This window comes from Sus scrofa, chromosome 7, assembly GCF_000003025.6.
Source record: "Sus scrofa isolate TJ Tabasco breed Duroc chromosome 7, Sscrofa11.1, whole genome shotgun sequence".
In the NCBI taxonomy this organism is placed as follows: Eukaryota; Metazoa; Chordata; class Mammalia; order Artiodactyla; family Suidae; genus Sus; species Sus scrofa.
This window is the reverse complement of record NC_010449.5, coordinates 41,344,722-41,466,461: the sequence shown is the minus strand read 5'-3', so window position 1 is coordinate 41,466,461 and position 121,740 is coordinate 41,344,722. Positions and strand designations below refer to the sequence as shown.

The following is a 121,740-nucleotide window of genomic DNA, read 5'->3' as shown; positions in this document are numbered from 1 at the left end:
AGCTGATGGGCTGATCAGAGCCTTTTCCTCACATGCTCCCAGATAGTTCCAGGGTCCTGCCTCTGCTGTGTCCATGGTAGGTAGCTTTACTTTTCTCTGTCTTGCTCTGCTACTGGACAGGGGTCTTAGAAGATGAGACCACTGCCCTGTGAAGATTAAACTCCTGCTCTATATTTACTATACTTTATTAAGCAGGATATTGAGCTGCATTAAAAATTTAAAAATTTTCCCTTCTCTTAGGCTTAGAGGGTCTTGGTTTCAGAAAACGTAAGAGGGGGAGTAATTTGATCCTTTTGCAAATATTTAAGGAGTTAAAAGAGAAAAGGATAAGGTGATGGATAGAATGTTTCTGAGAGAGATTCGAAGACTATATGGTGGGTTATTTCAATATTTTCTATGGAAGAACGATGCAGGGAAATTGGGCAAAACAGATAAATCATATTTATTCTGTGCTATCTTAAATCTCCATATATAGCGAACTCTAAGCATAAGCACAGCACACTTCAGAGTCTATAGTTTCTATACGACTAATAGCCCTGTTTAAAGTGCTTACTTAGAAAATTACTGTTTAATAGATATTAAAAAAAAAAAGATCCAAGTGAGAAATACCCTGTTAAGAGAATGAATAAGACATGCTAAAAGGAAAGACAGGGAGAAAATACTTGCAAACCACATGCCTGACAAAAGAATTGTATCTGCAATATGTAAAGTATTCTCAAAACTTGGAGTTCCCGTCGTGGCGCAGTGGTTAACGAATCCGACTAGGAACCATGAGGTTGTGGGTTCGGTCCCTGCCCTTGCTCAGTGGGTTAACGATCCGGCGTTGCCGTGAGCTGTGGTGTAGGTTGCAGACTCAGCTCGGATCCCGCGTTGCTGTGGCTCTGGCGTAGGCCGGTGGCTACAGCTCCGATTCAACCCCTAGCCTGGGAACCTCCATATGCCGCGGGAGCGGCCCAAGAAATAGCAACAACAACAACAACAACAAAAAGACAAAAAAAAAAAAACAAAAAACAAAAAACAAAAAAAAAAAACTTAACAGTATCTGTCAGTTTTATTAGTATGTGTCTCGCTGAACATGATGGAAGATAGTATGAAAAAAAGAATATGTGTGTGTGTAACTGGGTCACTTAACTGTATAGCAGAAATTGATACAATGCTATAAATCAACTATACTCTAAAAAAACAGTACAAATAGATAACTTGAAAATGAACAAAAGATATGAAGAGACATTTCACTGAAGAGGATATACAGATGGCAAGAGGATCGTGAAAAGATATTCAACATTCTTAGCCATTAAGGAAAAACAAACCTTCAGCATATGTCATGAAAAACCTAGGATAATGACTAAACTAAAAAATCGGGTAGGGAGTTCCTATTGTGGCTCAGTGGTAATGAACCCAACTAGTATCTATGAAGACTCGGGTTCGATCCCTGGCCTCATTCAGTGGGTTAAGGATCTGGCAGTGCCGTGAGCTGTGATGTAGGTCCCAGACATGGCTCAGATCCCACGTTGCTGTGGCTGTGGTGTAGGCTGGTGGCTACAGCTCTGATTTGACCCCTAGCCAGGGAAATTTCATATGCTGAAGGTGTGGTCCTAAAAAGACCACAAACACGAAAAAAATAATGGTAAACCTCAGAATATGGAGAAAATGGATCATTCACGGTGCTGGTGGGGATGTACAATGGTACATAACAGCCACTTAAAAAAAAAAAAACCTAAATACATACTTGCCATATGACCTGGCTGTTGCACTCTTGGGCATTTATCCCAGAGAAATGGAAACTTAAGTCCATGCAAAAACCTGTAGGCAAATATTTATAGCAGCTATATTCCTAACAGTCCCAAACTGGAAACAACCCTTCAATGGGTAAATAGTTAAACAAACAGCAGTAATCCATGCCATGGGCTATGACTCAATAACAAAGAAAAGTAATGGACTGTTAGTACATCCAACAGCTTGGAAGGCTCTCAAAGGAATCATGCTGAATGAGAAAAAAATCCCAAAAGTCATATACTGTATGATTCCATTTATATGCTCTTCTTGAATTAACAAAAGTATGGAAATAGAGGACAAATTTGTGGTTGCCAGGAGTTAGGGATGAGGGGATGAGTGGCTATAACAGAGATAGCATGAAGGCACTGTTCTGTATATTGAATGTGGCGGTGATTATATGAAGCTTAAAAGGTGATAAAATTGCATAGGACCCCCCCCACACACACACACCCCTTCTAAAACTGTTGAAATCCGAATCTGTGGGTTATACCAATGTCACCTGGTTGGTTTTGATCGTGTACTATGTTATTCAAGATTTCAGGATGTTATCATTGGGGAGGACTGGGTGGAAGGCACATGAGACTTTCCTGTACATTTTTTGCAACTTTATGTGAATCTCAAATTATTTCAAAATAACAGTTTTTTTTAAAAAAAAAATTCTATGAAATTCAGGAGTTCCCGTCGTGGCGCAGTGGTTAACGAATCCGACTAGGAACCATGAGGTTGCGGGTTCGGTCCCTGCCCTTGCTCAGTGGGTTAATGATCCGGCGTTGCCGTGAGCTGTGGTGTAGGTTGCAGACGTGGCTCGGATCCCGCGTTGCTGTGGCTCTGGCGTAGGCCGGTGGCTACAGCTCCGATTCAACCCCTAGCCTGGGAACCTCCATATGCCGCAGGGGCGGCCCAAGAAATAGCAAAAAGACAAAAAAAAAAAAATTCTATGAAATTCATATTTCAGTATCCATAACTAAAGGTTTAATAGAGTACATTCACACACACAAAAATAATTCATGACTATGCCATTATAGGAGGGTGGTTAGCGAGAGCAAGCCAAGGCAAATTTATTTCTCTCTCCTCTTATTTCTGCATCTAGAAATGGGTTTAAGGACACAGACCTTACAGATTACCTTTGAAGCATGAAATTTAAGTACAGTTAACATGTTTGCATTAAATAAGTGTTTGAGATACCCCCCAAAAAAATTGTAAATAAAGACTTTAGATTTTGAAAGTCTCTGGTTTTCATCTCAGGATGACATGAACAGTGACCTTTTCTAAGTGAGTTTCCTCATCTATAAAAATAGAATTATACTTAACCTTATTATGAAGATTAAATAACCCAATATTGGTAAAGGTCCCAACATAGCAGACACAATAAATCAGTTATTAGTAATGAAATAAAATTTTAAAATACTCTTAGCTCTTTTAAAGATTAAAAAATCTTAGTTTTTAAATTAGGTCTGTTGACACATAATTTATATACAGTAAAGCTTATTTTTACAATTGTGTAGTTTGATGCTGTGACAGTTGTATATGGTTATACATTTGTATACATTAAGCAGTATGCATTTTTATATAATGTAAATGCCCATCTCCACAAACAAATATACGCAGTTGTAACAGTATGCCACCACAGTTAAAATATAAAACATTTGTGTTAATTCATTTCCTCCTGCTTCTTTACAGACTCTCCTCTCCTTCCATCATGGACTCAGTCGCTGGCAACCACAGTCCCTGGTAGCCTCTGTCTCTGGCAATCTCTGTCAGTATAGTCTTGCCTTTTCCAAAATGCATATAAATGGACCCATACAGTTTGTAACCTCTTTGGTCTCACTTCCATCACTTAGCATAATGCCTTCAAATTCATTCATGCTATCTGTATCAATAGTTTATTTTTATTTATTTATTTTTTTGTCTTTATAGGGCCACACCTGCAGCATATGGAGATTCCCAGGCTAGGGGTCTAATCGGAGCTGTAGCCGCCGGCCTACACCAGAGCCACAGCAACTTGGGATCCTTAACCCACTGAGCGAGGCCAGGGATCGAACCCGCAACCCCATGGTTCCTAGTTGGATTTGTCTCTGCTGCGCCACAACGGGAACTCTTCAATAGTTTATTTTTATGACTGAATAGTTTTCCCACTGCCCAGACATACATTTACTCACTAGATAATGGACTTTCAGGTTATTTCCAGTTTGGAGTGATTATCCATTTAGCTGTGTCAACATTCATGTACATGTTTTTTTTGGGTTGATGTAAGTTTCCATTTCTCTTGGGTAAACACTAGGGGTGGGATTGCTGGATTATACAGTAAATATGTTAGCTTTATAAGAAACTGTCAAATTATTTCCCCAAATACCGTCGTTTTGCATTCCCACCAACATATGTGCTGTTCTGCCCCTCGCCCTTGACATTGCAGTCTTTTTCATTTCAGCCATTCTTGTCTATAGTGGTATCTTATTGTGGTTTTAATTTGTATTTTTTAATGATGTTGAGCATTATGTGCTGATCTGCCATCACATATCTTCTTTGGTAAAGTATCTGATCAACTCCTTTGCCCATTTTTAAAGGGATTGTCACCTTATTTTTTGACTTATCAGAGTTCTTATATATTCCAGATACACATTTTGTTATGTATGTTCTGCATATATTTTTTTCTCAGTGTGTATGGTTTTTCATTTCCTTAATAGTGTCTTTTGAAGAAAAAAGGATTGTGGTTTGATGAAATCAAATTATTCACATACTCTTCTTTTCTAAGTGGTAGTTTTTGAGTCCCAAGAAACCTTTTGTCCAAACCAAAGTTAAAAAAAAAAACCCCAAAATTCAAGTTCCCATTGTGGCTCAGTGGTAATGAACCCAACTAGTATCCATGAGGATGTGGGTTCAATCCCTGGCCTCTCTCAGTGGGTTAAGGATCTGGAGTTGCTGTGAGCTGTGGTGTAGGTTGCAGATGCAACTCAGATCCTGTGTGGCTATGACTGTGGCATAGGCCAGTGGCTACAGCTCCAATTTGACCCCTAGCCTGGGAAATTCCATATGCTGAGCATTTGGCCCTAAAAAGACAACCCCCCCCCAAAAAAAAACCAACAAAGAAACCCCTCAAAATTTTGTTCTGGCAGTTTTATAATTTTAGCTGTTGTTTTCAGGTCTATGATCCACTTTGATTTAATTGTTGCATCTGTTGTGAAAGAAGGATCAGGGCTTTATTTTTTGCATATGACTATCTAATTGTTACAGTGCCATCTGTACAAAGAGTATAATCTCCTGATTAAATTATCTTGGCATTTCTGTCAAAAATTAGTTGACCATACATGAGTGGGTCTATTCCTTGACTCTATTCTGTTTTTTGTTTGTTTTTGTCTTTCTTTTCTAGGGCCACATCCTCAGCATGTGGAGGTTCCCAGGCTAGCGGTCTAATCAGCTGTAGCCACCGGCTTACACCACAGGTGCAGCAATGCCAGATCCGAGCCACGTCTGCCACCTACACCACAGCTCACGGCAACGCTGGATCCTTAACCCACTGAGCGAGGCCAGGGATCGAACCCACAATCTCATGGTTCCTAGTCGGATTCATTGATCACTGCACCATGACAGGAACTCCTCTATTCTGTTCCATTGAAATATTGGTCTGTCTTTATGCTAATACCACACTGTCTTGATTTTTATCCATTGCTTGAAAGTCAAATTTGAAATTAAGTAATGTTAATAATCCTTTAACTTTGTTGCCTTCCCTCAAAACTGTTTTGGCCATTCAGGTCTGTATTTTTCCATATGTATTTTATTTTTCACCCTTATGTATTTTAGAATATACTCATCAATTTCTCAGGGGGAAAAAAAAACCTGTTTGGGATTTTCATTAGGACTGTGTTATAGATAGGGATCAATTTGAGAACTGACTTTTGAGCAATATTGAGTTTTCCAATCCATGGACATGGTTTATCTTTCCATTAATTGAAGTTTTTTTACTTGTTTCTCAGCACCATCTTATAATTTTCAGTGAAAAAAGTCTTGCATCCATTCTGTTAGATCTCTTCCTAAGTTTTGCATGCATTTTGATGTTATTGTAAATGATATTGATTTTTTAAGAATTTAAGTTTCCCATTTTCACTGCTAGTATATAGTAGTGTATTTCTATTTTTTATGTTGATCTTATATCTTGTGATTTTCTAAGACTCGTTCATTCTAGTAGTTTTTTTGTAGCTTCCTTGGGAATCTGCAAAGTTTCTACACAATTATATCAGCTATGAATAAAGGCAGTTTTATATCTTCCTTTCTTATATGCCCTTTCTCTGTCTTGCCTCATTGTCATGGCTAAGACCTCCAGTACAGTTTTGACTGGAAGTGGTGAAAATGGATGTTGTTGTCTCGTTCGTGATTTAGGGAGAGAGCTTTCAGTTTTTCACCTGAGTGATGTTAGCTGTAGGTTTGACTTAGACCCCTTTCATCAGGTTGAGGAAGGTCCCTTCTGTTCCTAGTTTTTTGAGAAATTTTATCATGCAAAGATACTGTATTTTATCATATACCATTTCACATCCTATGAAACAATTTCCTTTTTTTGTTTTGGCTATTCCAGGTCTTTACATGGATAAATCTTGAAAACATTATGCCGAGCGAAATAAGCCAAACACAAACAGGCATACATTTATAAAAATTATACTGACTGATTTTTGAGAACCAACTTTGTATTCCTGGGATAAACTTCATTTAGGTGTGATGTACTGTCATTTTTATAATGCTGAATTCAATTTGCTAATGTCTTTTATATCTATAGTCATGGATTTTAACATTTTTTCACACTTTATACTATGGTAAAACATACATAGCATAAAGCTTACCATTTTAACCATTTTTAAGTGCACAGTTCAGTGGCATTAATTACATCCAACCATCACCACTATTCATCTCCTGAACTTTTCATCATCCCAGACTGAAACACCAATTAAAACATCAATTAAATACTAACTTTTCATTTTCTCCCACTCCAGCCCTGGTAACCACTATTCTACTTTCTGTGAATTTGATTATTCTAGGTATTTCATCTAAGCAGAATTTTTATAAATATATGCCTGTTTGTGTCTGGCTTCTTTCACTCAGCATAATGCTTTCAAGATTGATTCATGTTGTAGCATCTCAGAATTTCCTTCTTTCTAAAGGCTGAAAAGTATTCCATTGTATGTATATGCCGTATTTTGTTTATCCATTCATCTCTTCATTTGTCAGTGGACGTTTTGATTGTTTCTATCTTTGGGTTATAGGAAAATCCTGCTGTGAACACTGGTGTACAAATATCTGTTCAAGTCTCTGCTCTCAATTTTTTGGATTATACCTAAAAGTGGAATTGTTGGCTCATATGATAATTTTATATTTAATCTTTTGAAGAAACCCCATACTGTTTTGTGTAACAGTTGCATCATTTTATATTTTCACCAGCAACACACAAGGTTTCCAGTTTCTTCACATCTTCATCAACACTTGTTTTTTTGTGTATGTGTGTTTTTTTTTTTTTTTTTGTTGTTGTTGTTGTTGTTGTTGCTATTTCTTGGGCCGCTCCCGCGGCATATGGAGGTTCCCAGGCTAGGGGTTGAATCGGAGCTGTAGCCACCGGCCTACGCCAGAGCCACAGCAACGCGGGATCCGAGCCGCGTCTGCAACCTGCACCACAGCTCACGGCAACGCCGGATCGTTAACCCACTGAGCAAGGGCAGGGACCGAACCCGCAACCTCATGGTTCCTAGTCGGATTCGTTAACCACTGCGCCACGATGGGAACTCCTGTTTTTTTTTTAATAGCAGCCATTCTAATGGATATAAAGTAGTGCTTATGTTTTGTTTTTTTTAATCTTGGTAAGAGACATTGATCTGTAGTTTTTCCTTTTATAAATGGATTTACATATTTTGGACAGTCAATAAGTAAGTGAGAAGTCAAAGATGCCCTGAGGTTTCCTGGCTGCAGTCAGAGCTGTGTAGTGCAACAAAGATTCCTGGAGGAAGAAAAGATTGTAAAGGGCAGGAGAAAGGACTGGAACACAAAATGTGGATTTAACAGAGTGAATGCTGAGCTCTCAAGGACTGTGGGCCATCCTGGTAGAGATATATAATTGGCCACCGAGAAAACCTGAGTAAAGCTAGAGAAATGAGTTAGGACCAGAAACACAGACCATGGTAACAGCTACCATTTACTGAGTGCCTAGGATGTGTTTGGGAAGGACCAGCCCAAGGGTAGTAGCTGAAGTCACAGAAATGCCTGGCTCCTTCCTGAGGGAGAGAACACTGAGCACAGGACCAAGGGCAGAATCTTCAGGAGCCAGAATTTAGGGACCTGGGAGCAAAGAAACAGTCAATGGAGACTGAAAAATAATAATAAAAATATGGGATAAATGACTGGGGAGAAGAGTATCATGGTAATCCAAGTAGAATATGGTATCAAAAAAGAAAGGATTACTTTTCCAAAGTTAAACTAATTCCAATGTATTTTCCTCTTTTCCCCGTAGCCAGTGAGCATGTCCATCACTGTAATTATTAGTTATTCATCCTTTTCAGTCAGAGCAGAACCGGATTAATAAGGAGAGCTGGATTCATAGGGAGTACCCATAAGATAAAATTTATAGCGACAAGGTATAAGTGGTGTTTTTGCTACTCTAAATATTTCAAATCTGACCTTCTCAATTAAGCTACTTTCTATTACACGTCTGAAAAGTAAAGACTAAGATTTCAAAATCATCTCTTGATTTGTTATTATCATTTAAACTCAGAAACACACCAGGACAAAACCACTCTAGGTCAAAACAAAACCCTTGACAACCCATTAGGCGTTTTAAAACATTTATTTTAAAAACCAGAATAATGCACTCTATTTACTCACATATATTCCTGTTTGTTACCAGATATTTTCAGCAAACAGACATCTTTAAGCATCTTCATCTGCTTTTATCAAACCTTCAAAGTGGAGCCTGCTGCTGTTGACAATCACAGCAGCCTGTTGGGGGGTAAAGTGTGGGGAGAGAAAAATGACCACGTATTCCTCAGAATTAAGAAATAATAAGACACTCAAGTGGGTAAAATGTACATTTGTATGGTACCATATAAACAGTGGCATAATTTTACTACATACCCTAAAATGAGGAATACTATAAACTTGCCACGTACTTAATTATTCAACTCATCAAATATTTTATATTATTTAAAACTATCCATTTCTACATTGTTGCAGAAATGACAGGGAGAAACTGACAGGGAGACCTTTAAAATTATAATTACACAGGTTTAGACACACATGATTTTGTGGAAATGCAGTTAAACGCTGCATATGGTAAGGAATCCCATGAAATCAAGTGTTACTGACCAGACCTAGTTATTCTGAAGGTAGGAGGAGAACAGCATATGACTTAATTATGTGTGCATAAGACACTTTTGTCTCACCACCCCAAAAAACTCTCTGAATTCAACAAATACCTTCTAACTGACTCCTATTTGAAGTTTCAGAGAGAAACACATGCATGACGTGGTCCTTGCTTGCGAGAGTTCATTCGTTTAGGGGAGGTAGGGCCACGTCCAGGCAGACAGACAGACAGATGGACATCCACAGTAGGGGAAGCAATGGGAGCATGGAGGTGTCAAAGATGCTGGCGTCTTCAGAGGTCATTCTAGGTGTTAAAGTGGGGCTTTCCTAGTGAAGGCGAAGCTGAAACTAACAGGAGGGATGATGGGTGAAAAGCACAGAATGAACCTGCCCGGTGAGCAGCCAAGTGAAGAGCATCTCCAGGGAAATGAGTGAGGCCAGCGGGGATATCCCGGTGGGGATATTTGCAAGGAGATCGAGAGTGGATCCGCCATGAAGAGCAAAGCTTAGAAAAATGTGTTGGGGTCATATTGAGAGAATCTTGAATATAGGGTTAGGGATTTTAAGTGTGTGTGTGTGTGTGTGTGTGTGTGTGTAGGAGTCATTAAAGGCATGTGGGGTAACCTGGATACTACTAGGTGAAGGAAGGATTTGCAGCCACAGTCTGTATCCTACTGTAAGGCCTGAATAAACCTTTCCTCGTCTTAAACCATGAGAAGTTAATTAAATCCAGGGGAAAAAAATCCCAATATTTTTAAATCCAATTTTTTTTTCACATGGCATTAATATATTGCCCGCCCCCTTCAAGTATATACAAGCTCAGATTCCAGAGTTCAATCACTTCATCTTATGAAGAAATGGAAATTAAGAGAAGTGAAGGGTCTGGACCATAGTTATATTACTTTATAGAACCCAAAACAGAATAAAGGTCTTTAGAATCCATCCATGCTCAGCCTTGCTTCTTATGCGGCATTCAATAATGATATTGGTTTGGTAATCATTTTTAAAGAGTTCTGGCTTAATTGGGGAGAAGAGAATCAAATACTTTTGCCCCCAATTTTTAAACCACCAAATATTAAAATTAAACAGACTCTATTTTCAGTAACATTAAGTATGTAACTAATTCAACTATAGATAAGTGCTTATGCTTAAAAATTTGAAGATGACAGAAAAGCAATTTTTTTTAACATATAAAATCTCCTTGAATTTGTTTCCTCCCTTTTTTCTTGTCAAAGTGAAAGAAATTTCAGACTGGTCTTATGATTGTCACAGATCTTAAAATAATGAAGACAAAATTAATTGGTTCACACTATATGTGACTTTTGCTGAGTACTTCATAGCAAAGAAATGCTACTAATGAGAGTAGAGGTTTATATAAAAATGAGAAATAGTCCTACCACTATAATCAAATAGGATTTGGAGCACTTGATAAAGACACATTATTCCTCACTAAAAGCAAATTTAAGAAATGGTATCTCTTTGTTTGGATACATATGCTAATTCACTTACACCTATAAGGAACAATTAAACCTAAGAACATGTATATTTTTCAGTGAGGAAAAAAAACATTGGGGAAGAGAAAAACGTGGAAGCTAAGAAAAGGAAACTTAGATGGGAAATATTAGCAAAACTGAACTGAAGATAATTACCACATACAGGTGTGTTATAATAAGACAGTGGGATTGAAGTGGTTAGGTCTTTCAGTATGGACACAGAATTACAGAAACTTTATTTCTTTTTATTTACTGAGGGTTATTTTGGAGAGGAACAAGATGATTTCAACATGATAAAATTAAGTGAAGCATTATTAGGATACATTAATGAATATTATTTCACTGGAAAAGCATGAATGTGATGGGATATATGTTGGATATACAGGACTTGCTTGGATTCTGGGAGGTCTTAATGCTTGAGCTAAAGCATGGTGACTCCATTCTAAAATGTATACTAAAGGCACTTCAAAGTCATTGGAAATGTACAAGACCAAAAGTGCCATAAAGAAACATCTGTTATTGGAAGATTCAAGAACACTGGCCTGAGGTGTTGTGAAGATAACATAAGTAGCATAACTCAGAACCTAACCAGTGTACAGTAACTGCCAGTTGTAATAATTCTTAGGAGATTTGTATTTGTATCCTGGCTCTGCTAGGAAGTAACTTATGAGCAGGAACAACTCTCTTCCTCTACACCTCAATTTCCTAACCTAGAAAACGAAAGAGAAAAACCAGATGATCCTAACAGTCATTTCAGGGTAAAAGATTCCAGTCATTCACGTTGAATCCAGATACCAAAGAACAGTCTCAGTACATAAGCAATACTTTCACCTCAAGCTCCTCAAAGAACAAAGCGAAGTAATTTGTTTTCCATGGGCCGGTGTGCATATAATTATTCTGATCCAATGTTTACTTGATTAAAAAAATTATAAAATACACACAGAAAGACAAATTTCCTAAAGTGGTTCTAATACAGAACACTTGAGCACTTAAGTACATAATATTATTTTTAATATATTTAACAACTCAATTCGTACAGATGGACGAATGCAATGGAAAAGAAGACCACCTGAAGATTTTAAGAGATTAAACTCCACAGTCTGCAAATTCTGCTAAAAAAAAAAAAAAAAAACAAGCCACTGCATATTAGTACGCCACATTAAAATATATGTTAATGTATACTTTCCCTCTTAAATGGCAGTGATTATACATTAGTGCCACTGCAGAGCCCTTGTAAACGTTTTCCACGGCCACGGTCCATTCTGTTCGGTCAGCTCCCAGTTCTTTCTTGGATCTGAGTGTCTGGGGTTTTCCTACGTTGACAGTGGCAGCCTCTAGCCATTCACGGTGACCATCCATCCAGCAATGCCCACTCTCTGAGGCTGGGGGAACAGGTGGTGAACCTAAAGGACTCCATCACATTTCTAAGCAGAGGGATTCGATTCGGTGACTGGAGACATAACTGGATATACCATGGGCAGTTTATGCTGATCACTTTTTAGGCAGGAAGCTTTGTCAAATTGAGTTAAGATTCAGGCTAGAGACAGCTAGGGGTGATTTCTGGGTTCTGTCTGTCTGGGGCTCTTGGGGTTAGGGCAGGGGACATTAAGAAAAGATGTTCATTAGAAGTGGTGGGCTTCATCCCAGCCTTGCTTTTAAAATGCCACGGAGAGGCTGATGATAACAGATGTTTCTTGATAATAAAAGGACTTATTCACCTGAACTTTAATCAGATACACGGCATCTTGCACATACTGAGATTTTTGAGCGCGAGCGACAAATTCGAGCTGGAACGGGATGTGTGGCAAAGCAAACACTCTTCTTGGTTTTCATCTGTGGCTGGTGGGCAGTCCTGAGCATGTGCAGTGGCGTGCTAGCCAGTTCCCACAGATCCACTGATGATGGGGCACGGAAAGAAAACAAAAGAGAATGGCTTTTCCCCTTGAGATCCAAACATCATCTCAACTTGAGCCTTATTCTCCTGGCAAGAAAAGTATATCGGCTTCCTTCACAACTAGGGAAACTCAAAATATTTATTCATTCACCTCCCTTTAATTTACAGTATGTGCACTTTCATGACAACAGGAAAGTGAATTAATCAAATTTCAACCCTCAGTATGGACACGACAGATTGAATATGGTCACTACATATGGGTGTATGTATTTTCCACATTCCTGTGGTCTACTTCAGGTCTGGGATGCTGTTTCCCTTCTGGCACTTTCTCTTTTAAGCAGGCTCTTCGGCACAGAATAGCATCTTGAAGGTCAAATCTTCTCACTCAAGCTAAGTGGGCAGGATTTGATTCTTCTTTAGAGAACACGGTGCTGGGTTGCGTTGGGTGGCCTTGTGTGATCCAATCAGATTGCTTTTGAACAAAAAGAGGAGTCAAAGAGAACTTGGGTTTCCAGATTAAAAATAGAGTGCTGCCCCCTAGAAATCATAGTCTCTGTGGAGTAAGGTGTCTTCCTAAAGAGGTAGAAATAATGGGGGGGTGTTGCAGACGCCCGTATTTCAATGATACTCAACACTGTATCTTTAAGGGCTTAAAATGGACTGACTCCACTCATCTCTCTGATTTTTTCATAAGTAAGCCAGAACACCAGTGACCAAGGGGTCTGAAAGATTAATCAAAGAAGTTAGTGCACATTTCAAAGCAATAATAAATATTCCACACATATGCATATACATCTCTGAGTGATGATGTCATTTTGAATCCACTTAGGCTGAAAACAAATATTGTGGTCTTTCACCTCTGTAGAGCCCTTTATATATAGTTTACAACACATTTTCTTTCTTTCTTTCTTTTCTTTTTCGTCTTTTTGTCTTTTAGGACCGCACCCGCTGCATATGGAGGTTCCCAGGCTAGAGGTCCAATTGGAGCTACAGCTGCCAGCATATGCCAGAGCCACAGCAACGCCAGATCTGAGCCAAGTCTGCGACCTACACCACAGCTCACAGCAACGCTGGATCCTTAACCCACTGAGTGAGGCCGGGGATCAAACCCAAAACCTCATGGTTCCTAGTTGGATTTGTTTCCACTGTGCCATGATGGGAACTCCTACAACGCATTTTCATGTCTTATTTCTCACAAATCTCTCTGGACAATTTACTGTGGAAAGGAAAGATATTGATATCTCTGTTTTATAGGTGAGAACACTGAGGCTTAGCAATCCAGAGCCTACACCAGCAGCTTTTGGCTTCCATCCCAGGGTTCTTTTTTACTGAACCCTTACTGGATAAAGGGTCAGGACACCGTATGCCCAAATGCTCGGCTAGGCTCTTTCCTCAATGTGTGTTTGTGTATAAATATGGAGCAGGACAAGGAGCCACCTAAGAACTTGAAAGTGAAGATGAAAGAGTCTCCTTTGAAAGTTAGGTCATTAAACCAACACCTGGTATATCACAACATGAATATAAAAAGTCACTTTAAATGGGGAAAGGAGCTTTCAGCTCAGAAAGAACTGATGATGAAGGTGTAACTGTGCCAAAAGGAATTATGAAAGGGTGAAGGTAACGCAATAATAGAAGATGAGGGAGTTCTCTTCATGGCTCAGAGGTTAATGAACCGACTAGGATCCATGAGGATGCAGGTTCAATCCCTGGCCTCGCTGAGTGAGTTAAGGATCTGGCGTTGCTGTGGCTGTGGTGTAGGCCAGCTGCTGTAGCTCCAATTCAACCCCAAGCTTGGGAATTTCCATATGCCGTGGGTGCAGCCCTAAAAAAAAGGCAAAAAAAAAAAAAAAAAAGAGGCAGTAATAGCAAATGAAAACACGAAAAGACACACAGGGAAATCAGAGCAAACACTGAAAGAAACTATCAGAGAAAGTGTGTTTTGAATCCAGTTCCTACCTGATTTGGTTCATAGGTTACAGGTAATATTGATCAGAGAGAAACTCAAACTGGAGTACAGAAATAAGCAATTAGGATGTAAAATGTATTTGGTTAGAGAGTTTATAAAGCAATATTTTTGCCATATGTGTTTGGAAATATTGAGCGAGTTATATTGGTAGACTGAGAATTTATTAGTGGATTTAAGAGACCACATCTTGGTCAGTCAGATGTAGAAAGAAGTAGACAAAATAAAGAAGCTGTGACAGTACTGTAGTTGTGTGACAACAACAATGAAGTGAGCCAAGGATATTACTTCAACAGGATCTAGAAGCAGAGGCCTTAGTTACGAATGTGATGGAACATGATGGAGGATAGTGTGAGAAAAAGAATGTATGTGTGTGTATGTGACTGGGTCACCTTGCTGTACAGTAGAAAACTGACAGAATACTGTAAACCAACTATAATCGAACAAATAAGAATCATTTAAAAAAAAAAAAAAGAATGGACGAGGCAGCCATTCCTAATTGCTCCGGTAATGGACTTCAACCAAACCCCATGCAAATGAAATAAATACTGATCAGGGATTGAGCAAAGCAAGGTCATATTACCACTACCTAGTGGAGGGACTGAGAGTGAGCTTAGCTGGGTTTTGAAGAGATGTGAAAGGGAGCGATCATAGAGCCAAACAGCATGTAAACAGAACAGACGGAGCCTCTCTGCAGAAGCGTATGTGGGCAGGATATGCCTGCCTGTTTTTCCCTCCCTGGCACAGCTACACCACTGAAAATAATTCCAGTGTCTACTGCCCATGTTGTCATAACTGCTGGGGGGAGAAGCAGTGTTTATCTGTCCCCGTTTCCTGTGGGGCTGAACACATAAGGGCTCCTAGGTTGATCTTTTTCAACATTAAGTCTATAATAAGCTCTTCCTGCTATTATTCTGTATTTAGCAAGCCACGTTCTGATTAGACCGTGGCTCCTCCTAAGCTTAAATTTAAATGTCCAGAGGACTTCAGCACCAGGACCACTGGCCAAGTGTGTTTCTCAGTATGGATTAGCCGGTGCTGTGGTCCAGCCATCATTTCAGTGAGTTCGGCTGAGGGGCTGAACCTGTATGTGTGAGCCCAGTTTACTCGGAAGTGCTCATGAGTCAGGCTTCTAAGCCCAGGGTCCTGCACCATGATAGGCAAGGAGGCAGTACCACCCCCAACACCCCCAAGTGATCTTTGGTCATTAGCCAGCCTGTTTCTGGTGACATCACCCCATCACCACACCATGTCTCTTTTCCTGTAAAACTTCTATAATGAGCTGCAGGGTCTTGAGAAATCTGGTATACTGTCTTAGTTTGTAGTATGGATCTAGAATTGAACAGACCTGTGGATGGTTCCCAGCTCTGCCACATACTAGCTACATGAACTTGAGTGACTTTCTTAGGCTGTGAGCCATGTTTTCCTCATCTGATAAATGATACCACCACCTGTTCTACTCGGTTCTTGTAAGACCTAAAAAATAATTAATAGGACTTCCCATCGTGGCCCAGAAGAAATGAATCCAACTAGGAACCATGAGGTTGCAGGTTCGATCCCTGGCCTTGCTCAGTGGGTTAAGGATCCGGTTTTGCCAGGGCTGTGGTGTAGGTCACAGACTTGGCTCAGATCTGGCATGGCTGTGGCTGTGGTGTAGGCTGACAGCTACAGCTCCTATTGGACCCCTAACCTGGGAACCTCCATACGCCATGGGTGCAGCCCTAAAAAGACAAAAAATAATAATAATAATTAATGTATGTAAAGAGCTTAGCACAGACCTTGTCCTATATGAAATACTTTTTCCTTTCTTTCTTTTTTCTTTTTCTTTTCTTTTCTTTTTTCTTTTCTTTTTTTTTTTTTTTTTGGTCATTTATGCTTCCTGAGTCTCCTGTATAGAGAATGGGTCAAATGAAGTGGTCTGTTGTCCTTTGTACCGAGATGTTCCCTCACCTGTCCTGACTCTGATTTTGTTTTTTATCAGTGGTCTTGCCCAGCCCCGTTGTCTCCCACACTAGAAGCATCAGGTGTTTGATGGGAAACATCCATTTCCTTCTTCCCCTTCCTCCCTTTCCCCATCTGATGAGTTACTATATCCTGTGGCGTCAACCTTAAGTGTTCCTGGATTCTATCTGCTCTCCAGGTCTACAGCCATCTCCTGGCTAGACCAAAGCTGAAACGTCCTTTCTTAGACTCTAGCTTTCAGCGTGGCTTCTGCACTGCTGCCACACTAGTCTTGTCCCAGACAAATCTGAGAGCCTGGCCTGGCACTTACTACCTATTGGGTTCCATCTGAGCGTTCCACCCAGCCCTTCTCAGACGGCTCCCCGTTTCTCTAGCATTCGCTCCCACCACCTGCCCTCCGAGGACCTCGCCTCCAGCCACACACACTCTTCTGCAGTTCTCCAGACATGTTGGGTCCACACGTGACGTGGTGCCTCTGCTCACGCTGCTGCTCCCTCACACTTTCCTTGACAAATACCGACGGATCCTTCAAAGCTCAGATCAGACATTGCCCCTGGGAAGCCTTTTGGGATCCTCCCAAAGGTAATGCCATTTTATTCCACTCTCCTCTTTTCATGAGTCATTCCCAGCACGGGCCAAACTCTAATGCCATGTCTTTAGTAAGAATATGTCCTCTGGGGGCAGACTGCCCCGGTTTGATTCTCTGAACTCCAACAGGTACTAACCACCTGGCCTGGCCTGGCCATGTTATTTAGACACCTTAAGCTTCCGTTTCCTCCTCCATAAAAAAGAGATGATAGCAACCTACTAAATAGATTGCTGAGAGAATTCAACGAGTTAAGCCAAGAAAATGGTTAGCTCAGCGCTGGCCTTATACCAAGTGATTTTAGTAATATTAGCTTTATAGTTTCTGTAATTTTAACTACTTACGTGTCTGTCTTCTCCCATGACAGTGTAAGCTCCTCTAGTGCAAAAAATAAACAGCCTTGGTGTTACTGGCATTTATAATAGTGCCTGGCTCATGGAGCCTAAGTCACAATCTTCCTTTCCATTCAATATCCAAAGATTTGAGATCACATCACAGTATAATCAAGACAGTCAAAACCCTGTTGTATAATTCAGGCATGATTTGTTGTTGTTGTTACTGCTGCTGTTGTTGTTTGGCCGCACTGCAGCACGCAGAAGTTCCTGAGCCAGGGGTTGAACCCATGCCACAGCAGTGACTCGGGCCACTGCAGTGACGATACTGGATCCTTAACCCACTGGACCACAGGAGAACGCCTCAGGCACGCTTTTGTATCAGATATTGCCAAGGGCTTTGGCTATCAAATTCACATGAACAGACAGATACCTACTGCTCTTGGTGATGTCATTTATCCCCAAGCCTCAGTTGCCATCTGCGTGTAGACAGGGCTCAAATCTAAATCTCCATCCTCAGGCCAATGTATTAAGCCAGTCCTGTGGACGTCTCTTCTTAGATGTCCTATGAGTCTCTCAAACGCAACATATCTAGACTCAACTTGTTATTCTACGCCCAAATCTACTCGCCAAGGAACCCTGTTGCAGGAAATTACATCATTTGTTGCTCAGGGCAGGGATCTGGGAATAAAGCCTGAATTTTCCTTGTCTTCTCCAAACCATGTCCCCATCCCCATCTGGTCATGTTTTTGTTTTTGTTTTTAAATCCCCTTTCTATATACTAAATATTTTCTAAGTCTAGCTTCATCTGTCCCCACTGTTAGACTCTCATCTCAGTTACCACTCTCTGTCATCTATCAGAACTTCTGCTCTTTCTTCAACCCACGGGGCAGCCAGGATAGCCTTCCTCAAAGCACCACATGTCCTCAAGCCAAAGGCCCTCGCTTTCTGGGTGCCGTCGCCCTTCCTGATCCGGCCCCTGCTGTCTCTGGCCACACCCCGTGCTGCTCTCCTCCACATCTCTGTGCCATGGCTGCTGGCTTCCTTCAGCTCTTTGAACTCATCATGTTCTCTGTCTGCTTCAACTAGTCCCTCCACCAAGAATGTTCTTTTCTGCCCTTTTGACCTGGCTAAGTCCGATGCTCTCTTTAGATCACAGTTCAAAAGTCCATTCTCCAAGGAGGTTTTCATCTCCTAGTCTAGGCTGTACTTACTGGCCATATATTCTGATAGCACCATGTGCTCCCCACCACCCCGCGCCCACTCATCACTTCTGGTTTTTTACTTTGTGTTTGTCCTGACCTGGACTAGAAGCTCCAGCACTGGCTGAGGGAGCAGGGGCCGAGACTCTCATATTCACCCCAAGCCAGGCCCTGAGTACAGAGCTTGGCATGCAGTAGGTACTCAGATAATATTATTAATATGATACCGTGTAAAGTCGTGATCATTTGAATTTCTAAACCCACAATTCATTCTTTCAAATATGTTCTAACTTACAAAATACTTGAGTACCTTGTTTTTATTCATTACATTTATGTTACTTACATAAGTCTGTCTAATTCTACATCTTAGTTCGCTTCAGTAAAAAAGAGTATCCATCCCAAATAGAAATGATATAATGCTTTCTTACCAAGCAGAGCTTCGTGATAATAAGCATTAATGGGTAATGCAACATTTATCATCAAAGTAACAGATTTTGTTTGAAACAGTAACATTTCACAGGTATGGTCTTTAGTACGAAATCTGTATACCTGTCTCAAACTATAATATTTGGGCTAAATAGCAAAATGCTTTACATTTTAGAACCATCTATCTGGTGGCTTTATAACAACAGAATGTCAACCTATTCATTTCTGATGTAACTGATTTATTTTACCTTAACTTACTCAGGAAGGGAACAGGACTCTGAGGATAGGTAAAAGAAAACAAAAAGAGATATAGAAAAGAAAGAATGAACCATGGTTTGGGAGCAGAACCATGCCAAAAACCAGAAGAGAAAAGGGAGAATATTTTTGGATTAAAAGTAATTGAAGTTGACAAAGGGAACAAAAACAAAGGGAAAGAAAAAAACTAACTTTACCATTCGCAGCCAAGATGGTAGAAAGCCTTTATAGAGACTCATGAATCCTTCTCCTTGGACAGCCTGAACCAAGCAGTCAGTCGATGATTTATACAGAAGGCCCCTAAAAAGGAAAGAAGACAATTTTGTTAAATTTCTTGTGTGTAAATAGAGGTATAAATTAAATCTTAAAAACAGTCTAAGGAAACTTATTTAAATATTTTCTGCTAGCTTAGAACAAATAATACTTGCATTTCTATATATTGAGAGCACCTCTTCTGAGCTTAAAGATATTTTCTTTCTTTTTTTTCTTTCTTTTTTTGTCTTTTTAGGGCTGCACTCATGGCACATGGAGGTTCCCAGGCTAGGGGTCCAACTGGAGCTGCAGCTGCTGGCCTAGGCCACAGCCACAGCAACACAGGATCTGAGCCACATCTGCGACCTATACCACAGCTCACGGCAACACCAGATCTTTAACCTGAGCAAGGCCAGGGATCGAACCCGTAACCTCATAGTTCCTAGTCAGATTTGTTTCTGCTGCACCACAATGGGAACTCCTAAAGATTATTTTCAAGGTTGACTCTTCTGAGTCACCCCACCCTTGGTCCAATAACTTAGAATTCACTCCATCTGATCTCTTCCAGAGAGAACATACTGTTTTTATATCAAAGTCAAATTACCCATGTTACCTCTAAGTCTTAATCTTTGGAAGAAAGTGCTCCGTAACTTCTCAACAGAGTGTATTTTCAAAAACTCTTTGAAAACAATGAAGTCACAAGAAGCACTGTGTGTCTAAATAATATGAATGGTTAAATTAGCTCATTTCCCCAAATACACAGTACATTTCCATCAGACAAGAAGCAGGTAATTGCATAAAAACAATTTCCTGGCTGAACACATGTAAACACAAAAATACATTTTTATCAAGCAGAGGGAAGAGTCTTTAAAGAACAATAGCATTAAAGACAATTCAGATACATGGATACTGAAGACTTTCTATCTACCTTCCTTGTTTATCTCGCGGTTGATTCATTATTCGGCTTTTGATGACATCAGCAGGTGTTCCCAGAATAGAAGCTACCAGTCCAGAACATAAACTATAGATACAAATAAATGAAATTGAAAGATAATATGTAGCAGTTTCTAAAATTTTAAGAAAAGGGGATTAGATATTTAGAAAGACTGGAATACTACATCTGTTACAATAATGTTCTTCCTAATAACACTCTTGGCTTAACGTCAGTGCTAAATTAATTCATTAGAGGCAGAAAAAAAAATGAATGTCTGGACAACAAATATACATTGCATATCTGCTGGTGGCAGGCACTCTTTGAGGCAGTGAACCAGACAGATAAGATCTTGTCCTCGAGGCACTTACTTGGGGAGAGGCAGAGGAGAAGTGATTAATTTCAGGTGCAGTCACCAATATGAGAAAAACAGAATGAGATCATGTAACTGGATGATAGGCACGAGCATGAGAAGGTTCCTGGGTGACAGAAGGTCTCCTCACTAGCCAGATGAGAGACGAAGGAAGCAGGCAAAGAAGGCTAATTTAAGGAGTTCCACTTTATCCTCTTTGTGAAGGGAGTCACTGAAAAGATCTTAAGCAGTGGGAATCCCAGTCCCATAAGTGAGTCTGTTTCTGTTTTGTAGAGAGGTTCATTTCTGCCATACCTTAGATTCCACATATAAAAGACATCATAATCCCACTCTTAGGCATATATCCAGACAAAACTTTCATACAGAAAGTACATGCACCCCTATGTTCATTGCCCATGCCACTGCAGAGTAAATCAAGGTTCTGTAAAAGAGCGGCTGAAACAACTAGCAGTCCACTGTGTATGTGGGCATGAGAGAGGCAATGTAGAGACACGATCAGAATCCCATAACCTGACAACCCATTCACTGCGTCCAACTTTTCCAGGGGAAAGACACCAAGAAGAGGGGGTCTTCCTGAATCACGGCAAATGCAAGGCCCACATCCCAGGAGCTGGCAGCTGAGTCCACAGATGGGGATCCGGGGAGTCAAAGAACAGCCTAGGTGGGGTTCATGGGAAGCTGGAAAGGAAACTGGGGAATATGATTATGTCCTCCTGGAACATCAAGTACCTCCCCGAGAGAGAAGGACCACTGAATTCTGTGCTGGGCAAGGCCTCGGAAATTCCTGGAGGCTCTGTGTTAGCAAGTGGAAGCTGCATTAGGACACTAAACTGCTGTGACAAAGTACCCAGGCTCTTTCTGACTCTTTTGGGTCCAGATTTCTCATTCACAGGAGAAACTCACTTTAGGAATATTTGAATTCAAGAGCAGGAACCCACGTAACCTATGTTCCTTTTCCTGCAAAGGACCCAGCTGTGCGTATGACTTTGCTTGGGTCTCTGTCCATATAACAGGCATTGCCTGTGTGTGGAAAGAACTTCCTGTTTCACCATATATATCCCAGGAGGTGCAGACTTCTGCTCTTTTAACATTCTTTCCTATTTATTCAGATTCTTTGGACATCAAAGCTTAATATCATTGATTTTAATACATCTTCATACTTCTACACAGATAGGTCTCAACTAATACAAAATGCACCGAAGTTCTAAAACCTCGGTCTACCAGAAACAGAATACAATCAGGAGGTAAGGAATTTAATGAAATAGAGTAGAAAATTCCCCATCCTTGGCTCAAAAGAGTAGAGGGATACATCACATTTTTGCTTGTTCATTTGCTTCAGGGAGGCTGGGGGCCAGCTCAGCTTCACCTATAAGTGCCAAGGGTGGCAACTACTTCTACCAGGGTGTTAATATGATTAAGAAATTCCATTTTAATTGGTAGTCATGCATTGTTGCATTTATTCTTAAAGCAATTTTTCTACCTGTAATGCTAACCACATCAAGGACCCCCTTCAGCAACTGTGGCCTCATTTGTCACACGGAGACCTTAGGAGGCGGCTGCCTGTGGCCTGCCTCATCCTTTTCTAGGAGGTGGTATGATCTTGCTAGACTCCTCTAAAGAATAAATTTTAAAAGAGAGCAAAGAATGTCTTAAGGAGGCCTCAGGGAGGATGGTATCCAGTGGCAGAGTGAGAAGACAGAGGAATAAAAGGAACGTCAGTTTTGCCAAGCTACTTAGAATGAGCGTTACTGCTTTTTGCTACTGGCCTTTCTCCCTCCTGGCTAGTGTGACCCCAAAGTGAAGCCCAGGACATGGCTAAAGCCGCCACAAACAGAGAGTAACTGGGTGAGTCTTCCGTTCTCTCCAGGAGACCAAATGGCCATCTGCAAGGCTGGTCTATAACATGCCATCAGCCCTGTGTCAGAATCTTCAGGATCAACGAAATAAGCACGTTCAGGGATCATGTCTACACAGGGCGAGCTAACCTGTGGCACAGTTTTACCTGTCAACAGCCTCATGACTTAATAAGAGGGAGAGCGGAATTGTTCTGGGTCTGCAGTTCTACATCATTTCCTGAACATTAATTCAATGCCTCCCCTTTCTTCTGCCTCCTGTATTCATCAACCTCCCTCCCCACTTCGCTCACAGCCTAGCCAGTCTTCTGCTGCTCCTGGGCTGCCCTCGTTTGACTTACACCACTGTTTTCTTTTTTTTTTTTTTTTGTCTTTTTGCTATTTTGGGGGGCCACTCCTGTGGCATATGGAGGTTCCCAGGCTAGGGGTCTAATCGAAGCTGTAGCCACTGGCCTACGCCAGAGCCACAGCAACGCAGGATCCGAGCCGCGTCTGCAACCTACACCACAGCTCACGGCAATGCCGGATCGTTAACCCACTGAGCAGGGGCAGGGATCAAACCTGCAACCTCATGGTTCCTAGTTGGATTCGTTAACCGCTGCACCACGACGGGAACTCCACACCACTGTTTTCAATTGTGGTAAAATAGACATAACATACCCTTTGCCGTTCTGACCACTTTTTGAGGCGCACAGTTCAGTGCTTCCACCGTGTTTATTCTTCCTATCAAACTCTTTTTTCTCAGACGTCTATGGCCCATACAAATCTCTCGACTGCACAGGGGCAATCCCCTCAAGCCTCCGTGAGCTTTCATCTTATCCTGCGATGTAAGATCCAGAGCTTCCTGGTCACACAGCAGGTTCACCTACTTAGCTGTGGGCTGGTGGGTCAGCAATTTCCAAGCGGCTCCACGTACTACACACACTCGTTCCAACACATTAAAAAACCTGACCCAATGGGTGGAGCTCAAGAATGGACCACGTACCAATCATCCCATTTCCCCAAAACCTGAATTAGGGAAGGAAAAGATGAAGTTATTTCAGATTAGGGCTGGAATATAATAGCGATAGAAACCTTATGGCTTTCCAAGAAAAGATGTGTTAAGTGGAGTGGTGTTTGTTAGGCAGATGTACACCTGCTAGGAAATCCTGGACTCTTAGGTTAGAAGTGTGGTATTTCAAAGACCATTTGGGTAGAAAGACCATGAGAAAGAAACAGAGGCAGTGCCACTGTGGGACTGTGAGACCTGACTATCCTGCTCCCAGAATGGACTGTAGCACTGGAACAGACAAGGCTCCTGAAAGATGAGAATATCTCACAGGGTGACTTGACATGGAAGAAACTGGGGAAGAAAGTCTCACAGGCTGAGGGGAAGAGCATGAACCATGAGAGTGGAGGAAGGAAGGTAAGGATGGGTATAGGCATCAGACGCATGTTTATAGGGACGGAGGAAAGAGGTCCACAACCCTCTCGTGTGACAGCAGAGGCTGGATTACTAGCGACAGAAAATATGGCTGTAGCTTCTGAATACACCTGGGTGAGAGTCTGGAATGTGAAAGAAAGGTGAACACACATGGAGAAAAAGTACCTTCGCAGAATGAAAGATGGCGCTTACTTTATTTATTTTTTTGTCTTTTAAAGGCCACACACGCAGCATATGGAGGTTCCCAGGCTAGGGGTCGAATTGGAGCTGTTGCTGCCAGCCTACACCACAGCCACAGCAATGCCAGATCTGAGCTGCATCTGCGACCTACACCACAGCTCACGGCAACGCCAGATCCTTAACCCACTGAGTGAGGCCAGGGATCGAACCTGCAACCGCATGGTTCCTAGTCAGATTCGTCAACCACTGAGCCACAACGGGAACCCCAGCGCTTACTTTAGATGAGGAAGAATGAAGAAAAAGGACTTGAGAAATAGTAAGTTTAGGTGAATCTGAAATTAGGAATCCTTTATATCTATGTCTGTACATCTGCAAATACCACTGATTTGGCACCACTAATATACTTAGAGGCTTGTCTAAGTAGCAGAAAGGATGCTAGAACTTGGAAACAGGATCAGAAGCTAAATAGAATCCCTGTGATGTTAAGAGCACTGGACACCTATAAAGTCACTCACTCTAATGGATAACCTGCAACTGTGCTGCAAAGAACTGAAGGTACTTCTTCCTAGGCTGTTGCTCTCTCTCTTTTTTGTTTTTTTGTTTTTTTGCCTTTTCTAGGGCCACTCCCGAGGCATATGGAGGTTCCCAGGCTAGGGGTCTAATCAGAGCTGTAGCCGCCGGCCACAGCCACAGCCAGAGCCACTCGGGATCCAAGCCGCATCTGCGACCTACACACAGCTCACGGCAATGCTGGATCCTTAACCCACTGAGCGAGGCCAGGGATCAAACCCATAACCTCATGGTTCCTAGTCGGATTTGTTAACCACTGAGCCGTGACGGGAACTCCTTTAGGCTGTCCCTTTGTCAAGAGCCACGGCCTTTCAAAACACTTCTCTAATTCTGTCTGCGTCGCAGGCCCTGCTGAGTGGTTATTTTTTCCTCCCCCCCACCCTCACCCCAAACTCTACACCAACTAGTCACCTTCTTTTAGTACTTACGGCACCGTGTTTTTAGACTTGTCTTGTTTTCTGCCTTGGTAAACTCCCTGGGAAGGAATGTGGTTTACCTTTTGTATCTACCACAGGGCCTTAGACAGTGCCTTGAACAGAAGAGATGCCCAAACATATCCGGTGAATTGAGTCAGAGAATCGCTATCAAAATCTGACTCTCAGAGAGCCCCATCAAGGTGCAAATATTTGGGGAGGTTTCTCCTGCAACATTCTACAACTCTGTCCCTTTATTCCCCATTTTAACCGCCACAAACTTTAAGGGAATTGCTCTTTATATATATATACCATCATCTTTCTCAAAGGGTGATATTACTAGGTTCTTCATCAAAAGAGAGAAAAGTTAGAATTTAATGCCAAATACAGAAGAAAAGGTCAACTAGGAGAAAAACAAAAATAAAAACAAAAAACAGATGGAGACAAACTAAAAGAGTCTTACCTTGACAAGCCATGAGTCATGATATTGTCCTCAAGGGGTGTATTCAATACCAAGTAATGTTTCACTGTATCATAAGTGGTTAAATCTGGCAATAGATAGAAAAAAGAAAGCTTAAATCTCATTCACTCTACAATGAATGTCTTTTGTGGCAAGAATATGCTAAGCATGGGGCAGGAATGTGCAGAAGGATAAAAGATCCTATTCTTGGTCTCAAGCAGAGGAAACAGAGCTATTAGATGGAGGGGGAGGAGAAGAGGAAGGGAGACAAACACCTAAGTTATACCATCTGAACATCTGAATCCAGCTGTGCTGGAAGTCGGCTCAACCCCTGCGGTTTTCGGTGCTGGAGCTGATGAATTGCTTTTTTGAGTCTAAATGAGGTCGAGCTGAGATTCTGTCACTTTTAAACAAAAGGTTCTGACCATTATTCTACAGGGAGCTTTTTATACTTTTTTCTAATGACAATAAAGAGCTGTTGAAGGGTTTCAGACAGGGAGGGAGGGATCGCAAGCCTAGAGTTTTATAAAGACTGCCTGCACACAAGTACAGGGACGTGAACTGTAAGGAGGTATGAATGGGTAGGTCCGTTTGGTCATTCACCAAATATCTGAGTGCCAACCGCATGGTGGGCGTTATTCCAGGCACTGGGGAAAGAGCCAAGGGCAAAATGAACGAAATCCCCATTCTTTGTCGAAGGATGAGACGATAAACAGATAAGTAAACCACAGGGCATTTCGGATGGCAGTCACTGCTCTGGGGCCAGAGACGCCACGAAAGGGGATGGTGCGTGTGCAAGGGCAGGAAAGAATGGGGTTTATGTATTTTACAGGCAGTGATTGGGGAAGACCTCAATAATATTTGAGCAGAAAACTTAAGGAAGCTTGAGAAAGTAGACTTTGTAGTTATCCTCAAGTAAGTGCCCAGACAGAATCACAGTCTGGAGGCAAAAAATCAGCTTCGGTTTTGTATGTTAGAGGAACAGCCAGAATACTGGTTTAACAGGAGCTGAGGGATCAAGAGTCGGAGAAGCAAAGGGTCTGAAGCTGAGGAGTGACAGGCTGGGCTCCTGTTTACAAAGCTTGCGCTGGCTATTGTGTTGAGAGTAGACTATAGGGAGACAAGGCAGCTTAGATAGGAGACAACTGCAGTTGTGCTAGTAAGAAATGATGGCAGCTTGGATAAAGGAGCTGCAGCACACTGGTTAGAGTCTGGGTGTTGTGAAGACAGAATCAACAGGATCAGCCAGCGGACTGAATATGGAGTAAAAGAAAAGAAGCAAAGATAACCGCAGAGTTTTGAGCTTTAACAGTTTGAAGGGCAGAGCTGCCATTTATGGAGATGCAAAAATGAGATGGATTAAAATTTTAAAAATAAGATGATTGTCACTGGTGATCCTGATTAGAGCAATTTTATGTTATTTTATTTTTTTTGTCTTTCTAGGGCCACACCTGCAGCATATGGAGGTTCCCAGGCCAGGGGTCGAATTGGAACTGCAGCTGCCAGCCTACACCATAGCCACAACAACACAGGATCCGAGCCACATCTGCAACCTACACCACAGCTCACAGCTATGCCGGATCGAATGCAAGGCCACGGATTGAACCCGAATCCTCATGGATGCTAGTTGGGTTTGTTAACCACTGAACCATGATGGGAACTCCCTGATTAGAGCAATTTTATTTTATTTTATTTTTATTTTTATTTTGTCTTTTTGCTATTTCTTTGGGCCGCTCCCGCAGCATATGGAGGTTCCCAGGCTAGGGGTCAAATCAGAGCTGTAGCCACTGGCCTACGCCAGAGCCACAGCAACGCGGGATCCGAGCCGCATCTGCGACCTACACCACAGCTCACGGCAGAGCAATTTTAGATGCATAGTGGGACAAAATGGTTGTGGCGTAGCTGTGGGAGACCGGTTAGTAGTTATCTGTAATGGCCCAGTAGGAGGTCAGTAATCTTTGGACAAAGGAGTTGCTGCAGGGGTGAAGAGAAATGGATGGGCTTGAGATACATCTGGGAGATAGAACTGGCTGGATTTCATGACTGTTGGCTGTAAGAAGTAAAAGAAAGCAAAGAGAGCCAAATCATGCCTAGGTTTCTGGGTTGTTCACTGAGAAGAAGATGACATATTTTGAGATTGGGAAGAAGCCAGAAGGAAGTGATTTAATGAATGAGTTTGGTTTGGACTTCAAAGTGATATTTTGAGATCACCAAATGAAGATGCTGAGTGGATGGCTGGAACCTGGAAGAGAAATCTGGGCTACAATAGACTACAAAGCAATGAATTGAGAAACTACAATTTGAAGGGTTTTCTGACAACCAAAATGTCCACCAATAGGATGTAGTAGACACTGATGGACTGAAAGTGCGAAATATAAAATAGATTTACTTCCTTTGATGTTTAAGGGATATTATAACTCAGAAGTGCTAGTTATCAATTTCTGAGAATCATATCATTTTGGTCTTAGAAAGGAGTCTTTCATTCACTGATTCATTTGTTAAATGTTTATTGATGAAATATGAAGGACTGGCAAACTAAAGATAAATAAAACATATTCCTTGCCTTCAGGGGGCTCAAAATCTAAAGGGTGAGACAGACCCATAGCAGGAGGCAATGAAAAATGAGATAAAAGCAGGAACAGAGATAAGCACGGGAAACTACAGAAACACATGAAAGGGCATCTAATACAACATGACTTGGGAGGAAGGTTTAGGAAAAAGTACATGGGTGGAGAGGACACCATAACTAAGTATTGAAAGATCTGCAGAAGAAAACTAAATGGAAGATGAGGGATGAGGACAAAGAGTACAGAGGTGAGGAAGAGTTCGGTGTGTGTAGGCAGTAGAACCTTCTGGTTCATGACTCTCTGCTTCCTTCTCTGTTCCAGAATCAATCAATTGCTCAGTCTCAGAAGGCACAGGTTGATTATGCAAACCCTCTGTGTTATGAAATTTTGACTTGATTCCCTAAATGATGAGAGGCCAGTGGAGGGTTTTAAGGATACCTTTAACTTGTCCCAACGTGCATTTCAGATAAAGCTCTATGGATACTGGGTACCAATTTGAGGACAGAGGAGACCAGTTGTCTAACTATGTTTTGATGGTTACAATTGTAAAAGCAGTCATTTAAGGATACTAAGGTAGTAGGGACTGGAGGGGGAACATGTTTTAAAATTGAAATATAGTTGGTGTACAACATTATGTTAATTCCAGGTGTACTGCATAGTGATCTCACATGCGCACACACTATGAAATGGCCACCACAATAAGTCTAGTAACCATCCGTCCCCATAGAGAGTTATTACAATATTATTGTAATAGTTCCTTGTGCAATATAGTATATCCCCTGGCTTATTGATTTTATAACTGGAAGTTTGCACCTCTTCATCCCCTTCACCCATTTTGGCCCCCTACCCTACCCGCCTGCTCTGGCAACCACCTGTTTGTTCTCTGTATCTATAGGTCTGGTTTCATTTTATTTTTTAGATTCCACATTAAGTGACATCATGTGGTATTTGTCTTTCTCTGACTTCACTTAGCATAATATGGGAAGGCAGAAAACTTATAAGAAGTATTTAGAAGATAGAAGAAATTAGTGACTGAATACAGGAAGCGAGAGATGGGGATGAGATAAGGAACCATTCAGGTTTCCAGCCTGAGATGCCCAGTTGTCCAAGATGGATTATAGAGCATAAGGAGCAGGATTACTGGCAGGGAAGCTCTGCAGTCAGCATGTAACGACCATCATCTGGTAACACACCCCTCTGAATCTGAGAGGAAGGTGTCGGGTGGAGAGGATCCCTTAGAAATGGTTTGGTCTTAGTGCCTTATTGTCACAATTTGCTGGTTTTAGGAAATTCTTTTCATGCATCATCATAGAATAAAGTGAAAAGGCTCTAGGGAAAATACTCAGTTATGACATTAAAACATAAAGAAGACTGGAGCCAATACCTGTTATTAAAAATAATAAAATAAAAATGTTGGAGTTCCCGTCGTGGTGCAGCAGAAACAAATGCGACTAGGAACCATGAGGTTGCCCGTTTGATCCCTGGCCTCTCGCTCAGTGGGTTAAGGATCTGGCATTGCCATGAGCTATGGTGTAGGTCGCAGATGTGGCTCGAATCCTGTGTGGCTGTGGCTGTGGTATGGGCCGGCAGCTGTAGCTCCGATTCAACCCCTAGCTTGGGAACCTCCATATGCTAAGAATGTGGCCCTAAAAAAAAAAAAAAAAAAAAAAAAAAAAAGCAATCAATAAATAAATACATAAGTTTCATTTTCCCCGATGGCAGTGCCTCTAATTAAAATAATTAAGGTGATTAGGACTTCTCAAAATTCAATACAGTTTCCATTACCTCCCATATTCACCAGCGCTGCTCTTTGGATATTGGGTACCCAGCCTGCCCAAAGCCCACGTACTCCTCCTTCAGCTAAGATTTTGGCAAATGCATGATGCACACCACGAAATCTAAAGAAAAATAATGATAATAAATGTGAAAACTTTGCATTCCTGTGTATGGAATGAGATTGCATAAGCATTGCCTATAGCTTATGATTGCGAGTAAAATAACACCTAAATGATCTAGAACTATTAGATATTAAAGCAATCCACTTAAGTCACATTTCCACATAAACTTAATAGTTCTTTAGAAGGCCAGCTTTTGATTGAAACATTTCTTATGGAGATCTTTATAACCTCTGACATCCTCTTCTCAGATTATTATACAGATTAAAACTCCTTTCTTGATATTTTATACCATCTTTGCACGTGTTAATTATAGGAGGGAATGGTGGTTATCAGACCTCTGACTTCCTTTCTCTAATATTGTGTGAAACATTCAAATTTTGTAATTTTACCAAATAACAACATTAAAAAAAAAACTGATTCTCATATAATCTCACAAAAGAAATGGTATTTTTAGACCACAAAGTAGGAAGGACAATTTCATAAGAGTTCTTAAAACAGGATACTTTTGGCTCTATGAAAATTTAATATCTTTTCCTTATTTTGCTCATTTTTCTATACACAGATGAAAAATGGTGCTGAACCATGAACCAAGTCTGGAAACCTCAGATGTAAAATAAAAGCCTGGGTTTCATATAGTTAGAAGTACCTGGTGACAAATGCCACCTTACTAGACAGATGGCTTTTATTCAGGCATTAAACTCTTTGAATCTCAGCCAAGAGATAACAGACCTATTGATTGGACATTCACAATTGCTATTCTATATAAGAGGTATATGCTCACTAACAGTGGTCATTGTAGCTAATACTTATTGTGCACTTATTAAGCACTAGCCTCTTTATATACATAAGATACATTTTATTCCTGTAAACTCTATGTATATGTTATTATTTTAATTTACGTCTGAAGGAGCTGAGGGCCACAGAGGTTAAGGAACTTCATCTGGAGTTATAGAGCTGAAATGGGATAAAGGCTGGATTTGAATCCCAGGTTATCTGAGCCCAAAGTTCACGTTCTTTACAACAACATTAAATATTTTTACTACTATATTGAACTCAAAATGTCCAACATTCAAGATAAAGAGAAGGAAAAATATCAAGGTGATCAGTTAAAACTCAGCTATTTCTGGGCCCTAATAGTTAGTTCCCTCCATGTATCTGACTACGTGATGCCACTTTGCCCAGTACATGGTATTTAGAAGTTGTCACAAGATGGGATTCTGTAAACTACTTGGTTAAGTCTGAGTGGTACCCTGTTATCCTCCACTGTACATATTAATTGTCTCCCCGCTGGGCAGGGGGCCTGGCCTGCTGCAGCCCCACCTCGCTTGTCACTGAGTCAGCTGGAGGGGCAGCAGAGGGAGGGCAGTGGTCATGGTGAACCTCCAAAGGAGGCCCCGAACCTTCCTTTGCCTCTGGCTCAGCCGCACCCCTCCAGTGTTCAGAGGGTGGACTCCTTCAAACTCAGCTTGCGGCATCCTGCACTTTTCCTCTTGCCTGGGTGAGGACCATCTGTCCATCTGCGAGATTTCCCCTTCTCAGGGGAAGCTGCCTCAGCAGTATTTTAATAAATTGCTGAACGAGAGGCCCTTTGAAGAAAGGCAGACTTTGACAATATAGAGTTATGCAATAGGAGGATTTTACATCACAACCGCAGCATTAAAAGAAAAAGAAAACGTTATAAAACTTGGGAAAAGAAGAGGACTGGAATTAGACAGGGAAGAAGGAAAAAGATGCAAGGTCTACTTTGCTATTTCCCTTCCTGAAGGAAGAAAGGGAAAGAAAGCAGGCTTTCTGGCACCTGTTGACCAGGCACTCTGTAAAAACCATCTGAGATAGTCCTTTGAAAGGTGAAGGAACAGAGACTAGAAATGTTAAGTGACTTCTGCAACACCCAGCCACGCGGGCAAGACTGGCATTCACACCATGTCCACCTTATCAGGCAAAGAAGAGGTCTACCTGGCTCTCCTCTTAGTGAACAACACTTCCAAATTAAGAGTCAGAATTAATGTCTTTACTGAATGTCAGGTTACACGAATGCCAGAGTCATCAGGGAAATGTTCAAAGCATGACTGTGGCCAAGGGGAAAGGAAAGGTACCCAGTAGCTGGGGAACTTACCGCAACGGCTTTCCTTCGAGTTTCCTTTTCCCTTCCATTTGCATCTGAACCTTCACTAGGTCAGTTGGGTTGGCCAGAAATTGGCCAACAACACCAGCCATCATCCCTCCAATCACTGATTTCCTAATTACAAAAGGAGATATTTTTTTTTACACGTTGCTATTAATGTCATGAATTTTGTAGGGAACAATAACATGCTGGTACTGCCCCTGCATAAGAGAATTACGACAAAGTGAAGCCAAGGGGAGACCCAAACAAATCACAGAGGAGAGGAGATGGTTTGTCTGTTCACTAATGGGAGGGTTCAAGGACCAGAAGGGGTTAAAATTCAACTCTGAAGTTTTAGGGGCCTTCCATGGCCTGAAATTCAAAGGAAGTTAATGAATTGCTTCAAAGAGATAAGTGAACTGCCATTTAATTCTGACTGCAGGGGGCAAAAAGAGCATTGATGCAATCAGTCGAACAGACCAATTTCATAGATTCCTATTTTAGCAGTTTTCCAAAGCAAAGAGGTTTTGAAAAAGTTCCTCTCGCTGAAGAAACTCTTCTGTTCCTGGATTCTTCCTCCTCCTCATGTCCCAGTAAGACCAGACTAGTGTACTTAACCATGCTATCAATCCTTCCCTTCTCCCATTCCAGCTGCCCTGGTCTTGCGCCAGGCCCCAAAGATGATGACAGTAGTCCTCTGGGGGCAAAGGGACAGTTTCCTTCTTTTTACTCTAAAATAATATTTGAAGAGGTACAAGTGAGTACAGAGTAGAAAAGGGTCCCTATCCCCAGGTCCCCTCTTCTGCAGTGATCACAATGACACAGTTTCTCTTATACCTGTCCAGAGATAATAATAATACAGTCACTGAATGTTTATTATGTCAGGTACCATTTTAAGCATAATAATAATGCAGTCACGGAGTTCCCATAGTGGTGCACTGGTTAACGAATCCGACTAGGAACCATGAGGTTGCGGGTTCTCTTCCTGGCCTTGCTCAGTGGGTTAAGGATCCGGCGTTGCCGTGAGCTGTGGTGTAGGTTGCAGACACGACTCGGATCCTGCGTTGCTGTGGCTGTAGTGTAGGCAGCTGTAGCTCTGATGAGATCCCTAGTCTGGGAACCTCCATATGCTGTGGGTGTGGTCCTGAAAAAAAAAAAAAGAAAGGAAAAAAAAAAAGGAGTTTGCCCAGGCTATGCTACACAGAAATCGAGAGGGAATTGGAGCCCATCTTTATTTGACTCTAAAGACTAGGGTTTCTCAGTAGAAAGAGGCATAAAGAAGATGCTCTGTAAGAATTCTTTCAATGTTAAAATTTTAAATAATATATACATAATTTTTACATAGATAGCTACAAGTATGTTTGTATACAATATGCAGTAAATGCTCAAATATTTGGACTTATATTGCAATTATTTATTATTTGAAGCTATACCTTGAGGCAGTTTTGGCACAAGAGTAAAACCTTTGGGGCAGTAGTATATTATTTTTTTTAAAAAAATGAAGTATAGTTGATGCACGATATAAGTAAGATAAAGGTAAAATATAGTGATTCACAATTTTCAAACTGCTCCCTTTATTGTTACTATAAAATGTTGGCTCTAGTCCCTGTGTTGTACAGTACAGTGTATGGTTTTCAAAACAGAACTTACCAAAGGGGATAATGCTTATCTTCACCCTTGCCAAACACAACTTCGCGGAGATGTTCATAAGTGACCATTCGACCTCCAGAGTACACTGTGCAAAACAGACCATTGAAAGCATAAATTTAGCCCTAGGTTTACTAAAATCAGAGGGCACTGTGACTTGGCCTAGTCAACCTCTCTAGCATGTCTTTCTCTCATGTCCCCAGGCTTCTGACACCTGGTCTTCTTGATGTTTCTCCAAATGCACATGTCCTTTTTTCTTTGTTTTTAGATATTAACTTTTTTTTTAATTAGGGTATAGTTGATTTGCAATGTTGAGTCAATTTCTGCTGTACAGCACAGTGACCCAGTCATACATACGTGTGTATATACACACACCCACACATTTTTTTTCTCATATTATCTTTTATCATGGTCTATCCCAAGAGACTGGATATAGTTCCTTGTGCTGTACAGTAGGACCTCATTGCTTATCCATTCTAAACGTAACAGTTCACATCTACTAACCCCAAACTCCCCTCCATCCCACTTCTTACCCCCTTTCCCTTGGCAACCACAACTCTGTTCTCTATGTCCAGTAGTCCGTTTCTGTTTTGCAGAGAGGTTCATTTGTGCCCTATCTTAGAGTCCACATATAAGTGATATCATAATCCCACTCCTGGGCATATATCTGGACAAAACTTTCATACAAAAAGAAACATGCACACCTATGTTCACTGCAGCACTATTCACGATAGCCAAGACATGGAAACAACCTAAATGTCTACCAACAGATGAATGGATTAAGAATTTGTGGTACATAGATACAATGGAATACTACTCAGCCATAAAAAGAACAAGGAGTTCCCACTGTGATGCAGCAGAAACAAATCCGACTAGCATCCATAAGGATGCAGGTTCGGATCCCTGGCCTTACTCAGTGGGTAGGGGATCCAGCATTGCTGTAAGCTGTGGTGTAGGCTGTGACTTGGATTCTGAGTTGCTGTGGCTGTGGTGTAGGCTGCTCCAACACAACCCCTAGCCTGGCAACTTCTGTGCTGCAGGTGCAGCCCAAAGAAAAGGAAAAAAAAAAAAAACAACCCCGAAATAACACCATTTGCAGCAACATGGATGATGCAACTAGAGAGTCTCAAACTAAGTGAAATAAGTCAGAAAGAGAAAGACAAATATCATATGATATCATTTATATGTGGAATCTAATATGGCACAAATGCTCATGCCTTTTAAAGCCTCAAGCCTTCACCTGTGCTCTGTGATCTTTCTCAAATGGATTTTCTCTTCTCTGCTTTGCTAACTCCTCCTAATCTTTCAAGACTCAACTTGAAGACCATGTTTTCCAGAAAATGCCCTCTGACCTTGCTGCAGGTGTTCTGGGCTGTCATTGCATCTGCCATGCTTCTCCTCAGATCCAGCAGAACTACCCAGGGGGCATGTCTCTAATGCAGCATTTATCATCTTAGACATTAAACTGAGTTGTTTGTTCATCTTTCCATCAGACTATGAGCCTTTCAAGGCAGGTTTCATTACTCTATATACCCTAGTACAGGCAGATAGATAATGCCTCTAAACTTGGGCATTACTCAGTATACCTAAGTAATGGCAGGCATTTTCATTCAAGAAATGTGTACAATTTCATTAGATAATTTATTACATTAAGGCAGTTTTCCAGTCAAGTTTCAAACATGTGAAATGACTCTTAACCATAAAACCAGATATGGTGATCAACAAAATACAAATGAAAAGAAGAGGACACGATCATGGGAAGCAAAAAGAAACTTTTTTTTTTTTTAAACGAAAAGGAAAAATCATGAAAATCAGTACATGGTATTCTTGGTATTTCAGGAAGTCTGATGCAGTATTTTAAGATATTCAAAAATATACAAAGTACCAAGACAATCACAGTCTTATGAATACTTCTGGATAGTTCTTGGTGAAGAGTCCCACATGCTCATCTGGAAAACTGAAGCTTTAAAAACACAAATCTGCTAAAAATAGCACTGGGCCCTTTTCCGATCAAGCAGCCCTACATACTTGAGGAACCATTATACATGTAGAGAGGAAAAATACCACACCTGCCCGACTCCCTTTTGAAGGCAAGTTTATGTTCTCCCGTCCACAAGCTGCAAAGTCAACAGCTCTTGTCTTTGCAAGTGTACTTTGGAAGCACAGCAGAAAAGTGTTTTCATGGGCAGTAGAAAAGTGACTAACGACACACACAGGTAGCTGGGAACTGAAGCAGAAATCACTTGTGTTGCATTTACTCTTCTGCCAGGGGAATAGACAGTCATCTTCATTCTCTTTCAGATCAGCCTGGCCACTGACATTTAGGATAGAGACTGCTGAGATTTGGCATTGTACTCAAATATATCATAATTTTCAAAGAACATTAAAAAATGTAAATATTGTGTTTTGGAGTTCCCGTCGTGGGGTTAACAAATCTGACTAGGAACCATGAGGTTGCGGGTTGAATCCCTGGCCTTGCTCAGTGGGTTAAGGATTCAGTGTTGCCGTGAGCTGTGGTGTAGGTCACAGATGCGGCTCAGTTCCCGCGTTGCTGTGGCTCTGGTGTAGGCCAGAGGCTACATCTCCGATTAGACCCCTAGCCTGGGAACCTCCATATGCTGCAGGAGTGGCCCTAGAAAAGGCAAAGAGGCAAACAAAAAAAGTAAATATTGTGTTTAACATTCCTCAAGTGAAAAAAAAATCAATTATTCATTTTCTTTCTTTAAAAAAAACTTTTTATTTAGGAAAATGTCCAAATACACAGAAAAGTAGAGAAGAATAATACAACTCTCTCCGTATCTATCATGGAGATTTATCGGTTGCTCAGGTTTTCACTATATTGGCTTCATTTTAATTTTTGCTTAATTATTTTATCTTTATTTTATTTATTTATTTTTTATGGCCACGTCTGCGGCATATGGAAATTCCTGGGCTAGGGGTCAAATCGAAGCTGCAGCTGAGGCCTACGCCACAGCAACACCGGATCCAAGCCACATCTGCAATCTACACCACAGCTCATGGCAATGTCGGATCCTTAACCCATTGAGCCAGGCCAGGGATCAAACCCACAACCTCACAGAGACGACCTCAGGTCCTTAACGCACGGAGCCACAGCAGGAACTCTGCCTAATTATTTTAAAGTACATTACAGACATCATGACAGTCCATCTCTAAGTACTTCTGTGTGCATGTCTAAAACTCTAAAGCTATAATTCCTTTAGAACCACTGGTAGTTGAGAGTCTATAGATTCATTGATCACATTAGTAGAAGAAAAAAACTAGCTGGCTTTTGGACACAGCTCAACAGGAAAGGAGAGGAGACAAACACAGAACTCTTCGCAAACTTACCAGCTAGACTCAAGATAAATACCTATGTGTCTGTAAATGGCAGGTGTCACTCCTTGCCAGAGCTTCAGAAAGCCCTCCTCTTGGACAATCCCTAGGGCCGTACGCACCATGCCCCGATAGGGAGCAGCCTCTCTTGCACCATGTCCCAGCCGAGCGAGGGCAGCTTCTCCTTGTATTTGGAGTCGAGTTTTTGTGAGATCGAGGGGAAAGGTTGCTAACAAAACAAAATAAGAGGGAAAGCCATGGCATTCAGAGAAACACACATTCTAAAAATCACAGGACCTATATTTTAGTCACCTTTTGATGGGTGAGTCTCACATTTTAGCCTACATCAGACTCAGCTAGGGAGATTATTAAAAATAACAGGCTTCCTAGCCCCATGCCTACGGGGTCTCAGTAGGTTCCTGGGGGTTTAGAAATCACTGGATTTTTCTAACGCACTCCTAAATTTAAGAACCACTGTCCCAAAGCAGCCCCGGAGGACCAGAAAGAAAAAAAAAAGTGACAAGCTGTGCGTTCTTTCAGTCGGACATTTCAGTTGCAAGATCTACTTTAGCCTTCAGGTTTTGCTTTTCAAAGGGAATAAATTCAGGTATCCACAGTCTGTGATGTCCCCTGGACTACAACCTTGATTAAGGGCCATTTTACAATACTGTATTAATTATGGCACATTCTTAAAAAATGCCAGATGAAGCTGAATTCTACCATTTCATAGGTGATGTTCCCATGCAGATGCATCACTGACCTGAGATTTGAGAAACAGAAGATGCAACATAGAGTTTATCGTGTCTTTTGTATCCGAGGGTGGCATGCTCTGTATTCCTTTGGTTAAGGCATATGCTGAGTTGTTTTTCCAGCTCTGATGAGTTTTAGGCATGGCTTCCTTACAAACACCAATTGTACTTGAAAAATGTTTTTCTTCAAGACTACATCTCAAATTAGAGATAGACCTTTTGCCTTGAAACAGAGTGAAGCTAACTGACTCACAAGGAAGGTCAACTTCCTAACTTTTAGTCACAATGATTCAGATGAGTTCATGAACTCGGTGACATTCCATAAGTCTTTCAGTCACCACCACCTGATCCAAAACCTCAGCTAGGACTTTTCCAAGAGAACAGAGATTGGGGGGAAAAGTTAATAACTTGCTGATAGTTTTCCTAAAATATCTTTGGAAAAGTTAATAACTTGCTGATAGTTTTCCTAAAATATAGGGAGTGTGCATACAGAGAATTCAAGCAATGCTTCATTGACCTAAGAAACCTGAACAGTCTTAAGACACTGGCACCTCTGTATTAGCATAGGTTTTGCTTCTCAAAATAACTGTGGTTTTCTTGCTGGTTACTTAAATAATACCTCAGGTTCTGATCCTAAATTATGTTGTACTCAAAACCATCTCATATTTTGACTCTCCTGCCTCTTATCCCCAGCCTTCTCCCTCCCACCCCATTCTCCACAAATTTTTAACAGGAGGAATGTTCATTTACAAAAGCCATTGCTCCCAGGGGGAAACATCGGGTTAAAAAAAAATCCTGGAAATATACCTAGTCATTTAGCAATCTGCTTTAAAAAAATTTGTTTTAAGTTCATGACTTGGATTTCAGTAAAAACAGTGAAAATAAAATTTCTCCATCAGTTGTGGGAGAAGAGAAAGAAAAAAAAAATAGAGGGTCTAAAGGGCAAAATAGGGAGCACAAAGGGCAAAACAGATCATGATCTGGCTCTGCTGGAAATACAAGGTAAACTCATTTTACAACAGAACAAACTGACATTTACAAATGATTAACACATCCAAGCGATTGCCTTTTGTTTTTTAAATGGGCAAGAAAATGAAAAGGTAATTTTAAAACGCACAGCAAAGCCCATGCAGGGGAAACACAGGCACTCACAAAATCCTTGAAAGAAACACCACCTGTTCATGTCAGAGCATCATAATTCTGCTCTACGGAGCCTCTCAAGTTTTCTCTGACTTGCTTATGGGATATAACTACTCATCCTCTATGCTTTTATGATATGAATAACACCTTCACCATAATAAACAGCATAATGTGATAGTCTATCTCTGCATGTCTCCCCACCAGCCTGTAAGAAGGTCAGGGCTAGGTCTTTTCAACTCCATCTCTATAGTCCCCAGGACCGTCGTCATTTTAATAATGCCGCAATTAATGGGTGCCCTGCCTTGGACTTAGCGTTTATACATTAACTTCTCAGACAAGGTAAACACAGTATCGATGAATTCAGCTCAAAGAGGTCAACTGGCCGATCCTGAATGGATGCTCAATAGGGACAGGTAAAGAAAGAACTTAAGTCCCACAACCTGGGTCCACAACTTGGACCCAAAAGGCAACAAAAGCGTGAGGGTGTGTAAGAATATAAATAACAGAGGTGATTTCGATAAGGACGGAAAGTGGACTGTGGTTTTAAAGAGGTCAGCCTCACGAAAGGGAAAATGATTTCTATGCAATGACAGCTCAGGCGGCTTCTAAAAGGACACACTCAGGCTCAAAAGCGCACCCGATGGAGACGAAATTGTAAGGAAGAGACCTTAGTGATCTCCCATCCCTCCTCCTCACTAGGCTGCCCTGGCCCCCCAGCCTGCCACACCTGCCCGCGGAGACAGGTGTGGATCGAGAGAGCAGCAGCCGCCCGCCCAGCCCCCTACCCTTGCGCGACCCCTCGACTGACTCGCGCGGGAGGCCCAGGCCGGGTACCTAGCTCGGCCACGGTGGCTGCGCAGCCGGACAGGAGAAACTTGCTTGCGCGGGGCCATCTCTGGGCGAGCGGCAGGAGCCTCTCCTCATCCTCTGGAGCCGACATTCAGCAGCAGCACGGGAGGACGATACGCCCCCACCGGCCCGCGCCCCGTGCCGCGGCTGGCCTGCCACCCAGCCAGGGCGGCTTCTCTTTAACCAGCAAGCGGCGGGGCGGGGACCATTTCTTTCGCGCAGCTCGGCCAGGCTGGCCCCGCGAACCTGCAGCCACCCTAGCAATCACAGGCTTCAACAGCCATAGGGCTGAGCAGCCCTGCCAGCGGAGAGCGGAAAACAACGCGAAGCCTGCGAGGCTTCTGGGAAATGTAGTCCGCGCGGCTTAGCCCCTTCGAACTGAGTTCTCTGATTGGCTACGAGCTAGCCAGGGCAGCAAACTAGCCACCAGCCCCGCCGGCTCCTCCTGTCTCCATGGCAACAGCGCTAGTTTTCCACCTCTGCCCAGGCTCCAGCTGGGTTCAGCCTCTGCCTTCTTTCCGGGTTGGACAGGACTTGAAAGAAAAGTGGAGGTGGGAGGGAGCGATGATGCAAAAATTACCTAAAAATTGGGGCGGGGAAAGAGACTACAGTTAAGAAGCCAAACAAAGCCGCAAAAGTTGTAATGGCGGAAAGTTTAGGAGGACCGCTGGATGCCCTGTTCCAGACAAAAGGAACAAGTACCAAGGCAGCAGGTCTTTTCGCTTCTCTGATTCAGGGACATGCTGGACAAAAACCATGGAATTCATTTCCCCAGCAGTGATTATAATACTAGGTTGTGTTACTCTTTTGCTATTCCTTCAGTGGAAGAACTTGCGTGGACCCCCGTGCATAGGGGGCTGGATTCCTTGGATTGGAGCTGGATTTGAATTTGGAAAAGCCCCTCTAGAATTTATAGAGAAAGCAAGAATCAAGGTATGTGGCCTTAGCAGGCTGGGTTTCTGGAAGAAGCAATGTTTTGTATTTTTTTCCATTGAATCTCAAGTGCAATTTTGGAACATGGGGAGCTTACCTGCTGCCCCAATTAAACAATCTAGCCATTTATTAATTCCTCAACTAACAATCAACAATGTCTTATACAAGTTTTTTCGAAAGAAATATATTTTATCAGTTATGAAATACTACGCTGCTTGGCGCTGCCTTTTTGGAAATAGAGATTAATTTAAATGTGCTGGTTACTTCATCATAGTTTTTAAAAAAAACAAACCCTAAGTATATACATATTAACTAAATGAATGCTTACATGATTTGGGAAGACAAAAGTGTAATACAACTAATTTCAATTTTAAAAGCACTTAATAATTTAGTATCCAAATCAGAGTTAACATCAGGCTATCATAAAAATTGCTTGCAAACTTGGTCTTTACAAATACAATGGGCACTGTTTTTTCAGCTGATGTTATTATTTGGTAATGATGAGATCCGTTTTCACTGCACACTAAGAATGTTAGTAATCATTGCAGTACATATCTCTGTCTTTAAAATAGCTTTTAAATATATCTCTCAAAAATAGTATATGAGTTACTGCTAACTTTTTACTTCAACCGATGCTTCAATAAACGTTCTCGAGTGTGTAGTTCTTGTGTGTGTTTGTATTGTGCGGTTGGACTTTGTGCACTTACCTGATTGTTTCATTACAGTAAATTCCTGAAAGTGAAGTTGCCCAAAGGACATTAAATTGCTTATATTATTGTGTTATCTTTGCAAAAGGATGTAAGAATCCTTTTCTGTTTTGTTTGTTTGTTTGTTTTCTTTCCCTTTTCTTGAGTGTAGGGGATTGCCTAGCTCCTCATATCCTGGCCTACAATAGATACCATGAATCTTGCTAGTTTGATAGAAGAAAAATGTTATCTTTTAAAGAAATACTTTTTTGTCTCCTACAGCCTTCCTTAGGTATATATGATTTTGATAAATCCTAAGAAATGTTTCTAAAAGCTTGCCTCAGAAGGTCAAGCAAGGTCACAAAGATTATTTTCTTCCAAAAGGTTTTTTGTTTTACGTTTTACATTTAGCCCTATAATCCACATACATTGAATTTTTTTGTAAAGTTAGGGGCTGAAGTTCATTTTTTCTTCATCTGGATGTTTAGTTGTTCCAGTATCATTTCTTGAAGGATTTTCCTTTTGTCATTGAATTGCCTTTGCAGGTTTCAAAAATTAATGGACCACATGTGTGTTGATCTATGTCTAGCCTTTATATCCTATTCTATTGATTTATATGACTACTCCTTTGTTAATACTATACTGTCTTAAATACTGTAGTTTTATAGCAAGTCTTTAAGTCAGGTAGTAAAAGTTATTCATATTTCTTCATAATTGATGTGGCATTCAAGATTATTTGCATTTTAATATGCATTTTAGAAGTGTTTTGTCAATCTCCATGATACCTGCTGGAATTATGATTAGAAATTTGTTAAACCTATAGAAAAATTGAGAGAGAATTGACTTTTTAATGATTTTAAGTCTTCTAATCTATGAATGCTGTATTTATTTAGCTCTATAATTTCTTATGGAAATATTCTATAGTTTTTGGTGATAGGGTGTTGCCTGTGATTGTTAATTTTTTCCTAAAGTATTTTATATTCTTAAGGTTATTGTAGATAAAATTGTCTTTACTTTTATTTTTCAGTGCTATCCCTCGGACCCATAAAAAATACATTGTTTTTGTATATTAACTTTGTATCCTGTGACCTTGCTAATTTTACTTATTAGTTATTTTGTAGATTTCTTAGGATTTGTATCCCTACATAATATGTCCTACAAATAGATACATTTATTTCGTGTTTTCTGATTTATTTTATTTATTTATTTATTTATTTATTGGCCACACCTGCAGCAGGCACAAAATCCTGGGCCAAGGCTTGAACCCGTAGCACAGCTGTAAGCAGAGCCATAGCAATGACAACACTGGATCCTCAACTCCCTGAGCCACCAGGGAAGTCCTCGTTTTCTGATCTTTATGCCCTTTTTTCCCTTTTTCTTGCACAAATAAAATCAGTAGGACTTCTACTGTATTGCTGAATAAAAGTGGCAAGCACAGGCAAGCTTGTCTTTTTCCTAATATTAGTGTTTAGTATTTGACCATTAAATTTCTTTTCACCTGTAGTTTTTTTTGTTTTTTGTTTTTTGTTTTTTTGGGTTTTTTTGGTTTTTTTTTTGCTTTTTACGGCCACTCCCGTGGCATATTGAGGTTCTCAGGCTAGGGGTCAAATTGGAGCTACATCTGCTGGCCTACACCACAGCCATATAGCCATGCCAGATTCCCCTACCCACTGATCGAGGCCACAGATTAAACCCACATTCTCCTGGATATTAGTCAGAATCGTTTCTGCTGCACCACGACTGGAACTCCTACCTATAGATTTTTTGAAGCTTGTGTATTGCAGTCCTGACCTTCAGTCCATACCCGGAATTCAAAGATGGCACCAGGGATATCAATAGTGACCTATTATATTTCCCCTTCTACACCATTGTCTCCTCTGTGGAGTTTTAGTCCATTTAGTTCTTATTGTTTCTCCTGTTCTCTGATACCATTAAAATATGATCTTTGGGGAGTTCCTGTCATGGCGCAGTGGTTAACGAATCCGACTAGGAACCATGAGGTTGCGGGTTCGGTCCCTGCCCTTGCTCAGTGGGTTAACTATCTGGCGTTGCTGTGAGCTGTGGTGTAGGTTGCAGACGTGGCTTGGATCCCGCGTTGCTGTGGCTCTGGCGTAGGCCGGTGGCTACAGCTCCGATTCGACCCCTAGCCTGGGAACCTCCATATGCCGCGAGAGTGGCCCAAGAATAGCAAAAAGACAAAAAAAAAAATATGATCTTTGTAATCTATCCCTCTTTTCCTACTTGCCAGTGAGATCCTTAGCTCATAGGTTCTCTCTCATCCTACACAGAAAGAGAAGCATCTACATTTATTTTAAAAGCTGCAAAGTATTCCTTGACTCATAGTTCACTTACACAGGTCACTTAAAAATTGACAAGGTTTGTTTTCCAAATGTTGCTACCATCAATAATGTGGCAACAAATATGTCTAGGTGTGCAAGTGTATCTGCGGAGTAAATTACCGGGGTCAAAGTATTAAGTGCATTTGTAACTTAATGTGAAAAGAGAAACCTTTCAAGTGTTTTGAGCAGAGGAGTGAGGTGATTTGATTTAAATTTTACACGGTCATTTTGGCCACTCAGTTAAAAACAGGAACATAAAATTAAAAGCAAGAAAATAATTCAGAGGTTTTTGAAGGAATTCAATCTTGAGGTCTTGGTGGCTTGCACTGTGGTGATTGCAGTGGAAGTCTGAGAAGTAGCTGGATCCATCTCGGAGGGTTGGAAGCAGCAGGATTTACTGGTGGAAGGAATGCGATGTGTAAAAGAATGAAAAGGGGCAAAGGTGACCCAACAAGTCAGGCTTGAGAAACTAGAAAATAAAATTGCCATCAAGTGAGACAAACAAGATTACCTCCAGTGTGGCCCGTGTGCAAAAGGCCACTTTCCTAATGGATTGTTAAGACTTCTCGTTGAATTCAATGTAATTTTGTGAGTACAAATGGAACCCTAATCTTGGGCCTAGAACTTGACCGTTGCTTTGGAGAGTTGTAAAATAAGTTTATGAGAGTTTCTGCACTTTAGAATTTTGCTATGTGGCTTGGGACTACCTGAAGTATCTTACAGCCTGTCTTTAAATTGGTATTTCTTTAAACATGGAAAAGTTCAAATATATTATTTTGTAATACTCTGTGAGGATCAAGATTCATCATAATATGATTATAATTTGAAATATGAGTAAGAAATATGAGGGATCATGATCTCTATAAGCCTATTCTTTGCTTCTCAATTAAGTTTTGCAGATGATAAAAATATTGAAAACCGAGTACTAGCTTATACCTTACAAAAAAAGATTGGTAGCTCCCAAAATAGGTGCTATGATTTTGTTTAAGAGGTGTCTATTTTGTGTTAGATCAGTTTGGTCATTGTTTAGAAAAAAGACCTGAATGACTTTCTATTACAAATTAAACTATCAGTGGGGGGAAAAAAAGACTTCTCATTGAAACACAGCTTCAACAAGAAATTAAAATGAAAAAAAAAAAAAAAAAAAAGGAGTTCCCATCATGGCGCAATGGTTAACGAATCTGACTAGGAACCATGAGGTTGTAGGTTCGACCCCTGGCCTGGCTCAGTGGGTTAAGGATCCGGCGTTGCTGTGAGCTGGGGTGTAGGTCGCAGATGTGGCTTGGATCCCGCATTACTGTGGCTCTGGCGTCGGCCCATGGCTACAGCTCTGATTCGACCCCTAGCCTGGGAACCTCCATATGCTGAGGGAGTCACCCTAGAAAAGGCAAAAAGACAAAAAAAAAAAATTTAAAATGACTCCTCTTCTAAGTATCAATTAACACACCATTGTTGAGGGGGGGGATAGTGAGAAGCAATGGAGATGTCTGGATCACACATGGAAGAAAATGAGACATCACTCTTTGGGGGATCATTGATAACTGGGCCCACAGTTGCCCGATGGCATCCAACGTGTGTCAAGTGCGATTTGGCGCAGGTCTAGGAATGACTGTAATGTTGAAGTACTCGTGAGCATAAATGATATTTGGAGATGTTTATAATAACTGTAATGGGATAGCAAAGTACGGGTGGTTGTTCTAAGAATGCACATGTTGGATGTGGAAGGGGAAAGTCAGTGCAACCATGAGAGGAAATGAGGCTCAGAAGGAAGATTATTATACTCACAGGTCCAAGGTGGGGGTCACTACATGCCACACAGGCCACAGGAGAAAGGACCTCGTCAGTCAGGAGGCAGAAGATGGCAGCAAGAGAAAGCCCAGGAGTTCCCAATGTGGCTCAGTGGAAAAGAATCTGATTAGTATCCATTGCTGTGACCTGTGTTGTAGGTCACAGATGCGGCTTGGATCCCATGTGGCTGTGGCTGTGGCTGTGGCAGGTAGCTACAGCTCTGATTCGACCCTAGCCTGGGAACCTCCATATGCAGTCCTAAAAAAAAAAAAAGACAACAAAAAAAAAAAAAAAAAAAAAAAGAGAGAGAGAGAGAAAGCCCAGGCCAGAGCCTTTATTGGGGTTTCCTTAGAAAGGCAAGTCAGGGCGGGGAACACAATTTAGGATTGACTAGTTTGAATAATTTCTGATGGCGTTGGGCTAGAAGTTTGGACTCTGGGTGCCTGGTGCCTAGCCGTGGGATGAGTTAGGGCAGGGGAAATGCTGGCTTGGTGTATGAGAGTTAGTTAGGGAGGAGGCTGAGGATATAGACTCAAGATGGGTTAATGTCCAAATGAAAGGCATGCTCCTGATTGGCTGAGCCCTTGGCTCTAAGAATTGGCAGGACCTGAGGGGGCCATCCTTACCCAATAGTGAGGCCACCAAAGACGATCATCAAGAAGAAGAAAGTAAAGCAAATAAGTTGGCCCTAGGATAAATGGGTGCAAAACAGACACCCAATCTAAGAAAGGATAGTTGGAACAGTAAGTTCTTTTGAGGATAGAGTCATGGGGGAGGTTCGTGTGGTTGGTTGCTTCTCTTCGTAATTAAAGAAAATGTTAAATGGTAATCAGAGGTCAAGGAAAATAATGGTATATTTTTCTCCCAATGACGTCATGGACTTCCTGAAACCAAATTCTGCACTAGAGGATGTTTGTAGGCTCCTAGGAGTAGTCTGATGGAAAAGTCAAAATTGATGGAATAAAGAGAGCGAGAGAGTAGGGAATCCATGACACAAGTGAAGGAGACATTTGTGGACATTTCACAAGCACAAGACCCACCATCTGTGCTGATCGAGGGGAAGCCTGGAGAGTAGGTACACGTGGGTCCTGTTCTTGGCAAGCTCCAGTGGTGAGAAGCTGAGTGCTCATTTTTTCCAGTGAGTTACAAAGCAGGAACACACTCTCAGAGTGGAGAGGGTTGGACAGGGTGAACAGGTGAGAGTCATTTGGGAAAGTGAGAAAGTGAACATTAGAGAACTTTGGGGAGGACTCCAAGACATTATTGAGTGACCACAGATTCATGGTAGAATCAGTCAGCAATGTATCTTTTTTTTTTTTTTTCTCTTTTTAGGGCTGCACCTGCGGCATATGGAAGTTCACAGGCTAGGAGTCCAGTTGGAGCCGAAGCCTCCAGCCACAGCCACAGCCACAGCCACAGCAACGCAGGATCTGAGCCGCATCTGTGACCCGCACCACAGCTCACAGCAACGCTGGGTCCTTAACCCTCTGAGCGAGGCCAGGGATCAAACCCGCATCCTCATGGTTACTAATCAGATTCTTAGCCACTGAGCTGCAGCAAGAGCTCCAGCAATATATCTTTTCCTTGAACAAAGTTCAGCTGTTGGTTGTTGATAACCCATTGATATCTTGAAAACAGTGTCCAGGTATCACGGTGTTTGATATAACTTCTTTCCTGCTACTAGAAAGGAAGGTGCCAGTGAAGACCAACATCATCAAAAGGAAGGTTAAGTGTTACAGCAGAATCAATTAGGATTTATGTAATTTATGTTTTGCTCAATAAGTCAACATTTATGATTAATTACCATATATAATCATAATAGTTTTTATCTTGATTGTAACTTACTTCAGCCTTAACAAACACTGTCCTTAACAAACACTGTCTTAAGCATAACTCATGGTCCTGTAACCTATTTATTGGAAATGCTTCCTGATATGATCTGTATGTATGTGTTTTCTTTCAGTATGGACCAATATTTACAGTCTTGGCTATGGGTACCCGGATGACTTTTGTTACCGAAGAAGAGGGAATGAATGTGTTTCTAAAATCCAAAGAAGTAAATTTCGAACTAGCCGTGCAAAATCCCGTCTATCGTACAGGTAAACAGTCTTTTCAGATAGTTCATTTGACATGCAACACTGGAATCCAAGAGCAGTCCTAGGTTATACTTACATCCTCAATCCTCTATTAGGAATGATGTGGGCCCATTATTTTCTTCTTTAGAGTAGAGGTAGAAGGAAGAAAAGAGCATGTGATGAGTTTGGCCACGGAAAAGCAAATTATTGGCAACCTCAAGTGTTTGGATCTCAATCAGACATGCCTAAGAGATGAGGTCACCTCATTTACTTCGGAAAATATTGGAATCTGTGTGCTGTTACAGCTCCCAAAATGTCACTCCCTGTCCTGCTGCTCTGTATGCAGTTCCATAGGCTGTAGCTCTTGGCTTGATCTCCTGTTGCTCCTTTGCTTCTTGAAAGTAGAATTGCACAGCTTCGTACACTCTCTACTATGGCATTTCGTGGCATAGTCTCTAGGGCTGTTAAGGTAAGTGAGGCTTGGCCTCATGTAGTTGGTGCCTTTACTTGCTCCATCCTGAGAGACTGTTGGACAGAATTTGTCAGCAGGCTTCCCCTGTGAATTTTCTGCCTCTATTTCCTCCCAGGCTGCGAACGTGCTTGCTGAGGCCATTTGTCCTCCCAAGAATGTAAAGCTGGTTCATTCTGTGCCTGTTTCTTTTCTTTGTTTTTAACGTGTCTGTGCTGGCTTCTACCATCTATGGCTTCTTTCTCCTTGCCTCACTTTTTGCTTCTTTCTTGAGTTCATTTTCATACAGCTACTTCTTGTGCATTTCTTGGCATGAAGACAAAAAAAAAAAAAATCTTTGTTTTCCAGGCTGATCAATGGCCTGATTATTATTATTATTACTACTACTATTATTATTATTATTATTTCTTGTTGCATGCATTGATATCACATGTTGGTTAAATTTTTTTTTCTTTTATTTTCCCATGTACAGCAAGGGGATCAAGTTATCCTTACATGTATGCACTTTTTTTTCCCCACCCTTTGTTCTGTTGCAACATGAGTATCTAGACATAGTTCTCAATGCTACTCAGCAGGATCTCCTTGTAAATCTATTCTAAGTTGTATCTGATAACCCCAAGCTCCCAATCCCTCCCACTCCCTCCCTCTCCCATCAGGCAGCCACAAGTCTATTTTCCAAGTCCATGATTTTCTTTTCTGTGGAGATGTTCATTTGTGCTGGATATTAGATTCCAGTTATAAGTGATATCATATGGTGTTTGTTGTTGTCTTTCTGGCTCATTTCACTCAGGATGAGATTCTCTAGTTCCATCCATGTTGCTGCAAATGGCATTATGTCATTCTTTTTTATGGCTGAGTAGTATTCCATTGTGTATATATACCACCTCTTCCGAATCCAATCATCTGTTGATGGACATTTGGGTTGTTTCCATGTCCTGGCTATTGTGAATAGTGCTGCAATGAACATGCGGGTGCATGTGTCTCTTTTAAGTAGAGTTTTGTCTGGATAGATGCCCAAGAGTGGGATTGCGGGGTCATATGGAAGTTCTATGTATAGATTTCTAAGGTATCTCCATACTGTTCTCCATAGTGGCTATACCAGCTTACATTCCCACCAACAGTGCAGGAGGGTTCCTTTTTCTCCACACCCCCTCCAGCATTTGTTATTTGTGGATTTATTAATGATGGCCATTCTGACTAGTGTGAGGTGGTACCTCATGGTAGTTTTGATTTGCATTTCTCTTATAATCAGCGACGTTGAGCATTTTTTCATGTGTTTGCTGGCCATCCGTGTATCTTCCTTGGAGAACAGTCTATTCAGGTCTTTTGCCCATTTTTCCATTGATTGATTGTTTTTTTTTTTGCTGTTGGGTTGTATAAGTTGCTTATATATTCTAGAGATTAAGCCCTTGTCCGTTGCATCGTTTGAAACTATTTTCTCCCATTCTGTAAGTTGTCTTTTTGTTTTCTTTTGGGTTTCCTTTGCTGTGCAAAAGCTTTTCAGTTTGATGAGGTCCCATGGGTTTATTTTTGCTCTAATTTCTATTGCTTTGGGAGACTGACCTGAGAAAATATTCATGATGTTGCTGTCAGAGAGTGTTTTGCCTATGTTCTCTTCTAGGAGTTTGATGGTGTCCTGTCTTATATTTAAGTCTTTCAGCCATTTTGAGTTTATTTTTGTGCATGGTGTGAGGGTGTGTTCTAGTTTCATTGCTTTGCATGCAGCTGTCCAGGTTTCCCAGTGCTTCTTGATATTTAGACTATGGAATTCCAGATCAAAGAAATATAAACATTTTGAAGGCTCTTGATCTGTAAATTAACATCTTCCTTCAGAAAAATATACCAATTTATTCACCGATCAGAAGTATATGGATGCAGTTCCTGCTGTGGCACAGTGGGTTAAGAATCCAACTGCAGCGGTTGCTACGGAGGCACGGGTTCGAACCCCGGCCCTGCACAGTGGGTTAAAGGCTCCATTGTTGCCACAGCTGTGGTGTAGTTCAGCAGCTGTGGCTCGGATGCCATCCCTGGCCCAGGAACTTCCATGTACCATGGGTGTGGCCATGAAAAAAAGAGAGAGAGAGAAGTCTATGAAAATGATCAATTTTTTCACTTCTGCCTCCCCCGGGGGCTCTCATGTTTAAATATTTCTATTTAACAGATAAAATATGTTATGTTAATATTTATGCTTGAACCAGCTTCCATTCCTCCTATCACAGAGATGATGTATGCTTAGGAAATTTAAAATTAGTTTTCACTGAGTTGTGTAAAATGTAACCTACACATAATAAGATGATGAAATGCAAAATTAAACGATTTATTTTTTGAAAAACTTGCTTTGAAGACACTAAAAGAGGCTTAAAGAAGAAATGGAAAGGAATAATGAGTTGAAACACTCTTCCTGCTCATGAAGGGAGCATAAACCCTAACCCTAAGGGAAAGGAAACACTGGGGCCAAGGCTATGCATGAGGTTAGAAAAGGCCTGCTGGAGGAAGTGGTGTTTAGGAAGACACTTGAAGGAGGAAAGGAATTAACAGGAGAAATGTATAGCTTGTAGCTGGTGTCGGGGGGTTGGGGTGAAGGTGGTCAAGTAGAGAACATTCTGAGCAGATAGAACCACTCATGAAAATGGTGAGATGTGTAGAAGAGTGTCCATTTTCAATATACCTGGAGTATATATTTGGAGGGAGAAGGGGCTGGAAATACAATTGGAGAGCTAGAAAGATGGTAGAAGCCCTTGTAAACCTTTTTAAGGATAGGAGGTCAATGAAAAGTTTTAAACATGAAAGAAAATCCCTAGATTTGTGTTTCCCAAAGGCTGGCTGGCTGGCTGGCTTTCTTTCTTTCTTCCTTCCTTTCTTTTCTTTCCTTCCTTCCTTCCTTCCTTCCTTCCTTCCTTCCTTCCTTCCTTCCTTTCTTTCTTCCTTCCTTTCTTCCTTCCTTTCTTCCTTTCTTCCTTTCTTCCTTTCTTCCTTTCTTTCTTTCTTTCTTTCTTTCTTTTCTGGCTACACCTGCAGCATATGGAAGTTCCCAGGCCAGGGATTGAATCCAAGCTGTAGCGGCGACCTATACCATAGCTCCAGTGCCACATCCTTTTAACCCGCTGTGCTGGGCTGGGATCAAACCCATGCCTCTGCAGCCACCCAAGCCACAGTCAGATTCTTCAACCCACTGCGCCACAGAGGGAACTCCCCAAAGGCTTTCTCAATCAGCCACATACGGACCATCCCTTAAAATGAATTGCCATACAGACTTACACTGTCTCACAGTCTGTGTTGAATCGTCACTCACTTTTATTTGCAGGAGGTGATTTTATGTACTAGACAAACTTTGGCTCTAATCCCTGCTGATCAAATAATATATTGCCGTATATCGACTGTTTGCTTCAAGAGTGGTTGCTTCTTTTGAAAATAGTTTTCTCTGTTTATAGCATCAATTCCAAAGAACATCTTTTTAAAACTGCATGAGAAACTTTATGTCATGATGAAAGGGAAAATGGGGACTTTCAACCTGTATCAATTCACTGGACAATTGACTGAAGAACTGCACAAACAGCTGGAGAATTTAGGCACTCATGGAACCATGGACCTGAATAACCTAGTAAGGTAAATCCATGCCTTATTGTTTAATGTTGTGGGGGGGTTTTTTGGAATAAAAAAAAGTGAAGGCTCTACATTGGACTTCAAAAAATTATCTGGTGGTCACAAACTGTTATATTAAGAATGAGTAGACAGTGAGGTCCTGCTGTACAGCACAGAGAACTATGTCCAACCACTTGTGATAGAACATGATGAAAGACAATATGAGAAAGAGTATATAGATGTGTGACTGGGTTACTTTGCTGTACAGAAGGAATTGACAGAACAATGTAAATCAACTATAGAAAAAACATTTTTAAGTTAAAAAATTATCTGGTGAATTAATAAAGTCTACCTAACTAGGCAATTAAAAGATTATATTAATATTTTAGATTCTAATTAGTGGGTAATTTTCAGTTAGCTCTCAATTTTAAGGCAAGCAAATAAGCCAGGATAATCATTTTAACACATTTACAATAATTTCTCCCTCGTCATTCCCTTTGGTACTCTCTCTTTTTTTTAAATTTTTTTATTTTTTTGGTCTTTTTTCCTTTTAGGGCCACACCTGAGGCGTATGGAGGTTCCCAGGCTAGGAGTCTAATTGGAGCTGTAGCCACCAGCCTATGCCACAGCCGTAGCAATTCTGGATTCAAGCTGCGTTTGCGACCTACACCACAGCTCACAGCAATACCAGATCCTTAACCCACTGAGCAAGGCCAGGGATCGAACCTGCAACCTTATTGTTTTTAGTTGGATTCATTAACCACTGAGCCACAATGGGAACTGCCCCTTGGGTACTCTCTTCATGGATTTACCTCTTATAATTGTCATGCATCCATCAGAATTTCAATAAAACATTTCGTGCAGTTTGTAATTATGAGAACAAGAGGACATCAAGGGGACAGGGAAGAAGATAGAATCAGAAAGTAGATGAAAAGGGTCCAGGAGATTTGGGGGAGACCTGACAAGGTGTTTGAGGCAGTCATCCTGGACCTCAGGATAGCCCAGGGCCCTCTGAGTGGGGAGGTACTGAGAGGCAAGTGAGGCAGGAAAGGACAGTGAGGGGAGCCCGGGAGCACTCAGCCCTGTTCTGGAACCTTCTGGCAGATGTAAGGACTGGGCACAGGAGCGGTGAGCAAAATTCCCTACAGGCATAGAGGGATTTGGTAAATTGAAGTTACCAGTGAGGCACTTTTCCATTTCAGTGGGATACTGAGTTGCGGGAGTCAGGACTCACCTGTTCTGATTCGTAAACAGAACACTTAATATTTTGTTCGACGTCCAGAAAGAGAGAGAGAGGACATAAAAATAAGAACAAAAACAAGCAGCCAAGCAGACTTTTAGCATGCCCAAGATCTACAAGAAAACAAAGTAAATCCTTGAATAACTTTGAAACTCTGGGGAAAGGAGATCCTGAGACATTTCGGTGAGGAAGAGAAGGTAAATAAAAATGGAATAAGCTGTTATTGGTGTTACTAATCTGGGACATAGTAACGATCTCTGCTATTTTGCTTAAATATCCCCAGTGATCATTTTATTTTATTTTATTTTTGTCTTTTTTGCCATTTCTTGGGCCGCTCCCACGGCATATGGAGGTTCCCAGGCTAGGGGTCAAATCGGAGCTGTAGCTGCCAGCCTACGCCAGAGCCACAGCAACTTGGGATCCGAGCCGTGTCTGCAACCTACACCACAGCTCACGGCAACGCCGGATCGTTAACCCACTGAGCAAGGGCAGGGATCGAACCCGCAACTACATGGTTCCTAGTCGGATTCGTTAACCACTGCGCCACGACGGGAACTCCCCCAGTGATCATTTTATTCCCTTGAGGGAAAACTTACTGATGACAGATACTGTATTTCAATATGTTATAATTCAGATTTGTAGGATCCTGGGAGATATTTGAAATTGGGTGGCTGATATCGCCCTTGATTCTTTGGTGATTTTTGGCCACTGTCCAAAGGTACGGACTGGATCTCAGTTATTGTCATTGTTGGCTAAATAAATGCTTGTTGAAATTGTCTTGAATCTGTTTCTGTGTATCATCTCACATCGGTCAAGATCTGATAATATTTACTTTGAAAGTGTTTGAAAATCTTCAGATAAGTAAGACCACAATTTCAGTTACCCTTCAGTTAACTTGACTGTGGGGAACAAATATTAAAACCTCTTAAGAGTGGCTTTTTCAGAGTTTCCGTCGCGGCTCAGTAGTTAATGAATCCGACTAGGAACCCTGAGGTTGCGGGTTCGATCCCTGGCCTCGCTCAGTGGGTTAAGGATCTGGCGTTGCCATGAGCTGTGGTGTAGGTCACAGATGTGGCTCAGATCCTGTGTTGCTGTGGCTGTGGTGTAGATCGGCGGCTACAGCTCCAATTCGACCCCTAGCCTGGGAACCTCCATATGCCGCAAATGCGGCCCTAGAAAAGGCAAAAAGAAAAAAAAAAAAAAAAAAAGAGTGACTTTTTCTCCAAAGAATCTGTCACGTATTATTCCCTACCCCTAGTAGATGGCTCTTCAGTACCGCCTCCCTTTGTATCCTGTGCGTCTCTTCTTTGATCATTGGCTCTGACGTGTTTCATGTGTTTCTTTGTAGGCATCTCCTTTACCCGGTCACAGTGAACGTGCTCTTTAAAAAAGGTTTGTTTCCCACAAACGAGAGGAAAATCCGGGAGTTCCATCAGCACTTTCAAGCTTATGATGAAGGTTTTGAGTATGGGTCCCAGCTGCCAGAACGTCTCCTAAGGTAAAAAGTTGCATCTTGTGTGAATGTCCTGACCACGCTCCTTTCGGCTGTTCAGACAATTCTCTCATTTCTTTGTGCTAAGCAGATATGACAGCAGTCTAAGTGGAAGAGACAGAAGCTTATTTGTTGTGACCAGTTAGGGATGTGAGTGTGTGTGTGTGTGTGTGTGTGTGTGTGTGTGTGTGTGTGTGAATTGAGGGAGGAACGGGAGAAGAGAGGTGCATCATTTCCTTTTTTTTCTTATTTTGAGGAACAAAAACAAGACGGGGGGGGGAGATGATGAGAATGACCTGACGAACCTCTTTTGAAGAGCTTTTGATGCCATTTACAGCTTATTATTATCACGGTCATTGCTCCTGCAAAGAGCTAGGCTGCATCATCAAGTGTGACCCATGTCAGGATTGGACTTGGGGTCCTTATTCTCTCTGAGGCAGAAGTGGGCGTGGTCAAAAGCGTTGCTCAGAGATGACAGATGAAAGTTCACAAAGTCATTGGATTGCAGTGTAACACATTTATGTTTTAGTTTCTTGGCAGCTGGTCTACAATGACTAGTCAAAAAAAGGCAAAAAAACTCTTAGCCAGTTTGCTTTACCTCACTTAAGCCAGCAACCGGGCCCTCCTGCGCCTGACCACAGCCAGAGCAAAAACGTAGACCAAGCATGTCATGAGCCCTGTTTTCTTTCTTTCTTTTTTTTCTTTTTTTTTTTTTTTTTGTCTTTTTATAGCCGCACCTGTGGCATATGGAAGTTCCTAGGCTAGGGGTTGAATTGGAGCTACAGCTGCTGGCCACAGCCATAGCCACCGCAACGTGGGATCCAAGCCATATCTGCAACATACACCACAAGTCGCAGTAATGCCAGATCCTTAACCTACTGAGCAAGGCCAGGAATCGAACATGCATTCTCACGGACCCTAGTTGTGTTTGTTACTGCTGAGCCATGATGGGAACTCCTGAGCCCTGTTTTCTTATTCAATGCCAATCCTTTAGGAATGTAAACATTTATTTGCAAAAGATACTAAAATGTTGATGCCTTGTCCCTCAATTTTCCTTGTGGACTAATTAAGTCTGAAGGTAGATTTCTCATGATGTTCCAGCTGAAAATGAAGAAGATATTTAGAGAAATCATTCACATTCTGTCAACATTGCCCCCTTTCTGCTATGTCCCATGACTTCCAAAGTGCTTTCAAATTCATTTCTAAAATTTTTTTTTTCCTCACCTAGAAACTGGTCAAAATCCAAAAACTGGCTTCTAGCGCTTTTTGAGAAAAACATTCCAGATATAAAAACATACAAATCTGCAAAAGATCATTCCCAGGTAAATATTTCTTAGTTGTTTTGCTAAATACATGAGATGAAAACTGTCATAAACTATAATGGTTAAAAAATAGTTGTGCTAAAAATCATGATATGAGAGAGATCCCACTTTGGTGCTAAGGACTGTGTTGGAGATTTATAGACATTGTTTTGTTATTACATCCTTACCACAGTGAGGTAGGTATTAATCCTATGCTACATGAGAAAAAACTGAGGTGACAGACAACAAAATTAAACTGAAGTCTGAGATTTTATTGAGTTGTATATTTTACATTGGTTGTGTTAATGGTGATGGGTGGGAGTTATTGAAAATTGGACAAAGTCACTTTGTTCTTTTAAGAAAAAATTTTTATTATAGTTGATGTACAATGTTTTGTCAATTTCTGCTGTACAGCAAAGTGACCCAGTACACACACACACACACACACATATATGCCTTCTTTTTCTCACATTATCCTCCATCATATCCCTTAACAAGTGATTAGATAGAGTTCCCAGTGCTTTACAGCAGGATCTCATTGCTCATCCACTCCAAATGCTGTAGTTTGCATCTATTAACCCCAAACTCCCAGCCCATCCCACTCCCTCCCCCAACCCGCTGGCAGCCACAAGTCTGTTCTCCAAGTCCATGAGTCTGTTTCTATTCTGTGGAAAGGTTCATTTGTGTCATGTATTAGATTCCAAATATAAGTGATACAATATGGAATGTGTCTTTCTCTTTCTGACTTGCTTCACTTAGTATGAGAGTCTCTGGTTCTATCCATGTTGCTGCTGATGGCATTATTTTGTTCTTCTTTATGACTGAGTAGTTTGAGGCCACCCCTGCTAATTATATCTTTCTTCAAATGCAAGGAGGTAGTGTGGTATAATTTAAAAAACAGGGCACCGAGAGTCGGTGTCCCAAGTATCCTGGATCTGTGGTTCCCCACTTGTGGTCCCTAGACCAATGGGACCACCATTGCCTAGGGATCAGTCAGTCAGAAACCCTGGGAACCTAGCCATCTGTGGTTCAATACACCTTCCAGGTAGTTCTGATGCTTGCTGAAGACTGGCTCTTGGCCCTGACCACTCATTCAAATCTCTGAAAGCTTTTAAAAACTACCTGATTCTCTAGACTCACCCTCAAAGACTGGGCTTCCTTTGGCCTGGACTGCCTGGGCTCAAGTCCAATTACCACTGCATGACCTTGGGCCTGGTACTGAACCTCTTGGCCTCACTTTCATCACCTACCTCATAGAGTTTGAAACTCAGTGAACCAATATGTATAAAGCACTTAGAACATGGTAAGGACTATCCAACAGTTTATCACTGTTATTATCATTGAACATAATCACTTCATATGTGTTAGTATTTAAGGATGATAGCAAGCATTTTTGTTGGCTTGTAGTTATGACAGTAAGTGTTATCACAAACAACTCTGCTTAACACTGGAGAGGAAGGTGACTTCAGAAAAAAAAAAAAAAGGAGTGTATGAATGTTTTGGGATCTCCCTCCTGAAAAAAAGGAATAGTGAGCCCTCCTAGAATGAATGCCCTTTGCTGACAAACTATGTTTCAGCTAAGGATTCTGTGTTACAAAGATATCCAGACAAACACACATTTTGTTTGCTTTATTTTTCAGGAGTTAGAGGTAAAGGCATGTGTGTATAGAAGTTGCACTCAAATAGATTTGTCATCTATGAGCCTAGAAAACAGGGTTCTTAATGCCTGGGTTAAAACTCTCCACTGACAGTACTTCTCGATAGCATTTCTTCTTCTTACTCTGAAGAAATGAGGCCCTTTATAGGTATCCTGACTCCCTATTTGAGTAAAGACAAATTTTGAACTTTGCTGGAGCTAAACCAGTGTTTTTGATGGGGACAGAATTCAGTTTGCACACTCCTGAGCACTATTTTTTTAAACTTTAAACTTTATTTTTTTTTAATTTTTAAAATTTTTTTGCTATTTCTTGGGCCGCTCCCGTGGCACATGGAGGTTCCCAGGCTAGGGGTCCAATCGGAGCTATAGCCACCGGCCTACGCCAGAGCCACAGCAACGCGGGATCCGAGCCGCATCTACAACCTACACCACAGCTCATGGCAACGCCGGATCGTTAACCCACTGAGCAAGGGCAGGGACCGAACCCGCAACCTCATGGTTCCTAGTCGGATTCGTTAACCACTGCGCCATGACGGGGACTTCTAAACTTTATTTAAAAAAAAAAAAGTTTTGTTTCTGTTTTTCTCCAGCACAGTTCACATAGAGTGTATGTTTTTCTACCCACAGTTTTCTTTTTAAATGTGCACTGAAACAAATGAAAGATTCTCTTGTCTTTTAGTGCCTAAATAGATTTTAACGGCCTAGTTAAGCAAAAGACTGGCAGAAATTTTTCAAAAATATTATATACACACTTTTATCATGTCACAATTTTATCACATTTTAACATGAGTGATTTCTCCCATGTTATTCTAGCTATATGCTAAACTAGTATTTTCATTTAAAATTAAGACTGTGCCACAGACTAACCTATCAAAAGAATAAAATACATCTATAGGATTTTTCATGAGCTATAGATCTTATACCATAACAACTTACATTGTAAGTTTGACAGAAACCAGTAATACATGAAATTTATGCTTAAATTATTTTCACATTTGCTAATCCATTATTACAAAAGCAGGAACAATAAGACATCACTGACATTTATGATGTGCTTACTCTGTGACAGGCATGATGTTACCCATTTCACCAAGTCATTGCTCATTTATTTTTCACAACAACTTTAATATCCAGAATAACTGGGGGTTAGTAAAACCAGAAAGCTGAGGATCAGAGTGGTTAATCACTTTAGAAACATCACACGCCTTTGTAAGTAGCAGCAACAGTCTCTCATCATGTATTTTCTTTGATAGTGATGTACTAGCTATTTTCCATGTTGTAGGATCTGAAGGAAACCCACTGCATTCAGGTGCATTCAGTTCTGTAAATCTCTGCTCTATGAGAGTTAAGGACTGTGTGTCTAAGGGGCAATGTAGCCTAGTAGCTAGGAATGTGGCACTGGGACTGGGGCCGGATTTACAGGAAATCCCAGCTCAGCCACCCACAAGCTATATGTCCCTGGCAGAGTTCCCTGACTTAATCGTGCTTCCATTTCCCCACACGTGAAATGGTGACAATAAGAGATCTACTCCTTGGAGTTGTGGTGAGGAGCCAATGCTTAAATCCTTGTGAAGCTCTTAAAACAGTACTTGGCATTGCAGCACTATTCACGATAGCCAAGACATGGAAACAACCCGATTGTCCATCGTCAGATGGATGGATTAAGAAGATGTGGTATATATACAATAGAATATTACTCAGTCATTAAAAAAGACACACTAATGCCATTTGCAGCAACGGGGGTGGAACTAGAGACTCTCATACTAAGTGAAGTGAGCCAGAAAGAAAAAGACAAATACCATGTGATAACACTTACTTGTGGAATCTAAAATATGGAACAGATGATCCTATCTAAAAAGAACAAACAAACAAACAAAAGAAACAGATCATGGCCAAGAAGAGCAGACTCGGGGTTCCCAAGTCGGGGAAAGGGGGGGGGAGTGGGATGGATGGGCATTTGGGGGTTTTTTTAGATGCAAACTCTTATATTTGAAATGGATGGGCAATGGGATCCTTCTGTACAGCACAAGGAAATGAGTGTGATTGGGTCACTTTGTTGTACAAAGAACTTGATGAAATGTTATAGATAAACTATACTTTAATAATAATAACAAAAAACAGTACTTGGCTTAGAAAGCAGAGACTAGGCATTAGCTACCATTATCTCTGTTGCTTGAGTTATGTAAGATTCAAACTGCACAGGTAACTTCACAAAAATGTTGTAGTGTCTGAATTTCTTCCTCATGATGAAGGCAAATCTGGGAAACCTTCCAATGAAGCAAATGCTTTCATGGAATTTGTGTAATAACTTGAGAACAGCCATAGTCGGTAGCCTTGGATGGTGCCCTGATCTGACCTGGCACCGTCCACGTCAAATGTCAGTTCTCTGCATGGTTTTAGAGTATTGCAGTATTTATAATTTACTGGTCTGGCGACTCCCTTACCTGTGATGTGTAGGCTAAGAATTTGCATGGCAGGTAGGGGTAGGGTTTTCTTTCAAACATGTTTCTGTGTTGCTTACATTTTCCCAAGAGCAGAGATTTACTTTAGAAAATTAAACATAACATTTGTCAAAATGGTAATATGTAGTAGGTTTTGTTTTATGCACTTTATAGGCAGTAACTCATTTGATTCTCACAACAGTCCTGAGAGGTAGGTATACATCATGACCACTTCATAGATGAGGAAATTGAGACACAGCCGAAAGTAACTTGCTGAAAGTAACTTGCCCAAAGTTACCCAGCCATTTAATAACTAAGCCAGGCTCCAATTCTGCATGTAAAGATCTTAGGAGTGGCCATTTCATCCTCCCACCTAGTAAAACATGAACAGACCAAAAAATCAACAACTCCTCCTGGATTTATAGAGAGAGAGGACCCAGGGCAACCTGCTACCCCCAACACTGGAGAGACCAGCAGGCAGATGCAGGGAGTTGACCCTTCCCAGAGCAGATCCGTGAGCTTGGAGACTGCTTGGGAGCCTGTGCCAGGGTGGGAACACCTGGCTGTAGTGAACAGACTTCTGGAGGCTCCATGCAGACAATTCTCAGTGTTAAAAACTCCGTGAGACTCAGTCATGGGGAGGAGCCTCCACAGTTCTGTGATAATTACCCCCAAAAGCCAAACCAGAGAAAAATCCCCCCCGGGCTTCTGATAGTGAGGAGGGGAAAAGGAGCAAGTTTGAAATGCACCAGAGCACCCCATTCTCCTTAACCAGGCCTGCCTTCAGGGGAAACTAATTAAACAGAACTTAACCTGCTGGGAGATTATCAGAGCCTAACTGACCTGGATAAGAGGAGTGTCCAACTGCAGCCATCTCTCAACATTCTCTCCCACCTAAGTGGAGAGAAAAAAACTGAGAAACACTTGTGAAGTTCACAGTCCAGAGGCACAGGTTTATGAAAAGACAGACCTAAGCATAGGACTGTTAAATGCTTCCCCTCTGCTCACATCTCATCACCCTGTTACTAAGACCTATTTATGGCCATTCTTTTTACCAGGCACAGCATGTCTAGCTATCAGGAAAAATTACAAGGCATACTATAAGGCAAAACCCCCAAAACTTGAAAAGAGAAAGCAAGCATCAGAATCATATGTGACAGGGTTGTGAGAATTAGCAGACTGGGACTTTAATACAATTATGACTAATATGCTAATGACGCTAATGGATGAAGTAGACAGCATGCGAGAACAGATGGACAGTGTAAACAGGGAGATGGAAATCCTAGGAAAGAACCCAAATGAAATGCTAGATAGAGATTAAAAAGACACGTGACAAAAATGAAGAATGCCTTTCATGGGCTTATTAAGAGTGGACACAGCTAAGGAAAGAATCTCTGAGCTAGAGGATCTGTCAATTCGATCTTGGAAACCCAAAAAGCAAAGAGAACAAAGACTGATTAAAAAATAGAACAGAATGTTCAAAGGACTGTGGGGAAACTACAAAAGGTGTAACATTCATGAGTTGGGGACACCAGAAGGAGAAGTAAGAGAGATGAGAGCAGAACATAACACAAGAATGACAGAATTTCTCCCAAATTATTGTCAGACAGACACCAAACCACAGATCCAGGAAGCTCAGAGAACCCAATCAAGTAAACACCAAAAAACTACATCTTAGCATATCATTTTTAAAATTACAGAAAAGCGAAGATTGAAAAAATCCTGAAAGAAGCCAAAAGGAATAATAATTAAAAAAAAAAACTGCCATACTGATAGAAGAACAAAAATAAGAATTTCATCTGATTTCTCCTTAGAAACCATGCAAGTGAGAAGAGTGGAGTGAAATATTTAGTGCTGAGGGGGAAAAAAAAACATCAACCTAGGACAGTATACCCTGTGAGATTATTCTTCAAAAGTGAAGGAGAAATAGTCTTACTCAGGCAAAAAAAAATTGAGGGAAATTTGTTGCCAGCAGACCTGACTTGCAAGAAGTGTTAAAAGAAATTCTGCAGCAAGAAAGAAAATAATATAGGTCAGAAACTCGGATCTACATAAAGGAAGAGCATCAAAGAAAGAATAAGTAAAGGTGAAATAGAAAGTTATTTTTTGTCAGAGTTCCCTCTGCGGTGCTGACTGCAGCAGCTCAGGTTACTGCAGAAGTGCACATTCAATCCCTAGCCCGTGCAATGGGTTAAAGGATCTGGCATTGCTGTAACTGTGGCTTGGATTCTATCCCTAGCCCAGGACTCCATATGCCATGGATGTGGACATGAAAAAAAGAAAAAATAAACTTATTTTTTGTATTCTTAATTTATCTAACAGATAACAGTTTTTTTTTCAGATAATAATAGCAACAGTATATTCAATTATCTATGCTTATGAGTAAGTATAAGTGCACTTATGTGTTCTTATATGTAAGTGAAATGAACAACAGAAATGATAACAGGAACAGGAGGGAGGAATTAGGATTATTTTGTTATTATCAAGTATTCACATTTCCTGTGATGTGATATAGTATTATGTAAAAATTTACTTGGATTACTTGTCAATGTATATTGCAAACTCTAGGGCAGCAACTAATACCTTTTACTGAAAATGAAAAAATGAAATATAACTGTATGCTAAGAAATCAGAGAAAATGCAATCATATAAAATGCTCAATTAAAATCACAAAAGGTAGGAAAAAAATGGAATACAAAAATAAAAAAAATAATAAGGGCACCAAATAGAAAACAGTAACACATATGATAGATAGTAATTCCAGCTATGTCAGTAACCATTTTGAATCGTCAGTGGTCTAAATGTACCAATCAAAAGACAGAGATTGTCAAAGTGGATCAAAAAGCATGAGCCAACTATATGTTGTCTATAAGAAACCCACTTTACATGTGAAGACAATGGAGTTCCCTTCGTGGCTCAGTGGTTATGGAATCCGACTAGGAACCATGAGGTTTCGAGTTCGATCCCTGGCCTTGCTCAGTGGGTTGAGGATCCGGTGTTGCTGTGAGCTGCGTGTAGGTTGCAGACACGGCTCGGATCCTGCGTTGCTGTGGCTCTGGTGCAGGCCGGTGGCTATAGCTCCAATTCGATCCCTAGCCTGGGAACCTCCATATGCCGTGGGAGCGGCCCAAGAAATGGCAAAAAGACAAAAAAAAAAAAAAAAAAAAAAAAAAGACAATGTAATATAGATTAAAAGTAAATAGATGTAGAAAAACATGCCATGCTAACACCAATCAAAAGAAAGCAGAAGTAGGTATATTACTTTGAGACAGAGCAGACATCAAAGGAAGGAAAGTTATCAAGGATAAAGAAGGGCATTACATGCTGACAAAGAGAAGACATAACAGTTCTTAATGTGTATGTGCCTACCAGCATTGTCAAACTACATGAGACAAAAACTGTTGGAACTTCAAAGAGAAATGGATGAGCCTGCTGTCACAGTTGGAGACTTCAACACCTCTCTCAGAAATGGACAGTTCCAGCAGACAGAAGTCAATAAGGACATAATTGAACTCAATACCACCCTCAAACAACTGGAGATAATTAACATCTATAGAGTACTTATTCCAACAACAGCAGAATATACATGTTTTCTCAAGCTTATATGAAAGATTTACCAAAATAGACCACATTCTGGGCCATGAAATACACCTTAACAAATTTAAAAGAACACAAATCATATAATGTCTTTTCTTAGACCACAGTGATAATAGAAGATAATTGAAAAATCCCAAAATACACAGGATTTAAACAACACGTTTCTAAATAACACATGGGTCAAAGAACTCTCAAGAGAAATTAAAATATTTTGAAATATTTAAAAATGAAACTGAAAACACAGCTTATCAAAATTTGTGGGAGGTAGTGAAAGCAGTGCTTTGTAGCTACCTTAGTTGTAAGAAATTTATAGCTGGAAGTTGAGTCAGTCACCAATGGCCAATGACTTAATCAACCATGCTTATGTAATGAAGCTTTGATAAAACCCACATTTCAAAAGGACAGGGTTTAGAAAGTGTCTGAGTCAGTGAACACTTGGAGATTTGGGGAGAGTGGCGTGCTTCCAGAAAGCATAAAAGGCAGAGTTCCCATCATGACTCAGCAGAAATGAATCTGACTGGCATCCATGAGGATGCAGGTTCAATCTCTGGCCTTGCTCAGTAGGTTGAGGATCCGGCATTGCTGTGAGCCATGGTGTAGGTCTCAGAGGCTGCTTGGATCTGACATTGCTGTTGCTGTAGCTGTGGCATAGGCCAGAGGCTTCAGCTCCAATTTGACCCCTAGTCTCAGAATTTCCTTATGCCGCAGGTGTGGCCCTAAAAAAAACAAAACAAAAGGAAACAACAACAACAAAAAAAGAAAGCATAAAAGGGGAGTTCGGGAGTTCCCTTCGTGGTGCAGTGGAAACTAATCTGACTAGGAACCATGAGGTTGCAGGTTCGATCCCTTGCCTCACTCAGTGGGTTAAGGACCCGGCGTTGCTGTGAGCTGTGGTGTAAGTCACAGACCCGGCTCAGCTGGCCTGGTGTTGCTGTGGCTGTGGCCAGCAGCTGCAGCTCTGATTCAACCCCTAGCCTGGGAACTTATATATGCCACAGGTGCAAAAAAAAAAAAAAAAGAAAAAAGCATAAAAATTCCATGGTCTTTCCCCATACCTTGTCCTACACATTTCTTCCACATGGATGTTCATCTGTAGGTGTTATCATATCCTTTTATAATAAACTATTAATCTGGAGTTTGCACTGTGGCTGAGTGCTAACGAACCTGACTAGTAACCATGAAGATATGGGTTTGATCACTGGCCCCACTCAGTGGGTTAAGGATCCAGTGTTGCCATGAGTTGTGGTGTAGGTTGCAGACGTGGCTCAGAGCTGCAGTGGTGTAGGCCAGCAGCTGCAGCTCCAATTTGACCACTGGCCTGGGAACTTCCATATGCCATGGGTGCGGCCCTAAAAAATAAATAAATAAAACATTAGTCTAATAAGCAAATCCTTCCCTCAGTTCTGTGAGCAGTTCTAGCAAATTAATCAAATCTAAGGAGGGGGTTGATGGGAACCTACCTCTGATTTATGTAGCCAGTCAGTCAAGCACAGGTAACAACCTGGGCTTGCAACTGGCATCTGAAGAGCAGGGCACAGTCTTGTGGGATTAAACCCTTAACTTGTGGAACCTGATGCTATCTCCAGGTTAATAGCATCAGAATTGAGTTGCATTATAAGACATCCAGCTGATGAACCAAGCATTGTTTGTGACGTGTGGACCTCTGCTCACACACATTGGAAATTGGTACCAGAACCCCTTACTAAAGATCTCCCATTTCAGCACTCTTTTTCAACATAATACTGGAAGCTCATGCTAATGCTGTAAGGCAAGAAAAGGAAATAGAAGCCACACAGATTGAGAAGGAATACATCATAAAACTGTCTTTATTCCCAGATAACATGAACATATGTTAGAAAATCCAAAAGAATCAACCAAAAACTACTAGAACTAAAAAATGATTATAGCAAGGTTGCAGAATATCAAGTTAATGTACAAAAGATGATTGCTTTCCTACATGCCAATAATGAACAAGTGGAATATGAAATTAAAAACACAATACTCTTTAACATTCCATGAAGAAATATATGGGTATATAGCATTCCCCAAAGAAATATCTAGGTATATATACAGATATATATAGATCTAGATATAGATATAACAAATAAGAACTACATGAAGAAAAATACAACACTCTTGATAAACAAAATGAAAGAATGAAATAAATGGAGAGATACTCCATGTCCATGGATAAGAGGACTCAATAATTGATCTATAGATTGAATGCAATCCCAACAAAAATCACAGAAAGTATGGATATTGACACACTGACCCTGACGTTTATACAGAGAAGCAAAACACCCAGAATCACCAACACATTATTGAAAGGAGTATAGTTCTTCAAAAAGTGATACTATCCATCTTCAAGGCTTACTGTAAAGCTTCAGTAACCAAGATAGTGAGGTACTGGCACAGAAAAAGCAAAGAGATGAACGAAATAGAGTAGAGTGGCTAGAAACAGACAGCATTAAATTTAATCAGCTCATCTTTTGAAGGAGTAACGCAATATAGTAAAACAAAATTTTACTTCAACAAATAATGCTGAAACAACTGGACATTCACATGCAAAAAAAAAAAAAGGATCTAGACACACAAACCTTACATTCTTTACAAATATTCACTGATAGCGGATCATAGATCTAAAGGTAAAATGCAAAAATATGAAACTACTGGAAGATAACATAGGAGAAACCATAGTTGACCTTGAGTATAATGATGTCTTTTTAGATATAACACCAAAAGACACAATTAGTGAAATAAATGGTTAAGCTGGAGTTCATTAAAAACTGCTTTGTGAAAGACAATGTCAAGAGATTTAGAAGACAAGTCCAGACTGAGAGAAATTATTTGCAAAATAAAAGACAGTTGCCCAAAATATACAAAGAAGAGCTCCTGTTGTGGCTCAGTGGTAATGAACCCAGCTAGTATCCATCCATGAGGATGTGGGTTCAATCCCTGGCCTCAGTCACTGGGTTAAGAATCTGATGTTGACATTTTGGGGAAGGCAAAACCATGGAGACAGTGACAAAAATCAGTGGTCGTTAGGGAAGAGGGAGAGATGAAGAGGCAGCGAATGAAGGACTTTTTAAGGCAGTTAAAATACTCTGTATGATACTGTAATGATAATAGGCATCATTATAAACCCATAGAGTTTACATCACCAAGAGCGATCCCTAAGGCAAACTATGACCTTTAGTTGCCTACGATGTATCAATGGAGTTTCATTCTCAGTAAAAAATGTACCATTCTAGTGAGTGGTGTTGACGATGAGGAAGGCTGTGCATATGTGGGGATAAGCGTTATATGGGAACTCTCTGTACTTTCCTCTCAATCTTATGAATCTAAAATTGCTCTCAAAAAAAAAAAAAAAGTCTTAGAGTTCCCGTCACAGCTCAGTGGTTAACGAACCCATCTAGTATCCATGAGGATGCGGGTTCGGTCCCTGGCCTCACTCAGTGGGTCATGGATCCGGTGTTGCGTGAGCTGTGGTGTAGGTTGCAGATACGTCTCAGATCCCATGTTGCTGTGGCTGTGGCGAAGGTCAGTGGCTACAGCTCTCATTCAACCCCTACCCTGGGAACCTCCATATGCCTCAGGTGCAGCCGTAAAAAGACAAAAAACAAAAACAAAGCAAAACAAAACAAACAAACAAAAAAAAACCTAAGGCAGAATTTGAACCAATGCAGTAAGACCATTGACCTCCAGAAGCCCTACTCCTGGTTACTTTACCACCAAAAAGTATGTGACTCCCTTAGCATACCCAAGATCACAAGCCTGGGAATGGCAAAACTAATAGCTTTCAGATTAAAGAGAATACATGGTCTTTGGTTATTAACATCAGTCGCAGAGCTCTGGGTTAACTATTTAATATATATTTTTTTTAAACAGACAATAATGCAGGATATTCTGGACCTCCTAGAGATGGAAACAAATGAACAAATGAGCCCCAATTACGGGCTCTTACTACTTTGGGCTTCTCTGTCCAACGCTGTCCCTGTAAGTATGTTAGTAAAGGAAGCAGTAGCATTTCTGTCTGCTGTACTTCTGCTTTTCCCTTCGTCTGTCTCTCTTCCTTCCCTCCTTCTGTCCTTCCTTCCTTCTCTTCCCTTCCCCCCTTCCCTTCCTTCCTCCCTTCTCTCTCCCTCCCCCTCTTCCTTTCTTCCTTCCTTCCTTCTCCCTTCCTTCCTTCCTTCCTTCCTTTCTTTCTCTTTCTTTCTTTCTTTCTTTCTTTCTTTCTTTCTTTCTTTCTTTCTTTCTTTCTTTCTTTCTTTCTTTCTTTCTTTCTTTCTCTCTTTCTTTCTATTCCTTCCTCCCTCCTTCCCTCCCTCCCTCCATACCTCCCTCCCTCCACCCCTCTCTCTCTCTTTCTTTCTTTCCAATCTTTTCCCTTATTATGGGGAAGAAAAAAAAAGACTAATGGATTTGGTTGTGTGATGGAAAAACAAAAGGGAATGCTGCGTGAAATCTGATAAGGTCACAAAGGATGCAAAACAGGGATCTGAAGTGAATTCTGCCATCTGAAAGGCTGTGTGTAACAGGCGAAGGGAAAATGTTGCACTTGGGGTCCGTTGTAACACCTCTGTATGGAGCACTTTCTGTACTTTCCATGTCAGGCAGTATGCTTAGTGCTGGTGCTGCAAGGATGAGTAAGTCTTGACCCCTGCCATTTATCAGAGAGAGAGAGAGTAGGTAAACAGATAGTTTCAGCTAGAACTGGGCTTGAACCCAGATATCCCAGCCATTGCCATTGAGTCTCAAGGAGATAACTTAAACTCTCTGAGCCTCCATTTCCTTATTGGGAAAAAAGGGGGCGGGGTAATTATTCTCCTGGAATGGTCCTGAACTTGTGTATTTAATGAATGGTAACCTTGGAGTTCCCATCGTGGCTCAGTGGTCAACGAACCTGACTAGCATCCATGAGGACTCAGGTTCGATTCCTGGCCTTGCTCAGTGGGTTAAGGATCCAACGTTGCTGTGAGCTGTGGTGTAGGCCACAGGCACGACTCGAATCCCACATTGCTGTGGCTCTGGCATAGGCCGGCAGCTATAGCTCTGATTCAACCCCTAGCCTGGGAACATCCATATGCTGTGGGTGCAGCCCTGAAAAGATAAACAAACAAACACACAGTAACCTTCATTTCTCTATAAGGTTTTTAAAAATTTGTTTATTAAAGTAGAGTTGATTTACAGTGTTCTGTCAGTTTAAGATTGTTGTGAGGACTCAACAAGATAAACCCAACTGCTACTCAGTGACCATGAGTTCTTTGTTTTCCCCTGTACCTTCTCTCCTTCTGGGCATCATTCCTGTTTGCATTATTTGGTGTCGTGGTTCTATAAACTGCCCTATGAATAGAGGTGGTGAGGCTAGAACCCAAAATACTGCTAAGGGGAGCAGAGTTTTTTGAATTGTTTCTTTTCATAGCTGTTATTAACTAAAGTCCTGCAATCTGTTTGGCACTTTATGTTCAGTGCACACCAGTTTCTGTGTCAGAGGGATTTCATATTAGCTTAAGCTGTACTTAGATTATTTGAGAAATCAAAGGGTAACCTTTTTTATGTATTTGTTTTCTATTACACAAGAACATTCAACCCGTCTCTAATGATAAATGTGCTCATTTTTCTTTTTTCTCCTAAAAAAATCGAAGTAAAATATGTTACGTCTTATTTATGTTTCCTTCTTCTTTATGAATGTTGTGGAAGACTTTCTAAGTATTATGTTCCAGTTTCCTTTACCCCATTATAAACTAATTGAGTAGAGCAGAAATAGAAATTCTGGCCTCTCTGCTCAAATATTATGTCAGCCACTAAAATACGTATTTCCTTTGGCCTGGGGAAGTAAACATAGTCTAATATTTTCCCCTTCTTTATGTACCTCTAATATTATTCTCTGATTTTTCCTTATACACTTTTCTTGGAAACTGATTAAGCTTTAGAAAAATTTAAAAAAACAAATATCAGACAAACAAACAGACAAAAACCCTCCCAAAGCAACAACAGAACAGCCACTTCTGTCACAGGATTAATTTTCAAGATATCTTTAGAAAGATCCCCTGGAAGAAAGGGACACAAAGCCCCATTGATCTGGCCCAGAGGAAGTCAGGTCTCTGGAATTTGTTCCTGGCTCTGGTCTGAAAGAATTTCAGTCATTAATTTCAGAAAGGAATTGTCTGATGATGAGCAAAAGTTCCATCCTGCAGGCTCTTGTTTTCCCTTCCAAGAGGCAGCTGGTGTTTGGGCAGAGACCCCGGAATGGCTTTAGAGTCAGGTCCAAAGCCAGATCCCGGCACTGGGTGACAATGGGCTGATTGTTTAACTGTGAGCCTCAGTGTCCTTATCAATAGAACAGGATTAATGCTACTTACCTCATAGGATGTTGTGAGCATTGTATTTTGAAGAAGTGGAAAGTGGCTAACAGTCCGTGACACAACATAGGTGCTCAATAAATGTTAGCTTTCTTTCCTTATGCAAAGTAACACCAAGGCTTCAATCAGTCATTACTTCAATGGTCCACTCATAATGAACCACCTTGGCTTCCAAAACTTGACCTCTCCAATGCCCAAGGGTAGGAGTGGCCCCTGCTGTCCTGGCTTTTATGATCTCCCGTCAAGGCCAGGAAGGCCATCAAAAGCCCTGCCAGAGATGTAGGTGGCGGGCCTGTCCTTTCCTGGTACCCAGATCATCTTCTTTTTCACTCTGTGCTGACTCAGGGCCCAGGGGACTCACAGGTCAGGCTTCAGATGGGCTTGGCACAGGGCGCCAGGAGGCTCTATTATGTGACCAAAATCTAGGTGAACTTTGGTGGACTGGCCCAAGATATCAACCACAATTTATGAAATTATTGCTATGAGAAAATCATCTCCAAGTTCCAAGAAATTCCTGACTGCCTTTAAGAAGATTTTTTCCAAAATGGATCTCCAAGCTGATGTTTTACCTTTTAAAATTATTTTTTAATTAAAGTATAGTCGATTTATGGTGTTGTGCCAGTTTCTACTATAGAGCAAAGTGACCCAGCCATATATATGTATATATACATTCTTTTCTCATAGTATCTTCCATCATGTTCTATCCCAAGAGACTGAATATAGTTCCCTGTGCTGTACAGTAGGAACCCACTGCTTATTCATTCTAAATGTAACAGTTTGTATCTACTAACCCCAAACTCCCCGTCTATCTCACTTCTTACCCCCTTTCCCTTGGCTACCACAAGTCTGTTCTCTTACTAAGGGAAGTCAGTCAGAAAGAGAAAGACAAATACCATGTGATATCACTTAAACATGGAATCTAAAACATGGCACAAATGAGCCCATCTACAAAACACTTTACTTTTTTTTTTTTTTTTTTTTTTTTGTCTTTTTGCCATTTTCTTGGGCCGCTCCCGCGGCTTATGGAGGTTCCCAGGCTAGGGGTCGAATCAGAGCTGTAGCCGCTGGCCTGTACCAGAGCCACAGCAAGGCAGGACCCGAGCCGCGTCTGCAACCTACACCACAGTTCACACCACAGCTCACGGCGACGCCGGATCCTTAACCCACTGAGCAAGGCCAGGGATTGAACCCGCAATCTCATGGTACCTAGTCAGATTCGTTAACCCCTGAGCCACGACGGGAACTCCAGCACTTTACCTTGTTAATCTGTTTCTCTGATGCTCTTACTAAGCACTTTCCCTAATGACCATCCCACCCTCTATTCCCACAGCATTTATTGTCTGTACCATCTGTTGCCTATACATGTAGCTCCTTTTCCTCCTGTGTGTATCTCACATCCCCAGCAGATCTGAACGTTCTTTGGACAGAAGGTATGTCCTACACAAGTTTGTGTTTCCCGTGGCTGGCCTGTTACAGAGACCCCATCCGTCTCTGTGAAATCTTGTTCTGAACAGAGGAATAAAGGAAACCGAAGCACACACTCAGGTCCTCTTTTCTGACACAGCAGGCAGAGCTGTCCGCCCTTCTCTCCTCCGTTCTCACCTCTCCAAGACACAGTGGAGAGACACTGTGGCGGCTGCCTCTGAAGGTCAAGGAGCCAGGTGGTTCTTCTCCTTTTTTCCCAGCTCTCACCATGGACCTGACCCCTTGCCAATTGCTACTTTGGGGGGCAGTTCATTCTTTTCCCAAATGTGGTGCTCAGAGAAAATTTTATTTTTATTTTTTCATTTTTTATTTTATTTTTTGTACTTAATAATTTTAATTTTTTCCATTATAGCTGGTTTACAGTGTTCTGTCAATTTTTTACTGTACAGCATGGTGACCCAGTTTCACATACACATACATTCTTTTTTCTCATATTATCATGCTCCATCATAAGTGACTAGATATAGTTCCCAGTGCTATATAAATTAAAACTTTTTTTTTTTTTTTTTTTTTTTTTTTGCTGCACCTGCAGTATTCAAAATTTCCTGAGCCAGGGATTAAACCCAGCAACCCGAGCCACAGCAGAGATGATGCTGTATCTTTAACCTACTGTGCCACAAGGGAACTCCTAAAATGATTTTTTAAGTAGAAAATAGTGTAGATTTTTAAAAGAAAAATCTATCAAGAAAAGAGACGTCAAAATTAGTAATTAACACCATTGTACAGGCATTTATGGTTTAGCTGAATTCCTTGAGTTTGCCTTAAAAGTATTATTCAGTTTTAGTGACTTTCTAAAGCTCTAATTAAGCACATAAAACCCTGAACCCCTCTTTGTGTAACTGAGAACCTCTGCACTGTGATCAAGATGTATTTTCTGGCATTCCCATGGTGGCTCAGTGGTAACAAATCCAACTAGTATCCGTGAGGACTTGTGTTCAATCCCTGGCCTCGATCAGTGGGTTAAAGATCCTGCGTTGTTGTGGCTGTGGTGTAGGCTGGCAGCTGTAGCTCCTATTGGACCCCAGCCTGGGAATTAACACATGCCAAGAGTGCGGCCCTAAAAAGACCAAACAAACAAACAAACAAACAAACAAAAGGTGTATTTTTCCCCAACATTAACTCTGACTCTTTAAATAAGATGGATTGAGTATGGAGTGGCTTATTCATTAAATCCAATAATTCAGCACTTCCATCCATAGAAACTATAGAAAGAGCCCCAGCGTCAAGACAGGCTAAGAGAGCTCTCTGAGCATATTTCCTCTGTAAACATGAACTATCTGATCTCTAGGACAAATCTCTTATAATCTGGAACACGCCACCGAAAGCAGGTCTCCGGAGTGTAGAGGGCTGGGCTCTCCGTTCACTTTGCTTATGTGAACAGCGCCATATATGTCCCTGCAGTATCAATTTAGTGTCACCAAGGGGAAAACAACGAGCAGTGTTGAACTGGGCTGTGTCCTAGCGCTTCCTTTTAGATGGTTGCTTTTCCTCTTTTAACCACAGAGGGGAGTATTGGGATTATTTAAAGGTGCTTAATGGTCCCCACAAAAGAGACAACGACTTAAGTTACACGGTGTTGTCTGCGTTTTTTCAGGGTTGGTTTTCCTAGATGAAACTTCTTTCACAGTGCATGTTTATAGGGGAAAAAAATGAAAGGGCAACCTAACGTTCTCTGATAATTTGATATGTTTCCTTTAATGTGTAATCTAAAAATAGAAGCAAAAGCATCTACCTGAGTTAGTGGAAAGTTATTTTTTTTAATTTTGTATTATAATTGATTTACTAATGTTCTGTCAATTTCTGCTGTACACTAAAGTGACCCGGTTATACATTTATATGTATTCTTTAGCTTATTTACAGTATTGTGTTTATTTACAATATTCTTTAGTTTATTCACAACCATTGTGTATACAGTCTAGTGATTTAGCATTTTTGAAGATTATACTCCATTATTGGTTATGACAAAACAGATAATTCCATGTGCTCTACAGTATATCCTTGTTGCTTATCTATTTTTTTATATCTGACATCTGTATATCTGCTTATCTGCTTTTTGGATCTGTTAACCCCTTACCCCTAATTTGTACCTCCCTGGTCCCTTTGGTAACCACAGGTTTATTTTCTATATCTGTGAGACTCCTTTTGTTTTGCACGGAGGTTAATTTGTATTATATTTAAGATTTCACATATAAATTATATCATACAGTATTTGTCTTTCTCTGTCTGATTTATTTCATTAAACATAATATTCTCTCCATCCATCCACATTGCTGCAAATGGCAGTATTTCATTCTTTTTATGGCTGAATAATATTCCATTATACATACCACATCTTCTCAATCCGGGCACCTGTTAGTGGGTGCGTGGGTTGCTTCCATGCCTTGGTTGCTGTAAATAGTGCTGATATGAACATTGGGGTGCATGTATCTTTTCAAATTGGTGTTTTGTTTTTTCCAGATATACGCCCAGGTGTGGGATTGCTGGATCATATAGTTCTATTTTGAGTTTTTTAAGGACCCTGCATACCGTTTTCGGTAGTGCCTGCACCAGTTTACATTCCCAGTAACAGTGTGTGAAAGTTCCCTTTTCTTCACATCCTCACCAGCCCTTGTGATTTTTAGACTCTTTGGTGATGGCCATTCTGATAGGTGTGAGATTATACTTCATTGTGGTTTTGATGTGCATTTCTCTAATAATTAGTGATACTGAGCATCATTTCATGTACCCGTTAGGCATCTGTATGTCTTTGATATGCAGTAGTATAATTTTATCTTATAATACCACAATGAGGAAAGATGTGAAATACTCTTGTCGTCTAGAGTGAGAAATTACAAACATACTGTGTTCAATAATACTCTATGACTTGTAAGCACCTTTGTTCCATAAGGTGTGAAAGGACCCTATTTTTGATATTGAATATTCTCATAATTTAGTTTGTGAGCCTTTAGGTATAAGTTTCTGGGGCTTATTCAAATGACTTTGTTTCATATGCAGAATGTATGATTTGTTAATTTATTTGTACTTCAAAGAAATTAAATCCTGAAAAATGACTGTGTTTTGGATTAACATTCTAAAGTGTCATAATTTGTTTGTTTTAAAATTTCTAATATGTGCCTATATAATATTTTATATTGTATATTAGTAAAAAAATATCCTAGAATTCCTCTGTGGCACGGTGGGTTAAGAATCCAACTTGCAGCGCCTCCCGTCCCTGCAGAGTTGCAGGTGTGATCCCTGGCTTGGCAGAGTGGGTTAAAGAATCCAGCATTGCCACAGCTGTGGGGCAATTTGCAGTTCTGGCTCGGTTTAAGTCCCTGGCCCAGGAGCTTCCATATACCAAGGGTGCAGCCATTAAAAATTTTTTTATAAATCCTGCTTTTCTTATTTTTTAGTGAAGATAACTTACTCTATGTAAACAATATAGTGAAATTATAGTGACTGAATAAATTTATAAATTTGACTTCTTAGAGATATGTTAACATTTATTTTGTTCATAAAATCTAGTTGTTTTCAAAGATACTCTTTACTAACATGCTTTTAAGGTTAATTTATGTATTTTCCTTGTTTCCTTTATGTGTTTGTGGCTAATACTGTGTATACTTTTGTTCATGTTTGAAGAAGGTCATGTTTTTGACATGTGCTTTTCTTTTTAAGGTTACATTTTGGACACTTGCATTTATCCTCTCTCATCCCAATATCCACAGGACCATTTTGGAAGGCATATCATCTGTGTTTGGCACAACAGGTACTAAAACTGAATTAAACTGCACGATTGAAGAGACATCTAATAATGCGTTCTTGTCACACATTATGGGCAAAGTTAAATGCTCATAATTTTGTAGAATTTCAAAGTAGTCCAAATTGAACATATTTTCTATGTGCTTCATGATACAAATTGATGAAGCAAGAATCCTAGAATTTAATTACTGTCAAGGATTTTAGAGGTCATCTGGACCAACTCCCTTACTTTCCAAGTGATGAAATCTCCCTTATTTGCCCAACTTCCCTGCTTAAACATAAATATCTAATGCATAAGGTTTGTCTTCTAGTCTTTTTGCCCCTTACCACAATCAACTACAAGTCCATAGTTTTGGAATTCAGGATTTTCTAGATTTTGTAAAAGTAATATGGTGCATATTCCATGTATTACTTAACAGTCCTAGTGGGGTACAGATGTTGGGTAAGGCTATATACCAAAGGAATTATTTTAAAAGTTATTGTTAGAAGTTTTGTGGGTTAGAACACTAGGTAGCGATTGCGACCTTACCCTTTCTGGTTCAGTTGTGGGCTCATCACTTGTCATCTGTTTTAAAAGGCAAAAATAAGCTTGAATGGATAAGGTTCCACTATTTGTTTATTCAGCATCATTCGACCTGTTTGGGAGTAGATTTTTTAAAAAACTTCAGTATGTCGCTTCAATATGTCATTATGTATTCTTATATAGAAATAATAAATGACTTGGTTTTCTTGGAAGAACAAAATATAATAGTAGGACAAAAGGTGTGATGCCAGTTAGGTTATCCTTCCTCCCCTTCATGATGACTGAAAATACTTTATTTGGATTTTAAATTTTATTGTGACTGCTTCTATTGAACCAAAGAGTAAGGGGGCTTGGCCAATGTGAATACTGAAGCCATATTGTCTCTGAGCCTTGTGTGTGAATCAGCAGATGCTAGGTCATACTTCATAGAAACGGTGAGCGTTAGAATCACTGAGTACCAACCATGCTAACAAGTTAGATTCTGGAGCTACACTAATGGATGTAAGAGAAGATGACCTGCCTTTGTGGAGTTTACGTCTGCAATGCTAACAGAAGCGTGCACACCTGCATGTGTACAAGTGACAGAAGAAAGGTGTCCTTGATCATCACATACTCTCCTGTATCTTCTCATCATCTGCCTCCTGACATATGCGTCTCCAAATTCCTGGCCTTCAGGAAATAAAAAGGCAGTGATGGGGATGGTTGGGGTAATGTGGGGAGTCTATCTGACCCAAAGGCCACAACAGAAGTGTTAACATTCATCAGAGTTTCTGCTGTGCTTGAATCTTGAACTCTTGAACAAAGTCCTAATGGAGAAAGACAAAACCTTTTCTCTTCTTCTGTATTATTCATTTTTAGAACCTATTGCTCTCTGACAGAAAAATTCTCCTTTGAATAGGAGTACCGGTGTACTAGCAGTACTACCTCAATGCTTTCAGTTTATAAGACTCTTGTAGCAATGAAATCAGTCTATAATATATCAAATGTGTCTGCCACGCTCATTCAGAAGCAGTTCAGATCAATTCATGCATAAGATGTAGCAGCTTAAGAATTTAAATATTGTGAGAGGATGCCACAGATATTTGGAGGTTGATATCATGGAAGATTTCCTGTGCTCATACAAAGGATCCTGTCAGAGAAGGAACATTGAAGTGCAGGAAGTAAGACTCTGACTCAGTATGGCAGTTCTCCCATTCTTATGCTCTTTTCTATTACAAAATTACCTTTTCCTTCTTTGGAGATGTCTTTAGTGAATTTCCAACTCTGCATCTCTCCAGCCTCAACACTCATCACTAGAGCCCATCCCAGACACCTTGCCCAACTTTCTTATAAAATAAGTATAAGAGTTCCCATTGTGGCTCAGCGGGTTATGAAACCGACTAGTATACATGAGGACACAGGTTCTATCCCTGGCCCCACTCAGTGAGTTAAGGATCTGGCATTGCCACAGCCTGTGGTATAGGTGGCAGACACAGCTTGGATCCTGCATTTCTGTAGCTGTGGTATAGGCTGGCAGCTGCAGCTCCAATTTGACCCCTAGCCTGGGAAGTTCCACATGCCACAGGTGTGGCCCTAAAAAGCAGAAAAATAAAACTAAATAAAATAAGTGTTAGGGTAAAAGCTGCTATTGAATATTTGGTCCTTTGTGTCTGCTTTCTTTCACTTAGCATAATGCTATGTTTTATATCATGATGTTTTACGTTAATTGATTTTCAGATGTTGAACCACCCTTGCATTCCTGAGCTAAGTCTTTCGTCATGGTGTATAATCTGTATAAAACATGATTTTTTTTTTAAAAAAAAGACAAACTAATGCCATTTGCAGCAACATGAATGGAGCTTAGAGACTCTCATACGAAGTGAAATAAGCCAGAAAGGAAAAGACATATACCATATGATGTCACTTACTTGTGGAATCTAAAATATGGAACAGATGATCCTATCTAAAAAGAACAAACAAACAGAAAACAGAAACAGAGCATGGCCAAGAAGAGCAGACTTAGGGTTCCCAGGGTGGGGAGGGTGGGCATTTTGGGGGTTTCGGGGATGCAAACTGTTACATCTGGAATGTATGGACAATGGGATCCTACTGTACAGCACAAGGAAATGTGTGTGATTGGGTCACTTTATTGTACAACAGAACTTGATGAAACATGGTAAATCAACTATATTTTGATAATGAATAAATTTATTTAACACACACAAAATTTGTACTGTGGATTTTAGATTGTAATTACTCTCTTAAAGAACATGATTTTTATATATGTTGGTGGATTCTGTTTAGTACTTTCTTGAGAAATTTTGCATCTATATCGATAAGACATATTGATCTATAGTTTTCTTTCTTATGATATCTTTGGTTTTGCTCTCAGAATAATTTTGGCTTTATAGAATGACTTCAGAAGTAGTCCCTCCTCTTTTATTTTTTGGAAGAGTTACTGAAGGATTGATGTTAATTCTTCTGCAGCTATATGGTAGAATTCACCAGTGAAGTGATCTGGTCCAGAAGTTTTCTTTTGGAGAAGTTTTTGATTAATTTAATCTCTCCACTTGTTATAGGTCTGTCCAGATTATCTACTTCTTTATTTTTAAAATTGAGATGTAATTGACATATAACATTGTATTAGTTTGGGGTGTGAAACATAATGATTTGATATATTTATATGTTATGAAATGGTTGCTTCGACATATTTAGTTAACATCCGTAGCCACACACAATTACAATTTTTTTCTTGTGATGAGAACTTTTAAAATCTACTATCTTACCAATTTTCAAATGTTTATTAATATGGTATTGTAAACTATAGTCACCATACTATATATTACATCACCAGAAAGTTAGGAATGCTTCACAAATTTTAGTGTCATCCTTGTGCAGAGGCCATGCTAATCTTCTCTGTATCTTTGCGGTTTTAGTGTATGTGCTGCTGAAGCACATATTATTTCTTCTTGAGTCAGTTTTGTGGTTTGTATCTTTTTAAGCATTCATCCATTTCATGTAGGTTATTTAACTTGTTGGCATACAATTGTTCAAGTTTCCCCATAACCTTTATTTGTCATCTCACTAGGAAAACATCTCCCTTATTCTTTTTCTTTCTTCTTTTTTGTCTTTTTAGAGCCACACCTGCAGCACATGGAAATTCCCAGGCTAGGGGTTGAATCAGAGCTACAGCTGCCAGCCTACGCCACAGCCACAGCAACACCAGATCTGAGGCATGTCTGTGACCTACACCACAGCTCAGGGCAATGCCAGATCCTTAACCCACTGAGTGAGGCCAGGGATCGAACCCGCATCCTCATGAATACTAGTTGGGTTTGTTACCACTGAGCCACAAAGAGAACTCCTCCCTCATTCTTGATTTTAGTAATTTATACCCTCTTTCTTTTTTTATTGGTCGGTGTAGCTAAAGATTGTCAGTTTTGTTTTCAAACAGCTAACTGTTGGTGGTGTTGTTTTATTTTTATTTTTATATTTCATTTTCCATTCTCAATCATTTATTTCTGTTTGAATCCTTATTATTTATCATGTCTATGTCCTTATTGATATTTTCTTTTTAGTTCTTTAGACATGATTTCTTTAATTCTTGGAATATTTAAAATATTTAAAGTCTTTTATTAGTTAGTCCAATATCAGAGTTTCTTCACGGATAGTTTCTACTGATTGCTTTTCCCTTGTGTGGTCTGTATATTCTTGTTGCATGTCTTATTTCATATTGTTTGTTGCATGTCTCACATTTTTTGTTAAAAATTGGACATTTTAAATGATATAATGTGATTTTGGAAAGCAGATTCTCCTCTCTCCTCAGGGTTTGTTATTATTGCTGCTTGTTGTTCTTGTTTGTTTATTTACATAAGTAAACTCCAAAAATATTTGGTGGTGATAGATGCTGTGTGAAAAAGAAAGTGGAGCAGAGTGTGGAGGACCAGGAGTGGGGGCAGGTGGTAGCATTAAATAGCTGGATCAGGGAGTTCCTATCGTGGCACAGTGGTTAACGAATCCGACCAGGAACCATGAGGTTGCAGGTTCAATCCCTGGCCTTGCTCAGTGGGTTAAGGATCCGGCGTTGCCATGAGCTGTGGTGTAGGTCGCAGACGCGGCTCGGATCCCATGTTGCTGTGGCTCTGGTACAGGCCGATGGCTACAGCTCCGATTCGACCCCTAGCCTGGGAACTTCCATATGCTGTGGGAGCAGCCCTAGAAAAGGCAAAAAGACAAAAAAAAAAAAAAAAAAAAAAAAAAAAAAAAGTTGGATCAGGAGTTCACGTCGTGGCTCAGGGGTTAACAAATACGATTATGAACCATGAGGTTGTGGGTTCAATCCCTGTCCTCGCTCAGTGGGTTAGGGATTTGGCGTTGCTGTAAGCTGTGGTGTAGGTCGCAAATGTGGCTTGGATCTGGCATTGCTGTGGCTGTGGCGTAGGCTGGCAGTCGTAGCTCTAATTGGATCCCTAGCTTGGGAACCTCCATATGCCGAGGGTGCAGTCCTAGAAAAAGACAAGAAGACAAAAAAGAAAAAACGTTGGATCAGAGTTGGACTTCCTGGTAAGGTGAGATTTGAGCAAGGACCTGAAAATAGTTTGGAGTTAGAAGCTGGTGTTACAGGAACAGCTATTCCAAGTTAAGGGCCTCCATTATTATCACAGAATTCTCCCAGGCATTATTAACATTTGGATCTTATTTAGACCCTGTCTTCAAATAATTTTCTTTTCTGATTCAGGACTCACACTGTGAGTATCTGCCCACCAGCCAAAGGTCATCCTGTCTTAAACACAAATAAAAATGCATTTGAATTTTATAACTGGTTGCATTTGGCCCTTTCCACCTACTCATTTTAATTTAGAGTAGAATCCACCACAAACTTGTTTGGTTTTTTGGTTGGGGGGGGGTTGTTGTTTTTTGTTGTATTTTGGTGGTCATTCACTTTTACCGCACGTTCATTTATTTAAGGGGAAAATTAGTAAATTTTTTCTGTTAATTTACAAGGAATCAGGTTAGCTAACAGAAACACACCTGCATAGAAATGATTCCTGTCTTATATAAAATCATGATTTGAGGGAGTTACCATTGTGGCTCAGTGGAAACAAATCTGATTAGTATGCATGAGGATGCAGGTTCGATCCCTGACCTCGCTTAGTGGGTTAAGGATCTGGTGTGGATCTGGTGTGGTGTAGGCTGTGGTGTAGGCCGGCAGCTGTAGCTCTGATTCGACCCCTAGCCTGGGAACCTCCATATGCTGTGGGTGTGGCTCTAAAAAGACAAAAAAAAAAAAAAAAATCATGATTTGAAGACCATAAAAGGCACATTACAAAATTTTCCTTGGATAAGAGTCAGATTTGATTCACGACTTTCAGTCCTGTCACGAATTGTGTGACTTTAGATAAAAGAGAGGGTTGACTCAGATTGCACCAATACCTGTTCTTGATATCAGTTTGTTCTGATTTAGCAGCAGTCCCGCCAGGGGACAGACCAGCCCTGTCGGGTGACCAGATGCTATTTATTACCCAATGACACTGACTCAATGGCTACACTCACCAGGGACTGGTGAGAAAGGATTTCGTCTCTGCTCAGAATTATAAACAAGGCTTAAAAACTAGCAGAGTGGTAGATGAGGCTGTGCTCCTATAGTGATGTTCTAGGCAAATTCCATGTTGTTGACATTATTTTAATTAGTTCCAAAGTTTGACTTCATTGCATCTAAACATTTTCTTTCTTACTTTCTTTTTTTTTCTTTGTTCAAATTTCCCTGTAAGCATTTTCACTTATTCTTGAAATCTTCTCTCTGGTCACCTCTTCCCCATATTATAACACGTATTCAGCTTTTATATGCTTGGATGTGCTCTCGTATTGTCTGTCCTGTAACAGCCTTCTTGGAGGACTCCATCCTGGCATATCAAAGACCTGGGTCCCCTCAGGTAACTGAGGCTCACTCTCCTCACCCTCTGCAGCCTGCCAGGGCTCAGGGGCTGATAGCCAAAGTTGTTCTGTGATAGAGTCTTGGCACTTTATGCTGCACGTTGACCAAGATACTGAAAAGAGAGATCAAGTAGCAGAGCCAAGGCCACTCCAATGGAGTTATGAATGGAGAAAAGTTATTTTATGAAAAAAAATTCTCAGGAGTTCCCTGGTGGCTTAGCAGTTAAAGGGCCTGGCATTGTCATTGCTTTGGCTCAGGTCACTGCTGAGGTATGAGTTCAGTATCTGGCCTGGGAACTTCTTCATGTCACCAGCAGGAAAAAAAAATTAAAAATTCTCTCCACTACCACTGCTTGCCAGACAATATGAACCTACTATGGAGATTTTGGAGGTTCTAGCATGTCATAGAGGAAATTTCTTCCATAGCCTGATTTTCCTTTGCTAGCCCAACTTTTAAAAATCCCCCAATATGGAGTTCCCGTCGTGGCGCAGTGGTTAGCAAATCCAACTAGGAACCATGAGGTTGCGGGTTCGGTCCCTGCCCTTGTTCAGTGGGTTAACGATCCGGCGTTGCCGTGAGCTGTGGTGTAGGTTGCAGACACGGCTCGGATCCTGAGTTGCTATGGCTCTGGCGTAGGCTGGTGGCTACAGCTCCGATTCGACCCCTAGCCTGGGAACCTCCATATGCCGTGGGAGCGGCCCAAAGAAATAGCAAAAAGACAAAAAAAAAAAAAAAATCCCCCAATAAACCCAGAAAACATTAAATTATGCCAGAGCTTTCCACAAACTATGTCATTCATCAACCTGGGAGAACATATGAAGATTACCTAAGAATTTTCTGTAAATGCTGCCATGTTCATCAGAAACCTACTCCAAAGATATAATTTTCTTTTCTTTTTTTGTCTTTTCTAGGGCCACACCCATGGCATATAGAGTTTCCCAGGCTAGGGGTCTAATCAGAGCTGTAGTCGCCAGCCTATGCCACAGCTCACACTGGATCCCCAACCCACTGAGCAAGGCCAGGGATCAAACCCTCAACCTCATGGTTCCTAGTCGGATTCGTTAACCTCTGAGCTACAATGGGAACTCCATAATTTTATTTTCTTTTTTCCCCTTGACCTTAAAAACAAAGATGGTGTCATTTTGGAACTCACAACTTGTTACTTTCCAGTCCACTAATCCAGGCACTAGGACCAGGATGAAACTTGCCTGTATGGCATCTGGCCTATGAGAGATTTCCCGGGAGGCTACATTTCCTCCACCAATTTCTGCCTTTTTAATACCTTGTGACACTCTAATTTAGGAGAGTTCGTGTATAGTTATTCTCTCCTCATCCACTGCCTAGCAGGTAGAAAGAGAAACCTGAGGGCTATAGATTATTGACAAGCCTGTAGATAGGTCCTGCTTTGGCTCTTCTTCCCCCCCCCAACCCCCCGTTCTTTAGGGCAGCACCCACAGCATATCCAAGTTCCCAGGCTAGGGGTCGAATCGGAGCTACAGCTACTGGCCTACACCACAGCCACAGCAGCATGGGATCCAAGCCGCTTCTGCGACCTACACCACAGCTCACGGCAATGCCGGATCCTTAACCCACTGAGCGAGACCAGGGATCAAACCCATATCCTCATGGATCCTAGTCAGGTTCGTTAACCACTGAGCCACAACGGGAACTCCCGGCACTTCTCATTTTATTAAGTCTTTCCCTATCTCACCCTAGTGTAGCACTGTTCATCTGCTTTGTTTATCCCTTACATTTTTCCTTTAGACAGGGCTCTTTTTTTCTGAATGTTCCACTGGAGAATTATTCAGGCATTTGGATAGTCTCTTTTCCTCTTTAGAAAATAATGAGATAGGAATTCCCTCTGTGACACAGTGGAAACAAATCCAACTAGTATCCATGACGATGTGGGTTCGATCCCTGGCCTCGCTCAGTGGATTAAGGATCTGGCGTTGGCGTGAGCTGTGGTGTAGATCACAGATGCAGCTTGGATCCCACGTTGCTGCGGCTGTGGTGTAGGCTGGCAGCTGTAGCTGCAATTTGACCCCTAGCCTGGGAACTTCCATATGCCATGGGTGTGGCCCTAAAAAGCAAAAAAAAAAAAAAAAAAAAAAAAAAAAAAAAAGAGATAAAGATGTTCAAGCCAGGTATTCATCTCTCCAGAGAACACTACCCAAAAATTTAGAATCATTATGCAGAGTTTATAAAGAAAGGATATTTCTACATCAAAATTGATTTTACCTTCTATCCTGTACCCATGGTTGTCTCGTTTCATCAATATCTCTATCTCATATTTATTATAAATTGGACTGTGTCTTTTATTCCTTGAAAAAAAATTATAATGAGGAAGCAGGCTTCATTTTATATTTCAATAAATAAGACATTGATAACCTCTCTCTAATATATGAAGGAAATATTTCTGAAACTATCATGAGCTATTATTTTTTCAGGAGAGAGGGTTATTTGGTTGACTTGATGTAGTGGCACTAAAGTTTTCTTTAAATGATAGAATGGGATTTGTTATGTTTTTATATGTGCTCATATGGATGGAAGAAAGGGTGGGGAGGGTTCATCTTTTGACTCTTTACTCCTTATCTTCCATCCGTCTCAATAAGCTGTTCTGAGAGCTACCGCAGTCCTTGGTGTCTTTCTCAATTCACTGTTATCCCTGCCTCTCATTTCTGGTCTGTAGTTATGAACATCAGACCAAAGTCACGGATCAGAGTCTACCTCCAAAAGGTTATTGTTTGCAATTTCTCAGGAGATGTCAAGCAGAGTTATGAACCCCAGAGGAGGACTCTAACCCCTTCTGCCCACTGCATCTTGGTGTCTGAGTTGCCAGGGAAAACACGATGCCGTCAAGCACTGGATGGAGCAGAGCTGTACTCACATGGAGAAGAAATAGAGCAAGGTCCACTTCGGGGGGGGGGGGTCGGTCCCCCATGGCCCCGTGGCTGATGCAGGGAAATTGGCCTCTGTGCACCCCTCTATACCACAGTGGAAGGAACCCTGTCCTCTCCCCTTGGAGTGCAGGTGTAATGGTGGGTTAGGAAAGCACTATATTCTGCACACTCTTTAAGCAGAGAAAATTGAAGAACTCACTGCTCTGCCACACAAGGGGATAAGCCTGGCACAGGCTGTGTGGGCTCTTTGTCTCTTGGTGAGGAAGTGTTCCAGGCCCAAGGCCCACTCTTTTGCAGCTGAGTTGGGGGACTGTGAGCATGAGACTCCCTTTCCCAACAATGAGAATATGTGTCTTTGACAATAAAAATTTATCCTAAATCCCTCAGATGCCAAAACGCCCTGTCTGCCCAGAATTGGAAGTTCAGAAATGACTGAGGGGTTTAGAAGAAGACGGGGGCTAGAGGCAGAGAATTAAAGGAGATGTCACCTGCCAGGCTTTAGCTACAATCCCTAAAGCCCTAGTGCCCATATTCGCTGTCCATGGACAATCTCTAGGCTTATTCTTTGCTTTTCCCAGTCTGTATCCACTGCGAACACCTTAAGCTGTTTTTAAACCTTCCTTTCCATTTTACATCTGTCCTTCCTATTCGTTTAACTGATATTTCTCTTCCATAAAGACATTGGCTTGGGGCAGGACCTACATGGAAGAACTATCGCATTTTAAAAATATGTACATTTTAAAAACACAAAGAAAAATACATATTATGTCCCTGTATGGGAAAGCTTAATATCATGAAAATGCCAATCCTTTTCAAATTAATATATATTTAATTCATTATAAGAGAATTCCAGTGGTTTGGGGGGGGGGGCAGTTAACTAAATGACTTACACATCTCTTGAAGAATCTATGCTTAGAAATCAAGATTATTAAAAATGTAACCTAGTTAGGCCATATTTGCCCTACCAAATATTAAAACTTATTATAAAGCTGCTATAAAAGAGAACACAACTGGCACAGGAAAAATAATTGATCATCATGGTTCTTATTTGCTAATCTTTTACCCCAAAAAAGCAAATTCAGAATCTTTTCTTTCAAAGCTAAAAAAATTTCAGGAAAAAAGTCATTTTCTAAACTATCAACATTCTCCAGGAATTCTAGAAACCTGCAGTCATTTGGGAGACTATAAAGAATTTATAGTGAACAGCAGAGAACTAAAAGGCATGTAACTCCATAGCCTAGCATTTACTTCATGTTTCTCTATGCTCATCTTATTTCTCTTGATTTTTTAAAATAAACTGAACTTATGTCTTGATCACAGAATTTTGTCTCACAGAACACATACACTAGTGGACATGCATAGTCATAAAGGAAGTTAGTATTTTGTAAGGAATGAAACTCAAAGAACACATCTTTTTTTCTCTATTAAAAGAATATTTAGGGGAGTTCCCTTCATGGCTCAGTGGTTAACAAACCTGACTAGGATCCATGAGGATGCAGGTTCTATCCCTCGCCACACTCAGTGGGTTAAGGATCTGGCATTGCGTGAGCTGTGGTGTAGGTCGCAGACGCAGCTCTGATCCCACATTGCTGTGGCTATGGTGTAACCAGGAGCTGCAGCACCAATTTGACCCCTAGCCTGGGAACTTTCATGTGCCTCAGGTGTGGCCCTAAAAAGAAAAGAAAAAAAAAATATTTAGGGGTTCCAGATCAACATGGTAGAGTAGGAAGATCCTGAGCTCACCTCATGGACACACCAAAACTACAACTACATTTGGAGCGATTATCTCTCTAAGAGTGACTTGAAGACTAGAAGAACAGATTTTCTACACCTAAGGACATAAAGAGAATGCCATGGATAGATAGATGCCATGGATGGATAAAGAGAATGCCATGGATTAATAGAATGCTATGGATGGATAGGAGGTGTCAAGATGGATAGGAGGCATAAAGATGCAGTCTAGACAGAACGCACTCTCCCAGCGTGGTGACTCATAAGCTGGAGACATATCACAGCTATGGAGGTGCCCCCTGTAGAGTGACAGGTCTAAGCCCTGTGTTGGGATTTGCATAGGAAGGATGGGACTTCATAACATCTGTCTTTGAAGACAAGTGGGATTTACATTTGGTTGAGTTTGAGGGCTGAGGGATTAGCAATCTATACTGATTGGGTAGTAGAAATCACCCAATCAGTACAACAAAAAGAATAAAAACCAATGTGGATAGTTTAAGAGATATCTGGGACAACTACAAGCATACCAACATTTACATTAAAGGATTCCTAGAGGAGAAGAGAGAGAAAGGGACAGAAAACCTATTTGAAGAAATAATGGCTTAAAATTTCCCTAACCTGGTAAAGGAAACAGTTAAGTCCAGGAAGCACAGTGTGTCCCAAACAAGATGAACCAAAGACACCACACCAAACCACACTATAATGAAAATGTCAAAAGTTGAAAATAAAGAGAGGATCTTAAAAGTTTCACTGCATTTCTTTTTACATTTAAAAGAAGAACATTTGCAGAAAGGGGTTTATTATTGTCCCCGTTTGGGAGACAAGTCACCAAACAAATCTTCATCTCACAAAAATTCCCAGAAATCTGTAACCAGTACATTCTCCTTGCCTACAAATAACTGTTATAGGGTCTTTGGACATAGAAATATATTATAATTAATATTATCTTCTTCAGGACACTTTATCCATTCCTACTCTTTCTGAGATGTTCTAATCTTTTCTAGTGTAAATAGGTTTCTTCTAAGAAGAAAACAGCAGTTTTGTAAATATATGAAAATATTCCTGGAATAAAGTAGAGGTATAATTTTTAAAAATTAAGTATTTGAACATTACTTATTAAAATTTCTTCAATTCCTGAAATGAAGAAAATGACGTAAGATACTTCTTTTGTATTCCTCGTGAATGCTGTAAGCTATTTACTGTTTCTCTTTGGCTTTATCTCTGTTTTCTAAAAACTCATTCTTTTTTCAGGAGCTTATCTCGAGGTCTCTGAGAAAATATGCCAGAAGACTAGTTTCCTACTGTTATTCTCTGTCAGCAACTGATGCTATTGCTTCATTGCTTTTCAGTAGCAGTCATAGAAATATTGGATTTGTTTCAAAGCTGTTACATAACTTCCCCCAAAGAACAGTATAAAGTAAACACTTTTATATTATTTGATATTACTTTTAGAGAGATTATTATCAAATTTGGGGAGCAAATTTCATGACCACATTTTGGTAGGAAGTATTGCTTAAGGTTATTTCATCAGTCTTTATTTTTCAACCTTCATCTCTTATATTTTTCATCCCAGTTCATTCTCCTTCATGTGGACTCTTGACCTTTTGCACACACCTTAATTTTAAATGTTTTAAACAAGCTGTTCCATGAATATGAAAAGACAACCCCTGTGAAGGAAAACAACCTCACAACCCAGAACAGCAAACAAAACTGAGAATCCCTGCTTTCAAAAGTAAAGAAAGAGGTTGTGCAACGCGGGAGGATGCCCCCTTTAATTTCAGTGGAGTTTATTCTTTGCTTCTCTTCACCTTGCTGTGGGTCCCTTGTAGATACACGCCTGTCTTTCACTTGTGGAAAGACAGTATTCCACCCCAACTTCTGGTTCAGTTTTCTCAGAATTATGTCTCAAAAGATCTGAATGACTCAGCAAATGCCTATCGTTCTCCCTTTTTTGTCGAAACATGAGTTATTTTCCCCAAATTATTAATTACCTTTTGATGTAATGTTACTTCAGGACTATTTTTATCATTTATGAATTTATTTATTAAATAAATGTGGTGTGTGTGTGTGTGTGTGTGTGTGTAAGGGGAGGGTGCTTAAAAGTCAGAGGATCCATCTCTCAAAGAAGGACCTATTTTATTTATGTATTTATTTTTATTTTTATTTTTATATTTTTTGTCTTTTTGTCTTTTTAGGGCCACACCCACAGCATATGGAGGTTCCCAGGCAAGGGGTCTAATCAGAGCTGTAGCTGCTGGCCTACACCACAGCCACAGCAATGCAGTATCTGAGCCGCATCTGTGAACTACACCACAGTTCACGGCAACGCCGGTTCCTTAACCCACTGAGCAAGGCCAGGGATTGAACCCGCAACCTCATGGTTCCTAGTTGGATTCATTTCCCTTTTTTTTGAGTCCAAGAAATCATATCTTTATAATTAACTTGGGAATTTGAGTCACTTTTCTCTCCGCCTGGACGAGTGCTACTCATCCTTCCAGGCTTAGCTGAAACCCCATTCCTGGGCAAGAGAGGATGAACACCATTGATGCTCACATCCTCTCTTATGAAATTTACAGTTATTTATATCCGGATAGTATTTTGTGTCTTTGTGTCCAATCTCCTAGAAGACAGTGGCTCTTTTCTTTCTCATTTGTTTCTCCTCTTAGGGGAGGTGATGAAAAGGGTAAGGGCTTTCAGGTAGACACACATAGGTGCAAAGGCTGCTCTGACACCTTCAAGCTTCACCTTGGACATGTGAGTGCTTGATAGCTGGCAGATAGTGATGAGGAATAAATGAAGTGGTCCCAAGTATTGGTGACCTTAGATGGTCAGTAGGTTGATATTATTCTCTTTCTGTCTCTTTCAGCACCTGTGCTTGGCCTAGCATGTAGCAGGTATGAAGCAAATTTATATTGAGTGAGCACATCGTTGAATAGAATTTTAATCTACTCTACATCCTTAACAAATGTAATTTATAGTTATCATGTTCTAATGTGCTTGTCATCATGCCTGCAGCATCCCAAAACAATGTATAATATTTTAGAAACATTCTTTGCTATTTCTGAGCTCAAGAACCATCCTGTCTTTTATTTCGTTTCAAACATCCCATGATTTGGTCTGACTTCTATTACACCTATGCCAAGAGTTAAACAGATGGTTTCTGAATTTTACCCCAAATCACCCACAGCGTCTTCCCTGGCTGCCTTGTATACTGGTCCTGGTCTCCATTAGGCCTTAGCCCTTTTGATGTTACATTGGCATTCTTCCAAGTGGAGCCTTCTAATTTTAGAGTCAAAACACTGGAAGAACAAACCACAGATGTGCATTGAAATATGCACAGTATGAGTACAGAGCCATTTCTAAGAGTTATAATAAGAAAGGTCTTTAACCTAAAGATGTTTGAAAACAGCATCTTTCCCTTTCTTTTTCTTTGTCTCATCTGAGAATACTACCTTATTTTTCTTATATCACTTGACTTGAGAAACTAAAAATATTTTATCAAAACATTTATTTTCCAAGTGTAGCCTACATCTCTCCTACATTTATAGGTCCTAAGATATTTTAAGTATTATTTTTCAACTCAGAACAAGCTTTTGTTTCTTAATTATATAATACAAAACTCTGTTGTTTTGCACTTTATAATTAATTAGTCTCATAAGAGTACTTCATCAAAAAAACTTTTCTCCAAAAGAACGTCATATACTTCACCATGAAGAGTCCAAATTTTTTCAAGGCCAGAATTTTGCTTGTCTCATAATACATAGGTCACTTTGGAAGCACACAGATCTGGTTTTGAACACAATTTCCTTGATCAAGTAAAAAAATATTTATTTTCTGTATCTTAGAGCTGCAGTAAAATACAAAAAATAAATAAGTAGGGTGATTGTTTGGTAGACTTGTCTAATGCAAATGCTCTAAGCAGATTTTTAAAGAGAAAAAAACTTTTTAAAATTTAGATTTATAATCTGAATTGTAGATTACTGCTTATTTATTTGCAATGTCCATTCGGCAAAGGCCCCCACTTGCTGGAGCCTATCTGGTTTCCAAGATAAGGGAGAAATTGGTCTGAACCCCCTCCCAGAGTTCTCAGAATCCTTGGAGGGAAAGCTGGGGGAGGTGGCCGGAAGTGGAAGGCCTCTCGGTTTTTCTTGACTTCCGGTCTCTCATTTCCTGAAACCTCCTCTTCCCCTGCCTTTCCCCTTTTGCACCTCTTGCCTCTTTTCTGTATTGCATTGCCTCCTGGACATCACGTTGATCTTTGTTTTCTCTAGGGTTAATTTAAGGATATGTGTTAGCTGACTTTATTCGAATATTAAAAATATAAGACAAGGAAAGGAAAATTACACTGTAGCTGGAAGCAACTTAAAATTGAGTATGTGACACACAGTTGAATTTTCTATTCTTAAAAAACCATCTGCCGTTGTGCCCATGGTGAGGTTTCCTTAGGCTTCCTTAGGTTGCCGGTCACCGGCCATGCAGCTGGGTGCCCTCTCCTCTCGCAGCCCTCCAGCCAGTCTGGTCTTACTTTCCTTGAGTCCCCAGCAGTCCCGGTTCCCTTTTGCTTCATCCGCAGGGCCATGGGGCCTGCTCTTTGTCTCACCGCAGACAGGCAGGGTTTCCACCATAGGGCTTCATCTTCTAACACAGGCCATTAGGCAGTGGTCTTTTTCAACATTTCTTTCTCTTCTTTCTTTTTCTTTCTTTCTTCCTTCCTTTCTTTCTTTCTTTCTTTCTTTCTTTCTTTCTTTCTTTCTTTCTTTCTTTCTTTCTCTCTCTCTCTCTCTCTCTCTCTTTCTACTCAAGTATATGCTAAAAGAATTTCAGATCCTGACCTACACATTTTTAGGTCAGTACTCTAAAATTCGTTATCCTGGGGAATTCCCATTGTGGCGCATCGGAAATGAATCTGACTAGGAACCGAGAGGTTGCCGGTTCAATCCCTGGCCTTGCTCAGTGGGTTGGGGATCCGGTGTTGCTGTGAGCGATGGTGTAGGTGGAAGACTCGTGGCTTGGATCTGGCGTTGCCGTGGCTATGGTGAGGCTGGCAGCTGTAGCTCTGATTAGACCCCTAGCCTGGGAACCTCCATGTGTAACGGGTATGGCCCTAAAAAGACAAAAGCCCCCCCAAAAAATTTTTTTTAATTAAAAATAAAATAAAATTCGTTATCCTGGAAGTTCCTGTTGTGGCTCAGTGGTAACAAACCTGACTAGTATCCATGAGGACATGGGTTTGATCCCTGGCCTTGCTCAGTGGATTAAGGATCCGGCATTGCCATGAGCTATGGTGTAGGTCACAGATGCGGCTTAGATCCCGTGTTGTTGTGGCTGTGGTGTAGGCCGTTGGCTACAGCTCTGATTCAACCCCTAGCTCAGGGGTAATAAACCCGACTATTATCCATGAGGACTTGGGTTCTGTCCCTGGCCTTGTGCAATGAGTTAAGATTGCAGACAAGACTGGGATCCCACGTTGCTATGGCCGTGGCATAGGCTGGCAGCTGCACCTCTGATTTGACCCCTAGCCTAGGAACTTCCATATGCCACCAGTGCAGCCCTAAAAAGCAAAAAAAATAAATAAAATTTGACCATGTTGTTGACTTTTATGAAGCAGATACTGTCAAAACTAAGTTGAGGAGTTCCCGTCGTGGGGCAGTGGTTAACGAATCCGACTAGGAACCATGAGGTTGCGGGTTCGGTCCCTGGCCTTGCTCAGTGGGTTAACGATCCGGCGTTGCCGTGAGCTGTGGTGTAGGTTGCAGACACGGCTCAGATCCCGCGTTGCTGTGGCTCTGGCGTAGGCCAGTGGCTGCAGCTCCGATTCAACCCCTAGCCTGGGAACCTCCATATGCCGCGGGAGCGGCCCAAGAAATAGCAACAACAACAACAACAAAAAAAAAAGACAAAAAGACAAAAAAAACTAAGTTGAAAGCCAAGTTGTCTAAAGTAATTTTTTTTTTTTTTTTTTTTTTTGTCTTTTAGGGGTGCACACACGGCATATGGAGGTTCCCAGGCTAGGGGTCCCATCGGAGCTATAGCCTCTGGCCTACACCACAGCCACAGCAACATCAGATCCAAGCCGCATCTGTGACCCACACTACAGCTCACGGCAATGCCGGATCCTTAACCCACTGAGTGAGGTCAGGGATTGAACCCGCAACCTCATGGTTCCTAGTTGGATTCGTTAACCACTGAGCCACGAGGGAACTCCTAAAGTAATTTTATAAGTGTAAACACTGTACTTAAGATACCATTAATTAAACTATTTTGATTGATGGCCATGATCATACATTGATCATACAGTCTCAATCCTCTTTCAGGTGCCTTCAATCTAAGTATTATCTAAAGTATACAACTTATAGTAGGAACGTTTGATGCAGCCATGTGTAAGGAGCTCAAAAGAAGCAGAAACAATCCCTGTTTGCGCAAGCAGAAACAACCCAACTAGGAACCATGAGGTGGCAGGTTCAATCTCTGGCCTCGCTCAGTGGGTTAAGGGTCTGGCATTGCCATGAGCTGTGCTATAGGTTGCAGATGCGGCTCATATCTGGCATGGCTGTGTCTGTGGTGAAGGCCAGCAGCTGTAGCTCCATTTAGACCCCTAGCTTGGGAACTTCCATATGCCGAGGGTGCAGCCCTAAAAAGACAAAAAAAAAAAAAAAAAAAAAAAAAAAACAAAAAGCAAAACTAAAAATTAATTAGCAGAAAAGAGAAGTAAGCCAGATAGCTTCTCAGACCTTTTACTTTGTACTTTAAAAATTTTTTTATTTTATTGACGTGTAGTTGATTTACAATGTTGTGTTAGTTTTGAGTGTACAGTAAAGTGATTCAATTATGTGTATATACATACATTCATTCTTTTTCAGATTCTTTTCCCGTATGGGTTATTATGGACTATTGAGTAGAGTTCCCTGTGCTATAAACAGGTCCTTGTTGGTTATCTCTTTTATGTATAGTAGTATGTCTATGTTAATCCCAAACTCCTAATGAATCCCTAGCCCCTTACTTTGTATTTTTGATGCCAATCTTTTAAGACTTAAGTGGAATGAGAACTTGACCAAGAAAGAAGGAAATGAGTAAAACTTGAACACCTTTCTGACAGGAGCTACCTTAGTCATTTGATGGCCACAGGACTATGAGAACCAAGGTTGGACACTAGTCCATCACATTAATCAACATTGGTTTAGTTTTGTTTTTTTGGGAGGGGGTAGTTTTGTTTGTTTGTTTGTTTTTGCTTTTTAAGGCTGTACCCGCAGCACAGGGAAGTTCCCATGCTAGGGGTCAAATCAGAGCTACAGCTGCCAGCCTAAGCCACAGCCACAGCAATGCAGGATCCACGCCACATCTTCAACCTATACCACAGCTCATGGCAATGCCAGATCCCCAACCCACTGAGTGAGGCCAGGAATTGAACCCACATCCTTATGGATACTAGTCAGTTTCGTTTCTGCTGCACCACAATGGGAACTCCTGGTTTAGTTTTTTATGCCATACATTTTATCTTGGTAAGAGAAAAAGGATAAAAAGAGACAACAAATGACTAAATTTGGTATGCAAAAGTAATAGTAGTATTAATACTTGATGCCAGAGCCAGTATTTAACCTATGTTGATGAACTTATGTAAAACCTTTTTTTTTTTTTTTAATTCTCTCTGCAGGTAAAGATAAGATTGAAGTGTCTGAGGATAACTTGAAGAAACTCCCTCTAATTCAGTGGTGTATTTTGGAAACCATTCGTTTACGGGCCCCTGGTGTCATTACTAGAAAAGTGCTGAAGCCAGTTAAAATTTTGGTGAGCTCTGGTTTTGTTTCGAAATAATGAACCTTCTAGGAAAAAAATTAAAAAGAAGATATTTCTCCCATTTATTATTAGATAATTTCTTAAGTTCCATTAAGTACTAAATGACCTGGAACAGGTTACTAATATGAGTTGGGTAGCAGTGTTTTATTAAGAGAGCTGTTTATCTTTTATAATCGTTTTGGCTATGTGATTCTGTATCAGAATTACTAGAATCCTATTTCAATCAAGCAGATGAGTTCAATCGTCTTTCCTCTGTTGAATCCCCCCCGCCGCCCGTGAGTAGTCCTGAGCTGGAATAGGTTGAGGAATTGAGGGTGTGAGGGAAGTCCTTTAGGATAACAGGACGACAGTTCAGGCCACAAATCACAGATCTAGGAACAGAGAGCAGAAATGCCGTGGATAATAGCAACTGGTGTTAAGAGTTAGTGACTGAGTGAGGGAAAGTGGGCAAAGTAGGAGAACAGTGTCAAGTGCCCTTGAAAATTGTGTGCACATGGCAGACTTTCAATTCAATATTTGGTGAGTCAATCAGGCAGAACGAAATTTTTTTAGGATGACTGGCTTGGGGCCTGGATTATCCAGATAGATTGCACTTAGCCTTCCATTCTCATTAGCATTGTTTAAATCCACAGCTTGAGAGTGCTTGGTTTTAAATCAAGGAAATTTTAGGAACTTCTGTTGTGGCTCAGCGGAAACGAACCCGACTAGGATCCATGAAGACCCAGGTTTGTTCCCTGGCCTTGCTCAGTGGGTTACGGACTTGGTGTTACCATGAGCTGCACTGTAGGTTACAGACTTAGCTCAGATTCCCACATTGCAGTGGCTGTGGTGGCGGCTGGCGGCTGCAGCTCCAATTTGACCCCTAGCCTGGGAACTTCCAGATGCTGCAGGTGTGGCCCTAAAAAGCAAAAAAAAAAAAAAAAGAAGAAGAAGAAGAAGAAGAAAGAAAAAGAAAAGAAGTTCCCCTCGTGGCTCAGCAGAAATGAATTTGACTAGTATCCATGAAGATGCGGGTTCCATCCCTGACCTTGTTCAGTGGGTTGAGGATCCACCACTGCCATGAGCTGTAGTGTAGGTCGCAGACAGGGCTCAGATCTGGCGTTTCTATGGCTGCAGTGCAGGCTGGCAGCTGTAGCTCTGATTCAGCCCCTAGCCTGGGAACCTCCATATCCCGCAGGTACGGCCTTAAAGAAACAAAGAAGAAAAGAAAGAAAGAAAATTTTACAGTAGTAGAATACAAAAGAGATAGAAAATCCAGGAAACATACTTAGTTGGGACTCCTGGAAGACCCTAAACCACCTTTGAAAGCCACTATTGTGGGGAGAAGACAGTTGCTTGTGTTTAGCATTAATCAGTGAAACCACAAAGCAGATGAACAGAATAGACCATATTAAAATTTAACATGCCTTATTTTTTAAGTACCACCTATGTTAAATGTAAGCCGAAAATTAAACATAAATTTCAATGTAAGTACAATGCAAGGGTAAATAATTTTAATATTTAATGAATTGGCAGATGAATAAATAAAGCCCTGGTATTACAAATATTAATGAGGCTAGGACATGAACACAAAAGTGTTATGGAAGAAAATAACATGGAAAATGCTCAACAAAGACATAAAGAGCAATCAGAAAGAGCCTGTTTTAAGTGTTAGATTAGCAGATGAGGGTGATAAAATTGATACTCTCATATATTGTAGTTAACCATTGAGTGACATGCATTGACAGCCTTAAAAATATCCATGTCCTCGGAGTTCCCATCGTGGCGCATCAGAAACGAATCTGATTAGAAACCATGAGGTTGCGGGTTCGATCCCTGGCCTCACTCGGTTAAGGATCCGGCGTTGCTGTGGCTGTGGTGTAGGCTGGCGGCTACAGCTCCAATTGGACCCCTAGCCTGGAAACCTCCATGTGCTATGGGTGCGGCCCTGAAAAGACAAGACAAAAACCAACCAAACAAACAAACAGTAACAACAACAACAAAACTAAACCACTGTTATTAGGTAAAAGTACGAGAGAGAAGTCTAGCCAATTAATGGCTCTATTTAGTTGTCAGCATTCTGGTTGTTTTCTTTCCTAGCTTTTTCTATTTTTCTGAATGTTCCAAAATTTCTAGAGAGCCGTTTTTATCACATGGAAGAGTATACTTTTAATTTTTAAGGTAACTAACACCAACCAAGCTCCTGGCCAAGAGGAGTGTGCTTTGGAACTTCTCTGATAGATGCTTTGCCTTTACAAGACTCCTTTGTTGTTGTTGTTGTTGTTTTGCTTTTTAGGGCCGAACCTGCAGCATGTGGAAGTTCCCAGGCTAGGGGTCAAATCAGAGATACAGCTGCCAGCCTACACCACAGCCACAGCAACACGGGATCCCAGCCTAATCCTTGACCTACACCACAGTTCACAGCAACACTAGATCTCACTGAGCAAGGCCAGGGATTGAACCCAAAACCTCAGGGATTTGTTTTCTCTGAGCCACAACGGGAACTCCCAAAACTCCTCAGATTCTGCATTACTGGTGGCTGTGGTGTAGGCCAACGGCTGCCACTCCTCTTTGACCCCTAGCCTGGGAGCCTCCCTATGCCGCAGGTGCGGCCCTAAAAAGACAAAGAAAGAAAGAAGGAAGGAAGGAAGGACAGAAAGAAAAAGAAAAAAAAGAAAGGAAAGAAAGAAAGAGAGAGAGAGAGAGAGAGAAAAGAAAAGAAAAGAAATGGAATCAGACAGATCTCTTTCCACTTTAAAAATGGTAAATGGATGGACCTAGAAGGTATCATACTAAGTGAAGTAAGTCAGAAAGAGAAAGATAAATACCATGTTATCATTTATATGTGGAATCTGAAATATGACAAATCAACACATCTCCGAAACAGAAACAGACTCACAGATACCGAGAACAGACTTCTGCTTGCCAAGAAGGAGGGGGCATAGGGAAGAGAAGGATTGGGAGTTTGGAATTAGCAGATGCAAACTATTCTACATAGAATGGATAAACAAGGCTCTACTGTAGAGCACAGAGAACCATATTCAATATCCTGTGATAAAACATCATGGAAAAGAATATGAAAAAATATATAAATGTACCTGCTGTACAGCAGGTATTAATACAAGATTGTAAATCAACCATACTTAAATAAAATTTTAAAAAATGTTAAGTGGTCACAAGCAAAAGCCTCTATCTCTCCCCGTTTCAACCTGACTCCCTCCAGCAGTCCTGGTACTGAAATTACCAAACAAAAGTAACACTCAGCTGCCATCAGAGCCAATAGGAGTTCTCTTGGGTTAAAAAAGGATGACCCCTTGCCATACCTCACTCCCTGCTCCCATAAAAAGACATGTTTTCAAATCTAAGGTGCTAATAAACTTAAAATAAGTGTTTTGCGCATATCTTGAGGACACTTCGAAATTGTACGGGATTAAACAGATGTGGTTTCTGATGATTGGTGATGGGAGTTACTAATAAAACGTCTTTACCTCAGTAGAGTGAGGCTCTCTAGCCATCTCACACCGTGCGAGAACTCTTTGTCCAGTGGTTCCTGAACAGGGTGATGTGACGGTGATTTCGTGAAGTGGTTTTTTGTGCTTGGTGTAGTTTATGTATCATGAAGACCTGTTATAATGTGAAAGGAGAAGGATCATGTCGCCTCTGCTGCTTGAGGAAACATACTCTTTATCATCAGTTTCTTTTTTTTTCTTTTTTCTTTTTCGCTTTTTAGGGCCACACCTGTGGCATATGGAAGTTCCCCAGCTAGGGGTCACATCGGAATTGCACCTGCCGGGTCTACACCACAGCCACAGCAACTCAGGATCCTTAACTCACTGAGCGAGGCCAGGGATTGAACCCACATCCTCATGGACACTAGTCAATTTCGTGACCCGCTGCGTCACATCAGGAACTCCCTGTTTATCATCAGTTTCACAGCCACCAAGACCTCAGACATGAAACCCACCCAATAAATGCATAGCACTTGCTTTGCCCTGTCTTCCTAACCAGTTGTCTTCAGCTTCTTTCTGCCCCAACAGCTGCTGCCAGAGTCAAACAAACAAACAAACAAACAAACAGAGAATCTACTGCCGCTGCCCTGATGCTATTATCAGCATCCCCAAGGATGGAGCACCCACTGACCGTGTCCTCAGTGCCATTGTGGCCAGCGTCCTGTCCCAGAATTAGAGTTTTCTATTCCAGAACCTAGGAATCCACTGTGGTTTCTATCATCAAGAGCATTTATTGCAAACCCCAATATCGAACATCAAAAGCTGTATTAGAGGGGGCTTCTTCCAATTTCTAAGATTTTCACATTTATCTTATATTTTTCCCCTGTATAAATGAAGCTATATGTATCTGTAACTAGTCATCAGACTTAGAAATCAAGGAAGAGTTCCCTGGTGGCTCAGTGGGTTAAGGATCCAGCACTGCTGTGAATCTGGTTTACTGCTGTGGAGAGGATTTGATCCCTGGCCCAGGAACTTTCACATGCTATGGGCACAGCGCCCCCCCACCCAAAAAAAATACACACACACACACACATACACATATATAAAATATATATGTATATATATATACACATACACATTTATATATATAATTAGAAATCAGTTGTTGCCTGTGTTGGAAAACAGAAATGAGCCATCTAAGAAAGTGCTAGATTTCCTCTCCATTAATTATTCCCTGTGTATATCTTCTCTGTATTATAGTGTAGCATTATTTTTAATGATCCAAACTCTCTTTAAAGCAGATTTCAAAAAAAAAAAAAAAATGACTTGGAACCTGTTTTTCTATCATAGAATTACACCGTTCCTTCTGGCGACTTGTTGATGTTGTCTCCGTTTTGGCTACATAGAAATCCAAAGTATTTTCCTGAACCTGACCTGTTCAAGCCTGTAAGTTATCTCTTTCAATATACTTTGTTCTTGGATTTCCTCTTTATGCCAAGAGTATGAGTTCATAAATTAACTGGGGCTCTATCATTAAGCAGCCGTATTTCCCCGGAAACTAAGGCTACAAAGCACAGGTTAGGTTTGTAATATAGATGATATAACATATACAGATCAGATAAAAAAGTTTTTGGAATAAGCCCTGCCAACTTTAAAATAAATTTGTATCTGAAACCAGCTGGGCATGTTAAAGTAAATATGCTTGGTTCCGATAGAAGATGTATTTCATGTGCTTCAGGCAATTGCTTGCATGATTGGTTTCCAAGGAGTACAGAAAATTAAAATGAAGTAAATTAAAACTGTGTTCTGCTCTTTCTTAGAATTAGGGAGTTACAGAACTAAACAGAACCTTAAGAGGTCATTTTGTCCATTCTCTGCTTTTAGGTAAAACTCTCAAAAATGGCATCCAGATGTATTCATTCCACAGACGGCATTCTCCAGTAGGGAGGCCTGTCAGTGTCTCATTGCCACATTTATTACCAAGGGCAATTTTATGATGGCGCCTGAGGCCTTATTATAAATATTCTTCCTCTTCTGAGGTCAGTTCTCTGGTTGATTTACATTATCATTTGCATTTACCACTTCGCAAAATACTTTCTAAGTCTTTGTATTTATTAGTTCGTGTTCCAAAAACATAATCATGACTGGTATTAATAACAGGTTGGAAAAAATGACCCACAACTCTGCAACTTTATATGCAAGGATTAGCTGTACAAGGTCATTTTTAGCCTAGAGAAATAAAGTTGAGCTTATTTATATAAGAGTGATTTGGGGAAAAAAAAAATGCTTTCTTCCCACAGGAACGTTGGAAAAAGGCAAATTTAGAGAAGCATGCTTTCTTGGACTGGTTCATGGCATTTGGGACCGGGAAGTACCAGTGTCCTGGAAGGTCAGTGAGACAGCTGGGCCACATTTATCCAGAGTCTGCAAAAAGACGAGAGCTCAGAGGGGGAAAGCTTTGGCTTAACCCCTCTTTTTTCTATTATCAAAACCACAGGGACATCTGGGAGGCCCACATTCTGTTTGGTTGGGCTGTCGTATTGTGAGATGCTCTGTGGGAATGTAGCTTCTGACAGGGGACCTCTTGGGAATAAAATATCACAGTGGCTGCTGCCAGATGAAGGCGGGTTTGTGTTGCAAATGCTCAGCTTTCATCGCAGGATAATTTGAAGTGGTTTGTGTTCTACCTCTTTTTTAAAGATAAAGATAGCGGTATAATATATCCTTCACGACAACCGTTATCATGGACATTTGCTGGGGTTACAGAACAGCTTTAACTTGGAGCATCACAGCAGCTTCCCAGGCGGTTTTTGTTTATTGAATTAGTTTGGTTCCATAAAAATGGGCCTTTGATACCTTTTAGAGTTAAGTTTAACCTGGAGCCCAGGACTCCCTCGGCGTCATGCCCTGTTCTAGTGCAAGTGATTGATGATTTATTTCAGAAGAAACTTGTTTGACCATCTCACCTGAGCCAGGCCCTCTGCTAAGTATGAGAAATAGAGCACGGAGAAAGAGAGACATGGTCCTGGACCACATGAAACGTACAACCAACACTAAATAAATCCCACTTCCTGGTTGGTGATGGGTCTGTTGGAAAATGTTGGTACCTGTTTGTAACATTAATCTCACTCAGTGAATATACAAATCCTTTAAAAATTCTACATTGGGAGTTCCCGTCATGGCGCAGTAGTTAACGAGTCCGACTAGGAACCATGAGGTTTCGGGTTCGATCCCTGCCCTTGCTCAGTGGGTCAAGGTTCTGGCGTTGCCGTGAGCTGTGGTGTAGGTCGCAGGTGTGGCTCGGATCCTGCGTTGCTGTGGCTCTGGCATAGGCTGGCAGCTACAGCTCCAATTCGACCCCTAGCCCAGGAACCTCCATATGCCGCAGGAGTGGCCCAAGAAATGGCAAAAAGACAAAAAAAAAAATTCTACATTGGAAAAGTTGTAGTGTCTCAACTTAAGTCTGGCATCTCCACTATTTGAACAGTGACACAAATCCATATTTGCCTTGTAACTTAAACTCCACAACATCCATCCCACCACTCCTTTGTTTGTTTTATGTTTTATAATATCAACTTGCTGTTTTTAATTGACACTGCCCCCCAAATGGTTTTCATTAGTCTTAGCCAACCATGGAAATTCTATCTTCTTTCTTAGAAGTTATTCTAGAAGCCAAAGGGTAAGCAGTTTGGTGCCTAGTGTTTCCCTGGAGACAGTGATTTGTCCTGGGGTTGGTCCTTGGTCTAAAACAGCCAATCAGACTGAAGGGAAAGACTTTTCTTCCACAGTTAGGAGAGACCCTCTCTGTCCTCTCCCATTGGAAGTGAATGACCAAGCAGGGATCTCCAATTGTTGCTGAGGACAAGTTCAAGTGGAACAGGCTTTAGGATGGTGCAGAGTCTGTGGACACAGAGTAGAGATATGGAAAGAGCCTGGTCCATGAGATGTCATGTATCACTGAATCATCAGTACTGTGCTACTTTACTTCCTGCTATGTTACATAGTAACTGTTTTTATTTTTATAAATAACATGTGTGTGTGTATATATATATATATATATGTTATGAATGTTCATTACTTTTAAGGCAGTTTGAGTTGAAGGTTTCATTGGTTACCTCTGAAAGCATGCTGACATACCCACCAAAAACTCAAAATATAACGTTATAATTGTTAGATACATTAAAGGAATAGTATAACCAGCAAAACCAAACTATAGCTACAAAAAGCTGCCATTCTCATCTTTCCTCTCACATTATTTTTGCTTTAGAAAAGCAGTTCTTAAACCAGTAACACATTTATAGTTTTGTGTCCTACTAATATCATTTTTCTAAGAGTAGTTCTTCTATAGACATTAGATATGACTTTTTTCAGGTCTCTTTGCATGTGTTCCCAGTTGCCACTAAGGAATGTGTTATAAGGATCTTTGAAATTGAACTGGAAGTATTTTGGGGTGAAGTTAATGATTTTTATTTTTTCCATTGTAATTGGCTTACAGTGTTCTGTCAATTTCTACTATACAGCAAAGTGACCCAGTCACACATATATGTACATTCTTTTTCTCACATTATCCTCCATCATGTTCCATCATAAGTGACTAGATATAGTTCCCAGCACTATACAGCAGGATCTCAGGATGTCTTGGAATGCTTATCCATTCCAAAGGCAATAGTTTGAATCTATTAACCTCAGACTCCCAGTCCATCCCACTTCCTCCCCCTCCCCCTTGGCAACCACAAGTCTATTCTCCAGGTCCCTAAGTTTCTTTTCTGTGGAAAGGTTCATTTGTGCCATATATTAGATTCTAGATATGCGATATTATATTTGTCTCCTCTTGCTGACTTACTTCCCTTAATATGAGAGTCTTGAATTCTGTCCATATTGCTGCAAATGGCATTATATTGTTCTTTTTTATGGCTGAGTAGTATTCCCATGTGTATATATACCACATCTTCTTAATCCATTCATCTATCAATGGACATTTAGATTGTTTCCATGTTTTGGCTATTGTGAATAGTGCTGCAATGAACATACAGGTGCATGTATCTTTTTCAAGGAAAGTTTTGTCTGGATCTATGCCCAAGAGTGGGATTGCTGGATCAGATGGTAGTTCTATATTTAGTTTTCTGAGGTACCTCCATACTATTTTCCATAGTGGTTGTACCAATTTACATTCCCACCAACAGTTCAGGAGGGTTCCCTTTTCTCCACACTGTCTCCAGCATTTGTTATTTGTGGACCTATTAATGATGGCCATTCTGACAGGTGTGAGGTGGTACCTCATAGTAGTTTTGATTCGCATTTCTCTAATAATTAGTGATGTTGAACATTTTCTCATGTGCCTATTGGCCGTCTGTATATCTTCTATGGAGCAATGGCTATTCAGGTCTTTAGCCCATTTTTCAATCGGGTTGTTGGTTTTTTTTACTGTTAAGTTATATAAGTTGTTTGTATATTTTAGAGATTAAGCCCTTGTCAGTTGCATCGTTTGAAACTGTTTTCTCCTATTCTGTAGGTTGTCGTTTTTTTTCTTTTAATGGTTTCCTTTGTTGTGCAAAAGTTTGTCATTGAACTAGAAGTATTTTAAATCAAGGATTGAAATGTTGTGCCGTGATGCATGTAGCATAGGCCAATGGTCAAGGATTCACTGATGACTTTGGTTTCTAAGAGGGACTATTATGACATTACTGTGATTATCTCTTGAGGCTAACAGTCATTTGCTTGAGTTTGACTAGATTTGGGGAGACCATGGCATTTCAGCTCAATCAATACGGAAGCTGTACATTTTTCAATGCACTGAGAGCTCTTACTATGTGGGAGGCAGTGTCCTGGGTACTGCAGGAGCTTCGGGCAAGAGTAAAACATGTTCTCAGCCCTCAGGAGATGATGGCTTGGAGCAGGCAAGGAGAATATCGGGTTCATAAATAACTGCAAGAAATGCGGGATGAGAGATGGCCAAGCATACCCTGCAGGGATTCAATAGAGAGCATGTATCTGGTCAAGGTGACCTTAGAAGATTTTCTGGGGAGAGGGGCTTTTGAAGGTTGGACAAACTTCCAGCCAGAGGAAACAGTGAGCAAGGGGTCATTAAGTACAGGAGTACATAGGTTATGGTGTTACTGTCATTGGGACCACATTACAAGTCGTGGTGAGAAGAAGAGACTGGGGAGGTTCTCCAGTATCTTGGTACACAGCTCACAAGGTGTGAATGGTATGGAGTTCCTGTCATGGTGCAGTGGAAACGAATCTGACTAGGAACCATGAGGTTGCAGGTTCGATCCCTGGCCTCGCTCACTGGGTTAAGGATCTGGTGTTGCCGTGAACCGTGGTGTAGGTCGCAGTTGCGTCTCAGATCCCACGTTGCCGTGGCTGTGGTGTAGGCCAGCAGCTGTAGCTCCAATTAGACCCTTGCCTGGGAACCTCCATATGCTGCAGGTGTAGCCCTAAAAAGCAAAAAACAAACAAAAAAAAGTTTGGGGTAGAATGGATTAGACTGGGACGTGACCTTGGTTATAGGGTCATGCTAAAACTCTAGGGAGTAAGAGACAGGGAGTGCCCAAACCTACCAGGTTCAGGAAGTGATGAGAAGTGGGGATCAATGGAGAGGGAGGATTTGAAGAAGACTGTGGCTTTGAGTCTAGGGGGCTGGAAGAGATGGTAGAAGCAGAGAAGTGAGGAACAGGAGCACTTTTAGGGACCAGATGTTAAGTTTTCCTTCAAAACCTTTTGAGTCTAAGGTGTGGCAAAATATATATCATATAGCCAAAATCTATAGTTGAATGGGAAGGTGGAATAAATATGACTTAATTTTTAAAAACCTCCCTTGTCTAGTTTGCTTATTAGGTTTCTATCTTTAAAAGTCCATCATTTTCCCATTACTTGTTTTAAGCAGCCAAACTATGAAACAGAACAAAACAGACACAAAAGACAATTGTTCATGAAGGCGAATGACGTCATTTGGACAATATATACCAAGATAGATGTTTGCCCTAGAAACATAATCCTACAAACCCTTAGTCTAATCCCCAGAAAATCGCACCCATTCTTAGTTTATGTACCTCAGGCCAATTTATCTTCTCATGTACCAAATACTCAGTGAGTCAGAGAAAGTTGCCTGCAAAGTAGCCAACAATCAGGACAAACAGCTGTCGCGCCTTGGAGTTTAGGCCGCCGAGGCAGTCCAAGATCCCCTCATTCCCAAGTGGACACAGAAGGTTTTTGCCGAATTTAACTAAGCAGTCAGCCATCAGGGAGCTGATGGCCAGTTGGTGGCCATCAGGTACCAACCAAAAAACAAGATGGAGGGACTGGAGTTCTCCTGTGTATGATGGATGTTCCAAAAATATACTTGGGGGAGTTCCCATTGTGGTGCAGCAGAAACAAATCGACTGGTATCCACAAGGCTGTGGGTTTGACCCCTGGCCTCGCTCAGTGCGTTAAGGATCTAGTTGCTGTGAGCTGTGGTGTAGGTCACAGACATGGCTTGGATTCCCACCTTGCTGTGGTTGCGGGGTAGGCTGGTAGCTGTAGTTCTGATTCTACCCCTAGCCTGAGAACTGCCATATGCCTCGGTTCCACCCTAAAAAGCAAAAAGAAAAAATATTTGGAGGAGGAACCCCTTGCTAGGCACTGCCCTGCTGCGGCAGGGAACTCTTCCCAGTAAATCTACTGCTGGAGAAAGTCTAGTGGTTTTGCCGAAAAACAAACAGGAGAAAGCACATGAACTACAAGCCTTCATCGGCCATGGGAGCATGCAAAATGAGGCGTCTCCGAGTTCCCATCGTAGCTCAGCAGAAATGAATCTGACTAGCATCCAGGCAGGTGCAGGTTCGATCCCTGGCCTTGTTCAGTGAGTTGAGGATCCGGCATTGCCATGAACTGTAGTATGTAAGTCACAGACGCAGCTCGGATCTGTCGTTGCTGTGCCTGTGGCATAGACTGGCAGCTACAGCTTCGATTGGACCCCTAGCTTGGGAACCTCCATATGCCACGGGTACGGCCCTACAATTAAAAAAGAACAAATGAGGAGTCTCACTGTAGTGGACTTGCCCTGCTCCTCTTAAACTGTGAATTTAGATGGAGGACGGGGACTGGGGATTTCCAGCATTGAGCGGATGTCTCTGAGAGTTGATGATCTCAGCAGAAAGGGATGTGCTTTCCATCACACCCCCTGGAATGCACACTAAAGCCAAACAGCCCTGATTCTCCTTGGTTCCCATCCCTGCAAGAGAACCCCGCTTGGCTGTACCATTGTGCTAGTTGATATGGGTTAAATTCCAGTGTAAAACAATAGCCCTCATCTTCGGCAAGTTTACCAGCACCCGCACCCCCACCCCCCTTACAAAGGCATGCTTGGGCAAGAAGGGAGTGTGGTAAGAGGAAGGCTGCAGTACTTGAGACAAAGAAATGAAGCATGGATTCCTTCGGAATAGAAACTGTGATTTCTCCATTCGTGTGTGTGTGTGTGTGTGTTTGGATTCTTCACGTATCCTAGGGCAGTACGAGGCCACCAAATCATGGACCTGTCTTGAATTACGAATGAAAATCACATCACTATTGGACAATTCATTCAGATAAAGGTCCAGCTGATAGTAGATTAGTAGTAGTATTATTTTACCTAACAAATCTCTCTTGAGTACCTAGTATTAATATGATTATCCTTTCACCCAATAAATGCATGTCCCATGTATGCTCTGTGTCAGGGTAGAGCTTTAGGCGTTACCTTGGAGAACAAAATAATGGATGAAGTCCCTCCCCTCAAGGAGCTTATAGTCTAACTCAAGACCACATATTAAACACCAGGGAGACACAAAGACATTTAGCATTCCAGAATTGCAATGATGGCGTTTGGAGAGATGAGACATGGCAACAGAAAAACAAACCGTACCTAACAGCGTAAGATGGCACTTGAGAAATGCCAGATGACTCATCTGCATCATAACTACCGCAGGAGTTCTCAGCAAGGGGCATTAGAAAAGGCTTTATGGACTGGATGAGAATAATCAATGAACAGCACAGAAAAAAAGCACATCACCTAAAAAGGCAGTGGTATCAAATATGTAGAGGGGAAAAACTTGCGTGCTCATAGGAATATAAGAATATTACACACCTGTATATTTTTGTTTGTTTGTTTGTTGTCTTTTTAGGGCCGCATCTGAGACATAGGAAGGCACCCAGGCTAGGGGTCAAATCGGAGCTATAGCTGCCAGCCTACGCCACAGCCACAGCAACGCCAGATCCGAGCCATGTCTTTGACCTACATCACGGCAACACCAGATCCTTAACCCACTGAGCGAGGCCAGGGATCGAACCTGCGTCCTCATGGATACTAGTCAGATTTGTTGCCCCTGAGCCATGATGGCAACTCCTATATACCTGTATGTTAATGACAGGAAAACAGCTCTGTATTGGGGTTTGCATACCTCTGGGTATAATTGTTCCTATATGTTCATATTAAAGATAACATAATTTTAGTAATTGTGCCTTATTCAGTAAACCATCTTTGTGCAACCTTGTATTTGAGCAGTACTCTAAGTAGCCTTTCTTCCCTTTATATATAGAAATAGCTGATGGCCTTTGAGGAGTGAGCAACTCCAGTCCCTCTGGGTTTCATGAGAAGTTGCAAATTCAGTTTATTCTGAGGAATGGCTTACAAAAACAAAAGCATCCCGTCAACTCCAGTCGGTAAATGGAGCTGGAACACACTGGATTTACTTATCTAATTGTTTCCTAACATTTTCTCTCTGGCGTGCACCTGTCCTGGAGGGTGTAGGAAGGAGAGGGAAGAGAGGCTATAGACGGAGTGGGGCTGCCCTAGCCCTTATTAACTTGCAGCCGTGCTTCTCTCTTCCTTCTCCTTTACTAAGGAGCAGTGATTCCTCCAAAGGAGCACGGAAACCTTTGGTGACATTGCACCCATTGCTTTCCCGGCCATTTCATTCTGACACTTCATTATGAGGCTAAGATTTAAGCCTGTCAAGAACAGAAGCAGCAAATTCAAGAGGGATTTTGGCTACCTAGGCCAAAGTGCTTCTAAATGGAAGTAAGTCAGAATGAGAAAGACACATACCATATGATATCACTTACATCTGGAATCCAATATATGGCACAAATGAACCTTTCCACAGAAAAGAAAATCATGGACCTGGAGAATAGACTTGTGGTTGCCAAGGGGGAGGGAGTAGGATGGACTGGGAATTTGAGGTTGATAGATGCAAACTATTGCCTTTGAAATGGATAAGCAATGAGATCCTGCTGTGTAGCACTGGGAACCATATCTAGTCACTGATGATGGAGCATGATCATGTGAGAAAAAAGAATATATACATGTATGTGTAACTGGGTCACCATGCTGTACAGTAAGAAAAAAATAATAATGTATTGGGGAAAAAAAGAAAATAGAACATGTTCCTTTCTGATCCGGAAAATGCCCGAAAGGACCCTCTTTCCCTTTTCTTTGCAAAATAGATCGCTGGTCCCTCTGTGGTGCACAGAAGACCCGCCCAGGGTTTGTGTCTGCTGGGGAGAAAGAAAGGGCACATTGGGCTGAGTCTCTCCCCACCACTTTTTTTTTCCCCCTGTGGGCTTTCTCCCCTCATCAGACCAAGTTAACTGCTCTGTAATAAGGTCATTCCCTCTGTTGTCCAGAACGAAGTTTTAGTTCCTGGGAAAAGGGGACTGGAATTAAAGCTGTGCTGTATCGCAGTATTGCCCATCTGTTATTATGTCCCCATCAGCTAATTTTGCGAATAGCCCTGATTTTCATTTGGAGATCCGTGGGATGATAGGATGCTGTTTCCACTGCAGCTCAGTGGCAGCAGAGCACTGTTCCCTAAGCCAGTCCTCATATCCCATCCCCGGGCTTGCTTTCAGTGATTGCTTTCAGTGCTTTGTGTGTGCATGTGTTTCATTGTTATCATTTTTAAAAGTTTGTTAACTTTTTTTATGGCCGTTCCGGTGGCACATGGAGGTCCCCAGGCCAGGAATTGAATTCGAGTTGCAACTGCGACCTATGCCCTAGCTGCAGCAACACAGGATCCTTTAACCCACTTCGCTGGACTGGGAAGTAACCCCAAGCCTACCCAGCTATCCGAGCTGCTGCAATTGGATTCTTAACCCACTGCACCATGGTGCGAACTCTGTGTGTTGTATTTTAAGCAGTACAATGAACTACCAAGTGAAAGTTTCTGTTGAGACTTCAGGGTCAGAAATTTAGAAAAAATAATACCGTATTGGGGAAATAAAAAAAAATTTTAATTAAAAAAAAAGAATCTAACCAGATTCTGTGACGCAGAATCACGACCTGTAGGATGTGAATAAGAAGGAGTATAAGAATATAAAAGTAAGATGAAGTTGGTACGAGAGAGCAAAGCAGCCGAGGTCAACTGGCTTCATGGTAATGTCACTGAGCCATCAGAGTGTCTGAGACCGGTACTAGCTCTAGGATTTTTAGGTACATAAAGTGAGGCATTCTCTTCAATATAGAAACTAATGGATTTTCTGTCACTTGCAACCAAAAGCAGCCTAAGTCATATGTAGTTTCCTTAAAAGCAAAGCCTTTCTTTCAAGATCTGTTGTATGCCATGAAATACTGTGTTAACATTAACCACATTAACCACATCAACTTTCTAAACAGCTTGGGCTTTGTAGAGGGGTAGCATTTCTCTTCCTCCGGGTATATCACCAGAAGGAAAAAACGAAACAAAACAAAACTGGTGTCACATCTTAAATGTTTCCTGTAGGGTATGGAATTTAAGATAGAGCACAAGATCATTTCTATTCCATAAGGAGTTATCTTACGGAGGTCAGTAGTAATCCTTTGCCTTTTTCTTGCATAAGAAGGTTTAGAAACAGGTATCCAATACCTAGCTCCTAGTTCCTATATATGGGAATTTTTTTCCTAGGTGGATCACTGTTAAAATAATCCTGGCTGCAGATCCGATTCTCATCTCCCCAATGGGATAGAAAACAATCTCTCAAGCCCGGAAGCCCTGAGGTCCTCCAGATCTTTCCTCTTTGCTTTCTCATCTTTCTCTCCTCCTTTTTCCCCTTCTAATTTACCCTCTTCTCTTCTTCACGTATTTTCTTTCTCTTCCAAGTGACCTCTTCTCATTTTATTCTGGATCTCTTGCCCCTTATTGAATATCATGCATCTGCTCACTCGATCCGATTTTGCCACACCATCATTCCCAGTCAACATTTGATACCCCAGCCATAACATCTCCTGTGTAGCTGAGGTATCTTTGGTAATTTTAATTTTGTGTGCTAAAACCAAAAGGTTTGATAAACTACGTCTTTTAATGAGCTCCTCCCCTCCCCCCTTCTGTTTGTCAAGTTCCTAATGGGTGATTCTAAAGTAAGATCACCTAATGGGTAATTCTAAAGTTTGATCCCCAGACCAGCAGTAGTGGCATTACATGGAAACTTGTAAACCATGCAAATTGGGCGGCCCCTTCCCCAGACCTACTGAGTCAGAAACTCAGGGGTCGGCGGGGAAGCCTAGCCATCTGTGTTTGAACAAGCCTTCCATGCGATTCTGATGCATGCTCACATGTGAGAAACACTGGCCTAGATTATTTTGCCTCCCGTCACCAAATGGTTTTGATCCTCCCATAAGATTTCTTAAAGGGGATGAGGCTGTGGGAAAAGTACTTCCCATTTAACTGGAATGGCCCTGCTTCAATGAAGGGTGCCTGTGAAAGTATGTCTGTATGCTGCCTTCTCAGAATTCCAGGGCAAGATCATTCTATTTTCATAAGCTGCAGCTGGTAGCAACTCGGAATATACTGCAGAGCCCCTGCTCCCAGCAACAGTGGCAGTTTTCCAGCCCATGCTGGCACTACCCACAATCACTTCTAGTAGGAAAACGCAGAGAGATTTTTCTTTTAAAAAAGTGCAAGAGGGATTCAGTCTCAAAATCAAGACAACTGAAACCAGAATCACGATTTGCCCCTAATCCTAGCATTCCTTCAGTTCCTGGTTCTCTTCTGTACATCACTGATCTTGACACCTGGGCTTCTAGAATCACCCTTTCTTTACGCCATCCTCTCTTTGGCCAGCTGGGTCCACTCCCACCTTTTAGACCAGGCCAGCATGCCCCAGGTGATGTTGTAGTTTTCCTACCTTTCCCCCAGGGTCTGTTATCTCCTCTTTCAATCCTTACTCACCAGGTACAGATGAATTTTCCTTAACGATTATCTCTAATTGTCATCTTCTTGTTGAGACTCTGGCACCACTGCCTGCTGGCCCAACTCATGGGCCTAGAATTCCAGACTCTTCAGAATCTGACACAAAGACACCTGTCTGAACATCTGGGAACACCCGCCTGGCGGGTCTCCCAGGTGTCCCCAGATTACCGCGTTCCTTCCTCCCCTTGCTCTCACTCTCTGCTGGGTCCAGAATGCCCTCACTTAACTTGTCTACTTATTTGAAACCTGCCCATCCATCCAGGTCTAACTCGAGTGTCACCTCCACGTAGAATTGGTCACTCCAGGTCATAGTGCTCCCCCCAGGCCCCAAATCTCCATAGCCCTTTTGTTTCCATTTCCACCTTTATCTTAGGTTGTTACCTTTCCCATCTGTGCATGTGCATCACTGGCAATGTGAAGGCAGTGTCCAGGTTTTGTAGGACTCTGTGTTCTCAATGTCTGGGTAGCTCTCCTTGGACATTGATTTACGAATGGGAAAAACACACAAGCACTCAGTATTTAAGGAATTTTCAACATGTTTTTATTTTAATAAGATTCATTTGTAGATGTGTAATGTTCTTATAAGTGTAAAAAATAAATCTGTTATAAATAATAAGCCTCATTATTTTCACTGTTTTGACATTAAAAGTATTATGAAAACATTCCTTGCATGAACATAGCTCAGCTTGCTTCTGAAGAGCTTCTGTAAAAATATGGATTTATGAGGCTCATTTCCATTGGCATAATGGGCTTTTAATGTCACAGATATGTATATGTTAGCTCCTGATACTTTGGACACTCAACAAAATTCAGGAACATGGTAAAGGCTTGAAGACACAATTTAGTTTTTGCCATTGCAAGAAAATGGACTTTATTTAGTGGATAATTGAGGTCATTCTGCAATATCCAAATATTTGGAGTTGGAAAATATAAGATTTTGAGCACATATTACTTTATTATCTGATTTTTAACTTACCTTACTTTTTCCTTAACTAGAATATCAAACATGTTTAGAACTAATTTAAATGTAAATGTAATATTGATACTTATACTATTCCTACAATCAATACTAATGTAAGAACGAGACTAATGTAACAATCAAAAATAAAAGAAAACACATATTAAAGCCTTACTAATGCACACAGTATGAATTGGTCAAAAGCTTGAATCATAGTTTTACTTTAAGGGAAATTCAGGTTTTATGATTTTTAAGAACATCCCAGGGATTAAAGTTAGTTAAGGAAATGCCTCCAAGTCCTAGTGGAAGACTGTCTAAATACATTGATCATCATTAGTTCTAATTATTTCCAATCAAAACATGCATAGTGTTTCTAAAATACTTCAGTGTGTACTCTTAAAAAGCTTGTGAACTATTTCTTGTCTACATTACTCATCTGCATGATAGAGGAAGGATTCACTGATGATCTCCTATGTGTAATGGTGTTTAAAGAAACTTCATTTTTGGAGTTCCCACCGTGGCACAGTGGGTTAAGAATCTGACTACAGCTGCTTGGGTCACTGCAGAGGTATGGGTTCAATCCTTGCTGGTTCAGCAGGTTAAAGGATCCGTGCTGCTGCAGCCATGTGGTGTAGATTGCAGCTGTAGCTGGGAGTCAATCCCTGGCCAGAGAATTTCTATAGGCTGCAAGTGTGGCCATTAAAAAAAAAAAAAAGAAGAAGAAGAAGAAGAAGAAGAAGAAACTTCATTTTCACACATCAGTATGGTATTTCATGGCGTTCCTGTTGTGGCTCAGTGGTTAACAAACGTGACTTGTTTCCATGAGGACGAGTGTTCGATCCCTGGCCTCGCTTAGTGGGTTAAGGATCTGGCATTGCCATGAGCTGTGGAGTAGTTCGAAGATGTGGCCTGGATCCCACGTTGCTGTGGCTGTGGTGTAGGCCAGCAGCTGCAGCTCCAGTTCAACCCCTAGCCTGGGGACCTCCATGTGCCTCAGGTGTGGCCCTAAAAATTCAAAAAAGACCAAAAAACCCACTATATTTCAGTATAGTATAGTGTATTCACCAGGTCTATTGTGCTTTCAGCATCAAAGTCCCAGTGCTGTCACATGACACATTCAAGCCCCTCCAGGAGCTGGCTCCTCCTTCCTGCCTGCTCTGTCCAGCTCCATCTCTCATCGCCTCACCTTCTACAAGAACTAGACAACTTGCAGGCCCCTAGGCATGCCAGAGCCCCTCCTAAGCCTGTGCCTTGGTCACCCACCCTCTGACCAGAGGGCCTTCCTCCCAGGAGCAGCCCCACCAGCCCCACCGAGCCGTCCGTCTATCATCTTTATTGTTGGTTACAGTCACTCTCCCCCGGGGACCAGAGGGGAAGGATGCCAGGCATCCTTCTCCCAGGGGGCTGTTCAGAGCAGTGCCCCGGTCATAGCCAGCTAAAGTTAGAGTTCTAAGAAAATGGGATTTGTTTGCATAAAGGAGACCCTCTGAACCTGTTCTAGAATTCACAAATGCAGACCTAGCCAGCATTTTTCTAGTGCTGCCCGGTAAACGTTGCCTATCAGGGAGTTCCTGCTTATTCTGGAGAACAGAAAATGTCAACTGAGTGAATTCATCTCCTTTACGGCTAGGAAGGGAGCTGAGGACTGAGAGGAATTGGTTGTTTTATGTAGCTAGGAGTTTTATTTTATTACGGATTTATTTTTAATTTTTATTTTAAATTGTTTATTTTTGTATACGTTTATTTATTTTTTAATGTACACAGGAATTTTAAAGTTTCATTTCACCTGCGGGTACCTGTCGTCACCTTTCCCATTAGAGAAGGAGTTCATGGCCTCCATGCAACGCTTTCTTCGTGGGCTTTGGAGAGACTCATTCTCTTTTCATTATCCCTACCCTTCTAGCTACTTCTCAGGCTTTGTTGCTCATTCTCCTCACCATTCAAACCCCCCCCATTTTAGAGTACCCCCAGTCTCTCTCCTCAGATTTCTTGTTTTTTCTTCTATTTAACTTACTCTGCAAGTGACTTCATCCTGTCCCTCAGCTTTAAATAATTGAAGAGTGATGATTCTGTATCACTCAATAATTATGATCTCTTGTACCTCCAGCTCTGACGGAATCCCCCAGACGCCAGGCTCACTCCCAACTTCCACTCAACATTCCCCACTAGGCTTCTCCAAGGCACTGGTCCATAGCCAGCTCCTCTTAGCAGGTCCAAAACGGAGCTCCGGGTGATACCGCCTCAGCCTGCTCCTCCTTCAGCCTCCCCCAGTGCTGTGTCCTTGCATTTCCTCAGGTCAAAGCCTTGGATTCATCCTTGACTCCTTCATAAGGTCTTCCACTTCTGTCCTGCGAGCCATCAACCCATCTTACAGAGTATAGCCAGACTCTAGCCATGGCTCCATTATCCTGGTCAGGTCACCCCTTCCTGGGAGGTTGTAATGGCCTCCTAATCAGTCTTCTAGCTTCCATCTGCATCACCTTATATTTTCTTCTCAATGTAGCAGCCAAAATTATCCTTTTAAAACTTAAACCAGATTTGCTCAAAAGCAGCTTCACCTTCCATCCTGTATTCATTTATTCAGTCAACATTGTCAGGCACCAGCAGAACACTGCACTGTGCGAAGACCCAACAGTATGATCCGATCCCGGGGGAGGGATGGCTAGTAAGCAATCACAGTCGAGTGCCAATAGATGCTGTGGCTGAAAGGTGCACAGGGAGCCTTGGAAAGGAGAGGAAGGGACCTCAGCCCTGAAGCGAGCCATCAAAGAATGTCTCCAGGGGGAAACTGAGCCTTGGGCAGAGATAGGGCTCAGAGAGCATCACATTTCAGGGAGCATCGCGTATGCAGTGTGGCAAGAGCTTGGGGTTTAAGGAGGAGCTCTGAGGGAGAGAAGGCGGAAGAGATAGGGAAGGGCATATCTTTAGGGTCTGACTGTGTTCTCCGGTGGAGTTTAGAAAAAAATGAGGAGCACGGGCAGATGATGATGGTGATGGAGGGTGTGTGTGTGTGTGCATGCATGTGTGCAAAATGAGAAAACAGTGATAGACCTTCGTTCTAGAAAGTTCAGTCTAGTGATGGAGAGAGAAGTGACATGGAAGCAGAGAAACCAGTGTGGAAGCTCAGGCGACTAATCCAGGACATCAATAAATGATGAAGACTGGCACTGGGGAGCCACAGAGGGACTGGAGGTAAAGGGATAAGAGAGGGCCTAGGGAAACATTTAGAGGGTTAAATGAAAAACCGTGGTACCTAATTGGACAGGAAGGGTAACGGAGAGGCCTGGGTCTTTGATGATGGTCAGTTTTCTGATGCTGGACTAATTGTACTCATTAAGGGCCATTCCCCCTAAAATGATTGGCCCTCCTATGGAGAGCTCAAAATAACCCACTGGGATGCAGGGGAAAGTAGCAGAATTCCATGTATGCCTTTCTCGATTTTTAAATTTCTTTTTATCTTTTTTATTTTAGGGCCACACCCAGGGCATGTGGAGGTTCCCAAGCTAAGCGTTGAATCAGAGCTACAGCTGCCGGCCTATACCACAGCCACAGCCACAGCCAGATCCAAGCCACATCCTCGACCTACACCACAGCTTATGGCAATGCCGGATCCCTAACCCACTAAGTGAGGCCAGGGATTGAACCTGCATCCTCATAGATGCTAGTCAGCTTCATTTCCACTGAGCCACGATGGGAACTCCTGATTTTTAAATGTCTATGTATATGTGTCTACAAAGTAGACCATAGACTAATACAGTTTGCATATACAATTTATAAACCAATGAGTATCAGTAGGCTTTGCTCAACTATTTTATTATCAGAGGTGTATGATCAAAAAACTTGGAGACTGGGTGAAGGGTTACAAAAGGAAAAGTAAATTTGGTAGGTGTGGGGAATTCGAGGTGCCTGTAGAATGTTTAGGCGGTAATTTCCAGTAGGCAGTAGCATCAGGACTGTCCAGACTGTCCAATGGAACTTTCTGTGATCATGGAAATGTTCTAAATATCTATTGTTCCGGATGGTGGCCAGTAGCCACTATGGCCATTGAGCACTTGACATATGATTAGTGCACATGAGGAACTGAAAATATTTTATTTTAATTTTAATGTATTTAAATTTAAATAGCTACACATAGGTAAGGACAAGAATATTAGAAAGCACAGATCTAAAACTTAGGAGAGATACCTGGGCTCTCATTCCTTACATGCTTCCACTAAGCATTTTATGTACATTTTACCCTCTCATTCCTTACATGCTTCCACTAAGCATTTTATGTACATTTTACCCTCTCATTCCTTACATGCTTCCACTAAGCATTTTATGTACATTTTAAAGCAATCAAGCTGTCCCACCTACCTATGGAGTGGACAATATTATAAAAGAGTAAGTTCTTTTTGATACTGTTCTTTTAGTACTAAACATTTCTATTGTAAAACAAAAAGCTCACTTGCTCTGAAATATGTGTTCTTTGTAGATATTATTCATTGGTAGGTATTTATGCCTCTTTCCCAACCCAGCACCAGTTTTATTTTATTTTTCTTTCAGGTGGCTTGCTCTGTTGGAGATTCAAATGTGTGTTATTTTAATATTTTATTATTATGACTGTACTCTTCTAGACCCCTTGCCAAAACAGGTAAGTGTTTTCAGAACTTTGAGTAGCATGACTCTAATTCCTTGGTTTTCATTACGGGAGATGAGCTGACTGATTTCCTCTAACAGATGACCTGCATTGAACCAGACAGAAAAGATGTTCCTTAATTCCAGGTCTACTCTGTATGCCCCATTATCACAAGACCAGGACCTGATAGTAGTGTTTCCATCTCTTAGTGTTAGGAGCTCCTCAGTGAATTTATCAATGTTAATCCTTTTCCCTGGGTAAGATCGACATGGCCTTGACGTTGGGTTGTTTCCCTAGAAAATCATATCTGTGGGTTCACACATAAACCATGGGGAGTTCCTGCTGTGGCACAGTGGGTTCAGAATCTGACTGAAGCGGCTTGGGTCCCTGCAGAAGTGCAGGTTCTATCCTGCCTGGCACAGTGGCTTAAAGGATCCAGCATTCCTGCAACTGTGACATAGGTCACAGCTGCAGCTCAGATCCATTCCCTGGCCTGGGAACTTCCTTTATGGGTGTGGCCATTAAAAAAAGGGAACCATGGTGTTCCCATCGTGGCACAGTGGAAACAAATCCGACTAGGCACCATGAGGTTGTGGGTTCGATCCTTGGCCTTGCTCAGTGGAGTAAGGATCCGGCGTTGCCGTGCACTGTGGTGTAGTTGGCAGACATGGCTCAGATCCCGCATTGCTGTGGCTGTGGTGTAGGCCAGCAGCAACAGCTCTGATTAGACCCCTAGCCTGGAAACTTCCATATGCCTCGTGAGCAGCTCTAAAAGGACAAAAGGCAAAAAAAAAAAAAAAAAAAAAAGCGATCCATGAGTTTTGGAGGCAAGTCACAGTCCTTGGTCCATTTGGAAAGCAATGGCATGGAAGGAAATTAATGCAACAGTAGAAACAGTGTACAGAAATGAAAAGGTCATGACCTATTCGAACCGCTGACCATTGAATATGCCAGTCATTTAATTCCGCTGTGTTTCTGTAACTATTCTCCTTCACCAATGGCTCTCGAACTGGTGTGAGCATCAGAATCACTTTGGATGGAGGGCCTGTTAGAACTTGGAATCCCGGGCCCCACCCTAGGAGTTCCTGATGACTAGGTCTGAGGAAGGGCTTGAGAATTTGTATTTCTGCCAAGTTCCGGGTGCTGCTGACACTGCTGGTCTGGAGGTATCACTGTCCTAGGAAAGCAAGGGAAGTTCTGTTTAATTCCAAATGTTTTAGAAGGTGCTATTTATTTATTTATTTATTTATTTTCTAGGCTGCACCCACAGTGTGTGGAAACTCCTAGGCTAGAGATCCAACCTGAGCCACAGCAGCGACCTGAGCTGCTACAGGGATGACGGTGGATCTTTTATCTCTGTGCCACAAGCGAACTCCTTTAAAAGGTGCTATTTAAACTGAGGGTGAAGCTCAGAAATTAAGTACTGCAATCTCAGGGCTATTCACATAGCATTTTGTGCTCTGATTGACTTTCTTTTCTAAAAAATTTATTGGAGTGTAATTGACTTACAATGATGTGTTAGTTTCAGGTGTATAGGAAAGTGAATCGGCCATAAATATATATATTATATCCACTCTCCCCCCCATCTGGGTTATTACAAACTGTTGAGAAGATTTCCCTGAGCTATACAGTAGGTTCCTGTTAATCATCTATTCTGTACAATTATATATATATATGTATATATATACAGTACATATATTACTCCCATTTTCCCAATTCTTCCCTCCCTCCATGGTTCCCCCCGTGGTAACCATAAGATTGCTTTTGAAATCTGCGAGTCTGCTTCTGTTCTATAAACAAGCTCCCTCCCCTACATCATGTTTTCTTAGATTCCATATATAGGTGGTATCATGTGATCTTTGTCTGACTTAGTTCACTCAGTGTGATAATCTCTAGGTCCATCCATGTTACTGCAAATGAATTATTTCATTCATTCTTTCTTATGGCTGAATAGTAGCCCATTGTATATATGTGCCACATCTTCTTTATCCATTCCTCTGTTGATGGACACTTACTCTTTTTTTTTTTTTTTTCTTTGCTTTCTAGAGCTGCACTCAAGGCATATGGAAGTTCCCAGTCTAGGGGTTGAATAGGAGCTACAGCTGCCAACCTAAGCCACAGCCGCAGCAACTCGGGATCTGAGCCACGTCTGCCACCTACACCCCAGCTCACGACAACACCGGGTCCTTAACCCACTGAGCGAGGCAGGGATCAAACCCGCATCCTCATGGATGCTAGTCGTCTTCGTTTCTGCTGCGCCACGATGGGAACTCCAGTGGACATTTATTCTATGTAATAAGGGCTAACATATGGAGGGATAAATAAAACTCTTGGTGACATTTCAGTAGAAATTCTGTAACTGCATAAGGGACACAAAATATTATATTACTTATAAATATGCTCATTTCAGCACTTTGCCTTGCTTTCTTTTGCACTTCTATTCAGAGTACAAGTAACAGTGCAAAGAGCTCTCAAAATCCTCTGATGAGAGGAAATCAAAACACCCTTCCCAAAGGTTTTCAGCTGAGTACTGCTTTGTTGGCAGAATGAAGACGAGGGTCAGGATTTACAGGCACCAAATACTAGTTTCTGATCCATTCTGACATGAATTAGATGTCATGATCTTGCCCAGACTGAATCAGCATCTAAATATTTTCCCACCAGCAAGACGACACAGGAATGCCTTTTTCACATTAAGAGGATGTCATTTGTCAAATGACTCTGGAGATCAGTCATTTTGACCAGATCATTAGGCAGGATTTTTCCCAGCACTTTTAGTTGTGTTTATTATACTTTTTTAAAACATAAATCCTCTTTCTGTTTTGACACTACTAAGAACATTTTTCAAAGAAATGTTCCCTCCATTGGTAAAAAGGACAAGCCTGAGAGAATCCTCGTCTCAAAGGGCATTTTATCTCATGATACGTATCTTAGATACATTCAAACTATTTAATTACTGGGCTTTTTTCCCTCAGTTCTGAAAGAAGATCATCAAAAAATGTAGGAAGTGGGAGTTCCCGTCGTGGCTCAGTGGTTAACGAATCCGACTAGGAACCGTGAGGTTGTGGGTTCGATCCCTGGCCTTGCTCAGTGGATTTAGGATCTGGTGTTGCTGTTAGCTGTGGTGTAGGTTGCAGACGTGGCTCAGATCCTGCGTTGTTGTGGCTCTGGTGTAGGCCAGCGGCTACAGCTCAGATTCGACCCCTAGCCTGGGAACCTCCATATGCTGTGGGAACGACCCAAGAAATGGCAAAAAGACAAAAATAAATAAATAAAAATAAAAGTAAAAAATGTAGGCAGTGACCCTCCAGCTGCCAGGCTCTGGTAGGATGTGGGAGTTGGATGGGTTGCCAGGGCATGTTTGGCATGCTGTTGTCAATTGCAGGGAGGGCACTGGACCTGGAAACCAGCTCCCCCGAAGGCGTTTACTTGCCATTCCAGCAAAAAATAAAATGCTAGAATCCCCACTTTTACTTTTGTAACAGCCCAGTGTTTTATCTCACCCCAAACGGTCTTAAGGAATTAATTTCATCTTCATTCTCTCCCAATAAGAGTCAAACAGTAAGGGAACATTACAAAGTTTTCCAAGATCTGTGATGCGTAAGCCATGTCCAGATGCTGGCGTGTTGGCGCATGCATGAGAAGACCAACTTCCATTCTCGTGCAAAAGCAAGCACATTTTTGGCCAACACAGTGGGGCTTTCTTTGGTTGGTGGATGTTGTTCTGCTTTATATTTGTGGGAGGGCCGTGGAGTCTTAGAAAAATCTCATAAAACCTATGGATCCCCTTGCCGGAAAAGGACATACCTCTTCGTACACAGAGAATTGCAGATACAATTTCAGAGACTCTGAGGGAAATCCGTGACTCATTCTGCTGACTGCCCTGAGAACCCCCCTGCCAAGGAGCCCTTTCTGTGCCCTGTGGCATTCAAACAGTTGACAATAAACTGATCTGATCCTCTAACTTGGATGGTCCTCCTTGTCTTCCTGTCTTCCCCCAGCCCTCAAGGTTGACAGAACAGGTTGTTTTTCTTACTCAGTCCCCCAAGCTTCAGCAACCTCTTTGCATCGTTTGCAGTGAACTGACTTCCCCTCACCCCCCGACATAGTCACCCCTTGTTCATAACTAGGACAGAACAGAACAGATCAGAACATTGGAACCCACAAAATATCCTTTTGGAGAGTTCCCTTCGTGGCTCAGTGGTTAATGAACCTAACTGGGATCCATGAGGATGTGGCCTCGCTCAATGGGTCCGGAATCTGGCAGGGCTGTGAACTGTGGTGTAGGTTACAGATGCAGCTTGGATCCCACATTTCTGTGGTTGTGGCTGTAGCTCTGGCTGTGGCCGGCAGCTGTAGCTCCAATTCAACCCCTAGCCTGGGAACCTCCATATGCCGCAGGTGCGGCCCTAAAAAGACAAAAAATAAAAGTAAAAAAATAAGAGATTTGCCTCCTTTTCTGTGCCTTGATGGAGGGCGAAAATTGATGCTTGCCATTGAGAACTCATCAAGCAAAAACTCTCAGGCTTCCAAACCTAGCCTCTGTGCCTTTTAGGAACAATTGCATAGGAAAAAACCTTGAGCCAAACCGTTGGCTTATGTCCCTTAACTTCTATATTCCTTCTGTATTTCTGCTTTTAGAGTTCTCTCCATTTGGTGGGTGTCCAGCAGCCGGAAGGACAATGCCGAGTTGAATTTAAACAGAGGAAATGACCTCTGCGGGCCCCCAGGAGGGCCAGGGCCTTCTGGAGGAGTGACTGCCCCACATCCGCTGGCAGCGCCTGGACCTGAGTTCGACTGAAAGACGTCCCTTCATTTTGTTTTGGGATTTAGTTCAAGACAGCGCCCAGATGGGATGTGCGTGTGTTTAAGATGACATCGCTGTCACTGATAGGAAGACCCCCCAATATAGGGCTTATAGAAAAATGTTTAAATGGTCAAAAAAGGGGCATTTCTTCAAAAGTTGGAGTTTGGTTTCATGCATACCTGTATCAAAACTACATAGAAACAATGTCATTTGAATGAAAATTTTGGTACGTTAAATTCATTGTGAAAGCAACATATTTAAACTTCAAATTTGAAAAAGGCTAAAAGTCTTAGACTCTACCAAGTACGAAATAATGATCTCTGGAAATTGCTATTTTTCTTAACCAGCAATTGGAATTCTTTTTTGGTCTTTTTTTTTTTTTTTAATTTATTAGGGCATAGTTGATTTACAATGTTGTGCCAATTTCTGCTACACAGCCAAGTGACCCAGTCAAACATATATATCCAGTGCCTTTCCAATATGCAATTAAAATTCTTAAGCACTACTAATATAACTCTTCATTAAACACGTCTAACACTAAATTATGAATAAAATGGTAGCTTTCTAAGACCTGCGAAGTTAGGGATCGTATCTTGCATTCATTTCCATACTCAACTCTGCCTAGGACAGCACCTTCTCTATAGGGCATATTCAATACAGGTGTATTGTGGATTGATGTCTTGATTTGTACTTTTTTTTTTTTAGCCTTTCCCAGGGCATGTCAGAGGTCCCCAG

At 41.3% G+C, this 121,740-nt stretch overlaps 2 protein-coding genes across 18 annotated transcripts; one reads left to right on the top strand and one right to left on the bottom strand.

Moving 5' to 3' along the window:
• On the bottom strand, positions 8,575-40,301 carry SLC25A27 (solute carrier family 25 member 27). 17 transcript variants are annotated; one of them, XM_021098116.1, is made up of 11 exons: positions 39,949-40,293; positions 37,241-37,454; positions 35,962-36,119; positions 33,896-33,980; positions 32,258-32,380; positions 30,029-30,141; positions 25,680-25,764; positions 20,402-20,494; positions 19,419-19,521; positions 17,351-17,384; positions 8,575-12,967 (listed from the first exon to the last, which is right to left on the bottom strand). In XM_021098116.1, the coding sequence occupies exons 1-11, from the start codon at positions 40,052-40,054 to the stop codon at positions 12,960-12,962; spliced, it is 1,122 nt and encodes a 373-aa protein (XP_020953775.1). In that variant the 5' UTR covers positions 40,055-40,293; the 3' UTR covers positions 8,575-12,959.
• CYP39A1 (cytochrome P450, family 39, subfamily A, polypeptide 1) lies at positions 40,608-121,451 on the top strand. The gene is given in 12 exon segments (NM_001101027.1): positions 40,608-40,896; positions 47,673-47,808; positions 51,685-51,859; positions 54,424-54,573; positions 55,796-55,889; positions 67,452-67,559; positions 75,065-75,155; positions 93,868-94,001; positions 98,789-98,884; positions 99,739-99,827; positions 116,126-116,213; positions 120,840-121,451. Coding segments are annotated over 12 exon segments (1,410 nt in total). The 5' UTR covers positions 40,608-40,719; the 3' UTR covers positions 120,912-121,451.

Bases quoted from the DNA above. Each gene is read 5' to 3' on its own strand.
- SLC25A27 (XM_021098112.1), bottom strand. From the start codon at position 40,054: ATGTCGGCTCCAGAGGATGAGGAGAGGCTCCTGCCGCTCGCCCAGAGA. The intron at 36,120-37,240 runs GTAAGTTTGCGA...TTTCTGCTTCAG, and splicing joins ATTTATCTTGAGTCTAGCTG to TTCCCAGCTACCTGTGTGTG. The intron at 19,522-20,401 runs GTAGATAGAAAG...TTTCCTTTTTAG, and splicing joins CCGCGAGATAAACAAGGAAG to GGGCCTTCTGTATAAATCAT.